The sequence below is a fragment of the Anoplopoma fimbria genome, chromosome 12, assembly GCF_027596085.1.
Source record: "Anoplopoma fimbria isolate UVic2021 breed Golden Eagle Sablefish chromosome 12, Afim_UVic_2022, whole genome shotgun sequence".
NCBI classification, from domain to species: domain Eukaryota; kingdom Metazoa; phylum Chordata; class Actinopteri; order Perciformes; family Anoplopomatidae; genus Anoplopoma; species Anoplopoma fimbria.
Genome location: NC_072460.1, coordinates 21,743,685 through 21,887,863, shown reverse-complemented (window position 1 = coordinate 21,887,863; position 144,179 = coordinate 21,743,685). Strand labels below are relative to the sequence as shown.

The 144,179-nt window shown below is 40.2% G+C and overlaps 7 protein-coding genes and 1 non-coding gene across 15 annotated transcripts; 3 read left to right on the top strand and 5 right to left on the bottom strand.

Annotated features, from left to right (window-relative positions):
• Positions 1-39,757: 39,757 nt before the first annotated feature.
• kcnk15 (potassium channel, subfamily K, member 15) lies at positions 39,758-41,485 on the bottom strand. The gene is made up of 2 exons (XM_054609374.1): positions 41,203-41,485; positions 39,758-40,767 (listed from the first exon to the last, which is right to left on the bottom strand). The coding sequence occupies exons 1-2, from the start codon at positions 41,483-41,485 to the stop codon at positions 39,758-39,760; spliced, it is 1,293 nt and encodes a 430-aa protein (XP_054465349.1).
• Positions 41,486-48,145: 6,660 nt separating this feature from the next.
• ogfr (opioid growth factor receptor) lies at positions 48,146-54,195 on the top strand. Of its 2 annotated transcripts, XM_054609370.1 has the most exons (7): positions 48,146-48,429; positions 48,986-49,051; positions 49,360-49,441; positions 49,532-49,610; positions 50,866-50,932; positions 51,448-51,596; positions 51,684-54,195. In XM_054609370.1, exons 1-7 carry the CDS (start codon positions 48,301-48,303, stop codon positions 52,786-52,788), a joined length of 1,677 nt encoding a protein of 558 aa, XP_054465345.1. In that variant the 5' UTR covers positions 48,146-48,300; the 3' UTR covers positions 52,789-54,195. The 2 variants fall into 2 exon arrangements, with proteins under 2 accessions (XP_054465345.1, XP_054465346.1); XM_054609371.1 differs by lacking the exon at positions 48,986-49,051.
• A 1,900-nt stretch (positions 54,196-56,095) lies between these two features.
• col9a3 (collagen, type IX, alpha 3) lies at positions 56,096-71,810 on the top strand. The gene is made up of 32 exons (XM_054609369.1): positions 56,096-56,161; positions 56,941-57,009; positions 58,381-58,416; positions 58,901-58,972; positions 59,143-59,196; positions 61,911-61,946; positions 62,343-62,366; positions 62,565-62,618; positions 63,436-63,489; positions 63,616-63,657; positions 63,764-63,820; positions 63,950-64,003; positions 64,095-64,148; positions 64,289-64,342; positions 64,458-64,511; positions 64,643-64,696; positions 64,786-64,839; positions 64,927-64,980; positions 65,096-65,149; positions 65,278-65,322; positions 65,411-65,464; positions 65,595-65,648; positions 66,305-66,358; positions 66,447-66,518; positions 67,263-67,298; positions 67,529-67,573; positions 68,054-68,086; positions 68,758-68,904; positions 69,032-69,086; positions 69,174-69,356; positions 70,111-70,188; positions 70,624-71,810. Exons 1-32 carry the CDS (start codon positions 56,096-56,098, stop codon positions 70,806-70,808), a joined length of 2,037 nt encoding a protein of 678 aa, XP_054465344.1. The 3' UTR covers positions 70,809-71,810.
• Positions 71,811-72,440: 630 nt separating this feature from the next.
• On the bottom strand, positions 72,441-76,482 carry LOC129099925 (transcription factor-like 5 protein). Its single transcript, XM_054609373.1, has 7 exons — positions 76,424-76,482; positions 75,163-75,735; positions 74,909-75,065; positions 74,664-74,823; positions 74,390-74,576; positions 72,933-73,074; positions 72,441-72,566 (listed from the first exon to the last, which is right to left on the bottom strand). Exons 2-7 carry the CDS (start codon positions 75,714-75,716, stop codon positions 72,441-72,443), a joined length of 1,326 nt encoding a protein of 441 aa, XP_054465348.1. The 5' UTR covers positions 75,717-75,735; positions 76,424-76,482.
• Positions 76,483-78,131: 1,649 nt separating this feature from the next.
• si:ch73-181d5.4 (uncharacterized) lies at positions 78,132-109,434 on the bottom strand. Its single transcript, XM_054609368.1, has 16 exons — positions 109,348-109,434; positions 108,226-108,294; positions 106,941-108,111; positions 106,568-106,838; positions 106,045-106,359; positions 105,684-105,864; positions 90,144-90,672; positions 89,579-89,738; positions 89,334-89,450; positions 89,113-89,214; positions 88,786-88,954; positions 88,052-88,673; positions 87,785-87,938; positions 87,602-87,691; positions 87,311-87,506; positions 78,132-86,815 (listed from the first exon to the last, which is right to left on the bottom strand). The coding sequence occupies exons 2-16, from the start codon at positions 108,269-108,271 to the stop codon at positions 78,681-78,683; spliced, it is 12,258 nt and encodes a 4,085-aa protein (XP_054465343.1). The 5' UTR covers positions 108,272-108,294; positions 109,348-109,434; the 3' UTR covers positions 78,132-78,680.
• Positions 109,435-109,550: 116 nt separating this feature from the next.
• On the bottom strand, positions 109,551-127,817 carry LOC129099229 (MYND-type zinc finger-containing chromatin reader ZMYND8-like). 7 transcript variants are annotated; one of them, XM_054608374.1, is made up of 21 exons: positions 127,657-127,817; positions 127,326-127,562; positions 122,173-122,243; positions 121,419-121,582; positions 119,397-119,618; positions 118,011-118,124; positions 117,684-117,776; positions 117,120-117,207; positions 116,978-117,033; positions 116,808-116,885; positions 116,592-116,707; positions 115,996-116,471; positions 115,417-115,545; positions 115,137-115,298; positions 114,359-114,883; positions 113,353-113,838; positions 113,113-113,249; positions 112,912-112,992; positions 112,747-112,825; positions 112,374-112,613; positions 109,551-110,742 (listed from the first exon to the last, which is right to left on the bottom strand). In XM_054608374.1, exons 2-21 carry the CDS (start codon positions 127,337-127,339, stop codon positions 110,564-110,566), a joined length of 3,510 nt encoding a protein of 1,169 aa, XP_054464349.1. In that variant the 5' UTR covers positions 127,340-127,562; positions 127,657-127,817; the 3' UTR covers positions 109,551-110,563. The 7 variants fall into 7 exon arrangements, with proteins under 7 accessions (XP_054464349.1, XP_054464350.1, XP_054464351.1 ...); XM_054608375.1 differs by having other exon boundaries at positions 127,661-127,817; XM_054608380.1 differs by lacking the exon at positions 109,551-110,742 and adding an exon at positions 111,817-112,009.
• A 1,241-nt stretch (positions 127,818-129,058) lies between these two features.
• Positions 129,059-129,131, bottom strand: trnak-cuu (transfer RNA lysine (anticodon CUU)). Its single transcript has one exon. It is a non-coding gene; the product is annotated as a tRNA-Lys (tRNA).
• Positions 129,132-132,872: 3,741 nt separating this feature from the next.
• zgc:113278 (Translocating chain-associated membrane protein 1-like 1-like) lies at positions 132,873-142,002 on the top strand. Its single transcript, XM_054609028.1, has 11 exons — positions 132,873-133,157; positions 133,868-133,928; positions 134,060-134,178; positions 135,292-135,408; positions 135,494-135,552; positions 135,968-136,052; positions 136,520-136,590; positions 137,312-137,416; positions 138,140-138,283; positions 138,432-138,592; positions 138,747-142,002. The coding sequence occupies exons 1-11, from the start codon at positions 133,038-133,040 to the stop codon at positions 138,818-138,820; spliced, it is 1,116 nt and encodes a 371-aa protein (XP_054465003.1). The 5' UTR covers positions 132,873-133,037; the 3' UTR covers positions 138,821-142,002.
• Positions 142,003-144,179: the final 2,177 nt, after the last annotated feature.

The window sequence follows — 144,179 nt, the reverse complement described above, 5'->3', positions numbered from 1 at the left end:
AATACAAACAGAAATGGTATTACTTCAGTATGGAAATTAATTAGATTTCAACAGGGGACACAAACAGTGAACTCCTGGGTGAAAGTCTTATGTTTTTTAAAGTTGCACTGCGCACAGTAGGTACCGACGGTACCGACACATCAGTAGGATAAACAGAAGCATATGCCGATTGTGATGGCAGATTAAGAGTTGATATGCTGCTTTTGTAATTTGAAGAGGAGTAAACCCAAAATGCAGCGTCTTTATTTATGATGAAAAATCATACTGTCAGGATTTCTAAATACCCTGGTGTAACGTTACTCATAATTCTGGCCAATCTTATGTTAATAGTAAGAAGCTTATTGAGAAAAATTCGTTTTCAGGGACTTTAATTTGTCCCAAATGCTGGTAGCAAGGTAGCAGGTTGGTTGTGGTTATATTCACTGCAGTCATTTGCAAAACTAATTAAAGTTTACTGACCCAGTCCCACAAAGCTAACTGCCTGTTTCAGAATGGGAGAGAACAGACAATTCAAACTGTGTAAAGGTTGTTTGTTGCATGAACAGTTTTGGTTACATCAGAGATATCTGATCTAAAAGTTGATAAAACAACACTGACATTCATTCCCTGACACTGTTGGGTGTTTGGCATGGTTACATGACTCTGTGAGCAACCTAAATAATTGAGGAGAGAAGAAGAAGGAGAAGTCATGGAGGAGTAAGAGGGAACAAGCTTTAGTCTCAGTGGTGTTTGGCGTTTCCAGCCTCCATCTATCATCCAGATTAATCTGCTGTTTCTGTGGATTTAACCGCAGTCGAGCACATGCACAGGTTTCACTTCTCAACCTCTAATGTAATTTCCTTAATTAGCTAATTCATGGTTTATGCATAACAAGCCAATCTATTCATATATATTAATGAGAGATCCAAGTTTGATTTTGTTATCATCTCTCCCTGTGTCATAATATGATATTAATGAATGAGAGCTATTAGTTCTGCATTTTAAATCATTTCTAGACAGAGTGTTTTCCCAAAGAAAATTCATTTTCATAACATCATGATCTGGAATTTCACATTTATCCTTGCAGCAGCTGTTGAGGAAGAGGAAGAGGAAGAGGAAACTCTCCCCTCCCCCCACCTTTTGTACTTCATTTTAAGATTATGTTTTGGGTGCATAATTATGACACTCATTAAAAGCTCCTATGCTGAAACAGTGTGAAATGGGGGGGGGGGGGGGATCTTGGCTGCTATCCAACTCATTAGAATCCCTGATGACGCTTTATGGGATCAGCTTCTTTTTTTTTATTAGCTGCCACTATTTACTACACAGCAAAATGGAAATATTTCTGTAATAACTTATAATTATGTGTGAGTCCAACTGTTAATTTGAGTCGGTGAAGGAGAGGCAGATTGAGAAGTGTGGTTCGCTGTGCCAACAGTCACAGAGGTGAACGGGAAGTGTGACAGCTCCAGCCTCGTCAACATGGTCATCTGTTATCTTGGCCCAAACATCAGAGTGCTGACTACGAATGTAACAATACACATGGCTCATGGTTTGGCTGGAAACGCAGCAGAGCAGAGTTTTTCAACTTTGGAGTCAGGGCCCCTGGTGGGGTTACAGAAAAGGGTCACGAAAGATTTCTAAGACTCATTTGTTTAATATAAAATAGCTCCTCACATGCTTCTGAAAATTAAAATATAAAGATATGCCATATTTAGTTTGACATTAAAACGTCCAAAGTCTTTAATTTTGTAACCTGAAAAATGGAGACAAGATCAAGGAATCTAAGCTCATTCATTTACCTATAGAAAAGAGAATATGGTAAGTAGTTTGCACATGAAAAGCTGTTTATCTGTAGAATGTATTTTAATATACAATTAATATGCAAAAAACAATTAATTTGTAAGATTTGTGATGCTGTCCATTGACCATTTATATTGAATGTATTTCCATTTGTTGTTCCAACAATATGCCCCCTTGGCAATTAAAGCCCAATTAACATTTTTACACTTAGAAGAGAAAAGTCAATACCACTCTTGTGTCTGTACGCTTAATCTGAAGTTACTGCCAGAAAAAGGGGTATCTTAGATTAGCATGAAGACTGGTAGCAGGAGCCAGATGGCCAGACTTTGTCCAGTGCTTAAAAAAAATCTGACTATCAGCACCTCAAAGGCTTTCTTATTAACACAAATCATATCGTTTTTGTTTAACCGGACAAAAAAAAAGACAAGTAGCTGTTTCTCAGAGGTTATGTGCCAGACTATTACTTGACCAGGTGCAGTGATTTAAGTCAAGTCAAGTCAATTGTCTTTATATAGCACGATAATACAAATTTGCCTCAAGGGGCTTCACTTTCTGTTCAGTATATGACATCCTCTGTCCTCAATTAAGATGAGGAAAATGAACCTTTTTGACAGAAAAAAAAAATGCAAGAAAGCTCAGCAAGAGCAACACAGATGACACAAATGCAATAGATGTCATATAGAGTAAAGCAAAGTAGTAAAATTCAGTATAGACAATCAGAGTGAGGAAATAATAGATGGACTGTAAACATACATGAAGAATGGTTACAGGGGGATGTGAACAAAAATCCAGGTGCTGAAAAACTCTAATCCATTAGTCTTTCCTCATTATTCTAGCTAAACTAACCGCCTCCATGGTCCCTAATCCAGGTAGCAATTATGTTCCAAACAATTGTTACACTTTTCCCATTTTTGCAGAATAAATTGCCCTCCTTTTGCTCAGTGTGTGGTAAATATTCCTATGCAATGAGGGACCATCAATTATGTTTCCTCCACTATTTTGCAGTCAGTTTTGCAGACACAGAGGGCTTCCTCGTTATTATGACAAAGACATACAAATGGCAGATATTCACAATGACAATTTGACATCTGGTTTGGAGTCATCTGGTTTGGAGTCCTGCAAGGAAGATTTTCAAATTTAAATTCTTAAATTTGAAAATCATCTAATACACATAATGAATATTATTATTGCTATATTATTATGATGGATTTACTCATTTTATCATCAAGAATAATCAAAACAAGGACTTTGTTTTGATAATGAGGTGGAGAAATATCAGGCTCTTCAAATAAGAGGTCTCCTCGAAAAACCTATTTTAAGCCAGATCTCTTAAAACAAAAGAAACCGCTCTCCTCCAGAGAGATTAACAACCTCTCCACTCCTGAGTGACACATTACCAATTTTGATCATGTGTCTTTGAGGTAAGATAAATTGAAGGTCACTATCTACATAAGTACTGTTTAATCTTACCAGAAAAAGGAGGAAGACTGTCTAGATCATGTGCAGGTGGCTGCAGGCCTGAAGTGTTGTACATCTTGATTGCACCCAAAGCTTAGATGTTCTCTCCCCTAGCGCTGCCAAATTAAATCCACCGCTAGTGAACTCTATCTCACTCCTTATTAAAGGTGCGTGTCCATGTGGGCTATTGTTTCTCATTTCATAACCCAAATTGGATGTGAACTGAAAGGAGACGAGGATTGGGGGGGTAGATGTTGGCTTTGCTTGTGTGCATGTTTGAATCAATTTTCACAGAAAATTTCACAGAAATAGCCGTTTGTAAATTGAAAGGGGACATAATATGCTAATGTTCAGGTTCCTACTTATAATTTGGGTTTCTGTTTACATGCTTCATTGTTCTCTTTATGTTTCTCATACTGTGTCTGAGTATACCTGTATATTCACCCTCTCTGTTAAACGCTCCATTTTAACGCCTGTCTCTTTAAGAGCCACTCCCGGGAAAAAAGCCCAGTCTGCTATGTTTGGCTTGTGAGAGAAATACCGTGCACCTTTGCAAAGGTATTCTCTTGCCGTCGGCCATATATGCTAATGAGCCTGCAAGTGAAGTCGACCCAAATCTGAATGGTTTGTTGAATCACATGTTTTCTGATCTCTCATACATGTGGGTGATATGCACCCACATGTATGTGCACAGGCACTGAAAAAGTGTGTTTTTCATGATATGTCCCCTTTAAACACTCCTACACTTATCAGAGCTTTCATTTTCGTTGCTGGAACCAAACCAACCGCTATAATTGTCTGTTCTGTTTCACTGTGAATTATTTCTGTTTCTTTTGCTACTTGCAGAGCTGCTTTGGAGGTCAAAGATCCATGACCTGGGATTCTTCTGCAGTGTCAGTCTCATGACCCGCAGGGGCCAAGTGTCCGCAAAACCAACATGCATTCATATTCTGCATCAATGAGTGCAGCAGGGGTGAGTCTCTGACTGTGCTGCTGATGTTAATCTTAGTCTGAATATTGAAATATAGTTTATTAAATTGAGAACAAAAGACATGTGTTGTCACCAATCTGTGTGTTTATCTGTGATTAACAAAAACACATGTACTGTAAGGTAACAGCTAAGCATTGCCAAATTGTAATGCTTTGGCTACAGATACAAATTTGTTTTACCATCTATTGTTTCTGGAATACACACACACACACAAAAAAAAAAAAAAAAAAAAAAAAAAAATCATATCAGCACACTCAGAGAGATGCATAAACAAAATCCATTGTCTCCCCGGTGATGAGATTTTGAGCGTTGGGTGATAGACTGTGCTGGGATGGGGATTGGCAGCATCTCAAGATGGCTCCGAGGCTTCTCTCACTGCCATGCTTTATGGTTAAGAAGCCAACAAATTGGGAAAGTGGCTTTATCTAATTAGAAAATACATTCCTTTAGCGAGCAGTCCCCCAGGCAGAATCATCATTATTTAAGCTGGCTGGCCTTGAGAGAAGCAGAAAGCTGCATTCAGATACATGTTGAATGCTCACCATGGAAATAACGATGTGCAGCAGATATGGTCATTGTACAATTATTGGATATTTTCTGCCTCTACATATAATGCACTCTTTCTCCATCACCCCTCTGAGTCTTCATTGTCTCACACATCTCCATTGTATATTAAAAGACTAAGTTATAATTATCTTAGTGCCTTTTCATTAGACAATTGTCATGCTGTGGTGAAAATGGTCTTGCAGATTGTCTCAGTGTGTTGTTACTGCACATTAATGCATTAGAATTGGTGCAGCGGGTGCAGCAATCACCAAAAGAAAATTGGTCTAAAGCCCTTTGGATACACCAGCATAATAGACATGATATCTTGAACTGTAATTATGTGATATTTCCTGCAATGTATTAAAATATAATTGTGTTTCACAATAACACAATTGCAGCTACACTTTAATGTAGGATCGAAAAGAGAGCTAATGGACAGATGCCAGCTCGAACTGAGGACTAGGCAGCATCTTCTTTACTGAACAGGCCGATGCACACCGTAATGAGCTTTGATTTAAAACCAACACGATCTTTGTACACTGCACATGGCTGGATTCTTGCACTACATTTCTTGATTTTTGGTTTGTAAATGTGTGTGTGTGTTTCTGTGCGTGTGTGTGTGTGTGTGTCCATGTAAGCCCACTTTGAAGCTTTTGTTTGTACAGTGAACAGTCTTTCAGTATCTTAGGCTACAGTGAGCCCTCCTATCGCCCAGCACTGTTAATGAGGCCTCTGGGAATGGACACGGAGGTGTGTGTCAACACATAAATCCTTTTCACAAGTGTGTGTGTGTGTGTGTGTGTGTGTGAGTTGGAGAGAGAGAGAGAAAGAGATAGATAGATAGATTACAATCTCATTTTTACCTACATTTGGATTAGTGTCGCTCAAAACTGGAATAATTATCGTCATCCACATCTGCACTGATTCTTCAAGTTCAAGTTAAGCAAACACGTGTGCCTGCATTTATTCTCGCTTCATTTCCTTCTGTCGGATTCTCTACCTATAGTTTTTTTACAAGGCTGAAAGTCTACAGCCATACTATGATCCCGGGCTGCAGTCGTCATTACACACTACAAGACAAAAGTGTAAAATAGATAAAATGTGTTTGTTGTTAAATCCGCACCACTACTGGGGAAAAGTTTTGCTTGAGCCAGAGTCATTACTTACAAAAATCAAAAATAATTCTACTCTGGATCAATTATCCAATTAACATTTCTAGACAAAAGCACTGTATCTATAACCAGGTTACATAAATCATATTTCATTAATCAGTTTTGTAGTCAGATTACTCTAATCACATCACATCTAATGAGGGACAATTGCATTCCAATTATAGTGCATATGGATATGGATTTGGGCCAAGAAAGTCATGATGCTGTTTGCATTACATCTGTCCAGATCTCTGTATTTGTGAACATGTGTGTGTATATGTATATGTTTGTGTGTCAGTGTATCAAGAGAGCAATTTGAAACAGAGCCATGACAGAGAAAGTCTAAGGATCAACTTGCTGTAAATCATTAAATGTCTCCTGTGGATCAAATTCTCCTCACATTCTTCTATCGACTTCCTTCCATACCTCTGTAAGGCTGGTTGACATTCCTTAGTTTAAACCCTTCAGGAGGCATTTCACAGCAGATTTAGACCTAATCAGTGTCTTTCTCCGACTCTGACAGAGCGCGTCACTGATTTCAGGCACTGCTGAGAAGGAGAGAGGTCGACGGTGTCTGTGTTCATTATCTTTACACAGTGAAGTCCAAATTTGCTCATGAATAGAGGAGGTCAAAAATTGAAGGACAGGGATTAAATAAGCATGTAGGAGAATAACCTTTCTTCTTTAATAAGAAAGAAACACAGTACATCTTTAACTTTTCAACATGCTGTGAATACAATGTACTTCGGATTCCTTCACTTATTTTATGTATGTGTTATTTCTCTAGAATCACCAAAAGCAAAAGGTCCTGAGAAACTCATTATTTTCCAACTGTGTTTGAAATGTCAGAAATGTGAAATCAGAGGTTTTCAGACTGGGACTGAAAGAGAGAAAGACGTGAGGCAAGGCCACTGCACGATGTGAAAGAGACAGCTTCTGCATGAGGGGAGGCCGACAGTTTCAGACTTGACAAAACCCTTGGTGGATACCAGTGGGCGACCTCCCGGTCTGAAAAGTGAAGCCAATGCAGAACTGCCTTCAACTTGCATTCTTTCTAATGACCAGCATGGGGCGACTCCTCTGGTTGCAAAATTGAGTTTGATTCTGTAGCGGTCGATAAGACAATCGTTATAATCGTTGTTTTGAACTCAAGGCTTAAAACATTAGCAACTGTGACTACGTCCACTTCTTATATACAGTCTATGATGTATACGGATGCATGTCAAGTTTCCATTTGTTTTTCAAAAGTGACTGCTCATCTCTGGATACAATGAAAATGCTTACTGCCAAAGCACTCTGAATGTTTTCTGTAGCGAAGAAGAACAAAGTATTGAAAAGGTGAGGCAACGGACCTCTCCATGCTGTGAGTGACAATGTAAAAGGGCTCTTAACCAGGATTACCATGGTGACAGATATTACCAAGACTCTGATAGCTTGTGTACAATGAACTATATAACTTAACGAAAATGAACTGCCCGAGATGGTCCTGAGTCACTCCTCTTAAATCCAGATTTTCTGAAAAGAATTGATTAAAATCATTCTTGTCTGTCCATAATAGAATTAACATGCAAGGAAAATTAATTATGCATTGCCATGATTGAGTTTTTGCTTTTAATCACGACAATTTCAGGCTTGACGAAGCTTAGATTGGCCAATTTAAGAAGAGGTTAATGGGTTCTTATTATGGTTAGATTTCTCATTGCACCATGAGAGTGCCTAAACAACAAGGAGTGACCGTCTCTCTGATAGAAATGACTTAATCATTGTGAAGAACGCTACACACTTATCTTCCTCTAAATGTAATAATAGGAAATTATTTGAGATTGTTGAAGGCTACTGGAAGAAAAAAGTGCTGCCAATCTCAGAGGAATCCCATTATGCTCTGATGCAGAATGTCCCCGTTATTTACAGAAACTGGGGCTGGACGATATAACTTTGCATATTGGCAAACGATGTAAAAATGTCCATCATCCAGATATGGTTATAGGCTTCTGCAATGGTAAATAACATAACGAGCCAGTGAGGATAATGAGCAAAGATGCTCAAGATTTTTATTATGCCATTTTGGAATCTGGACACACAAAAAAAAAAATCCTGACTCCCTGGGCGGTTCATTCATATTGATTTAGGGACCGGTCTGAGGCACCGTGGGAGTTCCAAAGCTGCTAATGGCTACCAGCAGCAGTTTTGCTCCCAACACCCCCACCAGACCAAAGTGGTTTGAACTGAGGGGCCGACATTCTTACATCCCAAACTTGGAACCCTGTCCTCTTGGGGCTAATTATTCAATATGATTTATTGCTTTTTGGGGAATGATAAAATATGTATATTCCCCTGTAAACACTCAGTTAAAAGTTGTTGAAAGTTGCATTTCTTTGTCAGCTAATTCAACATCTTTTACAACCTTAAATTGCACTGGGATCAAACGGTCAGTCTAATGATGAACAATCTTGGTCAACAAACTTTTTTCATTAGAGTTTGTTATTTTTTGTCCATTCCGACTGCCAAAAAGCTGGAGTTTCTGTTTGTGCTGATGTGTCCCTCCACAACCTAACTCTCTTCTTTTTGTTTCTTTTTACTAAACTTTCACTGGCATCCGATGTCTTGTGCTTTATTAATATTCTTATTACAATCAATTGTCATTCCCAGAGCGTCAGATACCAACGCTCTGTCACACCCCTCAACTTCAAAAACCACCACTGTCAAGTTACTGCAATGTAAACTCCATCCGCGTCATTATTAGACACTCTGCATCTTTTCCTAAACCTAACCAAGTGGTTTTGTTGCCTAAACCAATGTGTTTTTGTTTGAATTCACACCATTAACCATGTGTTTACTGCGACCGTAGAGGAGCATTTTAGTTTAACAAAACGGGATGAGAGAGTGTTTCTCAGTAACATGTGTCTGTTGTTTCTAATATGGACATATGGAGAGTACAGAGAGTCACATATCTATTTATCCCAATAAACCATTTACATTCACTTTTTATTGCTAATCTGTCTTGTCATCTTAAGCCTCTGAAATTCAACATGTTTTTAATATTTGGGTCTTACGGTTTGATTGGATCTTTTAAAAGTAGCCTTGGCTTAGTGAATACAAGGCTGGTACAACATGCAGAGGACAAATGGCCCTCCGTCCACAACTGCACATTACAGAAAATATTAACAAAGCTTTCAAAAACTGAGACGCAAAAAAACACCTATGACCCATAATATCACTATCTAAAAATATTTCAACGTTAACTACATGTGGTTTTTTAGTTTGTTTCTCATCACAATTAATGGTAATTGTTTTTAGTTTATTTAGTTCTTCATCTTCAGCCTCTTCACATAAGAAAAACCTCTGATTTAAAAAGATTTTCATTTTGTTTTCTCATCAAAAACATGATTCTGTTTCTTGCTGCAGGAGGACACTGTTTACTACAGTTCACAGACAGCATCCTTTTGATGCAAGGACAGCTCGGAGATGCTTCCTGTAAATAGAACTGAAGAGGAAAGTGGTGTGAAAATGCAAAAGAGCCTCCTTCTATTGAAAATAAAATAAAATTTTCTGTTGGGTATCTAGAACCAATTGACAGAGAGAGAAATAAGGGAATTTGTGGTTTTCACATCACAAAGATTGTCATGCTGACTACAGAGAGCGCTATATTAACTCCATAGAAACTGATACCAAGAGGTAAGATGGCAGCTGTAAGCATCATTTCAAGGTTCATTATTGTTGTTCAGACATAAACACAGTAGCACTTTAAAACGTGTAGGTTCAGTCATGGTCTTATTGCCAGCAAAGTTATTTGTTCTTTATTTATATATTTATTTGCTGACTTTGGGTCATTGGAGCACAAAATTGCTGTGCAAATATATATTATTCACTGCATGGCGGATTTGTCGTCTCCATAGCAACTGGTCTATTTACTGTTGTTAAAGCAAGACAATCAGGTCAAGAGCAAACGTTGGATGAGTGTCAAAGAGTCATGTTTAAAAGAAAAGAATACCAAATTGCAGATGCGGAGGAATGAGGAGACAGAAAATGAGAGAGAACGCAATTAATTTGTCTCACAAACAGCATCACATCCAGCCCATTCCACACGCATAAACAATTACACACTAGACAAATATAATACACAGAGTCAGAGTCAGCTCTGAACAGCATTGTCTGCTTAAAGCGAGATTTATGTTACACCATCAGTGAAAGAGTCACCAGGGCTTTAGACGTAATGGTCAACTGAGCAATAAATAAATGGGCTGCTTGCATAACTTGACTTGACATAGTCCAGTGTGGGACAGATCTACAATGCATACAGTCTTTTCAAAATAAAGTTCCGTCTTCGCAGGAAACTCAGTTAGGGTTTAGGCACTAAAAGCACAGGAATAGATTGTTGTTTGAGTTAAAATAATCATTGTGCCGTTACTGAAGTTAAGAGACAAAAACATCACCAATTACTTTTTGTTTCAGAGGGGGAACAAACTACGGTGTACTGGAAAAAAGATCACCATTTATTGGACCCATCAAGATCGCTTAATCACGCCCAATGCGTGATTAAGCGATCTTTATACGTCCTCATTCAAGATTATGTGGATAATGTACATAGAAGCACCAGGGAAGAGTGTGAATTCACTATTAATTCTTATTTTACGGGAGATCTTATACATTATTGGTCAATGATGGGTGTGTGATAATGTGGAATCTTTTGAATGTACTGCATTTTAAGAAAAAATGATGAGAAATGCTATCAATTCCTACTTTTGATCTCTCAGAAGCAGCTTGCAAGTAGATGGAAAAAAGAAACTGGTAATCCTATGGCTTCAAGAAATGTAGCAGATAAAAATAAACCTCCCGATACACTTTCAGTTCCACTGACACTTTACATTTTAAAATACACATTGCAGAAATTTGGCTTTGAAGTCAGCGGAAAAGTGTGCTCTTATGCATTTTCATTTCATTTTTTTTTCTGATATCAGAGGAGTTTATGAATCATTATTCAATAGTTATTTAAGCCTTATCTGGAGAATATTGTGTTAAATAGTATTAGAGTTTGGTGTTCTGCATTGGTCAAAGTGCAATACCTCTCTCAGACCAAATGTAAGAGTGACTCACTGTGTACATATTTCTAATAAAAGTGTGTTTGTAAAAAATAATTGTCTATAGAGAGGGCACTTACCAATACATGGGAAATTTTTGAAAGCAAACGTACATTTTGTCCCGGAAATGGGTTTCCTGCTTACCAGAACCAGCATGTGATGGGAACTAGAAAGTCATTTATAAAACTAAGAGGAGGAAATGAATTTAATGATAGCCATGCTAGTTTCCACAATTAGAGAAATATAGAAATGGGTTTCCAAGAAAACAAATAATGACTAGGTGGAGTAGGACTGAATTTTTCATCCCTCCAATAACGTAGAGGCCTCAATCATTTACTAATTAAGATTGTAAACATGCAAGTAATGGATTGTCATGCATTTAAATTCAATGATATGTTTAGTAAGACCAGAAAATGTACCTGAATGCCATTATTATTAATTGATGATCACATTTGGAACTAAAACTTATATTAAATGGCAAAAGCTGATAAAAAAAAAAAATGCTCATAGATGAAATACACTGTTGGACTCCAGCTGTAAAAAATAACTAGAGAGAATTGTGCAGACACATCCATAAACAGAATCATCACTGTAGGACTGATTATTTTTTTCCCATCCAGGAGCCTCCCTGCCTGCTGAGACTCTTGAAACACGCTTACTGTGGGATATTCATGTCTACTTCCTATTGTGTAAATCCTCTATTACCCTTTTTTTGTCTCGGAAGAGCACAGGTGGGAAAAAATAAATAAATGCCAGTAAATGAACACAGGAACAGGAGACAGGCTCACATAGAAGAATAAAAAAAAACAGACAGACCAAGAAATAAAAAAGTGAACAAGGTCTGATGATGAAGACCGGGCAGAGAAATGTATCTGCTCACAAGCCATTCATTTCCCAATCCCCCACCCTTCGTATCTGCTCAATCTTCCTCCATTACAGGCCCGATGTATTTCCCAGTGTGTGCAGCTCTGGTGTCATTTCCATCTGACACTTTGCTCTTACCTCTGGTGTCACTGGAAAATGTCAAAACTGGAACCACAGCAGAACTTTCTGTTCCACACACCAAAGGCAGAAAATTGCCCTCTTTTCACTACTCTGGCTCTATTTCATCCAGCCGTAGCAAGGCTGTAGTAAATGCGTGTTCATTCAGTGAGATCCATGCCAGACCTTGACAATCCTTTTCTGCACCGTATATCCATTATTCTGAATGTATAAGAGAAATGGGAATAATGAGATCTAATAGTTTGCATAGGAAAAATGTACATAAATCAACTTGACCTTGTCTGAATGACATGTAACGCGTGTTGTGTTTTTCCTTTTAATCAAAATGATTTGTGGCAGAGAGGGATTAGAAATCATTTCCCGACTTTCCTTAAAGTGCCTCTAATCCCACTTAATTCTGTACTGGCTCCTGAGCTGCGGCTGTGTTGTTTATGTAGGTCTACTTTATTCAGATTTAGCACCTGCCATGCCATCCCATCACACCCACACAAGTACACCCGGAAACCACTTACAGAAATACTTTTTGCTGCTATCTCTTCCATGCAAGTGCTACTATTTATGGACTTTGTCTTTTTGGCGGGATGTGCGTGTGTGTATGGGCCTGTGTGTTTATACTTGTGTGTTGTGCACATCACCTTGTAGTATGTCTATACATAAGCTAGCACATAAAAGAGTGTTACCATACTTGGAAATTTCAAATATATTCCAGCCTTTAAAAAATGAAGTTAAAAGTAAACAACTCAGTCATAAACCCAATTTGAAAAGTGACACTATAAGTATAAATCATAGAAAATAGATTTACCACCGCTATTGTATGACTCCATCAACCGATCATGTTACAGTTTACATCGATGTCCAAAATGTCATCACCTCAGCATTTTATCCTACGAGACATTGTGTAAAAAAGCAAATTAATTCTTGAGTTATTGCCAAAACAAATGCTGTGAGGCCATGTTGACCTTTGACCACCAAATTCTAATCAGCTCAACCTTGAGTGCAAGTGGATGTTTGTACCAATAATGAATAAATTCGCTTAAGGGATTTTCTGAGATTAAGGACAGCCGTGCGGTCGCAGTGACCTTGACCTTTAGCCTCGTACATCTCATCAGTCCATCCTTGGGTCCAGTTGGGATATAAAGCACTTTAAAGTTGAGGAATAATTTGTTGCCTCAACCCAACCGCATGTGGCTCTCAGGGAGCAAACCTTGGGCTTCAATAAAGACAAAAGACTTAACATTCATCTTATCACATCTGCAGCTCTTTCACTTTGCTACTCTTGACATCAAACCTCTCCTTGGGGCCATCCAGCCCTCCAATACATAACCAATGTCATTTTCAAATATCTCCTTTCATTCTACTGATTGTTAAAATCATCAATCCTTTCAAACTCTTTCTGCAGCCCTCATCTGAAGAAGCCAACTTTTGTCCTGTAAGCTTTGTCCGACAGAATCGTACTTTCTACCAAGCTGTGAAACACTTTCAGAAACCTTTTTGAGAGGTTCCAACAGACGTGAGCTGTGTCATGAACAATCTGCTGATGGAAAATGATGGAACCAATCCTTTGTTTCCTTGATTGATCATTCACAAGAATTTACGGTAGCGACATATTGCAATTCTTGTGCATCCTTCAACCATCTGAAGGGCATTTCAGAGCTGTGCCCAGGTCTTTTATCACCTTCATGCGTAAAGGTTGTTAGGTCTTGCATAAGTCTCCAGAAGGTCCAGTACATCCAGATCAGTGCTGACGAGAACATGTAACACATTGCACTGGTTTTCTGTCTCCTCAAGGACAGAATTCAAACAAATTCAAACATGATGTCCTGATTTAACAGTGCATACACAGAAAAACCAACCTTCCCTGAAGAAACTTCGAAACCCCACAAACTCTCCATGCACACCCTGAGGTCAAAATACATCCTGCTGTTCCATGCCCTCAGGACTATAGATCCACATCACTGGGGAATTAACTTCATGTGTAGCTGCACTCCAACAGTGGAACAAACTGATGACCACCTGAGGTTCCACAGACGCTGGGCTGTATTAATCCTTAATAAAACTGTTATTTAACCGGGGGATTCAGCTCCAGTAGAGCTGCTCAGTGGCCGGCAGATCAAACTGTGGTTGTACTGGGCCTTTCCCAGGTGTGAATGTGTAACTCTGTGAAAAGAGAGCATAATTATCAGAAAAGACTCAAATAGTCTGCCCCCTGAATACCTAAAGGTAAAAAAAGAAGACTTCTATTGGTTTTTACATTTGATTTTAATAATTTTTCCTGCATCTTAAAATTAAGTATTAAAAGTCAGCATAATAAGCATTAGTAGGATTCTTCTTTAGGGCAACAATCCAGCCTAAAATCTGCACTTCCAATGCAATATCTGCTCCTAGCAACTGAAGCATGATAAAAACTTTAAGTCATACATGCGGCCTGTCCAACTTTGGATAAGATATCTCAACAATGGTTGGTTTGCTGTGAAATTTTGTACATTCCTAGTGTTCAGAAGCTGAACCCTAATGACTTTGGTGGTGCCCTCCTTTTTATTCTAGCACCACAGAGAGGTTGACTTTTTGGGTTTTAAGTGAAATGTCTCAACAACTGAGTTTTATATTAAGCCAAACACCGGACCAGTGTATAAAATTTTAGCATTAGGTTTCTCACTTGACTCAGCAGCAGCGCCACCAAAACTTAGATGAGCGGCTTATCACTAAAATGAGAATAGCTGGTTTACCTTAAAGGTTACTGGCTAAACCCAAAAGCAGAAATATCCAGGGGAATATTTGTCAAATAAAAAAATATATATATAAAGCGAATCAACTCTTAGAACTATTGGATGGCTTGAAATAAAGACATTCATGATTCCCTTCAAATAAAGTAAATAACTCTGGTGATCCCCTAAAATTAAATCAATTTAAATATGTCTAATACTTTTATGACTAAATACCTGTAAAACTCTGATCTCCATCAGCCTCAGCTGTACCTTGTGTTTATAACTATTCAGCAAATGTTAGCATAGCTGCTGCACTACATTAGCAGGTTAACATTCTCATTTCGAGCATGTTAGCATGCTGACATGAGCTTTTAGCTCAAAGCAACACTGTGTCCAGCCTCACAAAGCCTCGACCATCATTCTTCATTCATGAATATGGTTTATGTTCAGACACGCTCTGTTGAGGTTAAGGAGAGATCATTGTCTGTATTGAAAAAGACAAAAGCGATTTGATGCACAAGATTGACACTGTGGATCAGGGTTCACATCCAAAGTCCCCAGCTTTGCATGCTCATCATTTTCCCCAACCGTCTCTCTACGACTAGTGTTTCATACAGAAATGCACTCCCCACACTAGAAAGCTACTTGACAGTGAACATAATCTAAACAGAAATTACATTTCATCTCAAAGCATAGATGGTTAAACAAATGAATATTATAAAGATGTAATTTCAAGGAGACGGCGTTGTGCAAAGAGACCATAAACCAAATCTGGGGGTATGTCAGTGAAGTATTCACATATTTGTGCAATACGCTTCTGCACACCTATTTTTAACTGAAGTATTGCCAACCTCTGATGATGTACATCTTGCTGTTGGTGAGCTCACCTGGAGCTACAGGGTCATATCTGCCTCCGCTCCAACAAAAGTGAGAGTGCTGCTCAGAAGTGCCTCAGCAAAGCATGCAGTTTTGAGTTACGGCTCGGTCGGTAATGGAAACTCAGCCTTCGGGTCATATTGGACGCATGAGTTTTCTCATCAAACCAGAGAGCATGGTAATATAGTTGGTACAGGCAAACCAGGAGGGGTTGAGGTGATTGTGGGGAATCTGGGGGGGTGGTCGCTGAGGTTACTTTAGGCTTGAGATGGTGATGTAAGAAGCTAGAGAAATCATTATGCTGTTGGATGAAGGCCGGTATTGCTAAGTGCAAAGTGCAAACTAAGCGAGACAGGAATATTTCTCAAAGGGCCGTCTTGAATGTTGTGGTTTTTTTGTGTGAATAAGATGCTGTCCAGACTTGTGAGGATTTTCTAATTTCCTGTCGAAAGAATGAAATGTTCAGCGAGACACGTTCTGTAAATGCATGACATTCTTGCTAAATTAAATTCTCCCAGAGAAAAAGACGTGTCAAACAATGGTGTAGTTCCTATCAAAGCGAGAATAATGCCGCCGGAGATAAGCTGAAGTACAGACAGAAAAATGTGATGGCGCTCACCTTGGTATTTGTCGATGCCTGACTAAAAGATGAGGTGGCCATTTCTCACTTTAGAAAAATTAAACATCTTGAATATTACTTTGAAAGTCTGTATCATTGCAGGCTTTTTTTCTTTCTTTCTTTAACAAACAACATTCAGCCTAATGTGGCGAAGAGACAGTGATCTGAAAAGGGATTTCAGAGAAAGAAAAAAAGAAATACTGCAGCCTCACCAAGTGTATCAGCCAGCCAAGCGTTGATAGCCTTATCAGAACACTCCACAGAGAGCTCACAGCCAAACTTTTCACATCAGTCTGCTGCCTCTGTTGTTTTTATGTTCAGTGGAAAGACAGAAAATGTATGTGTGTGTGCGAGAGAGATGGAGAGGGAGAGAGAGAGAGAGAGAGAGAGAGAGAGAGAGAGACAGGCAGGAATAGATACTCTATAATGAGTTTCCATAAAGCACTCTCAGTGTGCTATCATTGTCGTGATTTTATGAATTCATCATAAAAGAGTGAGTAAATGTCACAGCTGAAGGTAATAGAGCGCGATGCTGCGTTCAAAAGGCAGAAGAGTAAGAGAATGAAGAGGGGGTGGGGGGAGGGAGAGAAGGGGGTGGTGGGTTGGTGGAGGAAATTGTAGGAGCTCCTGTGATGATTCGGCTGATAACAAAAGCCATGGCTGGTGTTGTTCATGTGTGCTGTCTTTACCCGGGGACGAGAAGAGATAGAGGGGGCTCACTGGGAGAGAGCCGGCCATGTCTCTAAATAAAACACGACATTGATTTATGAGTGTGAGCCCGCTACGAGTGCAGCAGGTCTCTACACACACAAATACTCACACACACACACATACACACAAAATCACAGTGCAGTTAAACCACTGAGTACACCCTTGCACTGTACATCTCAGCAATTCCACTTTACTTTTAGACAGCACACCTTTGGGCACTTTCAAAAAAAAAAAGTTATTCATTCCACAGCTACCTTTCCTGTTAAACTCCAAAATACTCGTCCGGCCTGCATCGCCACAACGAAAGGAACTTCAAAGCGGGGAAATTATTTAATTAATGAAAACCAATCACTCCGCATTTGCGTTGGAACATGAAAGCAGCTGGTCTGTTGGTGTAAAATGATTGATATTGGGACGTTTAAACACAGAAGTGGTGAGTTACTTCTTCGCTAGGCCAGCAGCAAATAAACTGAGAGGAAGTATAATAAACTTTCCCTGGAAGTGCCGGTTAATGAAGACACAGTTATGAGTTGTTGATGTTGTATTAATACCACTACTGTTTTCTGGCTCTGCGGCTGAGAATAATGCCTTTGTCTCTTGTATGTACCGTTTTAATTAACACCAAGGATGAAAAGGATTTACTAGTGTAATGTTTATTCACTGTCTGAAACAAATAAGCAGAGAAGATTCACCGCAATAAGGCTCATGACTTTATTGAGGTTTTGCAGGAAGCTGTTGCTGCTGCAAATAGTTTCAAACCCAAAAGGGCAAAAGCTAGGCTGCAGCATATCAGGAAGAATTTATTACTTGAAATAGTAATTAAGAGTTTTCCAGAATTGACCCAGATGCAGAAACAAGATGGAAGGTGATATTTTTTAGGTAGGTATTTTAGTATAAAGGTATTTTAAAGGTCATTCACCTTAAATGAGTTGATGGGCTGTAAACATTAGATCAGTAAGGAAAGAGGAGGAGGAGAGTAAAAAGTTTAAAAGGTGCTGGTTGCTGCAGGGAAAAAACCAGGAGAAAGACTGAGCCGATACAATAGGTGAGTAGAAGCAGGTTAACCGGGTACTAGGGCTAAGGGCTGCCAATGAATATTCTCAATTTGTAAACATAAAGAATTTGAAAAAAATTGATATTCAATTGTGGGGAAAAAACAGCAGCACAGGCAGCAGCCTGGCGCGCATTTAATGCACCACTCACAGCGAGTTAGGACAAGATGTCACAGACATAATGTACAAAACGAGATATTCAAATCATTCAAACTTATGTGTTTTTTTAGAACAAATATTCAAAGTAATTTTAATTTACTGGGGGACACAGCACTACAAGATTTACAGGAATATTAGAAAAGGAAATGTTCAGGGAGTCTGTTGCAACTTAGTACAACAAAACTAGCTATTTTGGGCTGTTTAAATTGATTAGCAATGGGAGTAACCATCTTAGAACACTCTCAGGTTGGAATAAGAGGAGATCTTCCTGTTCTTCCCTCTCTGCTGACCTTAAAGGCCTAAATAAACTGGAGCAATGGACCCATGATAAGTCCTGCCCGCTCCGACAACTATCCGGCTCTACTCTATAGACTTTCATTCAATGGTTCCAGATGTTCTTGATTTTCGGGCTTGTTTTGTGGATTTTGAGCTTGTCATGGTTAAATGTGTAATAGTGATACTTGTTACCCGGAGAGGTTGGAAGGAGATGTACGTTTCTAAAACGTTAAGTTTCTACCTATAAACCTGAAAATTAGCAGTCATTTTGCATATCATTAACTAGCGTTAGCAAATGTATGTTACGTAGCTACTCAAGGTATACTAAGAGTATACACAGGCTGCTTTTGCTTTTTAGTGATTGTGACAGTAAATAAGGACCTCCCAGCTTAAAATATTAAAAAAGACATATTTCTTTTTTACCTGTTTGACCTCCAGTCTGCTTGGACTGTGGGCAGAAGTCACCCTAGAGCCGAACCAAGTTTAAGAAAATCAACTCCTGTTAAGAAGTATTTTTAAATTAATGATGTTTGATTACCATCTGTAATTTTTTATACCCAGCAGTACTTTGAAAAGCTAACTCTGCGATCCATTAAATTAACCAAAGACCTTTTAAATGAGGCAAATCAAAGAGCGAGCTAACAATTAATACAGCTCTGAGAATAGCATCAGCTGAGCTGACACAAATTCCCAAGATCAGTAAAGAGCAGTGGTCCAGATTAACTTGAAAACTTTGGGGAAGAAAAAGAACAGATTGGGAACTTTAGCATACTGGGAATGTTACATCTTCTCTGATAATACATCTGTGTAATGTATGGACGTTATCCAATAATGGTCAGTAGCCGTCCAATAGGTCAATGCAGCTACAATATAGCATGTTTATTTATCAGAAAGCAGTTTTTGTCATTATACTATTCTCTAAATGTGCTTTGTTTCCAGCACTAGTTCTGTAAATCATTGTTAAGGAATTGTTTGCTCACTAACACACACACACACACACACACACATACACAAACACACACATTCATACATACACACAAACACTAACATCTGAAACAACAGCTTGTTTCACTGCCACTGCATGTGCTGTCTGTGATTTGTGCTTGTTTCATCCTTTTGATCAGGCACAAATAATTCCAAAATGAAAGAGAGGTGTTTGAATCTCCTGCTTAATGTTTAAAACAAACTGCTGGAACAAAAGAAGCCTGTGTGTCGAGTGATAGATGGAGGGTAGAAAAAAACAAAAAACAAAAGCTGCAAGAGTTGTCAGCAATTCTACAATCAGTGCAGACATGGAAAATTAGCCAGAGCAGAAAAGAGGGACAAAGAAAAAGCGGATCTATTCTTATTATGTTCTGAAAGCTGAAACAATAATTGTGCTTTTATATTTTGGATTTTCTGCACTTGTTTTTTTATTCTTTCAATTTTCTTTTTTCCTTTTGGTGGAACATTGAATACAGGTATAACCTCTTCAGTGTAGAGCGGTAGTGTTTTAATGAGTATTATCTCTGCATGCAAGGTTTTATCACATTTTATTCAAACTTAACAGCAACTGCACTTCTTAAATGGCATCCATTAATATGTGATATTTCAAAGACACATTCAACAAAGGCTGCTATTATCCAGTCTTTTTATTTTTTTTATTTTTATTTTTTTAGATGGAAGAACTTTGTGGGATTCACAGCAGAAAAACAATGTACCAGTCGACTGAAAGGTCTGCACAGCTGCAGACTGACAGAGCGGATAGATTGGATAAAGTCCCCGTCGTCACCTCTGTACCTGAGCCCAAGCTGGGAGACGCTGTGGAAATCTGACTCAGCCCCCCCAGTTTGAGACCTGGTTAAGGGAATTGGTGAGCATTTGAAATGTTAAAAGACTTTTCATATGAACGGTCTGGCAATATTCAGAAGTTTATCAGAATATGGAATCTGGTCTTAAAGCACAACAAGGATCGATACAGCAGCTCTTTGTGTAACTCCCCGTTGTAGTCCATTCTAGTTGAGCAGTGAAAAAAAATAATCAATTAGTTTTGTTGTTTGTTTTGTCTGAGGTTTTATTTAAAGTTTTGTTTCATTATTATTACTAATATTGTTGTTACTATCAATAAATGTAAAAATACCCTGCCTCCATGTTACGCGGGAGTGGCTAATAAGGGACGGATTTTCATGAAATAACTATTTATTGACTAATTTGTATAGTGATTTGTCTTAAGATAATATTCATACTTGTTTTTAATTACTTGTTTTTTTAATATGAGTGTTTAATTATGTTTTGACTGCCTTTTTTATGTATGCAAAACCACTATTAATAAAATGTTCCAAAAAACTGGGAGATGAAGTCTCTTTTTGTTTCATTAAATAAACATAGTGAGGATCAAATAGGTGCTCAAGTATGACATTTTGAGCATATTTATGCCTCCACGCAGCGGCTAAGCTCTAACAGTGTGAATAACAACAACAGTGCTGACAAAGCTAACAGTGTTTATCTGAGGAGGAACTGGAGGGAGGACGTTACTCAGCTGTCAATATCCACGGAAATGTAACTATAATACATCATTATAATCATCAAAGCTTTCATTTAGTTGTCCCTGTCCCAGCAATAATAAACAAATGTTTCATCTGACTTCATCAGTGAGAGTAAGATATTCAACTTTTTAAGCAATAAAACCTATTTGTTTGCACCATTAAGACATTTTGGTGAAATAAATAAAGAAGAGAAATTCAATTGATTGAGTGCAGTAATAATAATAATAATAATTGATTGTACTTGTATAGCGCTTTTCTAGTCTTCCGACCACTCAAAGCGCTTTGACATTACCAATCAATCACCCATTCACACCCATTCATACACTGATGACAGGAGCCACCATGCAAGGTGCCACCTGCACATCAGAACCCTAACTAACATTCATACACATACATACACCACAGGAACAGCCTGCGGGAGCAATTTGGGGTTAAGTGTCTTGCCCAAGGACACACCGGCATGGACTGCCGGAGCCAGGGATCGAACCGCCGATCCTCTGATTGGAGGACGACCCTGCTCTCCACTGAGCCACAGTAGAGGAAAGAAGTATAAGGGGTTTACACAAACCTAAAAATAAATCAAATTCAATCATCTGTAATCATAAAAAAATAAATAGAGGTTATTCTCCATGTACTCTCCTGTTCTTCTTCCCTACATGAGAGTTGAAATAATTCCACTTAACAAAATCACAAAGTTAGTCTCACATCACTTTCTCACAAACATCTGCTCAGGTTCATGTTTGTCTATTTATTGCCTTGCATGCATACATATCACCTCTATGTGTCACTTTTGGTGGTGCAATTTACAAGTAAGCTTTCGCCTTCTTGTTAAAAACAACAGGAAGCTAACAAGCATTTTTTTTAAAAACAATAAAGTATTTTGCAAAGACATTCATTCCCTTCAGTTTTGGGCCGATCATTACTTCACAAACTGAGCTGTATTTAGTCAGAACACTTTGCACATTTCGTGTGACTTGAGTGTTGAGTGCGAGGACGTCATCGACATTGTGTTCTTCCTTTCATGTCATGTAGTGTTGACGTGCATATTTATATTGTGGAAGCTGGTGAGCGATGTGCTCACATGAATACATAAGAGAGAAACAGAAGGGTCTTGTATGTTGTCGAAATGGGTGCTACAGCAAGCGTGATGTTTAAAGTTTCATGAGAAGGGCTCGGCTCTAAATCACATTACTTGAATATTGGATCAGACAAGCAAAAGTAACAATCGCAATGGGAAAATCTGAACAATCGTAATGTGTCAAAATCAACAAGCTCATCCCATAAACGTAATCACTCGGTTAGGGCTCGTTTGGGCACCGGTTAACACAGTATACCGCTTAGAGACTATTCAGCAGGCTCAGTGCGTCCTCGGAGTCAGACTACAGCAGAATCAGTCATTTGAACATGATGCACATCCACAGCTCTCTGCTGCCAACATTGCTCTGTCATGCGAAGTGGTGCCAACTTTTACAAAGTATTCAAAAATCTGTTTGTGGACTGACATATCCAGGAGCATCAACCTGTGAGGTTCAGTGAGGTAAAGACTTTTTAAAATGGAAATGAACAGAGGGCTTTAAAAAAAAAAAAAAAAAAAAGCTACAAAATAATATAAACTGCAATAAAACAAGCATAAATCACCTGTGCCCTTTAGCTTTCAAAATCTAATTTGTGAAAATGCATTTTCATGTGTATTTTGGAGGCACTGCTGCGGTTAGATGAGGAGGCAAATTATCTTTTTTAATAAACAAACAAGGTCCATAATGTGTTTGAGCTGAGTGGGCACATTTAAAGTGCTGCTTATGCTGCTTATAGCTCAATGGGACCTTCCTGGCTAAATAAAGGAATAAATGAAATAGAATGAAAAAAATAAAAATAAACCCAGGATATAGCAGTTTTATTATGAAGCAATATGCCACCAGCACCACCTCTCACACCACCTCCTCTTTGCTCATCTCCTTGTCTCCTGTGCACCTACTCGTACATATGAACAGAGCTCAGAGGGTTCAATGAAGATCACATCTGAAAGAGAAGCCACCGGTGCATACGCTATCGGGCTGCTCCATGTGTGTGGAGATGTGGCATTTGAAAAAAGAAAAAAAAAGGCGAGCTTGCGTGTTAAAAAAAGACAAGGGTGGGGGTGGAGGTGGCAGTTGAGCGACAAAAGTACGCCGCCGTACCGTGCGCCAACAAAGTGCCTTGCGCCTCTGCCTGGTGTGGGGGTGGGGGTGGGCTGGGGATCCGACCTGTCAGAGAGTGAGGGGGCTGGCTGAATGACTTCACATCACCCTTTCAGCTTCAGCAACTTCCCATTTATATTGTAATGCAAATCCACGGCCTGTCCCAGATGGTGCTTTTCCAGCATCGTGGGTGCATAGAAATATGATTATTTATCCCAAGCACTTCTAAAGTCTTTAATGCACCCTCCTCCGTCTGCTTCTATCCCCTCCTTCCACTGGCAACGGTTTAAAGTCTGTGCAGTCTGATGTGTCTCTCCCTAATGGCAAAGAAGGAAAAAAAGAATAGACGGTAAATTTGGAGAGAATTTAACAAGGGAGTACCTTGGAGATTGCCAAAAAGCAGGAGAGAAACAAACCTAAGTGCTTGAGTCAAGGAAAGAGGGATAGAAACAAAATAAACCTCAGGTAGATCATTTTCTTGGCTGAGCATTAGGCTGAGAGGCAGTAATTCTCATGAAAAGGGCTTTTAATCACCTCTGCTGAGCAAAATATAGTCCACAAGCCCATATCAGCACTGAACATCATGTTCCAGAAAAGCACTGAATAAATTCGCCCATCTCTGCCTGTGTGGGGCATGGACACGGTCTCTTTTTGTTTGCTGCACACATCAAACAGCTCAGAATGGGTTTTGAGATTTCATACGATAGGACAGCAGTTTGGAGCCGTTTTAAACACTAGCTGGAGTATAACAATAGATAATGGAACTTCAAGGAAAAATCACATTACACCTAGCTGAGAGTTGTGAATAGGCTGCCCTTGCAAATACATTTTTGATCCTCCCTAAAATCATATACAAGTCCATTTTCAGATTTTTTAACGTGACAGCACTTTGTCGTCACTCCTGATGGGATCATGTAAGCAGGGTTATGCACAGTCGCATAAACAGCAAAGCTGGAGGTTTTTCTGTTTGTGAGACAGTCAGATCCCGAGGGCCGGCTGTCTGCTGTAAGTCGCTCCATCATATTGTCAGCATTTCTTTACTTCCATCATAACACCTTCACCAATCTGCCGCCTGCCTCAGAAGCATTCAGGTAGCACTTCACACTTCCTACACAGAGTAATTAAATCAGATAAACTCACCTCATTATACTTTATGTTCTGACAAGTATTTGCATTTTAAACTTCTGTTGCCATGGCAAAGTTTGAGTAAACCAGAGAAATAAAAGAATTACTGAATTGTGAGGTTTACTTGAAGACGATGACCAGCAGTAAAAGTGTGCGGGTGGTGCAGCAGCGTCTTTTTCAAAATGAAATGTTTCAATTTAAAGTAAAGCAAACAAATCTATATTTTTGTTGTTACAAAATCTTAGAGGGTCAGTTCAGCTTGGAGGATGTAACACAAAGCTTCTATCAGTGTCTTTATTGGTTTATGCCAAAAACATATCTGTAATCACATCTACATTATATTTGGTTGAATAGAACTGTTTATTGATAGAAATTGTCTTCTATTGCCATTTATACTCCGTATACAAATATCATTGAGGTCACATGCCAACAAAATAAATTCAAACACGGCCTTCAATTAAACAAATTATAAATTTGTGGTTTGTGTTTGAACACGACATCCAAAAAAGAAACCAAAGTTTAAGCTACAGATGCACCGATTGCAATTTTCTTGTCCGATTCCAATTTTTTAAAGTCTGTTTTGCAGATTCAGATGTTTGCAGATTCAGGTTTTCTTTCTTTCGAATAAAATTGACAGCATGGCTCAAGACCTTTTTCACCACCATGCCGGAAAACAATTAAAAAAATGGGTTAGGGTTAGGGTTAGGGTTATGACAAGTGTTAGCTTTTTAACTTTGTTATGGTCATCAATAGTGAAGTTTTGCATGAAAACAGACAATTCAAATGAAAACATTCTTGCAGTTTAATTATATTTTATAAGCTACTTAGAGAAAGTGTCAGGAAGTTAATCGAATTAAAGTAATATCCATTTTAAACTGCTGTGAAAGCATCTCCTTCAAACAACTACATTTTACAAGAAAACATTTAAACACATCATGATATAATTATAATTTACCTTAGATTAGTTTTTTTAAAGGTTTCCTCAGCGGTTTACATTGAAAGTGTAGCGTGCACTAATTGCAAGCTTCTTAACTCACGCTGATGATCTTTAACACAGACGACTTGTTGTTTGTCTTTGTCGCTTTGTGCCAATGTAAAACTTTGATGATGCACACCTGTGTAAATTTTAATCGGCAAAAAGAAATCGGCAAAAAGAAATCGGCATAATGTATCCATATTTGTTTCAACCCCTACTTCCCCCAAATCCCCCCAAAAAACACATTTTCTCCCTGTCAATCCATGCAGATAGTTTTCCTTTAATGCACTGAGGTATCCAGATGTTTGCTGCTGAAACTTCTGCTATGACCTCAATATGATGGAGGTGAACAGAATTTCATTTTTGCTACTCAAAGCATAAAATAAGAAAAATACTTCAATTTGAAAAACTCAACTTTTAAATAGCAACATCCTGATTACAGAGGATCATCCAAAAACCTCCCCATCAACAGTTTTCATTGCGGCTATTTCTTGAGCAAGAAAGTATCCCCAAAGAAAACAGCTAGATCTATAAGAGCGCTTTACTGGTTCCCTGCATTATAAATAAAGCATTATATTTAGGGGATTAAAGCTTTTAATGGGGTTCAACTGGTGCAATGTGAACTATTCGCGTCAGTCAACCATTGACAGGCTGATATCACCAAGTGACATACGTTACAGATTTTCTCAGTTTCTGTACATCTGCAAGCAGCTGGCTTATTCCAATAACAAACATGCCTTTATTTTTCTCAAGCTTTTCCAAATAGAGGAAATTAAAGGCAATCTAACTTTGAGCAAATGTAAATGGCTTAATGGAGCCATCCCCTGTAATTGCTCCACTCAGTCAAGCATTCATTAAGTGCTGGGGAGTTTGGCTGCTCTGCACTGTTTATACATAAAAGCTCAAGAGATTTTCTAGGCAAACAACTTTCAGTTCACTTTAGATTCTCCTAGTTTTATATCACAATATAGGTTTATAAAACCTCTTTGGAGGGAACCTGCCATTCGTTTTCCCCACTGATCTGTCACTGACTATTTCAACTTCCACAGCTCAGCTCGGACAGTGAAGAGGAGCTTTTCAGGGATTCAGTGACACTTGATGGATCTGCAATCATGGAGCAATCCAAAGAGGGTTCAGACGCACTACAATATGTCCCAGTGTTCCCAAAGAGAGAGTAAAATGAAAGGAAACTGATGGTCACGATAACTTCAACTCGGCAGAATGTGTGGTGAATTTCATGACTTCTAAAAGCACAGGCAATCAAATCCATTTCAGCCCTATTTCACATATACCTGACCACAATACAGATTGCAGCATAAAACACAGGACAGCTACAGCTGGAACCACAAGCTCTCTTGCCAATTTAGGCCTTCTGTTTTTGGTTGTTATTTTTACTTTCTGAAACAATTTTCCGCAAGAGGCGATTCGAAAACAAACACCGGTATTCAATGATCCGACCATCAAGAGATCTTTGTGTTCGTGTGGCCTGTTGTCATTCCACATCACTCTCCAAACAGTTTACCTGCCCACACAAAGAGCAGTGGTTGGCTATGAGCCTGGATGGTCCCCATAGTTTCATGTTGCTCACCATCTGTGCTCAAGGCAAAACCTTGCTACGGCCATTACAGTGAAGGGCCAATGAAAGAGATGAGCCTGGGGTGAATGGGAGGTTAATGCAGCGGCTACTCCGCACTGCACATTTAGAGAGGAAGACGGACAGGAAAATTAAGTTTGTGAAAAGGACAACGGCCGCGGAGTGTTCGGAAGGTAGCAATTGACCGTTCGCTGAGCCCCAACCCCCTTAGTTACTGTTGCTATGCCCGTCAAGCTTTCTGTTCTGGCCAAGCTCGCATGCAGGTCACAACCAAAAAAATTGAAAACCAAAAAGTAGACACAAAGATGAAGAGGCAATTCTACTGATGGCTGGAAGATGCAAACAGCAGCATCCTCACCAACTGATGATCCATAAAAGACATGGAAATAAAGAAGCATTGGGGTAGATCCCATGTATTCTATCTAATATTATCAATGAAAAATAATTGAAATGTCATTCATTAGAATCCTTGAGAGGTTGGAAAGCTTAGTGTGGAATATTTTCTTGGACAAGTAACACAGTTGTAAGATTACATTTTTTAAAACCATGGTGCCCAACCCAAGTTTGGCTGAAGGTGCTGGAGTCTAAACTTCCTCAAAGCAAATAAAAGGCAGGACAGATTTACTCTACTGTTACTTAACTCTGACATACCATCACCTTGGTCCCAAGCAGTGGAGGTTTTTTTAATGTAACCTGTAACTTCATAATGCAGTTAGCTACTGGTTTAGCTTTAGAAATGGTATTGTACACTAGGTAGTAAGCTAGTTACCTTGGAATGCTAATGCTAGCAGCTTACATTAGAGCAGACAAACACAAGGTTTTATCCATTCTATTCATTTTTGTTGTTGTGTTTGTGGTCGTGGAAGCTTGATCATAAAGATACCACCCTCCAAACTCTTTCAATGCTGAATATAGAGCCACATGACCTTCAACATGGTGAAAAGTCCAAAAGCCTGTCGTGCCTAGTTACAATTTCTAAGATATTATTGTACAATTGCAGTTCAGGTTGACTAATCAATGGGTAAAAATATTAAGAAATAGTTCAATTCTGCTATAACACCAGGAGATAGTGAGAAACATTGTATGAGATCAGTGGCAACAGATTGAGACTCAGCCGGAAGATGATGTTCAACAATTTAATAAAGATACCAAGCTAACATAATAATCCCAAAACACAACAAAACAAATCTTAATCCATAGTATCTTTAGACCACAGTTGTTTCTTTATTTTTTAGGAGGTTTGATCACCCAGAGCCCGAGCAGAGAGAGCTCATGGTGCGTCTGCTCAACAACAGGAAGTGCAGCGTCACCATCTATAGGCCAGAGCTGCAACGACAGCTCTCCGGAGCCGTGACAACAGCTGCCTTTTACACAGTGCCTGCTCCGCCTGTAGACACACATCGCGCCTGCAAACACCACTTTCAGAATCAATTACTCACACACCACAGGTCACAGAACAGTTCATTACCGTTCAATTACCAGTGAATGTTCAATAGTGAGCCCATTACAGTGGAAAAGTTTCAACCTCAGTGCCAAGACAACAAGGGAACAAGTATGACATTTTAATGATACTATTAAAAGATAAACAAGAGATGAGTACAAACAAATAAATTAAAGCAGATCATGATGAGCTGCATGAAGGGAAATAGAGAGGGGGGGAAAAAAGCAGTGTAACTAACGATGAAGCTGGTTTCCCATTGTATTGATCAACTGTACCCCATTACCCTGGCTCGCCATTTATCTCACTGAGATCTATACCATCATAATGATCTCCGCTAATGCCATTTTTACAACAAAACAAAAAGATGCTCAAGCTGCATGTTTTTTCTCCACTGATTCATACAGGTAGTTCAGTTCTGCATTCCCGTCGATTGCGATTCACTTGAGAGACGGTCTGCAGCGGTTAAAGTCTCTGCTGCAGCTAATTAGGTCACACTTGACACACCTTTTTATTTCTCGGCTTCCCGGCAATTATTCTAGCAGAACACACTCCAGGTAAATAGAAAGTGTACTCCTTCACTACCTCAAGATTTGGATTTAACGTTTATTTCCTCCACTTTCCGTATAGATTTCTTTTTTTCCATTTCCTTCCCCCAAATCACCAGATTTCACAGCCTCTCAGGTGGAAGACCACAGCACTTTCAGTTTCATCAGAACAAAACAAAACACTTCGGAACTGAACAATCAATCCTCGTTCCCTCGTAGTTAATTAGGTAACATTCATGCACATGTTCTACAACGTTTAGCCCTAGTGTGGTGTTTTTTACACAAAATCAGGGCCATTGATCACAAAATCAATTATCATTCAGTTTTAACAAAACATCTTTGTTTCTGAGATTTGTGTTCGATGTTTTTGCAACATTTTGTATTTTCTCGTTTTGCCATTTTACACACTCTAGCTGGCAGTGGATTGGTTTTTCCTTTGAAGAAATCACAAATTTCCATCAAAAGGTTTTTTGGTTTTTTTTAAAGAAAAACATCAGGGGAGCTCAAACTTCTTCCCTTGGGGAGACATCTCTATACATGTTTAACTTGAAAACAGTCCCATTACAAAGCTGTTGACAGTAAGGCGTGGCTGCTCGGGGGAACTGGCTGAATATGTTTAATGATTTAGGTGTACTAATCCTTTAACACAAAGGGTGAGAGGAGGAAAAGCAACACACATAAAAACTAGAAGATGAATTACGACGTGCCATTGTGTACGTAACAAGGAAAACTTGCTCTGTGAAAGGAATTGAGAATCGCATGAGTCAAACTGTTGTACAAGATGACAAGTACCTTTATTAAGATGTTGAATCAATAGATTTATTTTTATTTTGAACCATAAAACATCATCATTTTATCATCCTTTTATACTCAAGACAAAATACCTTCTCATCTTTTTAGACAGACATAAATCAGCCCCTGAATAAACACTGACTAATTGTGAGTGGCTAAATCTTTCTATCTCTTATCTCTGTTGCTGTGCAGCGGAAAGCTCTCAGAAAATGGAAGTTTTGATGGAGCTAATTTATCACTTCTACATTAATATGAGCGTTGTGTTCTTCTGACGGTCGCTATTAGCTGCTATTGTTGCGGAGAAGAGAAGGATGACAGATCAGGCTCATGATAACCGTGTTATCAGCGCGATTAATGCAGTCATTATGTAAAAACGATAATGACTTTTATTTGTCAAAGCAGAAATAACTCAAACAGGTTTAATTGTTAGAAGCTTACTCATTAAGACACCTTGCATCAAAGGGTTAAAGAATGTGTATTAAAAACACCAACATGAATATATTATGAGGCTGAAAGCCATAAATCAAGCAGGAGACAATGAAAGTGTCAAAATGTTGAATTATTTCAGGGAACATTGCATGTTTGATCACGGCTTTGAATCTTCCATGAAAGCACATTTCCTTCTTCAAACACTCCCTGCAGAGTGCGGCCTCGCACTGAAAAATAAAGAGAGAAAGAGCGACAAGAGAAAGTTGGCTGGAAAGTACCGGCTCCCCTAGCGACTTCTCCAGCACACAGCCAAGATGGCCATATTGTGTCTCTAAACAAATCGAATGGTTGGCACTGTGACAATCCAGCCTCTGTGGTGTTCAGATTCACCGAGTCAGCACGACCAAGCTCCTTCATTCCCAGGTCACCGCATGCAGCAGCCAGCGGGGAGACTCAGTCGTGTTTACTCGACTGCAGAACGGCGACTGTGTCATTAGTCTTTTGGCTGCGAGTTCACAAAAAAAAAAAAAAAATGGAAGCATTGATCTCTTTGTGCTAAGTTTTTTAACTCAATGCAGTCCATCTCCAGTTCTTTCCAATTAATTAAGTTATATTGCGACTAAAGATTCCAGCTGAGCCTTATTTAAATAATTTAAAGGAGTTGGATGTTTATCCACAGGCTCGAGGGTTTCACTGAGCAGATATCCCTGTAGGTATACAGAACAATAGCACAAACACAGAAGTACCTTGTTTTGCGGTATGGTACATTTTATTATTCTGGCAGTTATTCTTTCAGTAAATAGATTGATCTTTACAAGAAAAATGTTACAATGTCCAAGATGGAAAAGTAATTTAATCTTTGAAGGTCAAAACCCAAAGATATTCAATTTACAATGGTTAAAAAAAAAAAAAAGAGGAAAGCAGCAAATCCTCACATTTTAAAAGGTGCTACATTGGGATTTGGCCGCATCTAGAGGTGTGGTTGCCGATTGCAACCAACTGACTTTCCGTGTGCCAGGAGACCCACGCTTGCGATGCAAAAACATATTTGCCCCTATCCAGACTGTAGAAACATGGTGTTGCAACATAGAAGATTCAATAAATAGGATCCACTGCATATGTAGAAATAAACAGCTCATTCTACAGTAAGACTTCTATACAATCAGACTTCTTTTTGCGACCAGAGGAGTCGCCCCCTGCTGGCTATTAGAAAGAATGCAGGTGTAAGGCACTTTAGTATTCGCTTCACTTTTCTGAAGCAGAGGTTTCCACCTGAGTACAACACCAGTAACTTTAAGCTCAAGTTGATTCAGCAGCTCTCTGACACCTTGTGTACATAAAGTGAACATTATAATCTTTTACATTTGGTTTCTATATGACTGCTGTGTTGGATAGTATTATTTTGTTGGATACTCTCTATAGAAGCTCACACTGTCACAGATAGTCATATATATATATATATATATATATATATATATGGCTCCTCTCTCTGGGGCAATGAATGTCTTTTCTTACAGTGCTGTAAAAGAAACATCTCTGTGACACACACCTACACAAAGCTTGTACACACCACATACACACCAACACACTTGCACACACAGACTTGAGAGCCTCAGTTGCACACATCCATGAACGACTTCCCAACGACAGCCCTTAACAGTCAAATAAAGGGCATTAGTGTAAGAGCTGTAAAAACCTGTCACACCTCCAGTTATGTGTGTCAGACAGTCAAACTCTGAAGAAAAAGAAACATGTCGAATGGAAGATAAAAAAAGAATCAATAAAAAAGGAAAGATAGAGGGTGAAAAGGGAGGGAGATTAGCCACAAACTGCTGTGTTACTGGGATTCAGGCAGGCTAATTGCTCTGAGACCAACAAGAGGCACTGAAAAGGGGAGCGTCAGCAGCTCTGATCGATTGTTAGAAGTCTTGTTGATGTGTGTGTGTGTGTGTGTGTGTGTGTGTGTGTGTGTGTGTGTGTGTGTGTGTGTGTGTGTGTGTGTGTGTGTGTGTGTGTGTGTGTGTGTGTGTGTGTGTTTTTGTGTTTGTGTGTTGGAGGGGGATACACATGTGGCCTACAAGGATGAGTCAACGTTCATTCCGATGAGCAGCAGATATTCACAGTGGAAGAAGTATTATGATCCTCTAAATAAAGCTAAAAGTAGCAATGACCAGGGATGGATAAAGAGCTAAATTATTTTACAAGAGCACAAGTAATGTTATTTTAAAGGCTTGTTACTCAAATAGGCCTATATGTAAAACTAAAGGTCATTGACAATATCACTGCCTTACATTTTAAAAAGGTAAAAGAGGTGTGGAGGGAAGATAAAGGAAAAAACGATGATGATGATGATGATAATATCTATTCAATTAAATAACACATTTAGGCAAACAAAGTGCATTAACACGTCATCGATACTCATCACACCACAGAGCTCTGATGTCCAAACAAACTATATATTCCTTTTTTATAGACTGCACTTTGCAGCCTGTTCACACAACTGATTATCAATTATAGTAACAACTGCCTTCCTCGGTGTAGCATCACAAGAAGAAAACAGAAATGAGATACAACTCACAATTTAGCAAAAATGGCCGATAGTAAATACAAAATATGGACCCCATGGCGGGTGCATCAACAAACATTAATAGGCCACATACTTTAAATTACCTGACAATTCTTATAGAATAAACAGCATAATAAAAACATCACCAAAGCAGACAAACTATGTATAAACAATATAAACTTCACAACAGCTGCAATTACAGCACCAAAAGAAATAAAACTGCACAGCTTTAGCACAAAGTGTAGTGCACACACAAGCACACACACCGATTTGCAACGTTACTCAGCTGTCTTTACGTCATTCTGGTTTAGTGCACGTCCAACTTCTCTGCTCGTTCATCCTCAAAGCACAGAACACTGGTCCTCAAGTCCACTCCGGCCTCTCTGGTGTCACTGCTCTCCATAAAGTTTCCAAAAACATGTCTGAATGATGCTCTGCAGTCACATCAGGGGTTATTGTCATAAACAGCAGAAAGGCCTCACTGAAGGTAAAAAATCAACACAGAAGTCACCACAGCTCCACCTTGAACAGGTTATCGTTTATATTATGTTATCGCATGTCAGCCAGCGTGCACATGTTGATGACGCGTAAAAGTTAGCGTTGCGCTTGGTCCCGCCCTACTGTGCTGCCTTAGGGACTTTCTCTAAAAAAGAGTATTTATTTTAACCAAAAACATGATCTTCTCCTGAACCTAAAGAAGTAGGGCTGTTGCCTAAGCCTGAGGAGATATGTATGAACAGACTTACCTAATGATTTAAATAAGGGATATTCAAGGGTTTGTGCTAGGAGGTTGATTCACCTCAAAAAAATATATTTTGGTGCCCAACCGGACAGGTCTCTACTACCATAGAGTTGTCGGGTCTTGGTATAACCTGTGTTTTCGTCTTACAACTTACAACTTTCACAGTGTGTTTTCAGGTCATTGAGGGTAATTGTAACCCTATTTGATCTCCTGAAAACGTCGTATTCAGAGTTCAGTTGCACTTAGCTCCACCCTCACTTCTGGTTGCAAAAACAAGATGGTGACAGCTAAAATGCAGAACTCAAGGCTTCAAAACTGCAGTAAACTAACCAGTGGGTGACATCAGGATGACTACATCCACTTCTTAAAGTCTATGAAAAAAATAACGGCTTTACGACTTACAAATACATTTCGTGGAAGAAAAAGAATATACACCTCTGAAATGTTGGTAATGAAGTAGAAGAATAGGCTAAATGCTTAAAATGGAAATACTCAAGTAAGGTATTGCAGTACTTGCGTAATTGTACTATGTTACTTTCCTCACCTGTGGGTGCTCACTCCACTGTTAGATACCAATTTGTGACGAGAAGATTATGTGCCTGTGATTATATAGATGATTATATCAGTTAAATTGATTATATGTCAATGGGAAGCAGAAAATGTGCGCTGTCAGTGTCGTTTGTTAACCAACGTGCAGAAGACAAAAAAGCATCATTTACACTGCCACAATGAGCAATGAGTATTGGCTATAAAAGATTCCACTTGTCATCCTCAGCCACCTAATTCCATTTCACACACAGATCAGTTGTATCAGTGGCAGCTCGTACTCATTTAAAACCATTAATGACTTTCCTGGAGAGAATTCAGCAGAATGGATGTGATTATTTTGTCCTCTAGCATGTGTGCGCGTGCGTGTGTATGGGTGTCAGTCTGAAGTAAGTGTTTAATTATTGTGCTGTTCGAGTCGCGCTGCAGCATGCTCAGTCAACATTTGTAGCGAAATGAACAATGAAAGATTTTGCATCTAAAAATCTCACATTGATATTGGCTTCATCTTTGGAATCTGTTCAGAGAGATCCTAATTGTTATTCATCATCGTTTACCTCTATCTCATACTCTGATCAGAAGAGGATGGGAGTTTGGGGGGGGGGGGGGGTGATGGCAAAAGAGCTACAGCTGGGCAAACATAGGAGGCACATTGTGCAGCCGTTTAGTGCAACATTGCCTCCCAGTGGTGACTAAAAATGCTGCTAACTAACTTATGCATCCTCATTCAACCATCAACTCCCTTTTTTGCTTTTAGCTACTCTGACTCATGTGTACTTCTGTGACATTTGCTTTCCTGGCTTTAAAAGCAGAGCATTTTTTTTTTCCTGTACTCAAAATTCTAGGAATTACACATAAAGAGTATTTAGGAGTTAAAAGGTTCTTAGCTGAGTTACATCACATCCCTCTCTCTCTCTCGCTCTCGCTCTCTCTCTCTCTCTCTCTCTCTCTCTCTCTCTCTCTCTCTCTATCTCTTGTCAAGGCTACAGAGCAAAGTCAGGGAAGTGCAGAATGAGACACATTTATCTAGCTACTTGCAGTTTAGAAGGCAATTTTCAAGTAATCACATGATTAATCCCATGTAGAAATGGCCCCCATGTTCAACATAATGCTGCAAAATCGGCCTCTTGGATGATATGATAAAGTGCCCTCTAGGGTGTTTTATATTGGATAATCTGCATAGTTAATGTTTTTTTATAAGGGGTAACAAGTTAAGTTAAGTGTTTCATCCCAACGATGTGTTTCTGGATAAATAGATAATATTCTCCTTTTTTTTTCAAAATATCTTTCCGTAGATAAAGCTCTCAGTACCATAAAGAAATCAGATGGGAACATGTCGATTGGGTAAAGCTTTTGATGCATGCTTTCTTACAGCCATTAGTTGCTAAATGGAACAGATGCTTTGAAATTGATCTATTATCTTTGCCACACAAGATGTCTTTTTTCATCTCGAAACATATTCTATATATGTGGGAAAAAATAAGCACAACCACAGAAAAGTGACATCCACTGCATGTGAAATACTATTTATTCACTTTTACAGGAAGAAAAATGCAATACTAAGGGATGAATAACAAGAGGCTGGACTACATTTTTTCCATTTCAAAATTAATTTTCAGTAGCCCTCAGAACAGTATAATTATCTCTCCACAGAGTACTAGCACCAGCTCCCATTTTGATGAGTCTCTATTTGATGATCCCTTTCAAGATCATTCATTTTAGCAGGAGATGTAGCACTTTACTTTGATCCATGTCCCTGGGCATAAAAAAAAAAAAAAGAATCCCTCACAAAACCTAAAATTGTTTGGGTAGATAATGAAATGGCTGCATAAGATGAAGGGGCTCTTCTGTCCCGAGGGGGAATTTTTTGTGAGTCCATGTTACGCTAATGTATCGGGAAAGAAAGATCACCGCTCTGTTTCATCCGTCCACCAGCATAGATTGGACTCTACCTCTCTGGATACAATGGAAAAATGCTGCAGTGATAGTATCATCCTTTTTAACCCGAACTCCATCCATCCAAATGAGACTAACAAGTGAAACGGCCATCCATAGTACACCATGCCGTGTGATTTGTAGCTGTTTAAGCCTACATCTTATATCTTAAGCCTTATCTATCTTATAAAAGTTTGGCCATCTCTGCTGTGATCCATCAATGTAAACTAATTGTGTGCTGGTTTTGTGCCAATAATTTCTTCGTACCACTCAGGCAGTTCGCTTGATAACTGGTTCCCGGAAAATGAATATTTGAATCGATGTATTTAGTAAGAACAATGTAGCATAATTTGTATTAGAAATGATAGCTACAAATGTTGATATGACAGATATTGATTATCTAATGAGATTACGGCAACAAGGCCAATGGGGGGAAAAAGATCTGGGGATAATGTAAGCACACAGTACAGCAGAGTTATCATCCAAAACATCTGTATTTACATTAACTCTCTATATGACACAGTGATACATGATAGTAAAGAGGATGTGATCCCTTTACCGCCAATAAGATGACGTTTCATACTTCGATACGAGTTAAATGTAGTTTTCTTTCTACCAGGGCTGGTCAGATCAATACCTTAAGAATCGATACTAAGCCTTGTTTCTGGTATCGATAGTAGTGTCGCTCGGATCAATACCAAAGACATTGATCAGGCTCATGTTAGATCACATTCTGGGCATGTGGACACTCAGTGCATGATCTCTCTGCTTCTCTGCTGCTGCTGAACATGGGCATGCATGCAGCGACCCCCTCCTTAGTTCTGAAAGTTCCTAAAGTAAACATATCTCATTTACCATTTAAAATATTGCATGTTTTAACGAGCATATACACGCAAATTAAGTTATCAACGGACAGTAGTAAAAATCATTTCTCGATTTGTTCAGAAATAGGCTATAATGATGCACTCACAGTATTAAATATGACGGTATAATATTACTTTTGTCTCTTTTAATATATAAGAAAGAACTATCAGTAATGATATTGAACCAGATTTTATGGTATCATCAATCACAACTTTCTGCTTTGGTCTTCATACAACCAAAACAGCAACAGGGGGTGTTGTGTGCTTTACAGATTACAAAGCCCCTTGACACAGATGTGTGCATTGTTTGTTGCATGTGTGAACTAGTTTGGTATTGACCTGGACTAGAGGTCAACAGGCCCCTGACACTATGAGGTCCCAGGTTAACACTTTAATGGACCTTTAATTCCTGCAACTCAAAGTGCCCAGAAGGGGTTGCAGGCAACAACGCAATTTCCATAAACATAATCAAATAGCATGGTTGCTATAATACTGTTCACCTTGTCAAAATTAAATCAAATCAGTCTTTTCCAGATGAACACACAGGGATGGACATCAGTCAGCTCCGTGCTGCTGTGTGGACATATACTGCCCTCTAGTGGCTAAATGTTTAACATGAATCTTTGTTACTTTCCTTTCCTCAAACTTCTCCAAAGAGAGTTATCACCTGTAGAGGGCCCCCTTGTCAAAGTTATTGTATCTTAATTATATTCCTTTGTATCGGTCATAAAAATACCATACAGAATGATGAAAATGCTGTTTATTTGAAAGTGGACAAACACTGTGGCTACTTGTTATACACGATGGTTCAAAATTAGAGCGACTGTGATGTGACAATGTAAGGAAGAGAGGAAACATTTCTATCCATGCAGCCGGAGCAGATGGCGTTTCATAACCAATCACCATTTCAGATTCTATTGCCCAATCAGTTTCACATTTATATGTAAAGTAGCTTACTATTCCAGCAGATCAACAGATGGCTTGAAATATGTGCTTGGGGACACTTATGCAAAGTCTTCATGATTTTTGTTCCTCATTTCGAACCAAAAACAGATTTTAAAAATAGCAATTGGAGGCAATGTGTAGACGTTATGACACATGATGTGAATTCATCTTGCGAAAGTAGTGAAGGTATGATTGAAATATTGGTTGCAAGACTTGAGAATGTAGACGTTTTCCTCTTTTTTTGTTTTGTTTATGGCCATTCTGTTATGAACTTCATAGCTCAAACACACAGGACTACATGGGAGAATTAGAAGAGGACAAACAACAAAGGTTCCTGGAACCCAAGACTGGATGAGCGAAGGAATTTTCAAATGGTGCTGGACATATTCAGATCCTTAACTCAAGTGCTAATAATAAAATACAAAAAACCTCCTTTATCAGTAAACATCCTGCATTGTATGTTAATTAAGTATAAGTACATAATTGTTATAAACAACACAATGCACACAAAGATAGGGTTTATAATCTTGAAAAAACAGCAAGATTAAGAAAGACTTAAAATGATCAAACCGAAAACGCAGCCCAGTGTTGCCAATTCTTTTCCAATGAAAGTAGCTAGCAGCACTAGCTCCAAATGTCGCTAAATCTAGCGAGAAACTCTGCAAAGCTGATGACCCGTCCCTTCGAGCCTGTTCTCTCCTTCCCAGGGTGTCAACATATGCTTTGTCACATGGCGCCCTTTTGCGTGTCTGAATAAGATACACCGGGCTACAACGTAGAGCAATGTAGTCTGTCAGATACTGAATTGTAAGGAAGTAGAAGTTTAAAGAGCACATGAAAAACATACTTTAGTTACTTAACAATTATCTCAAATTTCTACTCAAGTACAATACTTCAGTTAATGTCTTACATTAAATACTTATATACTGCCATGTTAAAATGAGCTTAAAGCTTTGGTTGAAATGTGGATGTCAATGATCATAATTTAGTGTAAAGCAGATCTTTACTATGTATTAAAGTATACTATAGAAACAACAGTTATCTGTAACCTAAACCAGAGTTTGACTAATTTAACCTCCACATCTCCAAGTGTCTTGACGTGCAAATCAACAAATCAATGCCTACTGGGTTTACCATCTAATGTAAATCAGTTAATCAATATAATACCATCAACAAAAGTAGTATTACTCTGCCCATTTTTCCTCTGCTCGATAAAAACAAAAAATAGAACTGAGACGAAGACGAATGAAAACAAAACCTTAACCTCATTCAAGTGGGTTGTTCAATCATTCAGCAAACTTTGATTAAATAAAACCCGTCAGACATTTAATGGTCCTTTCCTTTGGTTTAATGAAACAATACTGGAAGAGACTCACATCGAATCTGACGATCGAATCATGTCTACATGGAAAAAACACCTTCCTGGCTGGAAAGTGACAATTTTTTCCAGGATTTTGGGAAGTTTATTTGTAACCTGCTACATATCTGTTGTGTGCTACATCCATTATGTTAGAATCAGTCATGGAACAATCATAACCTCTTTATATTAGAGTGCATTAATGCTCAACAATGCACAGAAAAGTTATTCTGACTCCCCCCATTATAAGTAATAAAAGAAGCCACATATCTCATGTGCTTGGTGAAAGTTATTTAAGGCTTTTTTTGATATAAAAGTAAGCTGACATCTTCTAGCTATGGCATGAAAAGTGTTGGATTTTGTCGGAAGCAGGAGCAGAGTCCACTGAGAATCATTCACGTACCTTCACTGAACAGTTATACAGTCATTAATAAGCACTATATCCAAAATACTTTTGTTGAAACTGAAAGATTAGAAGCCCAACTGTTAACATCTGTACATAGCACTCATGCATCCACATTGTGTGCTATACATTCTCTTTAGCATGCACTTTGGCTTACATGCGAGGGAACACAGCAGAATCACTAACATAAACAATGTCATGGTAAAAGAGGATTAAAGACCTCATCCTTGCTTAACAAATAAAATTATCTTTAACAGCCACAACTGACAACTTATTCATTTATCAGAATCAGTGTCTTCTGACATGCACAAGGTGTAACACAAAATACAGTGTCATTGATAAAATGCTGTTTACAGTCTGTGCAAACCCTCTCCCTAACCACAGTGCTCTTTACACCGACTTTCTCCGTGAGCGAGGGAACTCCCGGAAGCTATGCCCCGGTGAAAGCGTGCTTCCTGGGGAGGAGAGTCCAGTGTTGTCCCTGGAGCCCGGCGGGCAGGCCTGGATCTTATAGGAGACGGAGTTGTAGTAAACTGAATTGATATGGCAGCCGCGGTGCTCGCCGTGGGACATCAGAGGACTATCACAAATCCCCAAACGGTAGCACACGCAGGAGCAGAGGGAGCTGAAGCTGGACTCCGGCCGCCGTCGGCTTGCCTTGATGTGAAATTGCAGCCTGTGTCTGCAGGGGCTTCTTCGCCTCTCCTGATCCTTCGCTGGGGTAGCGATGAGGTTGGTGCAGCTGGTCCCTTCCTCCATCGGGAGGAAGAGCGTGCTGTGGCTGCGGCTTTGCACCGCGTTGCTCCTGTTCTTCTCTCGGTGGCTTCCTCTGCTCTGCTCCCCTGACGCATGGTGACCCAGAGCCCCGTCCAAAAGGCCCCTGTCCCTCTTCAGTGACGCCCTCTCCTGAGCGTCCCTCCGCTCATCCTCAGTGTTCATGGTGAGGAAGCGAAGCACCACCAGGTTCAGGAAGGCCCCGATGACAGTTAGCCCCACCAGGATGTACATGAAGCTGAACGCCACGTAGGGCGTTTTCTCCTGGAGGTCCTCCTGTTTCTGCAGGGCCACGAAGTCCCCGAAGCCAATAGTGGTAAGTGTGATGAAGCAGTAGTAGTACGCATGGAAGAAGCTCCATCCCTCAAAGTGGGAGAAGGCTGCGGCCCCAACACACAGTGTCCCAATGCAGGACAGGAAGCCCACCAGGACCATGTTCTCCATGGACACCTCGGTGCGGCGACAGCCCAGGCACTGCTTCACCTTATGTAGGAGATAGCGGACAAATGTGTTCATCCTTTCTCCCAGGCTCTGGAACATGACCAAAGTCAGAGGGATCCCCAGTACGGCGTAGAACATGCAGAAGACCTTTCCTGCATCTGTGCCTGGCGCCGCATGACCGTAACCTTAATGCAGAGACACGGAAACGAGAAGACGGATTAACCTTCAACGCTCGGAGGGTGAAACATGGATCTGTATCTTTAAATCAAATGTAGTCTCCGAAACAAGCTTTAAATGTTGCATTCATTTAGAAAAAAATATATATAAATAATAATAATTAAGCCTTTATTAGTCCCACAATGGGGAAATTCGGTTCTCTGCATTTGACCCATCCCGGAGGAGCAGTGGGCTGCAATGAAGCGCCCGGGGAGCAATTTTGGGGTTAGGTATCTCGCTCAAGGACACCTCGGCATGTTGCCTGTAGAGGGGTTCGAACCACCGACCTTGTGGTTGCAGGTCAAGCGCTCTACCTCATGTGGCCCAGCCGCCCCAATACTATAGCAACAGAGTGAAACACCCCCCTCCTCCTGTCTAAAGATAGAAGCATTACATCAACTTACCAATGGTGGTGATGACTGTTATGGCAAAGTAGAAAGAGCCAGCGAATTTCCATTGTCTCCCCGCACGATGGGGCTCAGCTTGCAGCACCACACGCTCGATCTCCCGGTAGTCGTGCTCGGAGAAGCGGTACTTCTTCTTCATCTCGTTGCGCTTCTGCTCCAGGATGCGCCTGCGGGAGCTCTCCGTCTCCGACTCCAGCGCGTCAAACACCGCGGCGCCGACCAGCAAGTAGGAGAACATGCAGAGGATGAGCGACAGGGTCCGGACGTTTTGCTTCTTCATCCTCGGAGGTCGGCAGCAGAAAGTGGGCAGCAGCAGCAGCAGAAACCTGTGATAGAAAGGTTGAGATGTCTGTGTTTATGGAGAGACGCGCATGTCCTGCTCCTCGGATGCACAACGCAGTCCAAAATAATGCTTTTAGAAAATGCATAAAAGGAATAAGACATTGCATAGGGTTTTGCAGCAATGATCTGTGGTGTCTCAGCCGTGTGCAACAAGTGGAGTCCTGACTGGAGCCAGGAGATGCCAATCTGACAGGAGGAGGAGGAGGAGGAGGAGGAGGAGGAGGAGGAGGAGGTTCAGCACCATGGACAGCAACCAGCGGGGTCTCACGTTTGAACTGGCCTTGAAACTGCGCATCTAAAGGTTGAGACGACCAGAGGCAGTAACACAAAGCTATCCTGAAATGTGTACATTCTCAAGTAACTAATGTCCAGGTGATGTGATGATAAACTACATAACATTGCTTTGTTAAGTCAGTGAGACATAAATGATGAAAGAGGGAATTGTGTTTGTGTCTGTTGAAAACATCCTAAAAAAAAAAGGAATAAAACAATGAAGACTAAAATGAGTTTAACCAATCCAACACTTAATGATAAAATACAATGAAATGGTTTATGATGTCCAGTTCTGGGGTTAATACATAGAACAGTCAGTTTTAGCTGAGACAATAAGTTGTGTGGAAAGTAATGTAATGATGTCATCTGGTGTGAATTATCATCCCTTTACAGCCTCAAAATAAGAACATAGTAATTCAAATAACAATAAAGTCATTATCAAGTGGAAAATCAAGGAGTAGTCTAAATATTCTTTAAAATAGAGAGCATTAAGAAAAAACACTAATAAAAGGAGATGAATACATACATTTAGATAAACATTAATGTTTACTATCTGACTTTAAAAGAACAATCAATAAAAGTGTTTTTTTTCTGAAGCAATTTGAAAAACAAATATGCTGATTTTTTGCTTTGGCAACAGTTTTTGATGCCCTAACAGCAAAGCAGATACAATATTACATAAATTATCAGCTTTCACATTTACTGTTCTATCTCCTTAAATCATGACTTCAATGTTGGTCATTTTTCAAAACATGTTGATGACTTCATGTTCATGGATACCTCTGAGTGTGTGTGTGTGTGTGTGTGTGTGTGTGTGTGTGTGTGTGTGTGTGTGTGTGTGTGTGTGTGTGTGTGTGTGTGTGTGTGTGTGTGTGTGTGTGTGTGTGTGTGTGATTGTGTGTGTATGTGTCCCTGCACATTAGAGAACCGATGCATGCTGGTACAGTTGGTAAATAAACGACACCGCTACACTAGATGCTTCTGGAAACCTACTGTAGGTGATGGCGGTTGCCATGGTTACTCAAACCAGAAGCACAGACTTGAACTGTCAGCGTCGGCCTGAGCTGATATGTTAAACGTAATGATCCGGGCCCTCGTTCGGTGTATTACGTTGCAACGTCAAGTATCATCATTCAAGCTGGATTTATCTAGTCAAACATGGAAGGAAAGAAAAGAAATGTATCTGATAAAAAACGGAAGAGGAGCATCACTCTTATGCCTCAGTTAGGCATTAGAAGCACCAGCGGCGTACTGCAGGTGGATTACTTGGTGTTCTTTTGTTCCTCTAAAACAGAGCAACCTGCTCTCAGAGGCCCTGTTTTTGTGTTAAGTGGCTAAATCAGCACGCTCGCATCCCCGTTGTGATTCAAACCAGCTCTCCGTAAAGCAATTACATCACCGCTGATAAGAGAGGAACCTGAAGCCCCAGCAGCCACCCATCAATCCCCACAGCGTGTATTCACATGCTTTTCAAAGCCCAAGGACCTGGAACAAAGTGAGCAGGCCCATCAATACCCATCAGGCCCGGGCTTAAGGATAAGTATTTAGACTCAAAGAGATGCTGCATTGATTTTGTTTTTTGCTCTCTCCGTTCCCTGCTCTCTCAATTACATTTCATTATCACACACACATATTACCATGTCATTAACAAGGAACAATGGAAACAAATGAAGTGGATTATGGAAATGCAATCCAGTGTCCACTTTCTCGCTTATAATGCCTTGTTTTTTGTTTTTTTTCATATGCATATTATTAAATTCTGGCACGTTAATATTATTGCTTTTACTCTGTTAGAGGCTACATTTGTTATATTATTATTATTGGCTTTCTCGGGGTTGCTGATTGACAGCTGGTGAGTCAGTACAGTGAAGTGTAGGGAAACTACAGTTATAAATATACTTTTTGTTTTAGCTCCAAGAAAACATTTTTAGCCGTTTCTTGGTGCTCATCATAACTCATCTAGAAAAGAATCTAAAGTAATAATTACCACAATGCCTGTCATTATTTTTTCCACCTGCTTTGTTTAATGATCAGCCTGATGAAACAGTAGGAGTGTGAATATTTAGGAACTTTTATTATTGCACTTTAAGTTTTACAGCCATTACAGAATACATTTTTTAAAAAGCAATGCAGCGCTTTTATCTAATCAGGAAATCGGAATCATCAGATATGAGCAAGACGATTTTAGAGAATATTTAGAGAAGTCTTGTTGAAAGTGTTCTAACTTTTAATGGTATGGGCACCTGGGGGCTAAAATCAAAAACAGACCTTCCAGAATAACAAACATTGGCCAGTACAATTATTGGAAAAGAGCAAAAAGAACTTGGATGTATGACGCAGGGGAAACAAAAACCTTGAAAAATTGTTTCTGATCCGGTTAATCCTCTTTTTAAAGAATTCATAAAACTGCCCTTGGAAAACGCTACAGATCTGCCGCAGTAACCAAAAACATCCCCATAACTTTGCTAAATTCATAAACAACACTCTCACTGGGACCGTGTTTGTTATTGTTGTCTGTACTGTGCATGTTGTGCCATTTATTGTATGTATTGTGATTTACTTTAAAACAACAAGCCGAAGGCAAATTCACAAATTTGTGGAAAATAAACAATGAATCCTATGAATCAGGTTTTTTTCTCTCATGCAACATTAAAAACTGTCAACAAAAAAAACATTTACTCACTTTATATGTCATGAAATCAAGAAAGATCTCCTCAGTGTCTCTGGTGATGCTGAGAATATGCAGATAGTAAAAATGAACATTTTTAAGATGCATACGGTGTCTTGCTGAAAAAGGAGGACCTTTTGCCTGAAGGCACATTTCTCTACTAAATAAAACCCATCTGCCAATTCTGCAGGGGTAAGAGAATGCAAATCTGTAAAAATCCTGGAGGAGGGTTTATAGAAATTAAGCTCCTTTCTAAAATTCAAACTTTAAGAAATGAAAGGTGGTCTTTAGCAGGAAACAGCAGCTGTGCTTTGACAAGGACATTTACAGGGACAATACCTGAGTGCAAGATGAGGAAGCAGCTGAAACACAGAGGTGATGTGTGTGTGGACAAACCTGTCAGAGCAGTCAGTGACGAGAGGACGAGGACCTGAAGACAGAGAGACAGACAGTGGAGAGTTTTACTGCATTTTTTGGACACAAATTGCACTGAGGGAGAGAATGGGATTATGTGCTGAATCCTAATCAGATAAAGGAATAAAAATCACTGAATATCTGATTATATGCGTCATTAAAAAATAGTTTCTAATTACCATGGTATCCCTTTATGTTCAAAAAATGAGCATCTATGCAGAGATAACTAAATGGCAATACAACAATTTAAAAGTTTTTGAACACTTGGATACATTGATACTCAACATAAACTTAAAAGGATACACATATATATGTATACATAGATATATACATGTATCATTTTAAGTTACACACACACACACACACACACACACACACACACACACACACACACACACACACACACACACACACATATATAGATATATATATACACACATTTATACATATTTATGTATATAGACATACATGTTTATACACATATGTATATACACATATATATATACATATATAAACATAAAAAACAAATATATACACATATACACATATATATGTGTGTGTATATATATTTATCTGAGTATATGTATGATTTGCCTTTATTTGAGATACAGAGGGTTATTATGACTAAATTTATCAGTGTTATAATTGCAAACCAAACCACGTTTAAAGATTGCCCCACTCTGACTTCTTGCATTCAATTTAATGCGTTTAATTAAATGTATGCATATTTAAATAAAACAAAATCAATCTGAAATTAAATGGCAGGCAAATTAAATTAATTGTTGGCCACTTGAAAGTGATATTTTGGGGAGTTACAGTATTTTACAGCTTGTGATGCTACAGTGACTTTCTGTTTACATCTTTGATTGCTTTAGAAAACTAATTAACTTGCTTTGCTCCAGTTTGAAACTAGCTAGTACTTTACACACAAATATAGCCATAATTTACAAAGAGATGGTGCCACCCAATCCTGGTGAGCAGAATTCCCCCAGACGACCCCCAACTCCACCTACCGGCTCCTGCAGCAAGCAGGAAGCTCAACGTTACAAGAGGGGAAAGGTAGAGTAGTAAGCAGGTCCTAATGTCTCTAAATTTCCTGTAGAATCTCCAGCCAGACTGGGTTTACATAATTATTATAATCCATTTTTATATTAACAAATCTTTCAATCTGTATTGAACTTGCTGAGAACAAGGTAACAGACAATCCATTTCATAAAGCAGAGAAATGAAATAGCAACAGCTTATACTGGATGCCTGCAGAGCCGGCCGGTTTCCACAGTAACGAAAAGACCAAAAATAGAAACCCACACCAGCGACCATTCAAAATTGAATCCCCCTGTGATAATACACGGTTCTATTTATATATTTTTAATGGTGAAATACTCCCTTGTATAAAGGCGTTTGTCCAATTACTGTCAGAAGATGGACACCACAGTCAAATTACATGTTAACACCCCAGAATCCTTTCTGCTGCTGGTCCTTAAAGTATGAAAACTGATCCAACTTGTGATAACGAAACACTGGACATTACATTACATTACATTACATTACATTACAGTCATTTAGCAGACGCTTTTATCCAAAGCGACTTACAGGAAGTGTATTCAACATAAAAAATACTTTACACAGAACTCAGACTGGATTAACAGATAAATTGGACTGTGATTGGACTGTAAGTGCCCATCAGAGAGAGAGGGGTGGAGTGTTTCCAGATGTTTGACATATAAATGCTGTTTTATATGTTATGACACAAGGTCACATGGTCCTTCTGCAGTTGTGGAATGTAACTCAGTACATTTACTCCAGTGCTTAGTTTATACTTCTACTCCATTACATCTCAGAAGCATTTATTGTATTTTTTATAATTCAACATTTGTCTGACAGCAAAGTTATTGATTTTGAATGTGAATGTTTGTGTTAAACTGATATTAACCAGATACTAAGAATTTTAGATGACAAAAAAAGAGATGGCCAGTTTCCCCTATGAGATAAGAGCAGATGTAAAAATCCCAGTTTAGTTTATTTTTTTATTTTTATTTTGCTGTTTTCTAAATTTGTACTAGTAATGCACAGGTTTTGTGCAGTGTTTTCACTGGGATTTGATTTGACATCATCTACATCATTATTTTCATTAACTTAAAATCGTTGAATGTGTTTAAACTTACTTGTCACTCGAAGATTGATTCTGAATATCGAGAATGGGCACGTGCACTTATAAATTACCCCACAATTATAATTATTCAACATCAGAGTTGCTGGATTTCTGACATTCTTTGGTTGATTATCATCATTTATAAACTTATAAATTTATTTTATTGACATTTTATAGATTTATTTCCAGTTGGGTATGAATTACTCCATATGTAGTGACTTTGCTGTTGCTGCTCTAGAAACAATATTAAGTTATATCTAAAATATAAACAACTCCTAATCCTTTTAAATACTACATATGTTTTAAAAGCAATAATGTTGGCATGAAAAGAACCAAGCATTGATAAGAGAAGCTCCTTGTAGAAATAAAATCCTAAAGGTATCAATCCTCACCTAAGGGCCACCGTAGTTCTGCAACATGCTTGGAAAGATAGGGGAGTGAACAGAGTGGTATGTTGTTGTTTTCTACCTGCAACCTCACCAAAAATGGCAGTTCTGTCTCTCTGTGTGTATTATGGACTGTATATTAGAAAGGTTTGCACGTTTTTTCTACCCCAAAAAAATCACATTCAAATTACCCCGCCAAGTACTTCCTGGATCTACCTGTGTGGAGTCGACGCGACTCTCTTTATATACGGCTCTGGTTTGGAGTTGTTGTTTTTTTTTATCGCCATCGACCAACCAATAGAGCAAGTGTGATGCCTTCAAGTGCTGTCGGAAAATCAAAATATATTTGTATTAAAACGCAAACTAACAATCTATCTAAGCAATAAATGACACCGACTGCAATGACAGGGCGTGTACGCTAAAACAAAGAATAAATAGTGTCCTTAAGTGTTAATAAACGCCATTCGCATTAATATAATATGTATTGTATCCTAATCTGTAGCTACACGCTGATCCAATGTTGCAGCGACTCAAAACAACTGTCCTAGGATGCATTGTTCTCTTAAACAGACAAAAGCAATGTTTAACAGCGTGATTCATTTCCATTTAAGGTAGCCGCAAACGCAATTTTGTGCCAAAGTATGTGGAAAAAGCGGAAATTTCGACTCCCAGCTCCGGTACCTGAAGGCAGCATCTGCACTGCAGCCGCTGTCTGACGATGGTAGGCTGTGCAGACGGATGGTCAGGGCCGTCCTCCTCTAAAACATGAACATGCGTAACCTGTGACTTCATTTTTGTTTTTCTTTCTCGTGCAAACTCAAGTTAGGTGTATTGAGCAATAGAATAGCGTGTTTAAAATCATGGACGACGACTGTGTTTGTGATTACGACTCGACCTGGGACACGGAGAGTGATGGAGACGACCCGGCCGGAGAGAGCCAACCCCGGCGGGCATGTCAAGACAAAAACAAATCCGGCTGGACTTTAACCGTGCGTGCATTTGCATCAACACAATGCACCTAAATCACGTGATTGTGTGGGAGATATATGGGCTTCACACTGGTTGCTTTTTGCAGCAGACGTTTCTGCATGCTGCCATGTCTGCAAAAAAAAAAAAAAAAAGCCCTCTGTGCTGCAGGGGAGCTAACTAGCCTAGCATGCCTCTGACGTCAGCTCACTTTGAGGGGGTGATAAGTCGCATGCAGTATGTTTATGTATGCATGTTGGGCTGTTTGCATTGATTGCTGTGCATGCTTTGTGATTTATAACTAAAATAATGCATTTATTGAAGTGTTCAGCCTGTTTTGTGGGAGTGAGGAGTGGGTTGGCCTTTATGTGTCAACCTGTAATACTGTATAGTGTCATGCCAGCTTTCTAATGCAGAACATGTGGGATTTATTTTTTTTGTAATGATAACAATACTTTTCATGTTGTTTTTTTTTAAATTGGGATGCATGCATTCTGAATGATCTTTATATGTACATTTCAGATTATGCAACGTTGAGATATTTCAGTAGGTTGATTTCACTTTCAATTTTATTTATAGTGGCATCATACTCCCAGAAACATGAGGGCAGCAAAGGACATGCAGAACTACAGGAGAGGATATCCAGTAAGTAACAGCAGAGCGGTCTGACCATATACAGAACGAGGCAAAAGCTTGGACACACCTTCTCATTCAACTACTTTGGAGAATCTAAAATATAAAACATATTCTGGTTTGTTGAGCATTTGTTTGTTTACCACATAATTTCATATGTGTTCCTTCATAGTTTGGATGTCTTCAATATTAATCTACAATGTAGAAAAGAATAAAGAAAAACCATTGAGTCCAAACTTTTGACTGGTACTGTACATCCTGCACAGCATAACTGAAAGAGGTCAAATAATATATATTTATTTATGTTTTTGTTTTGACAGAATCTTACAGATGACGAGTGCTCAGAAGACAAAATGAACAACTTGCAGTTTTATCTCAATAAATTTCCCTCCGCTCCTGATGGTAACACGTTTAAATATTCTTATAAGACATTTTCAATGTTCGGGAAAGTTCGCACAGTGACATGATGTTTTCTTTATTGTTTGGATGCAGATGTCTACATTGAATCTTTTCTTAAGGAGTGGAAAAATGACTACAAACGGCTGGAGAGAGTTCACTCGTACATTCAGTGGTATGTATTGTTTACGCCTTGGTGTGAGTGTTTTGTCTGTGTTCAGTCTGAGGTTGTAAAGCCAATGTCATCTTAATCTGGTGACCTTGCGTTCGGAAGCATGCAACACACTCTCAAAGTTACTGTGAGGAGCTTTTAACTGGTTATGAAACGGTCTCAATCTGAAACCAATGCCTCTATATGACCTACATAAACAAACGAAACCATCAGCTGGAGGCTTGGAAATGTATTTCTTTTTGACGCGTCTCCGGCAACAACCAGCCAGCCATCGATGACCCAGATCTGGTTTTCCCTGCCTGCCTTCAACCTGCAGTCAGAGGCTCCAGTGGGAGGAGGAGATCTCAGCATCCGCCTGCAGCGTCTCCTCCTCTGCCCAGGAGCAGAGCATTGCCTCGCTGTTTCGCTTGTTCGTGCTTTGAGCCAACACTGACCCCATGGTGTTTGTGGCCCAGGCTGTATTGCTTGGCCAGCTGGAGGGAAGTGAGGCACGGGAGAACCAGGACCAGGACTGCGCCTAGCAGACTGTCAGACCCTGCTATAGTGAAATGAGAGGTTTACTAAACACTACCACTTTCATCCACAGGAGCCGCCATAATCACAGCAAAATGAAAGTTCCTTCTAGTAACTTTAAGCAAGGAGTGTGCCATTTTATTTTATTTTTAAAACTGTAAATAGCTAAATGTCTCTTCCAAAATCTGATATTAATCTATTGTCGGCTGCACCATTGCCTGTTACAGGTAGAGACTGGTGTTACATTAAAAGCTTTGTGGAGCACACTACCTGCTTTCAAATAATGTTTTGTGACAGAATAGCACGCTTGCTTTGGTAAAGTTCCCGCTCAAGCCCTCATCCAAATGAAAAGATCATAGTAAAAACATTCCTTTTCATGCATTTGCATCTGGTTTGATCAATTAATGAATGATCTCTCTTCCCGTCTCAACCATTGCTTTTTAAAACCGTTTTAAGAAAAGAGGAACTTTGATTTAGTTCACTCAATTCCAGTTGCACCCAGATGGATGTTATGGTTTCAGATAGCTTTGCTTTCTGATCCTTTACTGTTTATTAGGAGGATATATTTTGAAAAATCATAAGGCTTCAGAGTCGTGCGTGGTGTTTGATGCAGCACTAAGAGAATATTTTATGTTTGGGTTATGAACAGTTGTCAGGACGGCTGACGTCATCTTCACTGAATGAGAGGATCGTTTCATTAGATGTTAATTGATTTTCTGATTTTTCTCTCATCTGCTATTGTAAGGTTGTTTCCACTGCGGGAGCCGGGGGTTAATTACATGGCTTCAGAACTCACCAAGAAAGAAATTGACGTAAGTGCACAACATAAACCAACAAATTAACTCGACCATTTACGTTAATGCCACAAAGTCGTATCTGGTGAATCAAATGTCATCCAGTGAGTTGAATGTGTATTTTAAATGCTGTGGCTAGAGATGCATTATGTTAGAAAGGCTTCAGAGGATTCTCAAAACTAAGGCAAAATGCTCCAAAAAAATAGAGGTTGAAAGCTGCATATCTGGTGAAATTATTTACTAGAAATATTGCATTATATTATGTAAATTATTTCTACTAACATCATTAGTCTTAGGAAACTGCCAGATTGGTTATCAAGCAAACACCACTATTTATCAACCTTATTTTAATATTTCGGAAACCTGTTCCAAAACATTCAGCTCTTTTCATAAGACAAAACCCATATTTTCCACTTTTTTTTACCCTTAACTTTACCAAAATTCAAATTATTGACCCATGTTACTTGTGATCACATAAGTTGTCCTACAATTAATTTGTTCATATTTTAACCTCCGCTGTTAATGCTCACCAGGCCTTCAAGAAGAACGAGGACGCTAAGAAGAGACTAGTCGAGTCCTATGAACTCATGTTGGGCTTCTATGGGATGCGTTTGGTCAACAAAGAGACGGGCGAAGTGAAGCGAGCAGATAACTGGAAGGAGCGATTTGGAAACCTGGAGCGGTAAATAAAAAAAATATCTCATATAAGCAACGTCTGTATGTAAATGTCTGTTTGCTATCTCAGCTTTAACTGCTCCATCTCTCGCAGGAATATGCACAACAACCTGCGCATCACTCGCATCCTGAAGAGCCTCGGGGAGCTGGGCTTTGAGCACTACCAGGCCCCTCTGGTGCGCTTCTTTCTGGAAGAGACTCTGGTCAAGAAGACCCTCAGCAGTGTCAAACGCAGCGTGCTCGACTACTTCCTGTTTGCCGTCCTGGACAAGCAGAAGCGCCAGGAGCTCGTGCGCTTTGCCTACCTTCATTTCGAGCCAAAGGACAAGTTTGTGTGGTGTCCCAGAAAGATTCAGAAACAAATCAGGAAGGCGGAGAAAAGATCTGATGCTGTTGGGAATGGAGATGGAAAGGAGGACGCGTATTCCCGGAGTAAAAGCAAAGATGGAGAGGCAGTTGTGCAACAGAAAGAAGACGGACTGGATAATGTAACAAAGGCTCAGAAAGGAACTGATAAAACGGCAAGTAAAGACAAAAACAAACTGTCTGAGGAATCCCCCGAGACAAAACCAGAAGCAGAGACTGTCGGAAATGGAAACGCAGAGGCTGAATCTAATGAAATTTTGGGGAATGGAAATGACTCCACAGACGATGTTGATGAAATGGATCAGTCCGCCAGTCCCGACTCTGTGACGGCAAAAAACGAGCCGTGTGCGGACAGCGAGGACACATCCACCGACGTCTCCAAGGAAACAGCCCAGGAACCAGACAACGTTATGCAAACAGATATTACAGACATAGACACTGAAAAACCCCCGAAGAAAAAGAGAGAAGACACCAAGGAGCAGCAAAGCAACGGCTCTGCTGGAGACTCCGCCAGCGGGCAGACGGAGGAGAAGGCTGGGGCTAATAAAGCCGCTGGTCAGACGAGCCCCTCGGTGCAGACCCCCCCTAAGACATCAAAACATTCGCCCTCTCTTTCTTCTGGAAGAGAGGAAAAAATCCCAAGGACTGATTTTAATCAAGTGCCAGAAAAAAAGGAAGAGGAGGAAACGTCACAGGCCAATGTGTCCGCAACGAATGGGTCAGCGACGAGCACCGACAAAGATGCCGAACAGACAAATGGGAAGGAGTCGGAGGCGGTTGCTATGGAGTCAAAGCCCTCAAGCTCAGAACGAAATGTGAAGAGTTTAGATTAAACTGGATGACAGAATGAAAATAAATTAATTTGAGCTTAAATTAAATGTATTATAGGGACAGAGTATAACTTAAAAAGACTTCCTGGGCCTTATTTCTACTATATTTGTTGTTTAGATATCAATTATTTTCACTTTAAACGAGTATGAATTCATTGATTCGCTAAATGTGGGACAGGATGTAAGTCAGTTTCCACATGGCCATCGGACAAGATTAAAGGAGAAGTCTGGTGATATTCTATTTTTTTTTTTTATTGTCAACAAGTCCCATGAAAAGGTCAAAACCAACAGGAGGCTCGACAAACATATTAGCATTATTAGCTTGCTTGTGCTAGCCGTCTAGTCTCCTTAAAACCAACAGTTCTCTCAATGCTTTCTGGCTTCTTATTCTGTCTGTTACTCTCAGCTTAAAGCCCACTGATTCTTATTGAAGACATGAATCCTCAAATATTGATCACATAGTTGTTGTTTTTGAAGGCTTAATCATTTCACAGCAGGTAACTAGTTTTTGTCAAATGTTGACAAAAAGGAAGTGTTTTTGTTGGGGACTCTTTTTTTTCAGCCGGGGTTTTGTGAGTATTTAGCATGTGGGATTGACTGAAAATGAACTACAGTGTCTGTGTTATCATTTATTTATCATTATATTATTGTGATGAAGGGGCATGCTAGCCAGTGATTGATATACGAGACACAGACACATACTCGTCAGTGTCATAAATTAATTGATTTAGTTGACTAAAAGAAAAACAGAATATTACCAGACTTTTATTTTGAAGTAGTAATGATATTTAATATCTCTACAAGCGCTATTATTAATGTATATCAATTAAATGCTGGTTCAGCAGTTTTTAACACCTTAATACTTTCACAATTGAATAATTGTTTTGCACTGATAAATAATTAATTGGAAGAGCTTTTTTTTCTTTCCTCTTTGGGCTGATTTTGTGTGAGTAAAACTAATCTGTACTGGTTTGTGTTTCTGCTGGACCCCGCCGTTCAAATAGATTTAAGACTGAATGTCACTTAAGTTATATTTCAATAATGTTGCACAATCTGTATGTTCTCATGAAGATTTGGGAAGTAGACTTTTTAACAACGGAAAGCCTTGCCAAAAAAAAAATGTGATAAAGACTGGTTGATTGTACAAAATGTATGTCTTCTCGGCAGAACTGATAAAGCTTTGGCTATGATTTAAAGTCCACTGTATGTTAATTTGACATAAGTGAAGTCCATGAAAAAAAATGTACAAGCCAGGGTGAGTATGTTAATGCATCTTTTTATATTTGCACTTAAATTTCACTATTAATTATTAAATTTATGATATTTATATAATGAAATGGTAATTACTTTACAAAAGAGCAGAATTGTTCATATATGATTTTTTTTTTTTTTCCCAAAACTGGCTGTTGACAAAGCAGAATAAAGTTAAACTATTTTTTGAAGTTTTTATGAAATTAATCTGTGTAAAGTCTGAGTCAAGTTATAGTTTAGTAAATAGAAATTCTCAGTACAACGCTGGAGTAGATGTCAGTTTATGCTCCTATTGCTGAGACTATTAATAAAAATCCCTCTGCAGCAGCGTATAGTCAGAAATATATATTTTTACCCCAGCAAACAGACCTAGCTTCAGAGAAGATACATGACTCACAACAGAGGGAAGAAGAAAGATGTTGCATTTAGACATATTGACGTAAGCCGATTTATTCAGGCCTTGGGATCAGTGAGGAGTCCAGGGTGAGTAAGGACAGTAAAAAATACTTTCTGCAGTTCGAGCTCCTTCTCTGTTGCGTTGTTTGTTCCAGCCTCTGTGTATAGATCGACCCATTGTTTGGAATGGACTTATTTTAGAGTTAGGTTGAGAGGAGAGCTCAGATTATGTTTGTCCTTTATAAGAGGGGAAATGGATTTACACTTTTTTAAATCTCCATATGGACTTATGATTTAATAATGTAAACTATGCCTCCTTTATGTTGATATTTATGCTCCAGATATTTGCGTTTGTGCCCAATAGTATGATGATTGTCTGGAGTAGTGTTCCTAAAAATAATCAACTATTTTGACAATGCAGTAATTGTTTTTCAAGCACATGAATACAAAACATTCACTTGATCAACTTGCTGCTCTTTAATCGTTACGTGATAGTAAACTGACTATCTTTGGGATTTGGACTGTTTATCATCATAGGATATAAATGATGTCAGTGAAAAGCCCACTCATCACTTTTGAAGCTTTAAGAAAAGGTGGTTTCTAATAAGTGGCTAAAGAAGACTACAAAAAAAAGTTGGTTTTCCAGACTTCCAATCCAAATGCATCCAAGTGCATCTGCTCGGAAAACATGGAAGCATTTAACAAATATTTCTATGTGTCTAAGTGTCTGAGCTTCATAAGCATCTACAGAGGTCCTACATCAATTACCACAGCATCATTACCAAAGAGAAACTGTATAAAGTACCAGCACTCTCATATAAACTAGGGTGAAAACAAAAACTTGAGTAAAAACATTTCTGAATTGGAATTCCGACTTGAAAGACCGATCCATTGCAGCATTAATGGTGACGGTGATGAAGTCATGCAACGTGTGGTTTGTTTACAACCTAAAGTTAGCTTCTTCACAATCTTCGATTTCATTAAGGTTTCAAAAATCATAAAAAGTGGTGGAACGATGCTAACTTCCTGGTTGGCCTACAGAAATGAAGACTTGTTGCTGAGTTGCATTTTGGGAAATGTGGAGTCCAGTATTTTCAGAGCTTGACAAATTCAGCATAGGATGTCTTGTCTTGGCCTGAGCTGCTTCAGTTCTGTCCATCCTTTTGTTAATGTGCCAAACCTTATAAAAATGTGTGGCCGAATACATTTATTAGACTAGAGCACCCTTTAATTCATATTAATTCTGCACAATGACAAAACCATAAACTAACTTTTCAGAACTCTGCAGAAATGACTGTATTAAAAACTGTATTTTAGGTCTCTTTCTAATTGGTAAAAAGCAGGAACCCCCTGGTATTTCTAAACGTCTTTAAGCTCATCCCCCTTTCTTGGTGTCCGAAATGACATGGCCTCCCTCCCTCCCTCCCTCCCTCCCTCCTCCTCCTCACCCCCCCCTCACCCCCCTGTGTACAGTGCGCCACATTGAGTTCAGCCCCTTCGGCTGGAGGCTCGGGTTTATCTGGATCCAAAAGAGAAAGCCATTCAGGAGCTTTGCACCGCGCAGTAAAGGTAAAGGCTGCGTTACGGACGCTCGGGGGGGAGTGAGAGAGGACCGGGATCCGGGGATTTGACCTTGTTCCGAATAGACTCGGGTTTGTGAGCCATGGCCGTGTTCTCTGCGCTTTGGGTGCTCTTACTGTGCCAGCTTTTGACATCATCCTCTGCCCAGGTAAGTGTCACCAACCTCCGCCTGCGTCTGATCTGAATGCTGGTGCGCTTCTGTTATGCTGGGACCGTTCAATGTTAATTAACTTAGATATTGCTAAAAGTATATTGATACTAAAGTCTATAAATTGTGTTGTGACAGTCGCTCTCTGACCTGCATGCTCTCCACCTTTAAAACATGAAGCTTTCTCTGATGTTTTACACTTAAGTACTCTTAATTCTTCCCTTATTGGCTGAACGTGGACCAGTATTGAGTCTCTCTGCTCCTGTAGGAATATATTGACTCCCATACCAGTCTAAGTGTGTGCAGGTGGCTGTGCCTTTCGCACCATTTGGTGAAGTCGGGGTTGTTTTCCCCTGAACCTGTGGAATGCACGGATTGGAGATCAGCTCCACGGCGCACAATGCCACCTCTGTTCACTCAGGCTCCAATGAGCAGGAGCATATTTTGGAAAGTCCTCAGCTAAATGTGTTTATTTTGTTTAGATGGACTGAGAATTAACTAGTGAATTTTGCGTTCTTATTATCTAATCCTGCTTCCCTGTGTGCGTAAAGGGGGATTTAAAGCGTCTTTACGCACGCCTGATTTTCATGGAGTTGAATTTAAAACTTGAACAAAGGTTTTCATATAAAAAATATATAACATTTGTCATCATTCTTTACTTTATTAAATTCGTGTCAAACCACAACCCTCATGTAGGAGAGTAGAGTAGTGGTGGTGAAGGAACAGAGGATGCGTAATGCAGGGACAGATGCCTGATTATGTTAAATGTTGTGTTGCAGAGGCCGGGCCCCAGAGGATCTCCTGGGCCCCCAGGACCTGGAGGGCCACTGGGAAGGGATGGCACTGATGTGAGTTGACCAGACTCCAACAGCTTCTTTTCTACTGTCATAACCATCACACTACTTTAAAATGAATGTTTTTTTCCTCCCTTTTTGCATATTTAATCAACTAAAGTTGAAGAAAAAAATGTTAGCATCTCATTTGAATTGGGATTCTTTCTGTGAGTAATTAACCAATTACTTTCTACATCTTTTAAGAAAAATGGGATGTTACATTACAGATCCAGATTACCAAAAATTACAATATTTTATATTATATTAAAATTATTATTTTTTAAGTGATTTGGTTCAGTGACAGCTCGCAGGTTCTCATCTTTTTTGTTGTACTTCAAAATGATATTCACACCCAATTGTCTGTGGTAGAAAGTACTTTCTTTGTGCCTAAATGTATCTTATATGTTTGTAGATGTTGGTTTTTATCACATTGACTCCTCCCAAAGCCCCTCCTCCAAGTATGGAATCATAATGGTGGATGACAGGGAGGCAGGGTTTAAGTGTCTGTCTAATAAATGGAGCTCTGTAGGTGAAACAAATATACTGAAAACTGTCCAGCTACTTTACATTTCCAATTAAACCTTCAATCAGGCTTAGATTATATTCATACTGTGACAAGCTAGACTTCTTTACTTGGTCATATTAAATCTTGAAATTTCAGCCTGATATGTTTGGATTTCCATCATTGTAAATATTGACAATGCAAGAACAGGCCACTGAAATTGATGCAGCCAGACTTACTTGCTAAACTAACTGTTTCAGGGGTTTTGCTGGTATGGAGGAAATTATGTTATGTTAAGTTATAAGAGGAAATTGGATTACAGGGAAGCCAGGTGAAAAGAAAAACTTTGGTAACAAAGTAATTAACTTTTATATCCTTTATATTTATGTCAGATTTTTTTCAAATGTTTCTGTTATTTGAAAAAAATACTTTGTAAATGTTGTATATCCATGTCAAGAATTCTTTGGTTGTAATAATTCTAGTGACTCCAGTAAAGTTAAAGCTCACAGAGGGCCCATTGATACATTCCCCAACCCTGTGAGAGACCATCTAGAGTTTCACCTCGCACCTCCAGCCCCCCTGTACAAACCAAACCGGAGCTTTTATCATGTGACCAGTCAGCATCGAGGACTCGGTCGGTTTTAGTGCTGTTTGTTCTTCCCCCAGTCACTGCAAAGGCCAAACAGTATATCCTATATACTGAAGCAGATCAGACACTCAATGCTTCAGTTATTTCATTTTCTTTTTGTTGGTATTACACGTTATTGAAGTTGAATACTAAGTACTCTGGAAGTATTTGGGCCTGTGTGGCAGTGTAGACCAAATACATAAAATGCATGTTTTATCAGGTTTATTAATTTTATTTTATTCTTTCTCATTAACAGGGCAAACCTGGACCTGCTGGACTTCCGGGGAAAATAGTAAGTTTTCCAACAAGTCAAGTCAGTTTTATTTAGACTGTATGAAAATTATAGGACCACTGATTAACTTTTTACATTGTAAAAAAAAAAAAAGAAACTCCCTCCCCAATATTATCCATGTTTTCTTTGAACCCTCATTTAGATTTTTTCCCCACTCTTTTACCATGATCAACTTTATTCAGTGATGTATTTTATTTTAATATTACATTTTTGTCTTAACTTCATTTGGTCTGCATTAGTCTTTAATCTCCTCTCCATTTTCGTCTCGTCAATCATCAAAGCATTTTAAATTATGTTTGATTTTTTTGTAAGGTGCAATATAAATAAAACTTGATTTGACTAAAGAGCAGCAATAACCCTTCCCAAAAATGTTTACTTCAGCCAAAAGTGAAATCTGAATACCCTCCCTGTTTGTGTTAGAATCATTCTGTTGCATAGATAACTGATTTATTGTGCACTACTTCATGAATCTTTATCCGTGTAGGGTACCAAGGGGAAAGCAGGAATATCAGGCATCGGGGGAAAACCAGGCCTGCCAGGACTTCCAGGGGTGGACGTAAGTGTCCAACGAACACAGTGACAAATCTTACACACACTTGTCTTTGTCAAGGAATGTCAAAGATCAATGCTTAAACAGAGTGTAGCTTGTGTTATGAAAGTGAAATTTACTGACGTTTAAAATACCAGCAGAGCATGAGCCAACGATGTCATGTGCTTTCTCTTCAGGGTTTGACGGGTCCTGATGGTCCTGCTGGGAAGGATGGACCCCCAGGGGACGCAGTAAGTGTGTCTTAGTCTTTTGATCTTTGCTGGATACTGAGGATACGCATAAAGAAGCACCCAATTGAATTCTTTGACCTTATCTACTTCAAACTTGCTCCCCTGTTAATCACCCAGTTGAAGTCAGCCACTAGTCAGACACAAGTGTATGCAGAAACACTTCATGTTTGTTTGGGTGCTGAAGCTCTTTAGAGGGGGGTCTGACAGGGACGAGGCCATTGTTTCATCTGTCAGCTAGGATTTGTCTAGCGGGCTCACCCTCTTGGTGGGAGCACTTTTAATGAGGGATCAGAATCGGATTTAATTTTTTTTTTTTTTTGCTGCTTCCCTAATCCGGCCTGGAATGCGCACTGTTTCCCACCAACCTGAGAGACTGTAGGGGCTGATGATCTGTTGCCGCGATGCAGAGGGAAACGGTGTATATATCCTCTGAGAGACACAGGAAGAGACAGAATTACAACACGTACAGCTGCACTGCTGCATGAAGACACATTAAATATAAACATATGAAAGAAGATTGAAGGACGTTTGCTGTAAAGCTGCAAATTCACAGTGAAGACAGATAAACCCCTCCAGCAATTCAGCTAATTAGCCAACACTAATGAGGACGGCTGCATCAACCAGTGTCCCTAATTACTGAGATTACTGCACTACATGGCTGGTTCATAGTGCTGAAGAGTCGTGCAAAGACAAACAGGGTCAAACTGGTGGAGTTTGAGACGGAGCATAAGCTGGTGTGCAGCAGGAGTCAGCTGACAGTGATGACGAGCGGTTGTTTTGACTTTACAATACAGATTAATCTATATTTACAGGCACATCTGCTTAGTAGTTTATTTAGAGGAGCTTTCCAGCTACCTCACATTGGTGGGTTTGTGTGCCAGGATACTTTGTTGTCTTGTTTGCACGCTGAGGAATGCAGTGAATAAGTAGCATCACTGTGTTACGCTTGTTTTTCTGCCCTTTCACCTCTCAGACAACACAAATACAGCTGTGAGGGAGGTGAACAAAGAGTTAAAGGAGGAGGAGAAATGATCCTGGGGTGGGGGGGTCTACAGGGAAACAGAATTTGATCATTGACATCATGACATGCACGCGACTTCCACAGCTACTAAACTACATATGCAAGCAGAGTCATATTAATCATTTCAATTGATCACAATAATGAACCAAGATCATTTTCTCATCTTAATAACTTTAATAATAACTTGCAACATATTTGTGGTCTTCCACTTTCTCATAACCGACAGCAGAAATGTCCTTTCCAAATAAAGACAAATCATATTCCGTTTTTAATTTCATCAATTGATTATTATTTTTATTAATTGATTTCCTAAGGAACATATTTAGTAGCAGTGTCTCCAACACTGATTGCCTTACAATAAGAAAAATTAACCCATTTTAAAGTCTTAAAAGAACATAAGATAAACAAACATTATATCCTCATTGTGTCGAGCTTGACTGTGACTAGCAATTGTGCAGGTACCACACAGATATCCATACACAAAGCCTCATAGTCACCACCACTACAATAACTACCATATCTCCCCATTAGTAGGCTCAGACCATGCAGAACAAAACAAAGGCTTTTACCTTTTTTTTTTAATTAACCCAAATCCCGGTTATAATAAATAAATACAAATCTAAATGTAATAAAAAATTCTATTACTTCAACACATGTTTGAGCAGTATTAAGGAATATATAGTCTGAAGGAAAACTGAAATCAGCTCAGGACAGTCTGGTTCCAGGATTGTTACAAACACAGTGGCTAATCTGTTAGGACAGATGAGTGAAGGCATACAATCCATTCCAATCTATTATTGTGGGATAGTTCAACTGGTTTATTATTAAGGGAATTAATGTACACATAATAATAATTCTAAACTCCAACAAATTTAACTTCAGAAAACAATTACTATACAAACCTATGAATGAAGAATGAACTTTCCCACAACTGAAATATAATCAGTACAGCAAAGAAATAAATTCTAAACAACTAAAGCTGCTATAAATGCCTTTAAGCCAAAGCAAACTTAAATATCATAAACACACTTAAACTATTGGAGGGATGAGGCATCCACATGAGGTCAGCAGGACTCGAGTCAAATTGAGTGTTTGAGGGTTCTCTCAGAGAAGTTTGGACTTTCCAGAAGTCTTCATTTCTGCAGACTTTGCCTGAGGAAATCATCCATAATTCATAGCGTTGAGGACAGGGGGAAACCCAGAGGTGTAAATTTAAGAAAAGGTAAACAAAGCAGATGGCACATGGGTGTTCATTCCATTTACAAAGAAACATTAACTTTAAGGATTTAAGATTGTACATAAAATCCCATGAAATCCGAGGAATGCAGGCATAGGCTCTATTAACTTACACACCTGGTTTATTCATCAACCACTTCTTTGAATTTCGACAAATGCGAGTAAATCATTTTACCATTACTTCTCATCTCGTAAGGCAAGAGCATTGAAGACGTTAAAATCAGCCGTAAAAAAAAATCCTTTAATAAAAACCATTGAGTGAAGTCCCGTTCCCATTTATGCCATTTCAAGCCTTTGCAGCCTCTCACACTCAACCATTTATACAGGTGACGTCAGTGAAGTCTTGAAGGTTCAGAGTTTAAGTCTTTAAGGGGGACATTGGGTGTGGGCCACGGTTTCTTTTCGGCTTCATCATGTCTGTATGGTTGATTGTGGCATTCTGTCTTGCTCTCTACAGGGTGACCCTGGACCTGCTGGGCCACCTGGATCTCCTGTAAGTACCCCCACATACCATGAAACACCTCAGAAATATCACAAAGGCACACAGCAGTCCTTCCTCCAGTCCTCGGATTTGCAACCATTTTTACACCGACTTTATTTATATACAGAAGGCAGTTACTCTGCATTAACTCATTTCATGCTAAGAGAATCAAGTTCTTACATTCTGCTTCAGTGTCACACATCGTCTCAGGAAAACTCAGATTGTAGTTTGCTCTGATATAACTGGACTGTAGAAGTATATATCCTCCTCACAGCAACAACCTGGCAGAAACCTTCAAAGCGGATTTAGCGCAGTAATACGTCACATGGTGGTTATTGATGTTGTGAGAAAATCGAATCATCCCCTTGGTGTTTTGTGACTTAATTTGCCTTCCTGTGTCTTCCGTAGGGCAGAGGGAGACCAGGAGCAGCAGTGAGTACACAGCACCCTCTTCTTATTTCTCTCTAATGTTCAGTAAGATGGAGACTGTCATGTATTTGTATCATTTCACACATATCCCTGTAGCTTTGTTTACCATCCTGAGAGAGTATGCATGTACATATTACATAATGTTATAGCACACATGTACTCTGCTGTCTTGCACACACTCTGAGTGTCTTTTGTTTCCAGGGACTACCCGGAACCAACGGGTTGCCAGGCGGAGTCGGACCACAAGGTCCAGCGGTGAGTATCTGTCTGATCTCTGCAATTAGACTTCCCGTCCTCTGATTCAACGAGATGGTCAAATCATTCTTGTTATCTATTTTATGTCACGTTTGATTCGATACCCAGATTGCCACACCGAACTTAATTTGATATGTTGATAAAGGAAATGGGAGCGAAATTCATACACAAGCCTCTGCAGTAGAAGCTGTTCATCTGATACTGATGGAAATCAAGCTGTTATTGCATTTCTAAATAACATAGCAGGAGCAGGAGGATAAGGGAAACCACTGGAGAGGAAGTACACATCAGTATGTGGACTGGCCTGTTGGGTCACACTTTATTTGGATTATCCAAAGCTCATACTGAAATGCAATATGCACATATTTTTAGATTCAAAAGTCTTTTACATTACACAGTCTCAACAAGCGTCTCCTAATTCACTGAAAAGTCTGTCCTGGAGGTTTCAAGTTCACACCTGCAACGTTTAAGTTGTATGTTGGACCGTGACCGGCTTACAAACTGGCTGCGATGTCACTGAATCCTGCTCGTAGGATTGTCTTAAACTCTGATTTAAGGTGAGCACAAAGAAACTTTCCCCCTTCAAAACAGACGTCGAGTGTCCAACTCTTCCCGTACATGTTTCTGCACAGTAAAGGTCAACCAAAACACGGATCCTTCAAGTGTTACTCTACAATCACAGCTGATTGTAATAACTGTGACCAGATGACTTCACTTAGCTGAATTGTTACAATCAGGGAAAAAAACCCTCATCACCTATTTTATATTAAACTGCTGAACATGCTACTAATGTTGCTGCTATTTACCTGTTTCTCAGGGTCCTGAGGGTCAAGCAGGACTTCCCGGACCTTCTGGCCCAGACGGACCACCAGTAAGTGCAGATCTCATGATGTGCCTCGATAACCGGTGCTGCTGGTCCATCCAGTGGATCTCTTGTTGAATGTCTGTGGATTCACAAGGATCAATTAATGTGTGTTATCGTTTCCTCCTCTGTCAGGGTCTTCCTGGTACTCTTCAGGATCTTAACGGTGACCTTCTGGTAAGTTTTCAATCACCTGTGAGAGCAGCATAATTACGGTAAACTGATACGTCCCCTGGATACACAGATCATAGAGTCCTCATTGTGTGGTCTCTGTCCTCTGCAGTGTCCTGCTATCTGCCCATCTGGTCCCTCCGGTCCTTCTGGGATGCCGGGATTCAAGGTAAATATAGTGTCCGTCATGGTCCTTGTTTGTTATGAATTATATGCTTCTTGATATATATCCGTGAGAATGTGCCGAATGATGTCACCCACAATACATCTCCTCATGTCTGTATTTCTGCTCCTGTAGGGTCACACGGGACATAAAGGAGACAAGGGAGAGGTTGGAAAAAATGGAGAGAAGGTGAGTGTAATGGAACAGAATAAACCTGGTATCTGCTAAATATATATGGTTTTATTACTTTCTGTAATTTGGTGTCCTGTTCTGTCTCTAGGGTGACCCTGGTCCACCCGGCCCACCAGGTATTCCCGGGACTGTGGGTCTGCAGGTGAGTTACACAAAGATGACTCACGACTTCTGTTATTTTCAGTTGTTATCTACCTGGAGTTTTGTCCGTTGGCATATTTATCACAGCTTATCCAGGACATTTTTTAGAAACATCGAGTGATTGTTGATGCTGTGTTTCAGGGCCCACGTGGTCTCAGAGGATTACAAGGCATAATGGGATCTGTAGGAGACAGAGTAAGCAACGTTCAGACCATGACCACTTCATGTTCAGCTTTTTTATTACTCACAGTGCAGACATTTGCATTTGTGTACTCACAGTTGGTTTCCTTTGACCTTCCTTTGTCTGTAGGGCCTGCCTGGTTACAGAGGCAAACCTGGCATTGCTGGCATCATTGGAAAGACAGTGAGTCTTTCCTTTTTTTGTAACGCACCTGAAATAAAAACAAATAACAGTGTCTGGTAGTAGTTTACATCCTGAATAGACGGCTGGTCCCATCAATGAATAGCTGTGTGTGTTTCATCTGATGTCTCCAGGGTGACGCGGGAGAAAAAGGACCTCAGGGATTCAGAGGACCCAAAGGAGAGATTGTGAGTAAAATACTTCGTAAAATAGTCGTCATTAGTTTCACAAGTCTATATAAGAAGAATAAATGACCCCCTAATGTGTTTTTCAATAGGGTAAAATTGGCCCCAAAGGAGGTCCTGGAGGATCTGGACCCAAAGGGGACCCAGTAAGTGCATATCTGATTATAAATGATACATTTTTAATATACATCACCTCTCAGAACCACAAGGATCATGTGTGATGTCTTCCACAGGGTATTCCTGGCAGAGATGGCAAAGACGGTACACCAGGATTAGATGGCGAGAAGGTAAGTTTTATCTTTTCTTTCTGCATGTTTTGGGCTTAAATGTGTTGTGATTGCACATAATGTGATTGTGTGAGTAAAGCTGATGTCAAGGTGACAGTGTTGTCTGTGTTGACAGGGTGATGCTGGACGCCACGGGGTAGTCGGAGAGAAAGGACCAAACGGACTTCCTGTGAGTAGTTTGAAATAGACTTGGGTGTCTAATTGATAATAAAGGATGTTATTTAAATCCTTCGTTACCTTGATTCTCCGGTCTAAGTGGCAGTTTGATTGTAACACCATTCATCTTTTGTGTTCCAGGGTCTGCAAGGAAAGGCTGGTCTGAAGGGGTCTAAAGGAGGAGTTGTGAGTATTACAACAAATTATAAAAATAGAGATTAACCTTAAAGATATTAGGACTGTGGAGGACAACTTTTATCTTCTTTTAAATCAGGGTGATCCAGGGAAGGATGGGGAGACAGGACCCTCTGGAGAGCCAGGTATTCCTGTATGTATCTGATGGGCTTTTTTGGGTTGGGTGTGGGGGTCACAGCTTTTCTGTCATATTACTTAACCTCACGATGGTGAGTCTGGACTCTAAACTTTACTGACTTTCCATCTTTCGTCTCCTCCCTCAGGGTGATATCGGTATCCCAGGAGAGAGGGGGATAGCCGGACCCAGAGGAGTGGCTGTAAGTGAATGCTTCCACTATAAACTAAGGCACTGCTTACGTAGATAGGAAAGCTTCAAAAGCATCTATTACAGGTCATTTAAAAATAATCTTTGCCCCATTTAGAAGCCTAATCATTAGACTTTCTTCTGCACAAATGATCTGTTAAATTCAACCAATTTACTCAGTTTCCCAGCACTTTAAAGTGCACAGTTCTAACAACTGATGTTGGTATTCGAATGCATTAAGACTGAAATGTAAAGCACATACATATCAGCATACAGCATGAGATGAAACTAGAATAGCTGAATAATAAGATACTGCCCCTCCAAGTTAATGATATTCCTACTGCAGCTGATTCGGTTGCTTGCTAAGGTGGAGGTAGCAGTGAAGGGCCAGTGATGAGAGCAGGTATTCATAAAGGAGGAATTCATAAACAGAGGGGTCTTTGTTTTTCACATCAGACCCTGAGAGGGGGAAAATAAACAGATAAAACAGCATAGAAAGGAACACACTTCTCTCACACACTGCACTGCATAATGACTCATACTTTATACAAACCATCGTGCCCATTTTCTTTTAGTTCTGCATCTCTGAATTTCAATTAACTTCCAGTTTGTTTTACTATTGTACGAACTTCCTAGAAGGATTAAATGATAATGTCTGTTTTCCAACAGGGAGGCATTGGGCCGACGGGCATCCCTGGACCTCAGGGAGTGAAAGGCTTCCAGGTCAGTTGCATGACATCACAAAACCACTATCATTTTTTTTTTTACTTTTCTGTTTACTCACTGGTTGTGTGTGTATAATTGACTGCAGGGAGTGAACGGAGCCTTGGGGGATCCAGGTCTTCCAGGTCCAACCGGAATCCGTGGAGAGTTTGGCGAAAGGGTGAGTTTGACGTGGGTGACGATATAAAAATTAGCCCCAGGGCTTCACGTCATCGAATATAATCCATGATACTGTATAGGGGTGATGTTGATTAATCTGCTAGTTATTTACTCAATGAATCGATTAGTCATGTGGCCTATATTATGTTAGAAAATAGTAAAGCCTTTACTCTCTAGAGTAAGACTAAGAATACCAGAAAGATATTCAGATTTGAGAAGAATTGTGGCATTTTCCCATTTAAAAAGTTACTGAAAACATCTGTCTATTTAATCAATTAATTGATTAATCGTTCCATCTCTACTTCAGTATGTAAAAAAACAACAACAAAACCAGGTAAAAGCCGCCAAAGCTAAAAATAAAAAATAAATCATCACTCCTATAAATGCATAAACATGAAACTTTAACAAATGTCTCTGCACACCAGCATGTCTGCACACAGACGGACACATGCAACTATCCAGTACTGAATGTCAATACGCAGGTCGTGTCGTCCCACCTCAGCCTTGGTGGCATAAACTCAAACTGCAGCCAGCAGAGAGCTCAGACACAAAAAGGCCTCCTGTTCAGAATCTGGGGACAGAACAAAGCCGCTCTTTATACCGCTCCTGGTTCTCCTCAATCAGCCCACCTCACTTCCCTTCATCCCCCATCGTTCTGCCACAGCCGGCCTTCCACAAATATCTCTACATGGTCTCATTTATCTCTCTCTCTCTCTCTCTCTCTCTCTCCCTTTCAAACCTATAGGGCCCAGTTGGAGCTCTTGGAGCCAAAGGAGACATGGTAAATATTTGAGTTAAAGTTCAAGCTTGTCAAGTTTAAATACAGTGTGACCTCCACTGAATGCCCTCATCCAGCTTTTTTTCTCAATCATGATGCTAAAAAATCTTTTATCATCCCAAGAGATTATAGGCTTTTCTTAGAACTTGTTCAAACAAAGAGAAAATAAAGATAAATTCAACTAAAGTTATGAGATTGAATCAAATAATTCAGATCATCTGTTGTCTCTTTAGGGTGTGGCAGGAAGTGATGGCCTACCAGGAGAGAACGGAGAACCTGTAAGTATAAATTTCACATTAATCAGAATCCAAACATGAAGTATTAGTGACCTTGGGACTCATTACTTTGTCAGCAGTTATTGGTTTAACAATTGATTCAGAACTCTGCTGCTCGACTGCTGCATAGAACCAGAAGAAGAGAATACATTCCACATCTTTACATTGGTCTCACTCTTTCAATAAAAAAATTTAATAATTGTACGTGTTGAGATATTGTCGATATCTTTAAATTTAAAGTGTAAGATAAAGCTGTTTGGTCTGGCTTGTGTTACTAACATTTTCTAAATGTATTTGTGTTTAAAATGTTTTTGCCTCTTGTCTATTTTTTTTTAATTGTCTTTTATGTATCTTATTATATCACTTGTATCGCTTCTTCTGATTTTTGGATTGCAGTAACCTATAGGAAAGGTGCTTTACCAATAAAGTTTAAGTTTAAGCTGTGGAACATTCTGTTAAACTAAACATGTCTTTGTTTTACAGGGTCCGTTTGGCCCAGTTGGCCAAAAAGGAGAGGTGAGCTAAGTCAATGTTTTCATTTACGTTTTGTTACTTGTGTGTCCTCTGACACTTCTGCAGTGTTTCGTAACTCTAAATAGATCCGCTCCCTTCAAATCAGTTTTCTAGACACAGTAGATGTTCTTACATAAACACAAAATATAGATCAGATGTTGTGTGTGGGTGTAATTAGCAGCACAAGTTTGTTCCAAACTCCCTCTGTGTCAACTCCCTCACTAAACTTTAAAAATGGAGCCTAGCTGCAAGCTGTTACCCACTTGTCATTGCACATGATTCTGCTCCACATTCCAGGTTTAATAGGATTAATTAGAGTTAGGTATTGCTGCTTTGGTTTTATTGGCCTGGTCGCCAATGCTGCCACAAGGGAGAGAGTGGAAACATTAAGCTGCAGCAAAATTTATGTAATTAGAGACACAGCACTCATGAGCCTCACTCTCTCAGTCTCATTTACTGTTTGCTCGTCGGAGTAATTGTCAAGCATCACAACGCCGTATGAAGACGCCCCCGCGTTGTCTCAACAGACCCAGTCTGCTCCTTGGCTCGTGTTTATTAAACGATCAAATCAGAGGCTTATGGGTTTTTTTTAGCTCCAGTTTGGAAGAAAATTGATTTCTACATTTTTGCAAACTGTAATGAGTTGTTTAACAGATAGTTCTTGTTGATTATAGGAAGGAAAGCGGGGTGAACTTGGACCTAAGGGCGTGACGGGTCCACAAGGAGAGCTTGGGGCGAGAGGGCCTCCAGGAAAACAAGGAATTATGGGCTTCCAAGGGGAGCAGGGTCTGCCTGGAATTTCAGGAAAGACAGGCGTACCCGTGAGTGTTTTGTTTTGTAATTGATCTGTAAAAAAGCTTGTGATTGATCAACGCATATTAATGTTTTCTAATGAACTGCCTGAATGAGCCTACGCTTTAAAAAAAAATTTAATCACTTGTGTTTCAGGGTAAACTAACGAGCGAGCAGCACATCAGAGAGCTGTGTGGCTCAATGATTGATGGTGAGACATCTTAATCAATCTATTTCTGTAGTGATGAATAAAAGGTGAGCTGGATGATTGACCTTCTGGGTGTTTTCTACCACGCAGACCAGATTGCACAGCTGGCGGCTAACCTTCGAAGGCCCCTGTCCCCTGGAATGGTGGGCCGCCCCGGCCCTTCAGGGACACCAGGAAAGACGGGAGTTGCTGGCGCTATTGGGCATCCAGGTGTCCGTGGACCACCAGGGTACAGAGGCCTCCCAGGAGAACTTGGAGACCCAGGTCCCAGAGGTATGAGAAGTGGAATCAGTACTGGCTTTTGATCTATTGAAAGGAGCACAAAAATGATTTGATTATTAGTTGTACAATGATGTGATCTAATCATCAAAATCAATAGTGAAAGAAGATCCTCATCCCAAGTAAAAGTACTATCTTGTCAGTAAAAGCCCAGCATTCAAAACCTTACTCAAATGTGCAGAGGTATAATCAGCAAGAACTCGTGCTCCAGAGAAATGTTCCCTGAGACAGACATATCATGGCATTATTATATTAATACTGATACAGCAGTGTTAGTTTAAAAGGTTTACATACAGTCAGGTAGTTTAGTCCAGTGGTTCTTAACAAAGGTGCATGGCACTCAAGATAAATCAGAGGGGTTCTGAGATGATTACTGGAGTTGGAAAATAAAAGTTGTACTATATAAATTTATCTTATTTTCTGTCGACGTTTGGATGATTCCAACTGTTTGGGCCTGGATCATTTATTTTGACAAAAACATTGAGAGAGTGACTCACCCTTTGGTGGAACTGTTTGGGAATTTTGGACACCACTGGTTTAACAGTGCACTGTATTCTGTACATTTATCATATTTATTTTAATGTAAAATCTTAATCTGACATTTTATGTCAAATAAATGCACTGAAATGTAGCATGGAGGAAGCATGAAGTAGCATAAGATGAAAGTAGTAGTAGTAGAAAGTGAAGGTACAGTACTTTAGTAAAGTTACTTTTCACCGCTGATGAAATATTTCTGTCTTCACAACAGGTGATATTGGTGAACATGGTGATAAGGGATCAATTGGCAAAGCTCTCGATGGGCCAACCGGAGACCAAGGATACCAAGGTACGTGGCCTTAAAGAGTACTCTTCATTTTTTGCTAGAACGTTGAACACTACCAGATTTAAAGTACCTATAATCTACACATAGACCTTACTCATGGCAGACATTTTGACTTGTCAAACCTTTCCAATAATGGCTGCACTCCATTTAGGTCTGCCAGTTCCATGCCTCACACACACTTGAAAGGGTTTACTGGCACAAATGGAACATATTATTAGTTACACCTTTGCTGTGACTACGTGAGAAAAGTCTGTTGTGATACAATTTGCATTATTGTCATTTACATCAAACAAAATTGTACCAGAACATAGTATAATATAATGCAAGACTGTAGGAGATATTTTATACTGTTCAAATGGTAGCATGTTACAAACCTGTTGAAAGACCCGCTTCACTTTGCCTTCTGCTCATTCGCTCTACACGGTACGTTGTCCACAGGTCTTCCAGGAGTACCTGGAGTCGTCAAAGATGGGCGTGATGGATCTCCAGGAGACCCAGGTGAGCCTGGAGAGTCAGGCAGAGCGGGTCGGACTGGGCACCAGGGACCTCCTGGAATCTGTGACACAACAGCCTGCCAGGGAGCATCGGTCGCTGAAAAATCCTCCAACCCCAAAAACCATTAAACATGACTTCCTGCAACCTGATGCCATCCAAGGAGGAAGGGTGATAAGTGAGGGAAGGAAGGAAAGGAGAGTGATCACAAAACATGTCCTCTTTATTTAAATACATGTATCACAAGATGGGAAGAGTAACATCAAACAGGTGATATACTGAGAGGAATCGAAGAACATCCCAGGAGTGACATGAATACCAGAGCAACTGAGAGACAAGAACATCAAGATGACATCCAGAAATGAATTGGACAGAGGCACAGAAGAGTCCAAGAGATCAACTGCATTGCTCCATTTACTACAGTATCATATAACAAGACTTGACCTACAAACAACTGGAAAATGAATGATGAGTCCTTTTGTGTATAAAAACTTTGTACATGTTGTTTCCATGCCCCCAATTACCTTGGTGTAACTCTAAAAACAACAACAGCGACTGTCTCTGAAGTGAATGTGCATGTATCATGGCCCAATAATGTAAATCACAGGTATTACCTCAACAAACAAGCTTACAGTGTAAAATATGGAAATAGGCGACAGAGGCAAAAAAGCCTAATTTAAGGAGCCATGTATGTATTGTAAAAGGAATAAAAAACAAATACCAAGGTGCCCAGAAATTGTGTAGATTAATGCAAAAAATTTAAACATTTCATTGTCTTTTTTTTCTTCTATTTTTCTTTTTTTTTTTTACAGCTTCTTTGTTTTTTCAATTACATGTGAAGTTGATTCTCTGCATTTGAGAATCAAAAACAAAATAAAAATTGTGGATGCATAAATCAGACATTGTAAAATAAATTTAAGAAATTTAGAAGCAAAGTATTTTTTTTCTTTTTTTGTTTTTACAATGACCACATCCATTTGTACTACCGGTACTGTAACTATTAAATATACATGACCTTAAATACTATTTATTATTTGTGGGTGACTGTTGTATGTACAGTAAGATGCTACAGCGACATGTTGTAAGAAAGAACTAATAAAGCCACTTTTCAGTAAAACATTACTCTTCTCTACATATCAACATATCAAGTGAACAGTCTGTATGTCAGAGCAAAATGCTAACGCCATGAAATTCAAGTAATCTCATTAATTCACAAAGTAGCATCACTTATTTCAATGCAAAATGTAAGTATTGCAGTGCATTTACAAATATTAAATAATAAAAAAACTAAATTTGATTGAAGCATATAAAAGGTGCACGTATGATTTAAATTTATAATAGCTGAAGAGATGAAATTTAATCATTAGAGCATTAGAGAACTATCTCAGCTGTTTTCAAAGGGAAACAGTGCCACCTGGGTATTATTTTATTTTTTTTTTACAAATGGGGGGATAATATCTCAACAGTAGAATAAATGGCATGACACTTCAAACACTAGCCTGATGCAGTGTGGTTTTGAGATTAAGCTGGAGAAAATCCGCCATGTTTGAGCATCTAGTGGTTTGAGAGTGTAAACCTTCCACTTTCTAAATAAGTGTTATGTAGTCAGAAGCAGAGCTCCTATTAAAAGGATCCTTTTTGTCAGTTAAAATGTTAGATGACATTGACCTAACCCATAGCCTCGGGGTACAACCCAGGCTTAAATGTTAGGTTCAAATGTACTGAAATATCTAGCTGATTTATGAGATGAAGTAGTGAGAGGGTCATTGCTCTACCGCCAGAGGGATGCACAGTGTCTCATCCATCTCCCGGTGGATTGGGTCCGAGCCTGAAGAAGGGCCAGATTTAAGAAAGTGTCCTTTCCCATCAGCGAATGCCTTCTGGAACTCCTGTGAAGAGGGAGGATAACAAAGTATTGTAGCTAATGAAAGATAGTACCAATACCTTATTATTCTAAGTCAGTTTCTATCTAGACTGCCCCTCTTTTACTCCAGGTGGTGGTGGTGGTGGTGTTGCACACAGTCAGCATAATGTGGTGGATTGCAACGCTAGACGATCCATCACAGTAAAAATATGACGTTTATATGATTTCATACCGTAAAAGCCAGAAGAATTTGATTTTAACTCTCTAAATAATAAAAGTCACATTAAGAAATCTGAAATACTTATTACTCAGGCAGCAAGAGCAGCTCCAGCTTTTAAATCTCATATACTTCAGTTTCTATCATCAATGTTGAAACTCAACAGAAACTCACTTCTGTGAAGGTGTCACCATATGTTTTCTTGATGTATCTGAGGAAGGCGGTGGTCCACTGCAGGGTGGTGACTTTGTCTGTGTCCGAGTCACAGAACGGCACCAGCATGTTCAGCTCATCGCAGTACAAACGAATCCTCTTCCTGTGCAGAAGCAAAGACGATACATATGTTATTATCAGTGTCTCTCAAACTTTACTGACATGGTCTTTAAATTTAAAAGACTCCATGTCCCAGTGGCTTACAGAAGATCTAGGGCTCTAATAAGTTATCATTTTTTTAATCAATGAATCTCTAGCTTTGTTTCTTGATTAATTAATTAATCATTTGCTCTTTGAAACATCAGAAAACTGCACATCACAGTATCCTGAAGTACAAGGTGACATCATCAAATGTCTCCAAATCCCCAGTTGATTATTATATTGATTATTATATGTAAGACTAAGAAAAGTTGGGAGTTGTCCCAGTCTCCGCACATCTGAGAAACCTACTCTGATTGTACTCTGCAAACATATCTGTAATATATTTTTGTCCCAGACCATTGATTTACTTCTAAACAATGAGTAGAAACCTGATATCAATTCTATATTTAACTGGAAGCCAGCGCCACTATGATGTTTGATGATATTCATTACTAGACGAGACATACTAGACTATGACTTTTTAATAACATTTTAATGACATGCAATACTGTGACTTTTTCATTATATTTGTATGATGTTTTAATGACAGTATATTTTGAGACATACTATATTGTGTGTTTTTTTCATTGCCTACTGTACTCTGACATTTTCATGAAATACTATATGTATATGTCATGTTATGCATAGTATACTATGACATTTGTAAACAAAATTGTGAATATACTATATAAGGATTTTTTAGGGCACTTATCCGTGCATTTTAATGTTTTTATGGCATACTACACTATGACTTTTAAATGACATTTAATTACATAAATAATGACTTTTTATGACAAACTATGCTATTACTGTTCATGACATTATACGAGATATACTATGATTCTTTCCTTGTGTTCCCGTGTTTTTTGTCACTCTTGGCCTCTCTGTTTCATGCGTATCAGTTATTTCTTTATGCTGTTTTATTTACTTGAACATCAAGAAACTTAACCTGTTTCCTTGTGCCTCCAGAATCATTATCCTCCGTCTCCCCTGGCTGCCTCAACAGCTTGTCACCATAACCCCAAGCTATCGTACCAGCCACGTCTTACTCTCATTACCCTTCCCCGCTGAGCAGAGCTCAAACTGTCAGCATCCTCTGAAGCCTCAGTTTCTACAATAAATCCTACATTATTCCACACTCTGAGTCTGTGTTTGGGGCCATGGCTTCTTTCTTTCTGTTTAAAAAGTATGTTAATATTTATGTATTATTTAATAGGAACCATGTTCATTTGTGGATGGTGCAGAGACGCCTTCAGCTGTTGCCGATAGCTGCTCACCTGCGTTCCCTCTCCTTACTGTTGTGTCTCTCCCTGCGCTGGATAAGTGACATATTTGATCGAACTCTTCTCGAGATGCTGCTCCCCGATTCTCCAGCTGAGTCTGGGGCAGCCGAGGCAGCCTTGCTGGGTTGCGAGCTGTGTGTGATGCCATGCTTCCTGAAGGCAGCTGCTGTGGCCAAATCATCTTTGAAAAAAACATGAGTGTATAAGACTAAATTAAGACACAAAAAAACGACAACAAAAACAACAATTTATGAGTATTGATTATTACTTCCTATGTTCAACTGCTGCTCCTCTGCTGAGTTTCTGCCACTTGTATAGTGAGCTTTCGTAACAACCCTTTCCGGGTGGAAATTAAATGAGAAACTCTTGGGGATGATTAAACTATGATGCTTGTTATGTTCCACCATGTGAGGGATATGGCCGATCACCTGAGGATAAAACAGGAAAAAAGAGAGGATTGAACAATGAATTCTAGCTGTGCTGTCAGAATAGTGCATATGTTTTTCGTCCTACTTGTTCACACATGTTGGTGACTGGGTTAAATACCCCCCCTGCATATGGGCTGGAAACCTCAAAAGGATTCGCTCTGTCAGTTTTCATCCACTTATGCATCTGAGGGTGTATGACTGCCTCTTGAGCCTCTGCAGACTGCTGAAGTATTGTCAAAAAACTGAAACACAACAACATATTTTTGCATATACCATAATAAATGTGCATTATGGGGGTATATTTACAAACATATATACACTTATATGAGTGACGCCTACTTGCTGAGAACTGCAGACTGAATATCTTGCTGTCTTGGGGTGTCAGCGCACAGGGTATTGAACCTTTTCTCCAAGCAAACTCTGGCAGCCGATCTGGATCTCATCTGTGAAGATGCGCTGCCGTTGGGTCGTAGTTCAGTCGGGCTGTCCTCACCTCGGACTCTGGCCAGCACAAAACCAGGGACCTCGCCGTGAGAAGCTGGCGTCCGTTCTCCTGGCATCACCAGGCAGTGGTCATCGGTTGAAGTGGATAGGTCAATAGCTTGGGTGCCCATGGCGGGGGAGATCACTGCGGATCCAGTGGCGTCTTTTACCATCACTGTAGCAGGGTGAGATCTGGAAGCATGCAGGTCTGGAGGGGCAACGTGGGCCTCCATGTGGGCCTGGATGAGGTGCTGAAGGTGCGTGTATTCAACCTCGGACATCTCCATCAGACCGAGCTCAGGTAACAACACCTGCCCGTGGTCGATGGTCAAGCATCCACCTTGGCTCAGAATCACCCCACCGGGGTCGCAGGTGTGTTCTCTGGATGAAGCCGAGGGATATGATGACATCCTTCACTCTACAGACGGGCTGAGGACCGAGGAAGAGACACATTACTCTACATACACTGACACCAGAATAGACTCTGTAGCTTCAGTCCATGTTAATCAGCTAACTGTGTTGCCATGGAAGCCAACCAGGATAGAATATCTAGAATATGAAGGTTATTAATAATGTGCTAAATTGTTGCTTTTGCCAAAACAAACTAACACTGAAACAAACTGACATCTTCCCCATCTCCAACATGTCGGCCGTTGACAAACTGTCCGTGGTTAATTTCAAAAAGCTCACGTTAGAATTTTGAAAAGACGTTGGCCTACTCTGCGCTAACGGTAGCTCGTCACTAACCGTTGGAGGAATTTGAAACTAACGGTAGCTCGTGACTAACCGTTGGAGGAATTTGAAACTAACGGTAGCTCGTGACTAACCGTTGGAGGAATTTGAAACTACCGGTAGCTCGGGACGAACCGTTGGCACAAGAGGAACTTTAAACTACCGGTAGCTCGTGACTAACCGTTGGAGGAATTTGAAACTACCGGTAGCTCGGGACGAACCGTTGGCACAAGAGGAACTTTAAACTACCGTCGGTACATTTTGAAAAGACGTTGGCCTACTCTACGCTAACGTCAAATAATAACCATTAAGTCGTTCTATTTAAATGAGATGCAGATATTATTCAGCTTTCTTTATGGGCCTTATTCTTTGGACTTAAACTTACTTTCACGCCAACTCGACGAGCGAACGATGGCCGCGGGTGACAACATTGACTGAGTATGATAAGGTGATAACTGACGTTGTGTCCAGACCACCGGACGTCGTTTCAGTGTTTGACTGTAATTTACTGTTTTAGTAAATAATATATTTTTTGTATTTTTAGTCCCATTATATGATAATGTCTCCTCTACACTCCATTTTTAAATAAAATATGCTCTTTTATGGCTTTTAAAATAATATGCGGAGTTGTAAATTCAGCTATAACATGCTGCTTTAGCCTTAGTAATATTAATATATCCTTAAGTATAATTAAGTATAATACTTATCTCCAGGACTGTAAAAAAAAAAAAAAAAAAAAAAAAAAAAAAGTACAATGCAATGATTACTATGCATCAAACTATCTTTGCAAATATCCCAACAATTGGCAAAAGCTTCTTAATCTGAATAGAAGGCCTTCAGGACTATAAAACTACATAAAAGGTAAAAAAACCCCAAAAAAAAACAGTTAATTTTGTAAAAATAATCTGCTAAAAGTGCTCTTCTACAAAATACTTTGTTGTAACATAGGCCACACTTGATCCCACTTATTGTCATTACAATATAAGAGTCATATGGAGCACAAAGAGACTAAATGAACCACTAACATGTGTTGAATCACACGTTATAGGAAACTGGATATTCTTATTAATCATCTACATGGTTAGAGTTTAAAGTAGGCTAAGATAATATATAATAAAGTCCCTCAAAGTTGTACTCAAGTACAGCTACATCAATATGAACTCCTTGGTGGATGCTGTGATGCCTGATGACGGACTGAAGATTTTACTGAATGAATGTCACCTCCTGCTGGTAAAACATGATCTTTGCAGGTGGCTGGAGAAGATTATATACAATAAAGATTCAGTCCTCTATGAGCATGATTGTTAAAATGCTATATTCAATGTTAGAATATTTACTAAAATATTGTTCTTGTACTAGAGTACACGTTTATGCTACTTTGTATTTTTACGCCACTACATTCCAGGGTAATATGATTTACTCATGCATTGCTACAGCTGCTGTAGTTAATTTGCAGATTCACACTTTACATACAGAATATATGATTAGATAATAAAATATTTAGCATTTTGATTTATAACTGACAAAATATAGTAGCTAAAAATCATACATAGTTAAAATAAATAAAATTCTACTTACACAAGAATGTATCAGTGTTAAAACTCCAGTAATAACACTGACATGGATATTTTTCTGCATGTTTACTTATACTTTAAGTACATAATGCTTGAAACTTTTTTCATTACTGTACCTTTAATTGAAGAAACAGTTCACCCCAAATCAAAAATACATAGTTTTGGAGATATGGGTCGTAGAAATATCTCTCTTTTCTTGAATATATTGGGTGTTTATGGCTTGCAGTGCTCAAACCCCCCCAAAAATACATTTGAAAAACTAAACAGTAATGTCTCTTTTTTGTAAATCAAGACCGGTTTACTCAAGATAATGCACGGACCTTGTTGTGAGCAGTAAAGGAGACTTTCTATTGTACCTCTAAAAAATATAAACCACAGTGTGATTTATTACCACAAACAGAAAAGTGCTGGCACTTTAATATAGTTTTTGTTCCTTCTAAATAACAGATTAAGGCACTATTGTGTAGCAATTGATAAATTCAAAATATTTATGACAAAATCAGACTTAATACAAATTTTAAAAAATCATTTTATTGACCTCTTACACTCTAAAAGACCAATGAAACAAGCCATTTTTTAAATCAGCAGAAGAACATAAAAGCCAGATCAAGGCTACTGTACTGACACCATGGCTATGTTAAAAATCAAACAAACAAACAAAAAAACTGTACATTATCTGTACAAAACATTTCTTACCATTTCCGACTAGAAATGCACATCAAGTTAAAGTGATTGATTAAGTTTAAGAGGCATTTAGTCATAATCCAATAGAAAAACAAATGCATCTAGTTTGAATGCAAGACAAACCAATACATAATAAACTCAAATACCTAAGAGCATTTTCATAACAAGCTACAATGTCTGATCTTCCACATGGCTTTGCCTGTAAGTCTTTTTGAAATTTCAATAGGACATGGACAAACGCTTTCCTTGGGGAAAAAATACATTCAGTTTGTGTTATGCTGTAGTATCTCTATTCAATGTTATGATACTTCAGACTTCTTGCAGGTCTACTTTGACAGCCTTGCTGTCACGAGGGGGCCATGCTTTATGATTTTGTTGTTGTTTCTAACTTGACTGGACATTGCTTTTACTTCCATCACTGTCCATACTTTCATTGGTTTTAGTTTCTACACTCGTATCCTGTTTACCAGTTTCATTGCCCGCTTCCTTTTTTTGTTCTCCATCCCCTTTGTTTTCATTTTCAGGTGTGCTTATTTTACCGGCAGGACTTTTCTCGTGCTCCTGTCTTTGACCTTTGATCAATTCTCGTTCTCGACTCACTGGTCTATCTCTACTCCACTTCCTGTCTGCTGGGGGACCTATTTTTTGCCTTTTTGGGCTAAAGACATCAGGATTGTTGATCATATGATTTGGAAAGCGTATGAGACCTTCTGTTGGAGTGGGAAGCAAGGCACCTCTGAGTTTCTGGGGCTTTACTGCGTGCTGATTTTGTAGATTGTGAAAACCAGGGTCTGAGTTTCCTCCACTGTTTTGAGTTGGACCTAGTGGTCCATCGTATGTTGCAGAATGTGGATCCCTAGGGCCTTGATGAGGACTAGTGAAATGAGGTAATGCTGTACTCTCTGGCCATCCGCTATCACACCCTGGACCCCTTATATTTGACCCTTGCAGGTCATCCTTCATGGCTGGCTCAAATTCTCTTGAGTCTAACCCTGGGCCCATATCTGGACCTCTTCTATCTGACCAAGGACCCTCTGTGTTTGTATCCCACCTCTCAGGCCCATGTCTTCTATCTGAACTTTCAGGTGTTCCCCTGCTATCTGATTTACCAGGCCTTCTCATAACTCGACCTCTACTTCCCCTCCTAAAAGCAGGGTCAAATCCTTGTCTACCTGTTCTAGGGCTTTCCATGTCTACACCTTGCCTTTCAGATCCTAATCCCCCATAATCTGAAAACTGCTCATCAGTCCCTGGACCTTCAATGTTTGAATTTCTGTTTTCAGGCCCTGAGGGTCTTGAATCTCGACCTCTGGGGCCCCTTCTATCAAAGCCTTCCATTTCAAAGCCTGGAGCTCCCCTGTAAACACCATGTCCTTCCATGTCTGGCCTTCGCATATTACCCCTGAAATCTGTCTGCATCCGGTCATTCCCCATATTCCCCCCTCTAACATCTGATCCTCGTTCTCCCACATTTGGACCTCTTCTATCACAGCCTTGACCTCGATTGTCAGGATCTCTTTCCCCACTGAAAAATGGTCCACGCCCCCTTCTATTTGGTCCAGCACCCCCTCTTTCAGTCCCTCTCCATCCATCTCCAGGTCCTCCCCTACCAGGCCCTGGGCAAACCATATCTTGGTCACCCTGGACAGGCCCTGGGCCTCTGCAAACAGGACCACTCCAATCATCTCTTGGCCCTCTCAAAGGCCCTGGAAATGGCATATTTGGTCTTTCCTGTGTGGACCTTGGCCCCCTACGTTCAGGGCCTCTCCATTCCCCACAAGGACCTTGCCTGCTATGCTCTTGAACCTGCTCACCTAGACCGTCTTGGATGGGGCCTGGACCTCTGTTGCCATGTCTTTTCCAATCATCTCCTGACCATTCTCTTTCATTTCCTACAGACTCCATATTGGGCCCTCTTTCATCGGACCATTGTTCCTCTGTGTCTGTGCCTATCCTATCAAGAGCAGAGCCCCGGAAGTCTGGCCCTTTCCATCTGTCTTCTGGTCCTCTGATGCCTCCCCTCATAGGCCTTGAACCCCTCAAGTTGCGTCTTGTTCTATCAGCTCCTTGGCCTGCAATATCTTGGCTCTCTTGGATAGGTTCTGCCCCGCCAAATTCAGCCCCTCCCCATTCATCTCTTCGGTGTCTTAGACCTTCTGAATTTGGACCTCTCGGTCTGATCCCTCGGCCTCTAAAGTGTGGACCACCAGTTCTTCTCAATTCTGGTCCTAGGCCCTCCAAATCAGGACCTCTTCTTTCATGTCCAGGCTCTCTAAAGCCTGAGCCTCGAGGTTCTTGTCTGCCAGGCCCAGGGCCCTCAATTTCTGGACCTATACTTTCACAACCAAGTCTTCTGAAATCTGGACCTCTTGGACGTTTCCTATCAGGCCCTGGACACTCCACAACAGTTCTTTCAGGCCTCCCCCCCCTGATCTGTGGACCTCGCCAATCAGACTCTGGTCCCTCCATATTTGGAGGTCTTCTTTCTGGCTCAGGCCCTCTGAAATGTGGACCTTCTGGACCTCTCCTTTCAGCCCCTGGGTCCTCTCTGTTTGGATCTGAATAGTGAAGCCCTGGTCTCCTCATGTCTGGACCACCTGGCACACTCCTGTTGGGCCCTGGGCCCTCCATACTGGAACCTGGTCCTTCCGGCCTTGGTCCCCTGATAACTGGACCTCTCCTGTCAGGCCCTGAGCCCACAATATGTTGTTGTCCACTTTCGGGCCCTGGACCCCCGATGTGTGTTCCCCTCTGTCCTCTAAAATCAGGCCCTGGACCTTCTATGCCTGGACCAGTTCTTTCAGGGCCCATTTCAGTAAAGTCACTCCCTGGACCTCTAACATATGGTCCCCTCCTGTCAGCACCATGTATATCAGGGTTTTCATCTCCTAGACCTCTCCTTTCAAGTCCTTGACTCTTCATAGAGGGACTTCTACTTTCACACACAGGCCCTCTAAATTCTGGACCTCCTGGTCCTCTCCTGTCAGGCCCTAGTCCATCCATAGCTATATCTTTCCTGTCCGGCCTGGGTCCCTGGAAACCTGGACCTCCTGGTCCTCTCCTGTCTGGTTCTTGACTGTCCATAGTGTGACCTTTCCTTTCATATCCTGGCCCGCTAAAATCTGGAACTTCTGATACCCTCTTGGAAGGCCAGACGCAAGCCATAACAGGGCCTTCTCTATCAGGTTCCGGGCCACTAAAGTCTGGACCGCCTGATCCTCTTCTGTTAGGTCCTGGGGCCTCCATAGCTGGACCTCTTATTTCAAGTCCTGGTCCTCTGAAATCTGGACACCCAGTTCCTCTACTGTTAGGACCAGGACGCTCCATAGCTAGATTTCTCCTTTCAAGTCCTGGTCCTCTGAAATCTGGACCTATAGGTCCTCTCAAGTCAGGCCCAGGACCCTCCATTGATGGACCTCTCCTCTCTGGCCCTGGTCCCCTGAAATCTGGACCTCCAGGACCTCTTCTGTCAGGCCCAGGACCCTCCAAAGATGGACCTCTTCCCTCAGGATCTGGTTCCCTAAAATCTGGACCTACAGGGCCTCTCCTGTCAGGCCGAGGACCCTCCATGGCTAGTATTCTCCTTTCAGGTCCTGGTCCTCTGAAATCTGGACCTCCAGGTCCTCTCCTGTCAGCCCCAGCACCCTCCATTGTTAAGCCTCTGCTTTCAGGCCCTGGGCCCCTGAAATCTGGACCTTCAGATCCTATCCTGTCAGGCCCAGGACCCTCCATAGATAAGACTCTACTTTCAGGCCCTGGACCCCTGAAATCTGGACCTCCAGGTCCTCTCCTGTCAGGCCCTGGTCCCATTAAATCCTGACCTCCAGGTCGTCTCCTGACAGGCCCAGGACCCTCAATAGATAAGACTCTGCTTTCAGGCCCTGGACCCCTGAAATCTGGACCTATAGGTCCTCTCAAGTCAGGCCCAGGACCCTCCATTGATGGACCTCTCCTCTCTGGCCCTGGTCCCCTGAAATCTGGACCTCCAGGACCTCTTCTGTCAGGCCCAGGCCTCTCCATTGATGGACCTCTCCTCTCAGCCCCTGGTCCCCTGAAATCTGGAGCTCCAGGTCCTCTCCTGTCAGGCCCAGGAATCTCCATTGGTGGACCTCTCCTCTCAGCCCCTGGTCCCCTGAAATCTGGACCTCCAGGTCCTCTCCTGTCAGGCCTAGGACCCTCCATGGATAAACCTCTGCCTTCAGGCCCTGGTCCCCTGAAATCTGGACCTCCAGGTCCTCTCCTGTCAGGCCTAGGACCCTCCATGGATAAACCTCTGCCTTCAGGCCCTGGTCCCCTGAAATCTGGACCTCCAGGACCTCTCCTGTCAGGCCCAGGACCCTCTAAAGCTGGACCTCTCCTCTCAGGCCCTGGACCAACCATATCAGGTCCTCTCCTTTCAGGCCATGTACCACTGAATTCTGGACCTGCCGGTCCTCTCACGCCAGGTACTTGACCCTCCATATCTGGAGCTTTTCTCTCAGGTCCTGGTCCTCTGAAATCTGGACCACCAGGTCCTCTGTGGTTAGGCCCTGGACCCTCCAAAGCTGGCCCTCTCCTTTCAAGTCCTGGTCCAACAATGTCTGGACCCCCTGGTCCATGAATACCAGGCCCTACTTTGCCCCTAGTTGGACCTCTCCTTTCAGGCTCTTGTCCCATGAAATCTGCACTTCCTGGTCTCCTCCTGTCATGCCTGAGTCCCTCCATGATTGGACCACTGATATCAGAACCTGATTCTCTAAAGTCTAGGTCTCCAGCACTTCTTCTGTCAGGTCCCTGGCCCTCCATGTTTGTACCTCTTCTATCAGGCTGATGAATCATTTCATCTTCAAATGGCCCTCCTCTGACTGGACCTGATCCTCTCCTATCTGGCCCTCTCCAATCATCTCTTATGTCTGATCCTGGGCCACTCCAATCTAGACCCCTCATATGTGGACCCGGGCCTTTATATTGACTCCTCTGGCCCCCAATATCAGGACCAACAGCACCTGGTCCTGGACCTCTCCGATCTGGATCGGCAATGTATGGAAAGCCATCGCCCCTTGTATCCGAGCTGCCCACACTACCCATATCTTGACCAGCCTGCATGTAACTGCTTTCTGGCCTTCTTAATTCATGCATAGTTTCTGATTCTCCCCGGTCAGCGCCGTGCCCAGTCCTTTCAGCCCTAATATCAGGCCGTGGCTCTTTGAATAGTTCTCTAGGCCCGCTCCTGTCTTGTACACCACTTTCATATTTTATGTTTGGCCCTGGTTCTCTCATGGGTACATCTTGCCCGCTTTGCAGGCCCCACCTTTCATCTGTCATTGCTCTTAGAACTCTACCATCTGGACCTGTAGTTGCATTTGAATCTAAACTCCTCTCTCGAACACCACCCCTCCCGCTCAAGTCTGCATCTCTTCCATGAGCCTGGAAAGACCTTTTCGAAGGGCCCCTTTCCTCTAAAACTGAACTGCCATCATGCCTAGATTGCCTTTGAACTCTTCCTGAACCCCTAAAAGATGGACCTGGTCTCATATCTGGACTTGGATCTCTTACACCACCAGCCCTCATAGCAGATCTCATACCTGGAGAACTTCTATCTTTTTGGCCGCCACCTCTTCCTATAATATCTGGAGCCCTACCTTCTATCTGCGGGACAGCTGTTACAAGATGTTGTCCCCTCATTTCTGTATCACTGGGTCTAATATCAGGGCTTTGACCTTTTACTTCTGGGTTCACACCTTGCATACTAGACAGGTCTCGTGTGTGTGATCCAGGACCCCAAATGTTGAGAGTCATGCCTTGCATGCCAGGATCTCTCATCTCAGGCCCTGGGAATCCAAATCCTGTTTCTCTACGATCGATCTGTGGACCCCTATGTCCTAGTTCTTTCACATCTAATCCTGCATTCCTAATACCTGGACCACTCATACCATGTCCTTGATGCATTAGTACAGGGTCTATTTCAGGTCCAGAGCCCTGAACATCTGTGCCTGTAGCTTGATTTGAATGTTCTCCCCCTTGGCCCAGTACATCTTGATGCTTTAAGCCTGGAATTCCCCCTTCTATCTGTTGGTCTTGCTCGATCATATCCTTATCTCTGACACCTGGAACCTTAAGATTTAGGGCTCTGAAACCAATATCTCTACCATCTGATATTGCACCTCCAACAGAAGGCCACTGCATATTGGACATTGTTGTTTGACCTCCAACAGGCAGAGGATTATTTTCAACTTTAACATTTGCCTTTAAGTCGCTGATATCCATCAAAAGATCTCTCATTTCCTCAATTTTTACAGAGTCACTATTTTCTTTGCAGCTACGTTTCACAAATTGTGGCTCTGGATCAGGGCTGTGAGGAGAATCTCGAATGGGTGGATCAATTTCTCTCAGAGGAACTGTACTATCGAGTTTGTCCATGAAAGTCTCTTGTTGAGAGGGTTTATTCACGTGTGTAGAAGAACCACTACCTGTGTCGTCATGGCCACTGACTACAGTTTTTTGAGGCTCCTGGGATTTTGGTGGTTCTGTAGTTTCAAGCTTCACATTGTGAAGAAGTTCATGTGAACAGGAAGAAAAGCCTTTAACAGCGTTCTCGACAAGATCAGGGTCATTTTTAATAGTAACCGAGGTAAATGATGATTTGTTATTCTCTACAAATTGTCCAACAACAGAGTCTGAAGAGTTTGGAGCATTACATAGAACATTTAAAGCCGTTGAATTCTCAAGGGATTGTGGGGAAGTTCCTCTGCTCTGCTTTGGTGAAAGGGACCCTGTATCTTTTTTGCTAGGAGATGATGGGGATCTTCTACGCCCGTGAGAATGCCGGTGTGTACCATGCTCTTTACGGTGGCGACCCTGGCGTTCAGACTGCTCTCTAGCGCTATGCCTTGACCTGTCCCTTTCACTTCTTCTGTGTCGATCCCTTTCCCTTCGTCGCCGGGAATGTGAAGGAGAACGCTGCTGTGAACTTCTTGAAGGACTTCTATTGCGGACTCTTTCACGATGACTTCGCTTCTTTGGTGATAGCCTTCTCTTTCTGCTGTGGTATGCATTATGAGAAGTGCCCTTGCGGCCGGAACTATGTCCTGTTCTAGACAAAGATGAATCACAAGTCTTTAAACTGCCTCCTTGAAATACATCATCTTGCATTTCATTAAAAAGTGTTTCGTCCTCAGGATCATAAGCTACATCAGAATCTTCAATTTCTCCAGCAGAGGAATACTTGTCGTCATCCTTAACATCGTCCTTTGTTTCATCTTGCTCTGTGATAGTATTTGTATCATTTTCTAAATGAGGGATGGCAGTTGAGTCTTCTAGCTTAACAGTTTGTGAATCCGCATTTAAACTTTCCACAGTCTCTGTAAGGTTGCTGGTCTTGTCTGTTGATCCTGACAGTTGACTCGGAGGCAAAGGTTTTTGTGGTGGAGACATCAGGGAATCAGAAACAGAAAAGTGAGCCATGAACATACCCACAGCCTCTCTCTGTTGACGTAGTGCCTCTTCCTGCTCCTTCAACTGCCGTTTCTGCTCTTCAATCTGCTTATTGAGCTCCTCAAGCATCCGCTGTTGTTCAGTTAGTGTTGCAGCTGAGACAACTACAGTGCCTGTAGGAATGTTCTGAATTACTCCAGCTGGGGTGGAGGTTTGTGCTGGAGCTGGCGTTACAATCTGGGTAGAAATTGTCGTTGGGCATGGTGGAGAATCTGACGTTTGAGTTGGAACAGGTTGCTTTGTTAAAACTTCACTTTGAATATCTGCAAAGATGGTCTCGTCCTCTGGATCATAGGCCACACCATCGTCTACAAAGCCGGGTATTGCAGGGCCATCGGCCTTAATTGTTTCAATGCTCTTAGGAGCAACCTGTCTATATCCCATTGCTGGATCATACTCCTCTTCTGGGTCATATGGTCGGTCAAATTCATTTTCTTCTTCTTCTTCCATTTTCTTTACTTTGGATTTCTGTCCATACTGTTGGACAATTGGATCCACCATTGATCTAGACCTCTGAGAAAACATTTGGACCTTCTTAGCACCAACTGTTGTTGTTGTTGTTGTTGTTGTTGTAGAACTTCCGTCAGAAGAGACAACAGAGTCAGTTTGCTTGTTGCCGAACAAACTCTTTAAGATAGTCTGCAGCGGTGACTTATTACTGGATGTTTTTGTGGGATTCTTGTCAGAGCTGGTGGACTTAGTGGCAGCAACAGCAGCTGAGGTAGAAACAGGAGGGTGTGTTCTAACGGAAGTCGAACAAGGTGGCATGGTCACTGAGCCAGAAGAGGAAGAGTCTGATGGAGACCCAGGGCAAGGTGGTGTGCCAGGAGGTGTGGTGCTAGCAGGAGTCTCTGGATCGTATGGTTGGAACATTTCCAATTTGTCAGAACCATAGAGGACTGGGGGTTTTGGAATCCACATAGGGTCTTTGGACATAAGGACTTTGGGTCTCTTCTCTTCAATTTCCTGAGGCAAGCTTCCTGGACGTTTTGCCTTCTGGATGACTACCAGACCCAGGAGAAGATTAGGCCTGTTTTTTTCAAGCCCTGTGAAATAAAGACAGGTGAAATAAATAAATTAATAATCTAAACTAAACACATTTTACAAAATAAAACTGTTTCCTGGTTAAACACATTTGCCAGCTGGTGCCTGTACCGTCATCTGTTTGCTAGATTAAAAACTGGATGCATTTAGGCAATATGCTTATATGTTAGTTTGTAAATAAAACATATACCATAATAATCTCAACTTGCTTGAAAGCATTGACTTCACATTAAATATCTAGATTTAATTTAAATATGTATTCAGGGTTTGAATTATATATGATTAAATTATAGTAGATGGAACAGCTCCCCTGTCTTCCTCTCTCACCCTCTTAAATCAATCCAAATTATTAAAATGGAGAAAATCATTTTGGTGAGATATTGCAGCCTGTGGTTATTCGTGGGCCTTGGAGGCGTTGACATAGATGGTTGCAGAAGCCCAAAAATGCATACATTTATTATAAAAGATTATAGGCAGTAGTCAAATCACTAGCACACCTGGTCCGTCAAAAGGTTGTAGCATGGATGGAATTGATTCCTTTGCACTGAGTGGGACAAGGTATATATCCTTGATGGAACGGTTGCCATTGGCGACCACACCAAAACGTCCTCTGCTGCTAAAATAGGAAAACAGGGAGACATAGGCCACCTCTTCCTCCTCTGTTGCAGGGTGAAAACGGATCACACATAACTCCTAGTAGGAAAAAAAAAAAAGACAATGTAAAATGTTGATAGATATCAAATATTATTGTACAAGACACATTAAGCAATACTAAATCTACTGTTTACCTTTGTAACAGAGCTCTTTAGTTTTGCAACATAGTCCCACACTGTGTGAGGCAGGATTCGTCCTCCAATTTGTATGGTATCAGGTAGATCCTACACATAAGACAAAAAGAATGTTCATATCTTAGTCAAATCAATAACAGATCTTTTTGAAACAATAAAAGTTATTATTGTAGAGTGCTATACCATTTTGAGATTTTCAGCAGGTCCTGAAATCAGATATCCCTTGGTGACAAACTTGGCCACAGTGAGCATGTTTAGGAAGCCTTTCCACACTATGTCTTGCTTGGCCAAGAACTGAGAAGTCTCCCCATCAGCTGGGGATTCAGAGATCACCGTCCTGAGACACAAAACGAAACAGCACAATGACAATCATATCCTGACATAATGCTCAAATGCATACCACCTAAAACATAGTAAAATTGTTATTCTAAACTACACTTCTGCAAATACCTTTGGGATGTGCCATAGAGTCTGGGATCCACAGAGGAAGAGGGCTTCATTAAGATAGATTTAGGTAATGGTTTCGTTGGTGGTGGAGAGGGGACTGGAGCTGATGGAGATGCAGAGATGGTCTCTTTAAGAGGAGCATAAGGGACTGATTGGTTACGGGTTGGGTTACTGGGACCAGAGGTGCCACTAGACAAAGCAGAGAACCTGTTTGCTGCAGTGCGGGGGTCACGCCTTGTGATGGTTACTGTGGAGACAGCAGGGATCACAACTGGTGTGTATGCTCTCTTACGTATTGTAGTTTTAGGAATGTCTTGAGTTGGGGATGCGGGGGACTCCATGACAGGGGAGGCAGGAGAGTCTAAAGTAGGGGAGGCTGGAGAGTCCATTATTGGGGACGCAGGGGATTCTACAATAGTTAATGCTGGAACGTCAATGATAAGGCGGGATGAAGGATCAATTAGGGATGATGTCGGCGAATCCATGTCCGGTGAGTCAGGTGGCGCCCGCAGAGGCGAGTCATCTCCTGCAGTCTTCCTCCAAAGGGGTTCATGTTTATCTCTTGTTTCAGAAAGCTTGGGTTTTTTCTTTGCTGGTTCCTCCTCTTCCCCGACTAGCATTTGGCCTTTGGGAAGAAATAAGAATAGATTTAAAAAAAAATACTAGGCGCAACAATAGGTGGCAACTGGATATTAATGTCTATTGTCCAGATATCGTAAAACACATTTTTAAATCACCTGTGCATATCTTGCATTTCAGGTCAAAGAGGTGAGCTTTGTGCTCCGACGTTGTGTCCTTCAGCATACAGGAGAGGATATCTGGTACAGCACGGCCCTGGCTTGGTTGGCTCGTTCTGGTCTTGAGTGCAGGAGCGGGAAGACTTTTCTTTTGTTCCTGGAAAGCAACCTATACAGACACAAACACACAAACTCAGAATCAACCAACCAAGACATCATAACATCCATGGCCCTTCAGGGGAAATCTTTTATGTGAAGCAGGAGAGAGAAAATAATGATCATACAAAAATGTTGTATTCCACATATTGAATGCAAATGAGTACCCACCGTGCTTCTGTTGGGTCTAACGGGATTCAAACTGGGCAAATCAACCTTCACTGCTTCAGGCTTCTGCTGCAGACTTCTTGCTTTAGCAGCAGAATCCTTAACCTGGATACACAATGGAAAAAAAGAATCGCCTCTGACACAAACCCTGCTTCAACCTTCAAGTTCAAGCATTATATCTCATTTTGTCTTGGTTGTTTTGTTTTAAATCTAATATACTTTACCTCAGTTGTTTCTTTTGCACTTGGCTCTGATGCTTTGGTAGCCTGCATATCCTTCTGGCTCATCCTAGCCAGTCTGAAGGGACTGATCTCTCCATGTACAACCCGACACAACAAACCCTACGGAGGACCAATAACTGTAACTGTCAGTTTGCTTAAAACATAATTAACTATGAGACACCTAAAAAACATCCCTATACAAATTGAAATGTAAAGTAAGACAGAGCACCGAACAACTTCAAACAAACCTTGTTCCTTGGGTCTTTCAGGTTGAACATTATAGTTCTGTACTTGTTCATGTATTTGCTGTCTGTGTTGCGAAATATGTCGAACATCTCCATCTCAATGCTCGCGACAAGCTTTGCAACTTCACTCTCAGACATCTCCAAATCGTCACAATCACACAACCTTGACAAACAAAAAGGCAGTTAGACGCTGAATTTGTTGTGCACTACTGCTCTAACAGATTGAGATGCAATTTCTGCAGTTTAATTGTTGAATAAATGCAAAAGCAAATATTTGGATGGAGTCTATCCTGTCATGAAAATAGTCTGTTTTGTGAAGGATACCTTTGAGTATACTCATTTTACCCAGTTTCAACTACGAAATGCAGATTTAAATTAAACTTGGTAGGAAATGTCGATAATAACACTAGAATTGATTTGTTTCATCACAGTACATTCATATATTTTATTTCATATCTTCACTATTTTGGCTCCTGCTTGAACTATTCCTAGTGATTAGATCCATCAAGAGAGTGTAGTATGTGTAAATGAAAAGACTTTCATAACAAGCTTGTAAAACAGTTCTCACCTTTTAAACAGGATGCCAGAGAGGGAGCGCTGGATGCTCTGTCTGATCTGGTTATTGGGCTGAGATGGTCTGGAGGAGGGAGCACTGGGTGCAGGTGGCACCAGCAGGTTTCTGGTTTCGTTCAGCAGCGTCGGGGCTGACGGAGGCTTCGGACCTGCTGCTGAAGACGACACGTGGCTGGACGGAGGCTGGGGTCCGGGCTGCTTCTTTGGTATGACGTATGCCGTCTTAGTGACCATAAGAGCGCCTGTTTCATGATGTCTAGTAGCTGAGGTGGATGTGGACGGAGCAGCTGGAGATGGACTAGGTTTAGCTGGGTTGGGTTGTATAGAGGGATCTGATTCTGCAGATTTCTGCTCAGGCACACCACTGTTGATTGGCTCTTTTACTTGAGAGACGCTCTGTGGTGGGGCTGGCTCAGATGCATGCTGGGAGGATGGAGCTGCATTTATTGAGGTGTCCTCTGGAGGTTGTTTTGATGGAGTAACAGCTTCACTGTCAGCCTCTTCCTGTTTACTGTCCTTTAAAGCTGTGAGAAAAAAAGAAGAGCAGGGCCTTTTGTAAATATGTGAATCTACTTACTGTGACATAAACCAACATTTCACAACATATGCAAATCAGTTGAAAGTTAAAACATTTATTAAACAAATCTGCTATCTAAAAGGAGTTTAAAAAGTTGTTGTTTTTACATTCTAAATCTTACGTTTCTAAAGCCCTGTATTTGGAATTATGATCAGCTTAGATATACACAAAATTTCATATACTGTTTACAAAAATCACTAATGAATGAACTAATGCCTATTCATTTCTTATAACACTCTTCCACTACAATGACCAATGAAAACATAGCTGTGCTTTTTCCGTAAATTTTCACATTATTTTCTGGTTTATAAAGCAGTAAAACTGGCATTAAGCACACATTGAAACTCGGTTTATAATGTACTTGCACTTTTATAAGTCAACATAACTTCTTAACATGAATATTAATATTAGTGTGCCTTCCTGTTGAATAATTCAATTAATACCTCTCGGTAATATATAATTTTGAGTAAAGATGGCCTTTAACACATTTAAAATATTTTCAGAATTTGTGTCCTTGTAACCAGATGGATTAAAAACGGCAAACAGTAAGTATTTTACTTTGAGGAAACAATGTTTCATTTAAGGTAAGAGCAAATTTATGAAAACTAAGATACATACTTATATTTTGTTTTTACATTAAAAAATATTAACCTCATCATTGACACTTCTTTGTTACTTTCTCTACTGAATGAATGCCTAGATTAAATGCATCCAAGATTCAACACACCGTCAAGTCAAATCTTTTAAAACTATTGATCTGCTTTACATCTTATTCTATCAAATACATATTTGTGCAGTTCTGTTTCTTTATTGGAAAAAAAAAATCAAAAGCTCAATGTTCTGCTTTGTTTCTGTACTGATATAAAATGGATTCTGGGATATTCATTCACGTTTTTGTGACTTGTTTGGTCATGTAAGGGACATTTATGAGAAGCTGAGATACATTTATTTAAAATAAATCAGGACTTCATTGATATAACTGGTTAGGCGTCTTTGACATCCCTTTTATTGATAAATCATTTAATAGGCTTTTATAATCCTGCCTATTATAAAGAATAGAAGTCCCCCAAATGTTGTTATAGGTAAGTGCAAGGGGTAATTTGAGAGACCATATCTCAGTGAAGAGTTTTAGAAGAAGCGTATAAAATCATCTTCCAATATGGAACCATCTCATACAGCAACACATTTATAATGAAGGCACAGACATGTGGTCTGGAGTTATTCCTGGTCTCCTCCAGTGACCTTCAGTTTTGCACAGTTCTCTGGTCGGACGTGCAAACATTCACCGGCTCTTTAATGTCTTTATAAACATTGATGGTGTGTGACTTTTGTCAGTGACATTTTGGAAGACTTGAATGATGGACCTGTAATATGGGATCACTGAGGCAGAACCAGTATGTTACGTAATGATGATTTAAAACCTGTGAATCCACCTCCCATTGACTACATATTTAAATTGTATCCACACAGGCAAATAGTCTCTGTTGCTTTCAAACTTTGGATTAATACGGCAGTAGTTATTTTTGTATCGGTATGCAGAAGAACACATAAACATTATATATAAATATTTTTTAAATATTAATAGATGTGATCTTCTGTTTCAGGGAAGTGTGAGTCAACAAATCGAAAATATAAATCATGTTTCCTGCTAATATCTCAATAAATCGGCCTGTAAATAGCAGAGAAACAGAGACAATCTTGTTATTTCTAGTGCCATACATATTACATTTACTGTGAGGGACTTTTAACTGGTTATGCAAAAGTTGCAACATGATACGGTTGCCTATATATGACCATCATAATTAAACGAGGAGATTGGCTATTTCTATATAGTTATTCTTAATGCTTGTCATCGGCGCTACCAGGTCGGATTCTATGGTTGTGCAGCTTCACCAAGAACTCCTTCAGCTCGGACTCCAGTGGGGTCTCCAGCAGCGACCAGCTTATAGCAGACAGACCTAGATCCGGCTCTGCTGCAGCCTTTGACCTCCGGTCATGAGCTCCGGAAGGGGGAGGAGAGCTTCGTGCCCGGCAGCAGTGTCTCCTCCTCCGGCAATGAGCTGAGCTTAGCCTCGCTGCTCTGCCAGTCCGAACTGGGAGCTATCACCAGACACCACGCTGCTGGAGACCCAGGCCGTATTGCTGGGTCCGCTTCAGGGAAGGGATGCACTGGAGAACCAGAACCAGGACTAACTGCAGCACACTGTCAGACCCCTGCTGCAGTAAAATGAGAGGTTGTCTAAAGGTATTCTGGTGCTCAGAAACACTACCGCTTTCATCCACAGGGACCGCCAAGATCAGCACTCAAAGAAAGTGCCTCTTAGTGACTTTAGGAAGGACAATTCGTTTTTCGCTGTTAGGATGTGTTTGTTTCTCAACCCAAATCTGAGAAATGCATTTGTCTGACTCTGTTTAGGGTTCATATTCTAAAATATGAACCCTAAACAAGTTATTTTCTTTTAATTTTCTTCGACATATGAATGTAAAAATAGTATAATATTGGTTGTATGACCCAAAATTCCCACTAAAGATTAAAACAAAGATTATGTAAAACCTCCAATGTACAAATGTGTAAATAATGCAACATGTTTGCATTATATGGATGTGTTTCAAGTATTTCCTGACCAATCCACACGTATCGCAACCCATCAAGTTGAAAGGGGAATACCACTGTATTTAACCATATATATATATATATATATATTCCTAAATCTTCGATGTCGAGTTGCTTGTGTGAGTAAACAAAGACCGACTGGAGATCATCAGAATTAGATCTGGGTTTACTGGACAACATTGGACAGCACAGTAAGTAAGTAAGAAGCTTAGATACACTGAATTTAAAGCTGACCTCAAGCAGTGCAGCCACAGTAAGCCCTGCAGAAGTTGAGTGTAATGGATTGGTAGCCTCATCCATTACAAGATCAAGTGTTTGAGGATGAATGGTGAGGAGATGGAAGGCTGCTCTAGGAAAAGCCAGCATGGAGAAGATGAACATGGCAGGCGAGATATCTTGAGCTAAGATTAAGCATTAGGCAAAGTCATACTTTATTTCTCCTATTAAATTCATCCTTTGTATTCGATCCATCAGAACCGGAGAGTAAGAATTGTGGAGTAGTGTTACTAATAAGGTGTGAGTGTGAGTGAGGTGTGAGTTTATGAGATGCAATAATTCAAGGTTGAGCCTCGTGGAGATGCAGTGGGCAAAGTTCAAAATCAATTATTTGGTGTGTGGTTCCCACTCCGAACCGTCTTTTAATTTAGGTGCTCAGATAAGCATCATAGAGGGAATATTTGCAGATCTGAAAACAGGAAGAAGGTGAATAATCCTGGTTTAGAGGATCATCTTTAGACACTTCCCTCGGCAGATGGACAAACTATGAGTGAATGGAAAACTGAATAAATGAACTAATGAAAGGGAGCGACAAGCATGAAAGTGAGTCACTCTCTGTATCTATGAGGAAAAGGAAGAATAAAGAATCTTTATTTGTGCATAATTAAGCTATTGTTTCTGTCTCTGTGTGTGTGTGTGTGTGTGTGTGTGTGTGTGTGTGTGTGTGTGTGTGTGTGTGTGTGTGAGCGAGACAGAGAAGAAGCAAAAACAGCATTTGTCTCAGTGAGTATGTCTGGTTTCAACGTATGATGTTCTCTTTTAGACACTATCATTTGTCAATGAAGGAAAATCTGAGCACACCTGTTTCAATCTTTCAGAATACACAAGCCTATGAAACTATGATGCATAAACGTGCAATCAGAAAAACCCTTCCTTAAATAACATTTAAATCAACCCACCAACTCAAACAAAACCATTTATATTCATGCAGTCCTCACAGAGAGACTCTTTATTACGGGTATTCTTAATGGAGCTTCATTAAAAGTTAAAAGAAGATATTTTCTTCCCCATTTTGCTTTGATTCCTCTGTGGGTGTATTTCTGCTGTTTCCTCTCACTCTAACCTTCTCTGTCACTTCCTTCACAACATGTCCAGCCAATGATCTTTTCTCGGAGCCAATGGGTCCTTGGAGGCTTTTCTTTAAATATCACATCAATTCTGTCGTTCTATCAGACCTACTACTGTGCAGAGCACCATCTCCTCACCACCACCATTAACTCCAGGAGATTCAAATGAGAGTTTCCATCAACCACCTGCTGGTTTTAGTCCACCAGCAGCAGCATCTCGACTCCGGGGGATCCTGTACTATCTCCTATGTTCATATTATGACATATGGCTTATAATTAATGAAGAAGCTTCACATTTATAGGGCTTTTACCGCCAAATCCCTTCTGTTAATAATCTCAATGAATATTGTTATACACTTGTAATTGACCGCTGCCTATTAAACAACATTCAAATATTACAGCGGTTTCCTTGTTTTGCAAAATGTTCTCATCCAATCAATTACATTATGGCCTAAAAACAGAGCTGAGTAAATAGAAGCATTACACCTATTATTGTTGTTTCTGTAATAAGATCCTGATCAACCAAAAACATCCCCAGACCGTCTCATTGGTACTGTAGTGCTTTTCTCTTTTCCTGTTTTTCATAAAACATTTCCCCCGCCGCCCATTTCAACTGGCCATTTTTAGCATCTCCATGAAAGCCCTCGTCTCTACTCTGAACAACTGTTCACAATAAAAGTAATTTGAAGGTGTTAGATGTTTCATAAATCCAGTAGCTTTTCTTCCTTCCTGGAATTCACACTTATTTTTAGAAGGAGACTCACAAAAATAACTCTAATAATGTCACCACTATGACTGTGAAGCTCTTAGATTACAGACTTGTGTAATAACATCTCACTTCTTTATATTGTTCTCTGACATTTAAAATAGGAAGTTCCTGATGACTGTATGTACGTCACCTGGTTTCAGACCTCTGAATCACTGCTCACATCTCAGATTTGTTCAGCAAAACTAAATAGATAATCAGTTTGCTTGTCATTAGATTCTAACAACAACAAATCAAAAGACTGATCTGTAATATCAACTTTTACATGCCTCCCTTTGCACAAAGTCACACTTTACACTTCAATTATATAATTTAATTGACTCAAACTCACAAGTGGTTTAGGTCATGGGTTTATACCTCTCAACATAATGTATATACACACTTATTAATTACTAAATGCACCATCAGTAAACAACGACCAATATTGTCATCACCAAGGTTGTCAGGCAAACTTCTTTTTTTCACAGCTCATCAAAAGGTGCAATCTGGCCAGAATTTTTGAGTAAAACATTACAAAAATGTACTAATATTGTCAACCCAATGTGAAGAGTTTATAGTATTGAAGTTATGTCAAGGGCATCTGTGTTGTGCTGCAAAGACATCTACTGAAAAGAGCATGCTAACCAGCTAGCCCCTTCTTTTAGACTGGTAACATCTAATGTTAGCTAAGCAAATCTTTAGGGCAACTAATGACAACAAAAAATGTACCAAAAAATGTTCCAAATGGTGTTAAAATATGGTTTTGATGTGGCTGTTTTCTTGCTAAAACTGTAAACACACTATAGACCGACGCCACACAGGAAGATTGCTATATTAACCGTCTCTCAAAACTTCAGCAGATTGGTCAAATGTTGCATATCTTTGCCATGCTGTCAGTTAGTAGTTTGCTTTCTTTTTTAATTTTTATAACTAATGACTATAAATTTATATTCAATGGATCCAGTAGTAGACGGACTGAGGAGGTTAAATACTTTCCCCTATTTGTTTGACTGGATTTCTCATTTCAAAAACATAAAAAAAACTATTTACAAATAGTATAATGCACTGTTGTTTGTAATATAATTAATATTCAACTTCTGTCCCCATTTTTGAAGTCCGTCTTTGGCTGTAAGAAAATGTGCAAATATTGTGGAGAGAATAGTTTAGTTCATGAGTATAACCACTCTAGTTACAATAACTAGATTTTTTTCATATACCTAAAGACTTGTTAAGTAATGATGCAAGGACAGTTGTTTCAACAGAATGTATATAGACTTCTCTCAATGATTAGTTAAGGAATCACCAACGTTATACAATTCGTCCTGAAGGGAACATGAATGTGTGTCAAATTTCATGGCTGTCAAGTCCTTTCACTTAAAACCAGAAATGTCAGAGATTGAGAGAGTCACCAGAGTCGGTGGAATTCATCATCTGAGAACAATGAATGTCTTTATAAAACTGTGTGTTCATTAATCCAATAGTTGTTGGGATATTTCAGTCAGGAACAGTGTTGAACAAAGTGGGGGAGTGATTGGCAAGTTGCCACCATAGTCGCTCCAACTGCACGGCTAAAAATAAAACCCTACACAAATATTAAATAGTTCACTATTCATGAAACGCTAAAGCTCCACAGAAAACCAATAGTCCGGCGCTTAACGGTGGCGATGTGTGTCTGTGGTATGTCAGATAGGTTTGCTTGTTCTTGTTTTGTGTGTTCTGTTGTTTGATGTCTTTCTTCAAATAAGTAATGTTAGAAGTTAACATCGCACTGGTTGCCGTTTATGATATTTATAAAATTTTGTTCAGCAAGTGAACACCACTTTTATGAATTTTGAAGCATTTAAACTTTCGCCAGAAGTCAAAAGCTTACGTTGGGCTATAAACAAACTACACTTTAGTCAAAGGACTTCATGTCACCACCACAAAGATAAAGGTGGACTAATGTTTGGGTGATGACGTTTTGTAGTCTCGTTTAGCTACTTGTTAGCAACATTTTAAAGACGCATAAAAGCTTCAAAACTCATGAGTGGGATATTTACCAATTTATGTTGTAGAACAAACCGGCATTTATGGGAAAAAAAAACCATTAAAAAATCTTTTGTATTTGAGACGTAAGAACCGCAGTGCAAAAATGCTAACTCCTTATCGGCTTTTAGGACTCTTTCCTGCAGCCCTCTAGAGGCCTTGTGTTTAACATTGGAGAGCGGCGTCCATCTTCTTATTTAACTCTTACCGAGAAAGGTTAGGCTGTTTTTCCAAAAGTGTCTAACCTTTCCTTAAAAACTTTTGTTTTACATTACAATGTACACTAGTGTTTCACACAACATAAAATATGTGTCCGTGAGCAAATATGTGGAAATCCCCCTCATTGTTAAACAGCACAGACTCTTCAGTTTTGATTGATTTGTGTCGATTCCTCCATCTTTCTTCCTGTTTTCATGAGGGTTAACAATATGGCACATGAGACAGGTCATCAGTAGAGGGCTCACTGAAGGACAGACATCGAGGAAAGACAACGGGGTCTCGCCTTAAGTCTTAAAGAGAAAGCTATGATTAGTTTCTAACATGACATCATGAGTGCCAAAATAAAAACATGCTCGGTGGTTTAGAGGGATTTTTTTTTACCTCAAGTGCAACTGACTGTTAGAATAAATTATATACAGCAGGTTAGATCTCAATCTTATGGGGCGTTGGAGAGTTTGTGAACATGGATGTCGAGCTGCTGCACTAAAATAGAAATAAATTCTTTGCTAAATCAGAATAATTTGTCAGGCTGAGAGGTTGGTACATACTTGGTTGGTGCTTTGAGTAACATGAGATTTTGAGGGAGAATATGAACTGTGTGTATTAACGCCATGTATATTACTGGAAGGTGATATATTGAGTGGGTTTTTCTACTATAAGAGCACACATAACTCCAGAAATCGTACTTAGAATATGGCGCCACAGTGAGATTGTGGCTATTTCATCATACATCTGTGTTAAATTCTCTTTAATTCCACAACACTAATACTTGGCTGGAGAAAACTCAAACATTTGATGAAATATATTTGAGCTAACATGATCTGTACTATTTAAGATCTGGGTTATGAAGTTGGACGAAGACAAAGATTTTTAAATACAGTGAATGCAAATTCTCTCCGAAACTGACATTTTGTGAATGTCAGCTGTGTTTTCTCTTCGGATGCACATTACTCATTTGGCCAGTAGAGGGTGCTATTCTCTCACAAATAAACGTTAAGGAGTTGAAGTTATTATACCGTTGTAAATATGCAAAGGACATGAAAGGTTCGAGAGCTGTGATCGAGAAACAGTAGTAGAAGGGTTTAAAAGAGGAATCGAAAATCTGCAAGAGAAAATGGAGGTCCAAGAGAAAATGAAAATAGATTTTGGCTAAAACCTGAGATTCATTGGCTGCATCTCTCAAGAAAGGAAGAAAAACTTTGAATTTGAACTCAGCTCCTTTCTCAACACTAAATATTACACATATTCGTATGTGTGCACTGGCTGAACTCAACAGAGACTAAACTCTGCACTCTTTGAAAGAAGGCAACATACATAAGTAAATTATTTGGGTCAGTACCAAGCAAAACTAAAAGTGTCACATTCAAGTGTTTGGTAATACTGATACAACCTTAAGTGTATCACAATGACAAATGTTTGTGTATGAGCGGATGTTCTCCCAGTGGACTTCGCATTAAACCATTAAAGCATCATAAGATTGGATTCATTTGAAAAGGTTCAATAAATAAATAAATAAATATATAGGCCTCTGTGGGAGCTTTGCTCAGACTGTCTAATGGTTTTGTCTGATAAAACCATACCATCATACTCATGTAAAAATCTACGTTATGTGAATGCACCGATGCATTTTTGGGTTGTTTGAGAATCTCAGCTGCTACTTGTGGGTTTCTATAATCAGGGAATTTATTTGGAAAATATGAACATAATGGGGCTGTTTGTTGGTCTAAATTGTTCCATGATGGGAATACTGAAGACTTTGTCCCCCCATGAAGTTTTTTTCTTGAACGACACAGAACAAGACTCATGTTTTCTGCCAACAACCAATGCTATTTCAGCTTGAGGCAGAATGGGAAGACAATGCAGTAGAAAGATGTGGCTCTTTGCCAACTTCCATTGACAGTTTAGAGAAGTAGAGAGGGACGTAACTAATTTAATCGAGTTTAAACTGATAAATTGGTGATTATGGTGCAACCTTCCATAAACGCGTTGAATGTCAGTTATCTTGTAAGCCGATGTACAACAGATTTAGAGGAATACATGTGGAAAAAAACTAAAACATGAAATTACCAAAAGATTTCTAAAGCAGTTATTATAAATGTAAAATACTTTGTGTTGACCGTTTGTGTTGATGGAGCAGAATAAATGACGATGAACTGTGGAAGCAAAGATTTCTTCGCTGGAGCCCTGTTGAAAACTGTACTGTGCCCCCCCCCAGTCAACATCTCCCATTTGTTTCCTGTGACTATCAAGTACACAATTCACTTGACCACAAAGGATAGGCAACTTTGTGTTAGAAGTTAAGGTGCTGACCATGACGCCCACAATCCCCGGTTCAGGTCTGTACAGGGACCTTTGATGAATCTCAGAAATACCCCAATATAAATACAAGAAGGAGAAGTTGCTCCACAATGACACAGCAGGTTGTGTCACAGGATCTTCTGTTTGGTGTCTGGATACATCTTTTTTTCTTTTTCCAAAACATATTTTTAAATCAAATTCTTGTTATTATAAAATATGCAAAGCTTCTAAAAAAAAATGTAACTTCTCATTTCTTAAGCATGTTAAATTTACCTTAAACTGTGTGTTTCTGATATTTCAGACAAAGCACTAAAGTATGTGATTCAAGATTAAGAAGGATTTTTTTTTTTTTTTATAAAAGATACTATGACAATTCCCTCAAACAAGTTGTGTTTTCTTGATACATATTCACATAAAGGAACAAATAAGGCAAGCTGCTCTTTTGATAAAATATAAGAGAATGAAGAAGTCACATCTGGCTGTTTTGTAATCCATCAATCCACTCTCAATTCAACACATTCTATCCCGGTACATCTAGCCGTTACAAACCTGCTAAAATACTAAATGAAAACTAAATGAAAACTATAATGTGTTGCCTATCCACAGCATTTGTTGAATGGTGAAGTTGCACCTTGATCTGATCTGTAGTCAATTATTCACCTCTCCCACTAAGAGTGAGAAACAGGTGGGGAAACTGAGACCTGGTCATCCCTGACGGAGGCTCCATCCCCACAGACTGTGAGTGTTAGCAAGCAAACACTTTGCTGACTGGTCCATGGAGTGTGTGAGCAGACATCGAAACTAGTAAATTCAAAATGAGAACCCATCCACCCATCTGCTTCTTTTTTAACCAAACTGTAACCGTTTGTATTCAGAGGTAATATTTTGCATTCCTTTGCTGGAGGTCCCTTTAAACATCTAAAAAATGATTAAGGATATTTGTTATTGGTTGTTATGAATAAAAAAAAATTGTATACAGTGTATAGTGATGGAAAAGAAACATTTTATTTAAAGGGGACATAAGCTAATTTTTAAGATCATACTTATATTATGGGTTTTTACTAGAATATGTTTACATGAATACACATTATTTTTCTCATACTGTCTGACTGAATAAACCTGGATCGTGCTCCTGTATTCACGCTGAAACGCTGCATTTTATCACCTGTCTCTTTAAGCCCCCCTAACCAAATGTAATTCTGCTTAAATTGGATTGCGAGAAAAATATGGCACACATTTGCAAAGGTATAGTTCTTTGGGTGGGTGGAGAAACTCAGATGTGGGGGCGCTATATTCTAATGTGGCTGCTAGTGAGATAGGAAGAGGAGCATCACATCACGTGTTTTCTGATCTAGGCAGTCCACAAAAAAAACAGACTTGGTTGTCTTATTAAAGTGTGTTGGTTGGTAGGCACTCCGGATACCCAGAGGTAGGTGCATTTTCATGACATGCTCCCTTTAAGCTCCGACCAGCTTTACAGTGAGGCAAGACTTCACACTGTGGATCACTTTGAGGTCCAGCAGGAGCAATATCCACTCCTGTCATCTTCAAAAGTTTCAAAGTTCAGGTCACTCCGATAAAAGGCCACACTTAGTTTTTCCGAGATCCATGATGTCATTTGATGCAGCCATGAAACACGTGTTGCGACACCGCCCTTCATCAGGACAGCACCTCTGATCACCAGGCTACACCTGCCAGGAGGACTCCTGTTTGGTGGATGCGGTCTCAGCCTGCATCTCCTGACCTCAACCCCACTGTGAACCAGAGAGACGCCCTGCAACACAACAGCTGGAGACTTGACCTCTGCCTGCAAAGGTCGAGCATCTCGGTCAGGTCCTTCTCCAGAAATGTGGCAGCAGCCCCACAGCTGCAAATTCAGAGCCTCATTGGCTCCACGAGGCGTCAAGCAGAGGTGAATGCAACAGGTGATCAGCAAAATGGACCGCTGGACTACTGTTGTAAATGGATTTATCGTAGATTAATTTATGTCAGAAAACTTAGAAGTTTTCCACTTATTGTTTTTATTTATTTTAAGATAGTGTTTGTGATTTATTTTTGCCATTAGTATAAATCCATCATTATCAAAGTTCCTTGCATATTAAACCTACTTTGGTATAGCAGCAAAATGATTCCACGTTGGTCCTGCAAGTTTTTTTACTGATGTTTGCAAAAGACAGAATTAAATTAAGTACTGATAACTGTGACTTTCTTTTTTTACGTACATGCTAACGAGGGTCAACCTTATTACAATAATGGTGATGGGGCAGAATTATAATTGATCTAACACTAAAGCTTGATTTGTACTACTTTTAACAGCCTCACAATTTGCAACGGGGTTGTTATATTCATTTATAAATTATTAAGCGTCTAGATTACCTATAATTAACAAGACCATCAGTGAGAAGATTGACCGTTTCTCTAAAGTTATTCTTAATGCTTGACATCGGTGACACCGGATCGGATTCTGCACAAAATCGGATGAAATCATGCAGGACCACCAGAAAGTCCTTCAGTTCAGACTCCAGAGGGACCTCTAGCAGCAACCAGCCTGCCATGTGCAGACTCAGATCCAGCTTCGCCACAGCCTGCAGTCGCAAGCCAGGCCAGTAGCAAAGCTTCGCCTCGCTGCTCCACCCCTGCTGGGAGCCATATAGACATCACACTACTGGAGGCCCAGGCAGTATTGCTGGGCCCACTGGTTGGAAGGGAGGCACGGGAGAACCAGAACCAAGACTTACTGGAGCAGACTGTCAGATCCCTGCTGCAGTAAAACTTGAGGTCTTCTATACAGACTCTGGTGCTCAGAAACAATACCACTGTCATCCACAGAATGCAGAAATCTGTGTGTTGCATAATGCTGACATAATCAGATTTTGGTCCATTGGCTGACAATTGACAAACTTTATATATATAATATATATATATTGATATATATTTCCACCTATTAGTATGTACTAGTTGTAATAATAGATAATTATTTTTTCTTTATGTAAACGGATTTTGGAACGGATTGTGTAAGCATTTTGAGAGTAAATTAATACTGGAGTCGATTTATTTGTTTGTGTACACATACTTTGCCATACACATACTTTGTTTCTAACACAAACAGTAGATGCTGTTTGCCGCCGTTTGTATGAATATATTAATATGGATATATATATATGTGAAGGTGTACGCAGAAACGGGGTAGAGGTTCAGAATCAGGATCACGGTTGTATTTGTGCTCTTATTTTCCATCAACAGAGCTTAATGCAACTAATTATGACCCAAGTAGGCTTCTTTAACCACTATACCCAAACTATAAATAGATGACTATCCTTCATCTATAGAGTTTGTATGCATGTGGGGTGAACTGTAAGCCTTCTTCGTTTGCAGGAGGATGAAGTTTTTTCTCAGAGGCTCGGAGGAATGCAGCATTTTTCAGAAGTTGACCAGCTGACCCTTTAAATTCATCTTCATGGAAATGTGACAACAAATCTCCCGTTCACTGATCGGTACACTCCTGGTGGAACCTCATGCTAGCGTCTCTGCACTGATGAATCCTCCACTCCCCTCTGCAGCAAAGAGAAGTCAACACCTCCTCCCTACCAGCTACTCCGTCACTATTCATTCAGAATCCTATACTGGTGTGTTTGTGCAACGCAACAACTGGTCTGGGATTGCGTGTGTCTGTGCTGATGGATAAGGCACTGTAAGTTGCAACATGATAAAAAAAAGGTGTTCCTTCGATACATGGAAAGTTGTTGGATCATGAACGAGGTAGTAAAAATGATAAAAAATTATATGTTGAGTGTAAGTGTTATGAAGTGCATTTTATGGATTAATTGCAGCAATTAGTTCATTTTACTTTTATGCAATTGCAAAGGAAAAAAAAGAGAAGGAGATGTTGCCCAATAGAGTCATAAGACAACTAATAAATGTTCTGTCTGTGCGAACAAACCGCTGGTGCATGAATGGGCTCCTTGTTTGAAAAGACAAACCACTTTGAGAAAAGCACAAGGCGTGAAAAGTTAGTGAGCAAAGTTTTTCTATGTCTGGCCATCTTGTCAGCACTAGGCAAAGCCCTTTAGCCAGATACATAGTAGACACTTCCACTACTCCATAAATCAAATAATAATCCAAAATAAGTTTTTCAATTATCAACAGGGAGTTTTATAAAAAAAAAAAATCACAAGGTCGCTTATCACTTCAGAGATCTACATACCTGTAATAATCTACATACCTGTAATGGGATTTAATGATGTCAAACTCTTGAGAATCTGATTTTAGAAAGTTAAGATATTTTTGAGAGAATAAAATAAAATAAAAAGATAGAATGTGGAAGATGTGGTTCAATATTTCAAATGATGAGCAATGTTGTCTACATCTGAACATGTTCCTATTGGCTCTAATGCATAGTACTAGTGCAACAAAAATCTTGGTCCTGCTTTTCCACTTGCCGAGAGTTTTGGAGCTCCCAGATGCGAGCCAAATTGTCATTGGCTCGTTGATCGCAGAGAAGCAAACCGAGAGGCTCGGCGTAGACGCATCCCAGATATCTAGCTACAGCCAACAAGTGAAGATAAGAGTTGAGAGGTCGCGTGTTGCTGTGTGCGTTATCTGTTGCATTTGCAACGCGCACCTAGGTTGTCGTTGCACATAGAGGAAGTTTAGTGAATATGTGAGCGTAAAAACAACATAAACGAGCATGACTACGGGTTTGGTCTTACGCAATTTACTGGGTGACTTCCCGCACGTGTTTTCATGATAAATAGTAGTTTTGAGACCAAACACGTCAGAGATTCCTCACTTTCTCCTGGTGAAAGAATTTGTAGTGTGTGACTCCATGATGCAAGCTAGTCATGTAGTGTGAAAACCACAATGACTTAAACACTCACAGATACAAGATTGATTAGTTGAGTAGAGTGACTGTACAGCTATCCAATGACTTTGAAAGTCATGTATTGTGAAATTGGCTTAATCTGAACATGTGAAAACATACTGTATGCTTAAAGTGCACTGCAGGTTATGATGAGAAACACACCCTAAACTTTGACTGTAAAGTATTCTTCATACGGTCAAAGGCCAGCAGCTTAGTTTGCCGTAAGAGGCGTGTTTCTAAAGTAACTGTGGCCAAAGGTGTTGACATGTCAGGCCTTCCTTTTTTAAAAACTAAAGCTTCTTCCAGCTCGTGTTCATCATTCAGTGATTGTCATTTTCTGCAGCACATATTCTTCGTTGAAAACCTTTTGATTCAGCAAAGGATCTTTGCAAAGTCAGACAAATTATACATCGGAGCAGTGTTTCATTACACTGATACCAAAGACGCGGTAAAGCACCCTGCCTACCCACCACTACCCAACACACTGTTGCTCTGATTTCCAGTTAAACCAGTTATGAGACTGGTTAAAATGAGTTTGTGTTTTGTTGAACGCTTAAATCCCGACTGGTCAAGACTGTTTCGGCACATTTTGGGCATTTAGAATAAACAAAAGGAACTATAAAAGTGAAATACTTACCCACTGCTGACCCCTGCTACTTATCAGTCATCCCAGAGAGAGTAGGTATCCAAGTTTTTGTGTGTGTGAGTGTGTGTGCGTTTGGGTGTGATTGTGTTACGTAGTGCCACGATTCATAGAGGAAGGAAAATCTGTAATGCCCAAAACGGCAATTTTGTGCATTGTGTGTAAACTGCTGTGTGATTTGAATGTGTAGGAGTAGCGAATGGTACATACACGCTGTGTTTAACTTAGATGACGGTATGGAAGTGGCCTGAACTTCTGTGAGACTGGGGTCGCAGGCTAATGGAGAGGTGGCCTCCTCCTGCCCATCATCCTGCTCTTCCTTCACCTCCTCTTCACCTTCCTCCTCAGCCTTTTCTGCTAATCTCTTAGACATCCTACCCGCCATCTGACCCTGTGACCAAAATATTTAAAAACAGGTCAAAAACCAACTTCACATTATAGTATAAATTAGATTTCAACACTGTGGTTTCCCATTAAAATCAGAAACTAAATGTAGAAAAGACGATTCTATTTTGCCTATACACTTAAAATATTGCTTTCATTTTCTCAGTCTCCACGACTAATTGCTTACCTTTGCGGTGGGTCTGGCAGTGGCTGCTTTTTTCGGTGGCCGACCTCTGGTCTTGGGCACCTTTGGACTAGACAGAGTCTTCATAGTGACGGCAGCATGCTGCAGGATGCAGTCAGTACCACAGTAGACTGAGTCCTGTAGGGCTTGTCTTGAGCAGCTGGGTCCAATGCAGTGAGGAAGCAAGTTGTCTGTCTCCATCTCAGCTTCAGGCTCAGGCTCTGGCTTAGGCTCTGGTTCAGGCTTTGTTATAGGAGCCACCTCCTCATCCTCCTCCTCCTCCTCCTCCTCCTCCTCCTCCAACACCAATACAGTCCCCTGAAACCAGAGTCTCGTCTTAGACCCCAACAGCAAACTTCTTTAGTGAAAAACAACTGATGACTAATGATAGAAATATAATACTGGGATCTCTTATTTGCTGTCACACAGGAAATATTCAACCTAAAAACTACCTCAACAAGTTGAAAAGCTATTCCATTTTGTATTAATATCTGTCGATCATTGGCAACCAAAATGAAATTCTAACCTTTAGTTTTTGCTGCTCTACTTGCCCCTCCTGTTCTCCACCAGGAGGACTAAGCGTCAGGTATTCAGGATAGCTTAGCTCAGGCTCCGGTTGAATGTGAACCTCCGGTTGAATGTGAACCTCCGGTTGAAGCTGGATTTGCTTCTTTGTGGTGCAAGGAGGGCAGATGTACTCCTCCCCTTTCCTCTCCATCTTACGGCCCTGTGTCGCAGTGATACCAACACAGTCCCCATGGAACCAGTCCTGGCATCTGTCACAGCAGATCATGAACCTGTGAAAAAACAGTAGCGATCAGGAAGTGAAACAGGCAGATGGTTGAGGTATGTAAACCTCTGAAGCTCAAGAGATGTTGTTACCAGAAACCAGTATTTACCTTTTATCTTGTTTTTGTCGACAGATGCAGTACAGAGCATTGGAGTCAGAGCCCTCGTTGTCTGATATGCCTGACCACTTTTTATCGTTTTTCTTCTCCTCCTCCTCCTCCTCCACCTCCTCTGGTGCATCATCATACTGGCCAGGCGTGACATCAGTAATCTGGTCTAAATCAGTGTCTATGACTATGCAGTCTGAGCTTGACTGCTGAGTGGGACTCAGAGTGGTGTCAGAGTTAGTAGACGAGATCTCTATTTCAGCAGAGCCGTGTGGATCATTTTCTTTTTCCTCCTGCTGCAGCTGCTGTTCAGCTGGATTAACAAGAACCACCTCGTCATCGTTGTCCTCATCATCTACTATGTTTGATTGAAGTGCAGCTGCCCTCCCCCTCCCTCTGCCCCTTCCTCTACCTCTTCCCCTGCCTCTTCCTCTGCCTCTCCCCCTTCCTCTGGCCTTTCCTCTTCCACCTCGCCCCCCTCTAGCTCTTGTGTCTCCCTGCCTGCTTTTGGATGCCAGTTGCTCTTTAATCTGTATCAGAGTCATATCATCACTGTCCTCTTCTTGACTAGAAATCAACACCACGTCATCGTTGTCCCCTCCTGCCACGTTTTCAGGAGTAACGGGTTGCGAGATCTCCATTTCATCAGCAGATTCAATATTATCAGGCATCTCTGTGTCCTCTATAACCTCTGGCTGAGGGGCCTCAATGGCACCAGTGGCTTCCAAACTGTCAGGAACTGCCAGCGCATCTGACATTTCCATTGACATGCCCTCGTTCCCACCGAGCAGTGAGAAGGCAGTGGAGAAGGCAGACCCAAAATCTTGCCATAAGCAGGGATCAAGGCTCCCTCCTGCAGAAGCTTCGGAGGCCGGCTTGCTCTCCTCTGATACAGGTGACGATGGGGCAGACCACTCAAGCTCATCTAGAACACTCTTAGTTGCGCTATTAGCTCTCTGGGTGGTGCAGGTTTCTGGAGTGGGCGGGGGTGTCTGGTTGGAGCGACGACTTCGGCCCCTGCGAACAATTGGAGGACTGTGGGTTAGGTCTCCGACTTCATCCAAGAACTCCCTTTTAGCGATGGTTGTCCTCCTGAAGCCCCAGGACTTCTTAACCTGAGACATGGTCGGCCTGACACTCGACTCGGCCCCTTCTGACTGGCTCTGCTGTTCCTCTATAGAAAGACAGAAAAAAAACATAGTAAACACAAAAATAAATCTCTTTCATGTTCGTCTGTAACAACAGGTTGTGCATCACAGCAACATGTCGACCAAAGAATCTGTGTTACCTTCATTATATTCATCAGAGGTGCTGTTATTTTCCATCGGGTCCATTTTGACATCCACAGGTAACAACTCTGTCAACACATAGAGACATAAGTTGTTAGTACACAAGTTTAAAGGAATTTTAACTATTCAGCATGTTGGACGAGGACTAAATGCGGAAAAAAGGCACCTTTAGGAAAAATTAGCAGATGGCTGCTACATTTCAAAAGCTCATTCCTCTAATACACCAAAAAATGCGCTCAATTGCCAGTTAATTTCGGTCACTGAACTAAAACTAATACGGCCTAATACTAATTATAATGTTCACTATTTGTTTAATACTCACAGATGTTTCTAAACAGTGACATTTAACCTGTGTGTTCACATCTGTAGACTTTGACCCAGACTCAAATAAGTCAACTTGGAGATTTAATCTGCCCCATTTTAAAAACAAAAACAATTAAAGCGATGTAATCAAGTTAATATCAACATAGGGCCTAACATATTTGACATGCAAAAACAAGGGATTATATAGTTCCACTTGTTTAGTACTGCATATAGTTTAATAACTATAATAGAATAAAGGAGTGGAAGGCTAGATATCCACATGTTTACATGGGTGTAGCTACACGTTGCTTAGCAAATGAGTGCATTTAAACAACACTTAATGAAATATACTGTGTGCTGCAATGTCTCTGTTTGACATTTACTTGTCTAATTTCATATTTTTTCTTTCATTTCCTAAATCTAAATCTACCAAAAGATGTGACTCTCTGCAGATTGTGCATTTAAGCAAAGAGGTGACGACTATGTGTGCAATCAACCAAGTATTTACACAATGAAAACACACAAACGAGTTAACAGCCTTTACCTATGTCACAAAACCAAACTTCCTTGTTCTGCAACGATGCAAATACCCAAAGAACTGCCCCGTGAAGAGAGAAGAGGAGTCTCCTTTCTGGCCTCGACCAACACTGCTCCCTGCAGCTCAAACATGCTAACGTTAGCCGCTAGCTAGCTAGCTGCTACACTACCTGCTAATAAATGCTACACGCTGCTAAGCTACTTGTCTCCAACGCTGACAAACATGTATTAAATGTTGCAGGCTTGTACGTGAACACCGTGATGAAAAACTGGACTCGTACCTTGAATATTTATTGGATTCGCTCAGCTAGAAAGCTAGTTAGCTAGCACAGCCTTCCATTTCCTCTGCATTGCCTTGCTGTTTCGAAATCTCGCGAGAGTTTGCTGATCACGGGCGGAAAGTCTCGTTGCTCCCTGTCCATCGGGAATGGTTTATCTCCGTTCATTTCAATAGAAAGAGGTCTAAATGAGATTAGAAGGTGATCAGAGCATTTTTATTTTTTCTTCACGAGTCCATTTATTGTATGTACAATATGTAAACACGAACACAAGCTCATAACAGACATGCTCACAGGGAATAATGCAGTTTCTATTTATTCCTACCCTCAGGATTTACACCAGCTTTGGATAACAAGTTAAACAGAGGCTTTGCTCAGAGCTGACATTCATATGAAGTAATTTATTTTCAAATATCTTCTTTTTTTTTTTTTTAGACACATAGAAATGTGATTTCATTAAACATACTATAAAAACATATAACACTATAAATATTGTTCAGGTATTTTCTTACAAAAACTTTGTACAGTTTAAATTTTCAGTTCTTTTTTTGTTTGTTTTTTTAATAAATCACAGATATTTTATTTTTTTAATGTAGGTCTATACAATGTGGAACTACAATACAAAGTTGGTATGAGCCAAAAAATGCCCCCGCTGACGTAGATGAAAACATTATGTTTAAACTTGCATTACTCAAAATAACTCAGTTGACATGGTTTAAAACAAAAATTAAACTTGCATAACTCAACATACCTCTGATGGCACCATTACAAATGATTATCAACAGTTGATGTCTGTTTTTGTCTCATAATATTGAGATAAATCCACTAAATGAAACAGCGATGAAGTACTTAAGAGCAGCATTGAAAAGTGTAAATATTCTGTGGGTCGATACAATCTTGTTCAGACTTGAAACAAAGTGGTAACAGAGCTATAACAAACCTACAATATGAAAACATACAACCTCACATTTTATTTCTCAAGACAGACTACTTTCACATTGTGAATCCACCTGAACACAGACTCGTGGAAACTGCGAATGAGAGATGAACAAAGAAAAAAAAAGTCCACCAAGCAGATGTACACATGGGAATGGAGAAATCAAAGTGATTTGTCACAGAGGTGGAGGCCTTCGAGCACCAAGTTTGACGCGTATGTTTTGACGCGACAAGCCCCACAGCGGCCTGGCAAAAATGTACGAGAGTATCTGTAGTGTAGCAGTTAGGTCACAGTAACGGCAGCACTGTCCTTGCTCTTGTCAATGTATGTGGGAGAGTTGCTTTTGTCTGATAAGGGTCCTGCTGCAGGGGGAAGGGTCTGTGTGGCAGGAGAGTGGCTCGATGGTTTGCCTGAAGGGTCTGAGTTGGACTCTGCGTCTGGCTCCTGCTGCGAACCTGAGGCTGTAAGGGAAAACGAAATATAAAATGAGCATAACGACATTGTGTATCTGTAGATTTTGCCTCTTACCACCCCCAAATTGGATTAGAGGCAAGGCTGTGTCTATCAAACAATGATGAGGTAAGGGATCTGTATTTATTATTGCAAAGTTATACTTTTTCAGTTGGTTGGATACATTATATGAGCTTTTGAAGGAATGATTGCTCGGGTTGAGAGGAGCTGGGGGTTAGGTGACATTGGGGCTGAGTTTAAAGGAGGAAAGACATCCTGTGTTTTGGATGGTGTCATGTGCATTAAATATTGATTATATTATTGATAATAATCGCAAGATGCTGTAGTAGAAATGTAGTAAACATGGAGAAAGAGCTGCCTTAGAATTTACATTTCCCATATTTGTTTTATAAAATGCAGTAGAGTGAGAAGATTTGTCAGTTTAAAAACAATAACAAAAAACATCATCCTTAAAATATCATACTTAAGAGAAAGGAAATCGGGATCTGTGGAAAAAAAAAAATCTGCTTAAAAAGATGCAGTTGGTAACATAAAAAGAACAACCATATACCATATTTTCTCAAACTGTCACCAGGTGTATATGAACGTTTGTGATCTTGGTCGCCGTTTTGAAAAACAGTCGAGTCGAAACAAAGCACCGCTCACCGGCTAAAACAAACTTTCTCATCAAACAGCTAAACAGTTTACTATAATATATTTCTGAAAAATATTTGAGGCAAGAAATGGGCAATACCGTTACAGAATCTTGATTCATATTTGATCAGTGCTGCCTAGGTTGACAATTTGACCAGAAATCATTAGCTTCACGAGCAGTGATTGACAGCTGCGTTAGAGACTCCTCTGCTCTTATTGGTTGTTTTTCTTTAGGTGCAGTGGAAACTTGCAAAGAACCTGATTTTTTCACAGATTGTCAGTCTCTTCTACTTCTATTATGATATAGTAACAGTACAAGCTATTATAAGCCAAAGACAGCTTTAATCCATTATTTCACAAAGTAAAGAATACATTAAAATGATTTGTTTGTTTTATAATACACAAGAAAAAAGCCAGGCATTAAAGTACAAAAACGTTTAATTTTTGACAAAAATTCGGTTAACATCAGGAGAATTATCCATCCTGATGGCAAAGACAACAAAATGTTTATTCCTTTTCAGTACAGTGTAGTACAAAGTTACTTTATTGCCATCTGTATTTCATGTCAAATAACATTTTAGTTTTGGATCACAGTGCTTGAGGAGCAAATACTGGGTGCTTCATCTGCAACAGGAAACACTGAGTTGACATTAAGAAAACAAAAGAAAAGAAGAACACCTTCTATCCCGTCTCTAAATCAATTTAAAATAATAAATAATGAATAATGAAATACTTGAGTGTATACATTTGATTTTTCTAAGTATCTTTGTAAAACTGTTTCATTAGATTTTCATATAATGTTCATTTAATGTAATAAAACAAGAGATTTTGGTATTCGTACTTGCCAATTCTTTTTTTTAAATCTTTAATAAACATTTTGTGACAACTTTGTGCATCACAGCACTCATCCTAAATCCACAACAGATGGTGTTCCGGATTTATTGTTTATATTGAACACACTAATGTGCCGTGAGTGTGTTTTTGTTACCTGACTGTGTGCAGGACTTCATGTGTTCTGGCCAGTGGGCTTGTTGGCAGGGGTAATCACAGTAACTGGTGTTCCAGCAGCAATAGAAGATGGCCTCCTTCCTGCAGTTGGCGCACCACTGTTTCTTTTTAGTCTCATCCACTAGCTGCTGCTTTTCCACCTCCGTCTGCTTTTTCACCTCAGCCACCAAGCGTTCTCTTTCCTGCTCCAGACTCTGCCTCATCTCTGCCATCGTCAGTTCTGCAATTAAGAGAGACACAATAAAAACCAACTTGAAATTCATGCCATGTGAAGGATTCATATAACATGCATGATTTATATTATATGTTCAGTAGTACATCCACTCTCAGAGGTGTGGTGACAGAAAACTTACCAAGATTGTGCTTCATCTCTGACAACTCTTGTTGATGCAGCCACTGGAGCTTCTCAATCTCTATCCTTAACCGTCGAATCTGTGGCAAAAATACAAAGGGATTAAATCATGCCAAGTATTATTATGACATGTTAAATAAGCATCGGTCTATATGCCAGAATTTACCTCCGCAATTGTGTTTCCTGATGTGCTTTTGGAAAGATCGTTGTAGATTTCAGTCATTGTCCCTTTTATTGTGTCCATAATCTGCAGATTTTTAAGCAAAAACATGCGATATTAGTCAACAGTTTTAACCACTTTTAATCCTGAAGTGAAGTGACGAGAGCAGTTATTCAATTTAAAAGGAAATAAAATCGGCTAATTTACTTTGTTTGTGTACTTGGCTATATCCGCAGCCACCTCTGCTGAGCCTGTAGGGATCTGTAAGTCTCCTGACGAGGAGCTGCCAGATGTGACCTGGGCTGCTGTTGATGAGGAAGAACTCTGAGGCACGTCCTTTTGCACTGCAGGGGATAAAAGATGAATAATTAGGAATCTTTAAATACACTTTTTATCTTTTTAATTTAAGTTAATTGTTCAGAAGATTGATTTTGCTGGCGTATATACCCTTGGCAGCTTGTCTGGTCTGGTAGCGGGTACTTGAGGAGTTCTGCTGTTGGGACTGCAGCTGCTGTGGGCTGCGTGTCTGCCCCGGACTCGGACTCTGACTCTGGGCCGGCACCTGCACTGGTGACTGATCTCCATGCTGCTGCTGCCTCTGCACCTTCTGCATGTGCCACTTCTGAGAGGACGTCTGGAATTTGGTCGGATTCCACACCACTGCTCGCTGCACGGCCTGAGCCGTCTCTTTGGGCAGTAGAGGGCGCTGTTTCTTCAAAGCTGCAGGTACTGGGGACGTTGCGGAGACCGAGGTGGAGGCAGGAGAGGCAGCACTGGTGGATCCACCGGTAGCTGTGGTGGCACTGGGCGTACCAGAAGCTGCAGTGGAAACAAGGTTGAGGGCTGCTGTGATGGCAGGTTGCAAAGTGTCCTTCAGGTTAGAGGCGGATTCCCGTGCTGGAGCAGCTGCTGCAGCAGATGAAGGCAGTTTACCTGAGCAGAAAATAAATAATAGTTCTCCATAAGTGTGAATCATTCTGGATTTCTAAATTGGGCATGTTAAGCCCAAGAAGGTTAATGTGGAAGTGAACTTGAAGCCATTGTTTTGTTGTCTACTTGAGGCCATTTGTCCTCAACTCAAAGAACAAGATTGATGTGTAAAACTGGAAGAATTCCCCTTTGTTCCTTATACTGTCTATAATATATGGTGATTTTTCACACACTCACTGATTCATGGAATGTATGAATAAGGAAACTTTTAAAGTGAAAAACAGGCTCAGACAACACACTAAGGATAAGATAGCTTAGAGAGTTTAAAGAATGAATCATGGTTTACTGGAGGAGAGTTCATTTTGATGGACTTGCACTGAAGCCGACACTGGCCCTCACTTCACTATTTTGTGTTCCAACATTTCAAAAGGTATTATTTCCTCCCAGTTCTCCTTTTAAACTGAGACACAAGTCAAAATGAGAACCACAGGAGAAAATGGACACAGTATGTTGAAGGCCTCACCTTCCAACTTGGCAACTTTCGGCTCTTTGAGAGTCTTAGCCGCAGAAGCTCCCGGCTCTCTTCTCGCCCTCTTTGATTCCCGACCTCCGTGTTCATCTCCCAGGTCGATCACCAGCTCTCTTTCAGAATCAGAGTCTTGATCAGTCGCTGATGTGGCAGCAGCTGCTCTGCCCTGCTCTTGGGCTTTGGGTTTGGGTTTGGGTTTGTCAGCGAGGGGCTGCGACTGGGGTGTTCTGGGTTTGTCCTGGAGGCCCCTATCGGGGACAGTGGCACCCTGCTTGTCTTTGAGCGGAGGTTCAGGGGTGGCTTTATCCGCTTTCTCTGTAACTCCCTCCTTATTCTCTCCATCTGTGTTTGCTTTGGGCCTTTTTCTGTCTGCTTTGTCATGGTCGTCCTGGACCGAGCTCTTTGGCTTGTGTTCCTCGTCGCTGAGATACTCGCTGTCACTTGAGTCGGATTTCTCCGAGTCGTCAGAGTCGCTGTGATCCACACCTTTGTACACATCTTCAGAGATCTCATCTATCCCTGAATGGAGAAACATACATTATTGATTACATGTTTAGAAAGAGTTAAAACCCCATGTTATCCCTAACTCAGCCACACTGTGTCTGATATCACGTGTGTCAGCTTTTTAGGTAAAATTCATCCTAATTTATCACAACATAAAACATTGTTGAACAAGAATATACAATTAGTCACTCAAAATTCACTGTATAAAACAAACAAAAAAAAAGATTTACGAGAAAATAGCAAAAAGGTAATTAGATTAGATAAGTACCGAGCTGTGCCTTGCAGCTCTCAATTGTCTTGTCGAGGCTCCTGATGGGTCTCTTTGGGGTCGGAAGGGAAGCCGACGCTCCTTGTTGTTGCTGCTGTTGCTGCTGTTGCTGCTGCACCGTCTCACTCAGCTCCTTCAGATCCATCTCAGCCTTCACCCGATCTGAAAGAAACAGGATAATGTTCAATATCAGTACAAATTCAGGTAAAATCTAACACGGCAATGATGTGTTGATTGTTAACCTTCATCATTACACTATATTTGTGCTGTTGGAACTGACCCAGGTTGAGATTGAGGATGCCGCCTGTGCCTGCGGTCCTCTCCTGCTTGGGGACCAGTCCAGGGTTAAAGGGCTTCGGGCTGCCTGCCGCGTTGCCTGCAGGACCCATCTTCCCCGAGACTGGAGATGCTGTAATTACAAATGTAAATTCATTTTTAAAAAGTGCATCACCCCTCTCATGGCTAATTTAAACCCTGCAATAAATTATTTGATTGGCCATTTTAGGGCAGCAAAGAAAAGTTGTGAACACAACATTTACATATCTTCACCTTTTAAGTTGAAGTTAATATGTGGAACTTGTTAGCAAACAGTATTTACACACCAACAATATCATTCATTTGGAGTTTTACGTCCACCTCATTAGAATTATGTCCAAATGTACTTTTCTTTAAGCTCTGGTTTTGTCTCCACCAACATCTGAACAAGCCTTCCAGCTAAGCAAAGAGCCAACACTTGCTATAAAGGGTTGTAAAAGCCTGCGTAAATTCTCCGTAGGTTCAACTCTACCAGCGACCCCTTTCACATCATCATTGAATAAATGACTATTGCTATAAAATAAATATCAGTTGTTTTTTTTACCAGTATAGTCCATTGATTCCTCTCCAGTGCTGTAGTGGAAAGCAGCATTCCTGCCGGGCTTTTCCAGATCCTGCTCCCCATCGGACCCTGTGTGAACTGAGGAGTTGGTGCTCATGGGGGACCGCGGCATGTCCGTCATGGAGACCCTCCGACTCATGCCACTGGGCGTTGAACTCTTGCCGAGGACCATCTTAGGAGACGCGGTTATATCGAAGTTGAAGCGAAGTTTATCCTGTTTCTCCGTTTTCACGGTCCCGGCACTGGGGTTGGAGGGGTCCAGTAGCATCTGTAGCTGGTTGTTGGGTGTGAAGGGAGTGCGGAAGGGTGCATAGTTGAATACCCCAAATTTCTTGCGAATATTTTCCACATAAACCTCCATCTCTTGCATAGCACTGTTGAAAATGCTCTTTGTCTTCTTCACGGAGAAAGGGATCTCTTTGGACATGAGGTAGCAGTTATTGATAGGGACCCAGGCCCTAATTATAAGCACAACAAAATATTAACCAAGTTAGAATGACCAGGATAATTATTTTTTGACTTTTGGTCCAACAACACAAACACACAGAGCTATAGATCTCCTACAAAGTTTCTCTCACCTGTCATGTTGCCCAAAGAAGCGCGCGTCTACCTGCCCGTCCTTTTCCCGAAGTGCTTTTGCTGGCCAGAAGGGAAAGCCCTTTAGCTTAGCCCAGACCAGAGGGTGGGGTGGACTCTATGAAAGGGACAAAGCAAAAAATAATCAAATAACTAACGGATCTAAAATCAAAACCAAATTGTATAATTACAGTATGTAAGATGGTGTAAGGACCTACACATGGCTCACAAAACCAGTTGTCCCTTTTTTGGCATGAAGACAGGTAGCACTCTGGACACACCTCAATCTCATTCATCTAGAAATACATATTAAATAACAAAGATGTAATTCATCTATAAAAGAGACACTTATACAGAATATTTTTCATTATTAGGTGAAGCTTTTTACCTCATGTTCACAAATCTTGACGATGACTTTTGCAGTTGCTGTTAATTTGTGATTACCTGGAATAAAGTCACAATAAAGGCACAATTATTATTATTTTAAATTAGCATAGTAGAGGGATTACTGATATGTCAAAATAGCCTACCTCCATTGTAGATGATGCAGTTGTGTAAGATCCATTTCATGTCAGCAAGAAAGGCTTCAGTGCAGCCATACATTTTCTTTTTTATATTCTATTAGAAAAGTGAAAATAATAAAATCAAGGACAAGATACGTCACTGAAAATATTTAAATATTGTAAAATAAGGGCCACAAATCTTGATCCAAAGTTTGTTTTATGTATTGTATCTCTACTTTTTCATGTGAACTGTGGTGTACTCTACAATTTTGGGCTCTGAGGTATCTTTGGAGAACAGTACACACACACACTGTGTGTTATGCACTGTGTGTGTGTACACACACACACTGTGTGTTATGCACTTTGTGTGTGTGTACACACACAGTGTGTGTGTGTGTGTGTGTGTGTGTGTGTGTGTGTGTGTGTGTGTGTGTGTGTGTGTGTGTGTGTGTGTGTGTGTGTGTGTGTGTGTGTGTGTGTGCTGTCCCTTCCTGCTAAATCAACCATGTTTTTCCTACATTTTTAAATACTTTTTTGTACATTTATTTTACCATTTTTATGGTCAAATCAAATAAAAATAAACATTATTACCTTCTCTAAAGTAGACAGGTCCATGGGGTGGAAAATGTACTCTGCATAATCCGGATGCTGTTCCAGAGACACGGGTTTCTGAAAAGGCTCAGTCTGCTCGGTTTAGGCAAATATGGAAAAAAAACAAATAGATACATTAGCCAAACAAGTCTCATGTCCTGGATAGAGTTCCTGGACTTTTGTGTTTGGATATAAAAGTAAAGTCATATCAATCTTATTTATAAAGCTCAATATCACTAATTTGCTTAAAAAGGGGCTTTATAAACACAGACATGGAAAATAAGGCACCTATTAAACCAGCATTCAATGGATCTTTAAAGGACTTACCCCAGGCTGTTTAATCTTTTGGAGTGCAAATTTGAGCAAGTAGGAGAGTTGGTCTATTGTCAGCATTGTCATTGCCTTGCTCTGGGTTTCGATGCATTCAGCAACTGTTATTTTCTGCAAAAATAAAAGGTTACTAATTAATGACATTAATGAACCCATAAGGAAATTAAATTACATCAAAAGGACATTGGACCTCATTCACCAACCACTCTTAAGGAGAACTGTCTTACGCAGTTTTCATGAAGATTCTGACATTCATCAGTGTTTGTTTATTTGGGATTATTCCTTAGGCAATAAGAGACTCTACAAGCACATTTACGCACGTTTGAGTGCTGACAGGTTTCTGCATAAATAGTTATTTTCTTCAATTCTACAATTTTCAGTCGCCAATATGCATCAACAGCTTGAGAAAGAATCAATATACAAATGCTTTCTAAATAATTTGCTTATAGTAATAAAGAAAAAGAAAAAAAAGTTTTACAATCATCTACTTATGGTAATTCATTTGTTCCAGACAAATGTGATCACTTAAGGAGGTTTCTCCTGTTTTTTTTACAAAGCCTTATGAACTTGTAAAACAAATAAACAACTTTTTGCATTGGTTTATTATATCCACTAAAGCCACTACTTAATATGAAAGCCTGTTTGGCAATAACTTCCTGCAGAAGCACCTCCACCCCAGAACTATTCAAGTGTTTTTTTAATCTTTTGAGTCCTGTGCTCCAGCCTTTTTGATTTTGTTTGGGCGTTTTCATTTCTGTGTATGCAAAACGCCAATTCATGTAGATTAGCAGGGCGTATGCGTATGCTGATTAGGACGAGGCACACACACCTTGAATCGAAGAGGACAATGGGATTCATCATTATAAAGGAAACAGGTACGAACAATTCTGCGGTTTAAGAAAATGTCCTGAATCTGCTGTAGACTTTTCTAAGGAACCTTCTCAAGCACAAATTTAAGAAAAATAAAATATTGGTGAATGAGGCCCATTGAAACTAATATATAAACGAACATCTAAACTTTTGTTTAGTTGATATTACCTGCTTTCTTTTAAATTGGCTTATTTATTTAAAATTCGGCCAATGAAAAGAAATGCATAGTAGCATATCAAAATTTCAATTCTCTAACATCTCTCAAACTTGCAGTGTGAGCAGTTAGCTTGCTGGGGTGTCACGCCATGTGTCATGGAAGGCTAAGAGGTCGGTAGGTTTTTGAAACAACCGTAGACAAAAAGCCGGAGATTTCACCCATTTGTTCCTTCTCTCTGGCTCAAGCTGCACATGACACATAGTCTGACACCCCTTTGGTCAACTAAGCAAGCTAGATTGTGCCTTGCCACAATCGTTTGCGTATAGCCACACACATACACGTCTTCTGCGAGATACCTCACACTCTGGACAGAACCAGTCGCCCTCGGGCTCAGCTGGTAGTTTGAGGCACTTGGCGTGGTACACCCTGGGGCAGAGCTCACAGCAGAGCACCTGGCCCTCGCGGTGGCACAGCCAGCAGTAGAAGTCATTCCTTCCGTCCTGCGGTACAACATCAACAGGGTCTGTGGTGAGTGCTGGCTGCTTCATATAGTAAAAGGGACCATGTCTTAGCTCTGACTGAAATGCAGGCAAGAAAAAACAGGGGGGAAGGTTTCAAAAAACACGCAGGAACACAAAAAAGGTGCAGTGCAACAGAAACAAAACAGCAATAAGGTTGGGTAAGCAGGGTAAGCAGCATAGAGGGAAGTGACTAGGTCATGAACCTAACATGTTTTAAAGAAAATAAGTAAACGATCTGGTCAATCGCCTGTTCCAACTAACTTAACAGGTTTCAGGGTGGGAACTAGAGGATAACTTGTTTTATGTTACAATTAGCTCACATTTCAGAGTAAAAACAAAGCATTATATAGTTCCCTGTTAAGAACCAATCTGGTATTCTGCTGATGATACACTGGATGGATGAGTAGAAGCTGATGCATCTGTTTTCACAGTCCAAAAATATCGTAAGCTTGAGTCTTAAGCTTTCACCAAATCAGTGTTAGGCATTAATTCTACACGAGTAGTGGTAAAATTCAATTGCAGCCTTTTTGCCTATTAAAAGCATGTACAACACCGGTCAAAATACCACACAAAAATGCTCAAATCATGCAAGTTTAACAGAGGACTAATGGGTAAAAGGGAATCACTCAGCACCACGTTAATTTGGCAAGCAAATACTGAAAACATATGCATCAGAGTCTACCATCAAAGTGCATAACAATTCAATTTTGCCACACAACAGGACATAAATGACCAGAGATGATTAATAAAAATAGGCAAAATGACTAAAATAATAAAGTAAGTGTGAGCTGAGAATGCATTCATGGCACTGCTAAAACCCATCACAGCAGGTAACATCCATACACGTTTGTCCATCTTTTAGCTGACAGTATACGAGATCTGACTGGATACTCAAAATCTAAATTGGTGTGCTCTCGCAGGCAAAGTGGTGTGTTGTTTTTTTTTATCAATAAAGTCCTGCATTGAACTTTGACCTCTGCAGTGTTTGCAGTCCTCCAGTCTTTGTTTGCTAAACATAATCATTTCTGTCTTTCCACCTTTTAGGTAGTCCACGTTTGAGAAAAAGGTGCCATACCAACATCAGAACTGTTTATCACAAGGCTGTGTCAACTATTACTGCTACTTTCTGAATTTGACATTCACACCCACGTCAACCAGTTATGTGGAGATGAGAAAAGGAGCCATGGTTTGAAGTTGTTTTTCCAAGCACTGCTTTCTAATTATTCACACAACTTTTGTTGTGACACTCCTTTGGGGTAAAACAATATCTTCTAGGAGATACCGTCTGAGGATGAGTATAAAACATCCATGTGACCCTCGTCTCTATGAGCAGTTTACATTTGTTAAGTACGCCTGTTTAGATCAGCTGTAAACAAATTTGATTTCCCACGAGGACGGACAACAAGTCGTAGGAGCTTCTTCCTTTTGAGCACAACCTTAACTAAAGCCGTCTTAGACCAAAGAAAGTCTTAGTCAACTAACACTCGTTCAATTTTGTAGAGTAATCGATTAGTTGAATTAATTGACAGATCTGTAAAACTGAGTTTGTCCAGAAGAGTATAAAACAAAAGCACCACTTTAAATCTGGTGTTTAATGGAAATGTGCTCATAAGTGTCTTGGAAAACGTCATTGAGCATGAGAAAATGATGTAAAAATGGACAGAATGGTGGAACATTTAATCCGATTTTAGATGACCCTATTGTCAATTCAAGTTGTCTTTGTTTTGGATTTTTCTTGGTGCATCCTCTTCGGCTTACTCAACTATCGGATGTAGACAGACCTCAAAGCGTGAACACTGTACACCACAGCCTTTGAGAGCACGTCAGATCTTGAAGCGAGTACACCCGAGCACTTACCTGGTCTTTGTTATGATGGTTTATGGCCCCGGGCTTCTTCTTTTTCTTGAGAGGGCTGGGGGAGGTGTCCGAGGGAGAGTGTCCATTTGAGGAATGGGTGGGACTGGACACCCTTCTCTTCTGCGACGCCACGGTCCGTTCCGCTGACCCCGGTGGATCAGGGACTGGAGGCAGAAAAGACAATCGGGTCATCACACGATGGGAGACGGGGCTTGTATTGTTCACTGCACTCAACACAATGCACGTGCTTTGGAGGATTAAAAACACAGGTGCCATGGTAGTAATTTAGCTATTGCTAGAAGAAATCAAGAGGAAGGGAACAAACACAAACCTTAATACATCATCGAACATTAGAGCTTAGAGAGAAACCAGGGAAGTGCAAATTCAAGTCATTTCCAGCTGAGAAATGTGATAGTCGGATGCAGTGCTCAGCTCTTACAATTTTGTCATCAAGTACAGCAATCACACTGATTTAAACGCAATTATTGAAGATGCCACTTATACATATTAGCCTACCACTTTATAGTGACAAATAGCTGAAGGGCTCCCTCTGAACTAACAAGACTGTGTTGATACTTGACAAAATTGTGAACAGGCAGGCAGCCAGGCATAATGGAGTATCTTTGCAGTCCTATGAGATCAACAAAACGCATCAAACTGCTCTCCTAACAGTCAGTAAATAACCTTCACATCCTCTTAAGACCGCTGAGAAGTGGAACTCTTAATGCGAGGAGCTCGGCCTTTATAGACTTACCTTTGGATCGTGCAGATGCATCCATCCCCTCTACCACATCGGACTCTGTCTTTATCTCCTCCTCAGCCAGACTGCAGAGCGCCGAAACAAGAGCCACCCAGAAAGAGAGGCAAACACAAAATCAGAAAGGGTGTTCTGAAACCACATCAGCATAACAGTAAACAAGTGGAACACCACCTAAGGCACCCGGGGTCCCAGAGGATCTGTCAATAGGGACTCTGCAGCGTTTCCATTGTTATTGTTTTCATTTGATTTCTGCACATCCCTGACATCTTGCTACGAAAGTTCAAATATTTTCCATAATATCAGTGACAAGCAAGCGTGAGTATGTTCTTTATGTTCCAAGAGGGAGTATGGCAACAATCGCCATGGCAACGCTCCTCTCCGCTAAGCACAAGTTGATATTCACAACAACGCATAGGGCCATTTTATTACCCCGCTGCTCCGTCCTTCAGGAGAAGATTGCAGCTATAGATTGTAGTGAGATAAGGTCCTGATCTTTGCTGTGCTTTGTTTATAACAAATGGTGAATAGACCCGTAGTAAAAAGGAGGGAGTCGGAGGGAGGGGGGTCCATACTGCTGGAGGAACATCGTCTCAAGACGAACAACAGAATGCGTTTCTGCTACCTCTCCAGCCCCTTCAGTAACAACAGGATGACACGAAGGATTTGGAGCCCATCCATGGAGACCGATAGCAAGAGACCCATCTAACAAGCTTAAATGTAAATAATTCTGTCATGCATCTTCACCGCATGTATATTCAAAGCAGCTTTTGTGGCCATGTCATGTTTATATCACTATCCATCAGCAATTCTGTTTATATGGCACCACATGTTTACCATTTAGGAAATATTCACATGCATAGTACTTGAGTTACATAAGAATGTCGCCTTTTTCCCCACTGCTGCGTTCACAAAGCCAATAAAAACAAGTCCACATATAGGGAATCAATCCAGAAGAGAATAATACAATATCTCCAACATGCACATCCAGCAAGGCAAAGACTGGTTTCCCCAAGTCACCAGTCCTGCTCTCATCTCGTTTCCTCTGAGGAAAAGAAAATTAAAAGAATAAAGGGGATCTGGCGATAAATGAAAGTCTTTGAGTATTTGGCTCCTCCTTTGTCAGATCAACAGAAGGCCCTGTTCCAAGGATGTAGCCTTTATTCACGAGCCCCGGGGAAGAAAACCCTCCCAAGGACCCCTGACAGGTCACACACTTGACCAGTCCATAGCTTTGGCTGCAGCTCTGGTTTCCAGCTAGGATGATGGGTTTACAGGCTACGACTCAAAGGTCAACCACATTTGTGGGATAAGCCTTTTTTTTTTTTTTTTTTTTTTTTTTCCTTCTCTGAAAGTAAAGGAATGCTCTTCACATTCCCTCCTCCACCCCTTAAAGAGACATTCCACACAAAGTTGATCAAATGTCAGTTCTCTGATGAGCATAGGGAGGTGAACCCAACTCAAAAGAGATTAGATGTGTACAAAAAAAAAAAAAAAAAAAAAAAAAAAAAAAAGAATACCGATACAAGATACTGTGACCAAGCCAACACTTCAAGGCTATTCTAAAAACATTCCTTGCTCTCTCAGACAGAAAGCTTATCAAACTGAAACTCAAAAGAACAAATGCATCATAACCTGTACTGCCTGAAAAATGTCAAACATGGCTGCAGAGTTTCTTTAAAAGATATGGCATGTGAGTATCTTGTTTCAGGCTACCAACAGTCACACACACACACACACACACACACACACACACACACACAAGCACACACGTACACACCAACCCCTCCCGGGGCCTTCCTGTTCCGGACTGAGTGAACAAACGAGGCCCACATGAAATAAGACTACGATAGCCAAGCTGCTCTGCTACGTGTACCACAGCCCTGAAAAAGAGAGAACACACACACCAGCACCAGAACAAAGTGCCACAACCTTGAATAATAAACACGCACTTAATGGCAAGACATTGCTGCGACTACCAGGATGACTAATAGTGAGAGAGAGAGAGAAAAAAAAAAAAAAAAAAAAGTATGCTGATCCAGAGGACAATCTCAGATCAGGAGCTATGATCCATCACACAGGGAGAGTTAGGCAAATAAATCCTCAGCAGATTCTGGGAAATATTCCAGAGAGACGCGGGTCACAAGAAAACACTGACAGTATTCCCCCTCTGCAAGTAGTACCTGATGGGCAAAAAGGAAACAACACTGACTCAATGCCTTTAGATTCCACTCCTGTGAGAGACGAGCAGGGTTCTCTCGTCACAGAAAATGGAGGCCACAGCTTGCTCCCCTCCCCCTCTCCCCCATCCCCCACTCCGAGGCTCAGACTCAAGCACTGGCACATCCATGCAGGAGGACCAGAGAGATCTGTGGAGATTACAGTCCAACATTTAAAAAAAAAAAACCAAACAAACAAAAAAAAACACACGGCTATGTCAAGACAAACCTTCACAGAGATAGAGGAGGAACACAGTGAGGGACACACAAGAGAAAATCCAGCAAAGTGAGAAACACTCATCTCTTTTTTTTTTTTTTTTTTTTTTTATGTCTTCGATCTTGGCTTGCCTCCTTCCCTTGAATACTGCTGTCATAGAATAATTAGATTTCTTTTTGAAGAAAGAGAGACCGTCACTGTGAAGCCACAGTGAGATCCCGGCAAGGCTATTCTCTATACTTTTAAAGAATGTGCAGTTCATTCACATCAAACAGACAAATGGCCTCTATATGGCAGTGGAGGGAAAGCCATTCAATGCAAACATCGTTATTGTACTCCCTGCTCTAGGAACTGGAAACACTTGGGGTTAATACCATGGACGACAAAACATCCGACTCACTGTGCAACACAAAAACCCCAGAGAGATTATTAGGTTTTGTAAAATGACAAGAGACATTCAGCTTCAACAAGACCGACGATCGCATGCAGACAAATGAAGAAATGGATGCTATTAACTTCCGTTTTTTTTCCTGAAATCAACAAAAACATCACAATTAAAAGCAGAAGGTATAAGATCCTAGTTTACATTTAATAAAAATCATGACTTTAACTAGATACAATGCCTGTTTTACAAGGTAAAAGCAACACCAAACTATACTACAAGTATGCACAGAATATCCAGTATTAAAGAAAAGCTTTGACCTGGATTTTATATAAGGCTGTAAAGGGAGAATCAAAGATGGCTGTGGAATTTTCCAGAAGGCCCTTGCTCTCCCTGCTGCTCTCCCTCTGATTGTCAATCTTTAACCTCGGCTGTAGCTGCAATTGGCTGCAGGGCCCACAGGGTGGAACGTTATTGGTCAGCCGTGCTATGCTACACGGATCACAGTGTGCAGGCTCCCCTCTTCCTCTTAAAAAGCATTTTTTTTTTTTTTTGCTGCATTGCAGAGATTTCCCCCTGCATTCGAGGCTTTATATTCCTTTACTTTTGCTTGCCCTTCTTGATTATGACAGTCCAAACCAGAGGGGATTGAATGAAAAAAAAAAAAAAAAAAAAAGGCCCTTTGGGAGATTATATATGTGTGGGTGTGATGCATAACTCAGTGACTCTGCCGTATTGACGAGGCACACGCTACTTGTCCCGACGCCACGACATTGCACACGTATCTTACTATAAGTGTAGCGTTTATATTACTGCCTCAATCAAGCACTGTGGAGTTGACTCATTACAGTAGCGGCCAACGTCTGGCTTTGGTTTGACAGAGTGAGGGAGTTAGTCTAAAGAAACACCGATTGTAACGTTAGTATTTTCTGGCTGTGTCGTGTAGATGAAACACGCCTTGTGTCAGGCCACAAGAGAAATAAAACACTCTTTGTTTCCCCCACGCAGTTGAGACTGCTATGGTGATACATTATGTAACACTATGTACAGTGCTCTAAAAATATACACAAAGGCAACAAACAGTAAAGAGTTTCCAAATATACCTCGTCTGTGTGTACATATTTATAAAATATCTTGAAAGAAAAACTGCTTCTTTTTTAAATCTGTATCTGACAATGTCTATTTTGTGTGTATAACTGAACAACCACAGTACCATAAGAGAAAATATTGCAATATACACAAACAACACATACACACACACACACACACACACGCACACATGCACGCACATCATGTAAAAACCTGTTAGGTCTCATGTTGTTCCTCTGTCCCTGCAGTCTGATCTGTAAGAGGAGCTCTCTGAACACAAAATGGCCACTGTCTGTCTGACGACTGGAGAGTGGAGGAAGCAGTTTCACAATAGGTCTGCAGAGAAGGGCAAAGCCCCGGGGCTGCAAACTCACGGCCTACGGCTGTAAATAGAAGAAACCTGCGTCCCAAGGTCTAGTTTCTAAAGATTCAACTGGAATAGGTTCACACGTCGACAGAACGGGAGGTTTCTTTTCATGTTTGCTCTTCCTCTCATACATGTGGACTGTAGAAACTCCATTCGTTCTCCTAATGTGTACTAAGTTGCACAGTGTTCTAAACAATTTATTTTACATACACACATTCAGACTTAAAAACCAGTATTCAGTCATGCCCTGCACTCCTTGTCGCCTCCTAACAAGCACGTCTGTTGCCCCCCACGTCTATTCCCCGGCCCTGGCATGACACACAAGAAAACAGCACAGAGCCAATCCACTTACAAAGGGTACATAGCACCCGCCCTCCTCCTCCTCCTCCTCCTCCACTGCCCATCCCCCATTCTTTCTCTGCCAGGCTACAACACACGACTGCCACAACAGGAAAAAAAAAGGAGGTGTGGGTTGCCATTTTTTTTTTTTTTTTTTAAATCTAACTCTCCTTTGCATTATAAAAAAAAAAAAAGGAAAAGGATTTGCCATGGTCCACTCTGCCTCCTGTATGGCAGCCTGGTTGTCTGGGGGCACCCATGTGACCCTGAGACACAGAGAGAGAGCAAGGGTGAGAGTCGTTACCCAACCCCCCACCCTCCTCCACACTGTGGAGCAGTGAGGCCTGGCGAGGCCTCCAGTCCACCCCAGCTCCTCCTCCTCCTCCTCCTGCTGCTGCTGCTGCACACTAAACAGATTTTTTTTTTAAAGGTGTGCACATTCATCATGAGAAAACCAACAGTCACGACAACGACAAGAAGGAAGCCATGTTGTTATCAGAGAGTTGAGATTTAACACAAAATAAAGACAGAGCTTACCTCTGTGGATGCATGGCTGCCTGACACACTGTTATGTCAACACTTATAAAACATGGAGGACACTCTCAGCCCTCAGCCGGGGAAGGCTCCGCTCTTTCAGGCAAGGCGATCAGGCCCCAGTGTTGCTAGCCGGATCCTGACTGGTCGCTCTCCTCGCAGGCAGGATACAAGGCCGCGTCTGATTGGCCAAAATGTTTCCTGAGTAATTATCTTTGTTCAGTGCAGGCAGGGGCAGCTCTGTGAGTGTCAGAGACAGGGGAAGAAAAATAAGCAGAGAGCTAGGCCTGCAAACCACAAAATAACACGATTAATATGAGTATTTTTGACATACCAACCCTGTGCAACACTGTTTGAAGCTTCCACGTGTAGAACCTGGCTGTAGTTTTCTTATCTGAAGGCTTTAGAAGTAGAAATGGCAGCATGTAGACTGTGGGGAGCAGGACACCATGGCTTCTCTGCACAAGCCTCCATTTTTTTTTATGTGGAGAGGGCCTTTGTTTAAACTCCTCCCTCCCTCTTGGCCGCTTCTACAGAAAGGCTGAAGCTCCTCACCTATTTCGGCAGTTTGGTTTTGCAAAAAAAGAGAAAAGGAAAGGGAAAAGACCTTGAGTTTAAAGGAAGCTTTGCTTTTTTATGTCACACATTACTGTTGTTAGTAACCTTAATATATAATGGACCAGTGAGTGTTAACCGTAGACACATATAAATGAAGCCCATGTTTAGAAAAATGTAGTATATACAATAAAAACAATTAGAATAAATGTGAATCTCCCCGTCTTATCCTCCTCCATGAGAAGGAATACATACATTTGAATTTGAACACAGGAAGAGGTTTTTATAAAGTTTTAGGAGGGATTTCCTCTTAAACGTCTGAAATCGAAAACATAATGTATATTATATATTGTAAAATCCTGTATAATAACCCTTCCATTAAAACAATCTTCGGTGTTTTTCTTATAATGCTCCTATTTGGACTGAATTAGTTGTTGACTCTACTCTTTGGTCATTTGTATGGCTGTAAATGATACTGTTGTATTGAAAAGTGTTTACTTTTCTTTAAATGTAGATGGGGTTCGGGCTTGGGAATATATCAATATTATATATATATATATTATATTATATACTAGTGTCTTTTCCTAGTTTTAAAGACTGCATTTCAGTAAAAGTGATGTACTTTTATGGACATAGAAGACTGTTCTAGTTTTACTATTATTTGCCTTTACACACTTTGTCTTTACAGATTAGTATTATCAAAAATCTTATTGTGTAAATATTTTATGAAAGCACCAATAGTCTACCCTGAAATATAGCCGTATTACTGTTACCAAGGTATTTAGTAAAAATATTGTGATTTTCGATTCTCTCCATATCGCCCAGCCTTAAATGGGGCGTCCAAATATTAGAAAGAAAATGTTATTTTAATGCAATCCATTGCAAAAACCAACACAAACTGTTGCCTCTTAAATTGCCATAGAGGTTAATAGACATTATAACACTTTATACCAGCTATTACAGTGTTAGATCATCTTCAACTTCACATAATCTGCAGTTGTTTGTGGTAACTAGATGAAACACTGACAGGCGTTCACTGTCTCCAGAGATGTAAGACGAGGCTTCAAGATATTGGAAAGCATCTTAAATATAATGGGTTCAAATAAAACATAAACTATGGTTTTAGGAGAAGTATTATTGAGCAAAGCAATAGAGGGAATATCAACAGGGAAAAATGTTAGCGCCCAACGTGGGGCTCGAACCCACGACCCTGAGATTAAGAGTCTCATGCTCTACCGACTGAGCTAGCCGGGCGATGGTAATCCCTCGTCATGTTAACCATCTTTATTCACAATCATGGTTTTATGATGTAAAATGATTGTTGAATTTGACGGTAAATTGCACTAGTGTGACATAAGGAGGGTTAGGTCTTGCTGTCCTGATTCTGTGTCATACTGACCTCTAGCGGCAAAGAACAGAAAGTGTTTTATGTATTTATTATTATTTTATGAATGTGTCTCAAAGTAACATTAGATACATTAGATACATTAGATAATATGATGTTAACTACAACATTGGGTTACATTTAAAGAAATAACAGGGTCGTGTAGATTGAACACCATGTAAAACTTAATTACCTGAACGCTGTTTTTTTCCTCTAAATGTCCCATAAATCACTTTAAAGTAAGAGGAGCCTTATTAAAGTCAGCACCATTGAACTTATTACCTGGTTATTTGCTTGGTTTTCTTCATTAACTGGAGCCCTGTCGAGCACACAAAAATCGCAGCTTCTGGTCTTCTTGTTTTATTCCAAATAAAAAGTTAAGCGACGGACAGGTGGAGAACAAATTACCCAAAATCCCCCGGGTGGTGAAAGACTATTTGCTTAAATGTGAGTTGGTGGTTCGATCCCCAGCTCTTCCTTTCCTGCATGCTAAAGCAAAAGTATTATCAGCAAAAGTGTATTTAACTTAACAGAAGTAAAATGACTTGTTATGCACACTGCACCCTTTCACTCTTATAATATATTACATTATTGGATCATTAATCCTATTGATGCATTATTGGGTTAGCAGCTAAATGTTACTAATGTGTTTATTTTTGGGTGGTTCAATATATAGCACTCATTATTGTTGATTATAAATCTTTTATTTTAAAAGTAACTTGTTACTTATATGTGAGATGAATGTAGCGGAGTAAAAAGTACAATAGAAGAGTGTTAAGGTGCAAAAAAAATGGAAATACACAACCTAAAAATACTTTAAATTGTAATCACACCACATTAGCACAGCAGTAGATATTGTATACCATACCAATGCCATTTAAAATTCCACATACAACACTATACAAATACCACCACAAAGACTGGAATCAATATTTACAAAGGACTGCACAGGACACAGTTTTGTGATAGTCATAACAGTCACAGCAGCTTTATTAATAGCTGGGCTTTTGTATTTTGCAAACAGTTTGCATTAAATGTAATGTTAGATCTCAGTGAGTCCTTTGAGAAAATCACTGGGACACATACAAAAGAAGAGGCTCAAGAGGTGAATCTGTTTGAGTTATTGTTACATGTAAGAACTATCATACATGTAACAAATAAATAAATGAACAGGTTGATTTAAAACTCTCGGTTTGACAATGGAAGTTAGCAATTATAAAAAGTGAAATATATTATTCCGTTGCACAAACTATCGCTTAATTAAGTTAAATATCCTAACTGACTTTCAAGATCAATTTGTCATTTGACTTTGGGAGCGTATTTAGTGATAAACAAAAACCTTTACATCCAATAAAAAAGAATACACAATTTTATTTTATTTTGATACAGACAAGAGATCTGTGGAGCAAAAGTAGTTTATGTTCTTAATTGTTAACAACTTAAAGCAAAGTAGAGGTGATTAGAGACACTTCATTTAATTCCTGCTATGTTGCATAGGCCGTAAACCTGTTAGTTAGACCTGATTGTTCTTCCTAAAGGCTTTCATTTTATGAAGCACTGTTTTATTCATCCATTGAGTGGTGTATTTTTCTAAATACATTTTCAAGTAATCAAATTACCATAATCCTGGGGGTCCCAGTTATATTCTGTAGATCATGTACAATACAATAAAATAAAATAAGAGAATCCTTTATTAGTCCCACAGCGGGGACATTTGCAGGATTACAGCAGCAGAGTGGATAGTGCAAACAAGAGACATAAGTAAAAAAAAAACATGATCAAAACAGGTATACTTAATAAATAATCACACAGTAAAGAATAATAAATAAGTAAAAAACGTTCCAAAACAACAAAAACTATATAAACTGACTAAATTGTTGCTCCTATTATTATATAAGCTCAACTACACAGACACAGACAATAAATACACATACTATACAACTACACAGACACAGACAATAAATACACATACTATACAACTACACAGACAATAAATACAGACAATAAATACACATACTATACAACTACACAGACAATAAATACACATACTATACAACTACACAGACAATAAATACACATACTATACAACAGACACAGACAATAAATACACATACTATACAACTACACAGACAATAAATACACATACTATACAACTACACAGACAATAAATACACATACTATACAACTACACAGACAATAAATACACATACTATACAACTACACTAAATACAACTACAACTACACAGACAATAAATACACATACTATACAACTACACAGACAATAAATACACATACTATACAACTACACAGACACAGACAATAAATATACAACTACACAGACAGACAATAAATACACATACTATACAACTACACAGACAATAAATACACATACTATACAACTACACAGACAATAAATACACATACTATACAACTACACAGACAATAAATACACATACTATACAACTACACAGACAATAAATACACATACTATACAACTACAACAATAAATACACATACAACTACTAAATACAACTACACAACTACACAGACAATAAATACACATACTATACAACTAAACAGACAATAAATACACATACTATACTATACAACTACACAGACAATAAATACACATACTATACAACTACACAGACACAAATACACATAAATACAACATACAGACAATAAATACACATACTATACAACTACACAGACAATAAATACACATACTATACAACTACACAGACAATAAATACACATACTATACAACTACACAGACAATAAATACACATACTATACAACTACACAGACAAAATATACACACTACACAACTACACAGACAATAAATACACATACTATACAACTACACAGACAATAAATACACATACTATACAACTACACAGACAATAAATACACATACTACACAGACACAGACAATAAATACACATACTATACAACTACACAGACAATAAATACACATACTATACAACTACACAGACAATAAATACACATACTATACAACTACACAGACAGAAATACACATACTATACAACTACACAGACAATAAATACACATACTAAATACACATACTACTATAAACTACACAGACAATAAATACACATACTATACAACTACACAGACACAGACAATAAATACACATACTATACAACTACACAGACAATAAATACACATACTATACAACTACACAGACAATAAATACACATACTATACAACTACACAGACAATAAATACACATACTATACAACAAAACAACAAAAAAATGTGCGCACTGGATTGCAAAACTAATGGGATTTCCAAACAGACCTGTGAATTCAGATGAAATCGTGCTGAAATATTACAGATCTGCACACAACTATGCATCACTAAAGCTGCTCTAGTTACATCCAAGTCTTCTGTAAGCATTTTAGGAAACGCGGACGCTTACGTGCAGCCACTGAACGCACCACGGGCCGGGTTCTCCTCCTACGTCAATGGCACTGGGCGGTTCATGAATGGAGCCGTGGAGATGGGAGGGCCCGTCCTCTGACATCACCAGGCAGAGAGGAGGAGAGAGAGAGGAAAGTGGGTGTTGTGCTGTAGTGTTTGGGTTGTTTTCTGGGTGCGATGCATCTTCATGCCTGTTGTTGAAAACACACAGGAGCACCGGAGACTCCGTGCGTAAAGGTCCGGTGATCTGGTGATTACGCGCAGTGCCGACGGGGTCCAAACCCAGCAGCAGGTCTCCAGTGACGGGCAGCCCAGTGCCTCGTAGGTGAGCCATGGGGTTCCGCAAGAAGAACAAGAGCCCCCCGGTGCTGAGCCACGAATTCGTGATCCAGAACCACGCAGACATGGTGTCGTGTTTGGCCATGATCATCCTCCTCGGCCTGATGTTCGAGGTACTGTGTGTGTGTGTGTGTGTGTGTGTGTGTGTGTGTGTGTGTGTGTGTGTGTGTGTGTGTGTGTGTGTGTGTGTGTCCCCCCCCCCCCTCCTTCTCATGTGTCTCACTGATCGCCAAAGAAGATGGCGAGGAGGCCCACTGGCACGGGTCATTTTACCAGTCGGCTGCTTCCATTGCCTCCATAAGGAAATCAATACATGTATGTGGATATTTGGGCATAAGATAGTCATGCTGCACATTTGATCAGCAGACCTTTGGATGGTCCAGATCAGCTGACTTTGAATCCAAAACACAGCAACAAGACTCAATATATAGTGAACATGTATCAGGTTTTGCTCAATAAAAAAAGATGAGCTATAAGTGAGGATCATTGCACACACTCACTGGGTCACAATGAGAGGAATTGTAGTACTGAAAATGTATACATGTTTTTTTGCTAAAGAAACCCCTGGGAGCCCCTGCAGGCGGCCCCCTGGAGGTCCCCAGACCCCAGTTGTGGGACTCAGGATCTTGCAGTAACACAGAAGCCCTCACTAATTAAATACCTATGTGCATGAAATGATGATTATGTGCTCCTGTCAAGAAAGGTATCAGGACCTGAGAGAAGGTTCCACTATCATTGGACAATCCAAGAGCATTATACATGTTTATTACAGTGCTTTATTATACGTCCAGGATAAGGATATGTTTCTGTCTTTGTGTTCCAGGTCACAGCCAAGTTTGCCATCATGTTCATCACAGTCCAGTACAACGTAACACAAGTTCTCGGTGAGTGGAAGTTTAAAGGTTCAGTTATTATTTAATAAGATAACTCGCATTAACTGCATTTATCTGCATCTGGTTTTCCTAAATAAATGCTCAGCACTTTGTTTAAACTTTGTGTTTCTCTTTCGTTGCAGATGAGAAAAGTGATCCGGTGAACCTTTACCAGTACGGCCCTAAAGATGTGGCCACTGTGTTTTTCTACCTTCTTATTGCGGTCATCCTTCATGCCTTGATACAAGAATATATTCTCGACGTGAGTAATAAAGTATCCAATCTCATCATATCGGCTCACACTGTTTGTTGTTTGAGCACAGCGGCACGTTATTTTGATCTTTTTTTACTTTTGTGTTTAAACACAGCATGAGGCTCTCTCCGCCTCCATTTTGTCAGCTTGCACATTGTCAGATGTAAACGTCTAGTATTTCATTTCAAAAGCATCAAATAACGCCTGGTTCGTTTTCTCTGTTCTGGTCCGTCACTGTGTTTGTGGATAATCAGGTCCAACCCATCCAACTGCATGTGCTCTAACGCATCATAACTGAAAAGGTGTGAATGTTTTCTCCTGACATCTTTTGTGTTTGAAGTCGGCTATCGGTGGGATATCATTAATGGAAAAAGTATTTTTATATATTTGTATTTCCAAAAATAAAAACCCTTTCATGGGCCACATTCAACAAGGATTGTTAATCTTTTTTTGAAGGATTTTTCTCTCTTACAGGAAACGATCCCACTTTTTCATGTCAGTCTTAAAACAATAGTGTGAGCAATGAAACAGGTTTTACCTGCTCTACTATTCCTCTTGTTTATACTGTCCGTTAAAGGACTAGTGTGTAGAATTTAGGAGGATATATTGGCAGATTTGGGTTTTTTCATGAATGTATAATCATCTGAAACTAAGAATCATTGTGTTTTTGTTAGAATGAGCTCTTCCTATCTATATAGATAGCGGGTCCTCTTCCCGGAATCAGCCATGTTAAACCACCGTGTTTCGTAAAAAATCAAGAGCGACCTGAGGGCCACCGTAGTTCTCCGCCACACTTGGAAAGGGAGGGGTCAGAGAAGGCGATATTAAGTTGGTTGCTATCTGCAAACTCACTGCTATTTGCTAGTTAATCATACGCACTGGTCCTTTAAGAGATCCCTTCCTAAATGTGCATACATTTCAAGAGACGGGGCACAAAATGTGAAAAATATATTTAATTTTAGGCCTTAGTGTTTTGCCACGTTTTAGACACATTTGAGAAGATGTGAACATATCCTTTAACGTCAAGGGACAGAAATAACATTTGTGCAAGAAGGAAAATGTGTAAAAAAGAAAAAGGATCTTAATATCCCCACTCTTGTGTTATATTTTCTTTAATTTCAGAAAATGAACAGGAGGTTGCACCTGTCGAAAACCAAACACAGCAAGTTCAACGAGTCTGGACAGCTGGCGGCGTTCTACCTGTTCTCCTTCATCTGGGGCTGCAGCATCCTGACGGCGGTACGGGGGTCAGGGGTCACAGAGACACTCTGTCCCAGCCTGCATTAGGCTTCATCTTATGCTGTGTCTCTTTTTTCTCTGACAGGAGGACTTTGCAACAAATCCTACTTTCCTCTGGGAGGGTTACCCACACACTCACATGGTGTAAGTAGAGACTAATGCACTCCAGAACACTCGTATTTTACAAATCATAAACATTTAATTACAATTTTAATGTAGGGATGTATGTTGAGTTTCAGCCCTTTTAATTTTTTTTTTTATATAAAGCTATTTTTTTCACTTGTTTGGATTTGTTGGGATTTATCCTATTATCTTCTGTCAAATTTTAAAATCACAGTCAAAGCTAAAAGTCATATTTCATTAATAGATCATGTTTTAGGTTTCCTTCCCATTTTCTCACTGCTTTGACTTGTTGTGCATGTTAATGTATTTTAAATAGAGGTAACAGAACCGTGCACAACATTATATATTGTATATTAATGTGTTACAACTTCTGTTCAAGCTGAAATAACAGCCAGACTCTCTCTCACCTCTGCTGCACAATCTGTCCTCTGTCTAGTTTTCAGGTCAAGTTCTTCTACATTTGCCAAATTGCCTATTGGCTCCATGCTCTACCTGAGCTGTACTTTCAAAAAGTACGGAAGGTAAGGGTCACGTAGAATGTAATATGTATATTTGCTCTTCTCTTGATTTATAGATGATATTGGGTTTTTTTTGTGAATTGAGTCGTGATCATTTGTTACTTTTAAAAAGTGCGTCCTCATTCTTTTTCTATTGAAAAAGCACTTTGATTTGATTTGTGTGTGTGTATATATATATTTACACACACACACACACACACACACACACACACACACAAAAATGTGTTTTGAGGGTTACATTATTTTATTAAATTCATTGCTCCTCAAGAACGATTCACTATACTGTCAATAAAATGACAGAAATCTAAAGAATAAGTCAATACTTCATGTGCAAACCTTTAAAAATACTAAGAGACGACATGAAGCAATCATTTGTCATCCAGAGATTTCTCCAGCAAACTTCTTTTTGTGGTAACTGATGCTGCTGCTGTTACTAACACAAACTCTCTTCCTTTGTTTCATTTCCACAGGAGGACATCCCCCGTCAGCTCTATTACATTTGCCTTTACGTTGTCCACATCACTGGTGCCTATGTCTTAAAGTGAGCGAAATCATTCTTTTTTTCTGAGCAAATCCTCTGTGGATGCAATAAAGAAGCATATTCTAGGTATATATTTCATAAACATCTTATTCAACCCTGAGAATGACGGAGAATGTTTGAAACCAAAGTGCCAGATCAAATGGACGAGACAGTGTTTCTTTTACATATCTCAGGAAAGTTGATTTTAAAAAAGGAGTACATTGTTATGTGACTAATAACCCAGACATCATACATGACACTAAGATACTACACTGTATATATACGTTTATGGAGTGATTTTTCTTTAAGTGATGGAGTACAGACTCAGCATTTGACTTTCCATTATTGTCCTCACACAATCCGATAAAGATTAATTTAAAATCTCAGAACCAGGCCAGCTGACTTTTCCTCTACTTGGAGCATTAAAACCAAGAGGTGTGATACTGTATTTGAACCTGTGAGCCAGACCAGTTTTTTTTTTATTTTAAGATAGAATTCATCTCGTCTCATCTGAAATTGAGTCTCTTCCGTTTGCTAATCTCCTTTCCTTTAGGACTATTGATCTAAAGGAAATGTAATGAAATGTTGGGAGCTGATATGAAAGTGTTTTTATCTCCTGTGTTTTTATCAGCCGTGTTCTATGAGAAGAGCATGTGTAGCTGATAGAGTTCACTCTTGTCTCCTCTATACCGAGTTGTCCCCAGTTAACTCTTAGTTGTCTCTCTGCGTCCCGTCTGCTCAGCCTCCACCGACTGGGCCTGGTGCTGCTGGTGCCTCACTACCTGGTGGAGCTGCTGTTCCACGCTTCACGCCTCTTCTACTTCAGTGATGAGAACAAGCAGAAAGGGTATTGCTTTCAGTCATCTAACAAACAAGTTGTCATTTTTTTCTGACCTATCCCGGACTTTACATAGAATTTACATAGTTGAATCTGATTGGTCAAGTATTGCCTGTAGTCGACTGATTGTAGAATCGTGTCTTTTTTTCTTACAAATTCATTCACCTCTGTTTAAGCTTTATGTATCTATAGAAAAATACTAAAAACAACATTATTTGCATTACAACCATCGCTTAGCTGTTTCAGATTAATGTAGTGTGTGTGTGTGTGTGTGTGTGTGTGTGTGCTGACGGAGCGTAGACTGTTCGACAGAGACACAGTTTCAGTCCTGCTTGCTTTTCGTGGTTGTAAATTCAACTTAGAGTCCTTATTCCGTTTTCCCGCAAGGAAGCGAAGGGAAAGTCAACTGGACAGACACACGCAAACCACAATCAACTGTTATAGTGCCACAAACAGCTGATTTCAGAGTATCTATCATAAATTAAAAATATATCCAGTGCTCTGATAGTGCTACGTTCTTATGTGAATGCTCTGATTAATACATGTAAGCCTATTCTTAGAAGTTGAAATACCCATGTTCTATTTTATGAATAACAAATGATCCTAAATTTCATTACGTCGTTTTCCCGTCACTGCGACGATTTAAATGTGAGACTGGCAGTTGTATCCGGCTCCATCCATATTCGGTTTCACTCCTACTGAGCCGATGTCTCTTTTTTTTCCCCCTTACAGTTTTACTCTGTGGGCGCTTCTGTTTGTCATCGCACGCCTCCTCACCCTCACACTCTCAGTTCTGACGTTTGGCTTCGGACTGCCCCGTACAGAAAACCAGGGCTTTTCTCTCGCAGAAGGCAACTTCAACGTGCTCACCATAAGGCAAGTCCACATGTCAATAACCAGGAAGAGCCCTAAAGTCTCAACAACAAACATTTAACTTAAAAACAGCTAAGTTTTGTTTTCCTCTTCTGAAGTTAAATCACTTTAACTTTCGTGGTTCTTTAAATGTGTCTTCCCCACCCCTCAGGATGACTTGTCTGGCAGCTATCTGCCTGACACAGGCTTGGATGATGTGGAAATTCATTAACTTCCAGTTGAAAAAGTGGAGGGAGCACAGCCAGAACCAGGCCTCCAAGAAGAAGGCGGTCAGCCCGAAGAGCAAGCCTCACAAAAGGGAGCTTACGAGGGGTGAGTGTTCAAGAACTTCGGCATCTGGTCAATCAAACAGACATAATGCGATCCTGTGCTTCAGTACATGTCGCGTCTACGATTTTCTAAATAATAACTTTTACACCTTAAATTGCTCTCATCAGGGATGTTTTTAATAATCTGTCTTTGTCAGGAGGTGCTGCCAATGGGGTTGTGAAGTCGGAGGATAAAACATCACCACGGGCAAGAAAAGCCAAAGCTTCATAGAGACGGAAGAGTTTGGGGGAGAAAAAAAAACTGAGTGAGGGAGTTCCGACAATTATGTCTTTACACGACTTCAAATTTTGTCTACTGATCTGCAAAACAAATGTTTAAGCGCACTAAGAAACCTTACAGCTGTCCCTTTTTGAGGTTGAAACTTTATTTTATTATTCATTTGGGTTCTCTGTAGACGGGATGTTGGCGGGACAGTGCTGGGTTTGATGCTTTAACAAGAGAGACTTCAAAGTGTCCTTTCGTGTAAAAACTACGATCACTCGCAGGGTACTTTCAAACTTCACTAATTTGACATCGAATCAGTTAACGTCACGGTAACTTATAAAGCGAATTTTGACTTCAGGGTAATGTTATATAAAGTGTTAATGTACAGACTAACTGTACAGGGTGTCATTTTAAGTTTGGACCTTATTCAGTCAAACTCAGTAAAACAGGCCACTGACTTAAGTCCCATAATAAAGCCTTTCTTGCTCTGCAAGACGGCACTTTGACATTCTACTGTTGTCAGGAAAAGATCCAAAAGGAATATTTCTGCTATTTATGTATTTGGCATAGCTGCAGCCAGAAAACTGAAGCACGTACTACACTCCTTGATGATTTACTGCCATTATTTGACAGCCTCTGCCTTTTGAAATCCAAAATGTTGGATTGAGGCGCGTTTTGTATTTTCGTTTGCTTTTTATCACAAGCCTGGTGGTCAGCTTTAGCCTGTTAGCGGGGGCTCGACTTACCAAGAGGAAGCTGCACTGTAACCTGTGATGCTGTACTGTATGCATACAGTGAAATCTTTCTAAAGGCATGATTGAGGCTGTGTATCAGTCTTGTATGTGGTCAATGCATGATGGTTCAAGGCTAAGGACTTTATGGCTAGTTCCTAGCTGTGCTGTTGAGTTTGCATATTTCTCTTACGCACACACACACACAAAGCATTCAGTGGCCTTTTTATAACTGCTGCAAGCAGTTTGAATAATTTATTTTTTGCCATATACAACAGAAAGTTATTATTTTCTATGCTTTGACAAGCTATAACCAGCAAACACGGCGGTACATAGCAACTGCATTTAGTTAATCCAAACAAAACAATCTTTCTTCAAGTGTCCTTATAATGTCAGTGGTTTGTATCACTCGTTCTGCTTGTGTTGCGTTCTGTTTGCCTTCTCTGTTTTTTGCTTTTTTTACTCTCGGGTATCAGGGGACAAGTTATCCACCACGTATACTATAAGTTACATCCCATGGTGCAGTGGGAGGTGCGTTTGTAAGGGATGTGTTTGTATGCTGGTGCACTTACTCATGTTTGTTTGTGTGTGTGTGTGTGTGTGTGTGTGTGTGTGTGTGTGTGTGTGTGTGTGTGTGTGTGTGTGTGTGTGTGTGTGTGTGTGTGTGTGTGTGTGTGTGTGTGTGTTCAGTATTGTCTGCCTACTGTGTATGCGAATTAACTGGGCGTGAATGATGATGATGATGATGATGGTGATGACAACGATGTTTATTGCTTGTCTCGTAAAATAATTATTGCAGAGCATGAAATGTTACAATCTGTTCACTGACTCCTGCCCTGTTTGTCGTATTTCACAATCGCATCCTTTAGTTCACTTCGGTTCGGCCCGACACGCTTCTGTGTGCGACACACTCGAGTTGTGGATTGTTGTATGTTTTATAGATCTTCGGTTACTAAATGCTTATGTGTTCAGTGTCTCTGCCCCTCACATGCCCCCCTTTTTCCCCCCGTGTGAGAGAGATTCTGTGATATCTGTTTGCCACATGTGGCATGTTCTGTCCTTCCTGCTTCCACCTTTTCAATGATCCTGACACTGCTATGGAGCACACGTGTTGTACTGTCGGCCACACTCACTCATCTCCTGGACCTGGAGACGTGCTCTACTACTAGTCCACTGTGCATGAGAAGCTCCGTGCAGAAAAGACTGTACTAACAGTTGGAGTCTGGAGTAAGGGATGAGACGAAGATGCCATTCATTTTTGCTCCCTTTAGCGCTCCATATTGGGACTTTTATGGTCTGTAAAGCCCAATGTCTGTGTGTGGCGGTGTCATAGGAGAGAAGGAGGAGCAGAGGACGTCTGTACCAGCCTGTTATTAAACCGTCTCAGATGTAAAAGAGGAAAAAAAAAGAAACTGATTCAACCCTACACTGTACTAAAATATGTGTCAGATTTTTAAGCTATTTTTATAGAGCGGAACCTGTTGAAATTCATTGTTGTTCAGTACACACGTGTGAATATTTGTTTTGCATCCATATTGATATGAATTGGGGGTTTTTTTATATAAGAATGAAGCTTGCTGAACTGTTAGCGTGGATATACATTGTGGTATGAGTGTAAAGATGTATTAAGCCTAATGGTTTATTTAACTTCATGGCCTTATTAGAGCAAAATGAACCCAATTATATAACACTATGCTGCAGGTGTACTCTGCAGCTTTCACAACTACATGTTTTATGTTTTATGATCGTGAAGAACACATCAGTTTGAATATATAATGAGAGGAGCAAACGGTCAGTATAGTGTTTTATTTGTTCCAATCCTGCAGGTGATATTGTGGATATAGAACGAAACATTTTGCAAGTGAAACCCTCTTTTTCCTGCTCCTCAGATGCCACGCTGTACAGTAATCAGCGTACGTTTCGGCTCTGAAACATGAGCCACCCTGCAGTTCACGCCCCCTCGCTTCGAGACACAATAGCCTGTATAATCCCACAGGAATGCACTTTTTTTTGCATAATATGCATTATGTAAGAGCACCGTAACACTTCTCACTTTGGCTGTTCCTGCGTTGGTTCTCAATGAATTACAAATTAAGAGTTGCTAAATTTTCAAATGTGTGCATTTTGTAATTGTTGAAAACTAAAAAAAAAAAAAAAAGGCTGCAATGATTTAACTGTATGAGCAACCTCTAGGTGGCAACAATACTTTATGCTTTTGACCATGAGATCACTTTAAAGAAAGAAAAAAAGAGACATGTTTATTGTATTCTATTAATTCATTCTGCACTGTCCTTGATTCGCTTTTATTTCACTGCTTGTTTATAGATGTTGCGATATATTTCCTTTTTAAATATGTTGTCTCTGAACTGCTCTGATGGTATATATTTATGCAAATTCTCGTGAGTTCTGATCATTTTTCTTCGTCACTATTTTTTTATTTCATGTTGGAATAAAGCTTTTATTCATTACACAAACATGTTTTTTTTTTTCGTTTTTTTTTTTACATACTGCCCACAGGTTAAGAGAACTGTCTCCATGGAAACGCCATGTAAAAAAAAAAAAAGCATGCAAAAACATTGCAGTGTCAAAGTGCACCATAAATTATGAGAGCTGTAGATAATTATCCACTCCTGAGGTGAACCAGCCGTTAAAATGTCATTGACAAAGCAGGGATGTGCACCAGTTATTGTTTTTTGAGGCTTCCTTCTCTCACCTCCTGCTCATTACACCTTTCCACACCTTGCTGGATTTTAAACATTTATCATTTATTCTATCCATTGGGGCTGGCGTCTGGAGACATGAGGGAATATTGGCCAAATCTTACTTCTTGGCTAATTACCACCAGGGGGCAACGCTGAGCTTTTTTGCCTGAGGGACAGAAGCAGTCTGCAGGGGCATAGCTGCATACAGACCTGCATTAATAAATCACCAGTCAGAGTGAGAAAGACTGAACATTGTCTTATCACACAGTATGCAGCTCAACATTCTTTAACAGACTTATGCATGAAGTCAACCAACCAAATGAAGCAACTGATGGCTTGCTCAATGTGTTTATCCAAATACGGGAGTGTATTTTCAGACCTCAGCCTCGACTCCACCGTTGTGCAATTTGACTGGTGGCCGTAAACATGACATCTGCATCCGTTGCTGGTGAGGTATGAGCACAGCACAGAGGAGAGACACCTGCAGCTCACTGCTAATGTGTTGTGTTGTTTCAGAGTAATGGGTTTTCTCTGGGCAATCAGACAGCATGATGGATCAGTGGGAACCAGAGAGGCGGGCTGAGAGCGCTGCAGGGTCAGCACAAGGACAGGGGTTCACACACACGCTCTCCATCACACACACACACACACACACACACACACACACACACACACACACACGCACAATAGATGGATGTACCCCCAACCCCAGACATACATGACCTGAACCCTCTGAGGGTGTGCTTTAAAAGCAAACTTGGAGAAAGAATCCGACCAGCTTAGACGAACGGGGGGGGGGGGGGAAAAAAAAAAAATCACTATTCCACTTCTATTTTTTTTGTTAATTCCTCCCCTTCATCCAACGAGGATAAATCTCTCGCTGAATCGTCCGTATTATGTGTAATTTCCATATAAATTAGCTTCATTAAAAGGGGAGTACTTTCTTATTTAACGAAGCTCATTTGAAATTCTGTATTTAATAAGACATGCAATCCCAGACTTGCAGACTAATAGCCAACAATTAGCAGGACTGTGTGTGTGTGTGCGTGTGTGTGTGTGTGTGTGTGTGTGTGTGTGTGTGTGTGTGTGTGTGTGTGGGTGCCATTGTGTTTGGAAATGCGTGTGACGGTGTAATCTCTTGGATGTATTGCCGTCCTTCCGTTTTATTTTCATTGATTGTCTCAAATGAGCAAATTGGGCAGCAGCTGCTCTCCCAGCCATGTTTTACTTGCAGTGACCCATGAAGCACCAGATCTAAGATGTTCGTGACCTCACAGCTATTTGTGAGCGAGCAGACGATAGGGGAGTGTGCGAGGTGAGCAACAGAGCAGGTGCAGACCAATGAAGGACAGAGCGTAGCAGGAGTGGAAACATCTGGAGGGATCTGAGGCATGGGAATGAGAAGCAGACAGGGGGGGTGAAGACAAAATGGTTAAAAAGGAAGTGAGAGGAAGAGAGACAGACAGATGGACAGAGAGCAATGTCGAGCAGAGTGCTGTGATTTACAGTATAGCGAAGATGAATCATGGAGGGAAGAGTGTGTGTGATGTGAAGAGGAGAGCAGCGCCCTATCAGTGTCCATCAGAGACAGCAAATGCAAATTAGAACAGATTGGTGAGAGAGGATATAGAAAACAGTCAGATAAATGAGAGAGACTAAATGACTGCATGGGGGAGAAAATACAAATAATAATAGGAAAAGGAAGATAAAGGAGATGTTTGTGGGTATATTTTCATCCAGCATGACCCCTCATTAAATGTCTTCCACCAAATGTATCAAATATACAGCTTTCTATCATTAGAGTGTGCATGTTTATGTGAATGTTTTAATCACGCAAGGCAATTTGGAACAATTCTTATTTAGTAATAGCTTGGCAAAAATACTTCTTGATGCAAAACTGAGGTCGAGGCGAAAAAAAGGCAAACAATAGGA

Excerpts from the sequence above, each read along its gene's own strand:
- kcnk15 (XM_054609374.1), bottom strand. The coding sequence starts at position 41,485 with ATGAAGAAGCAAAACGTCCGGACCCTGTCGCTCATCCTCTGCATGTTC. Across the intron at positions 40,768-41,202 it reads AACAGTCATCACCACCATTG|GTTACGGTCATGCGGCGCCA; the intron begins GTAAGTTGATGT and ends CTCTGCATTAAG.
- ogfr (XM_054609370.1), top strand. The coding sequence starts at position 48,301 with ATGGACGACGACTGTGTTTGTGATTACGACTCGACCTGGGACACGGAG. Across the intron at positions 49,611-50,865 it reads GTTCACTCGTACATTCAGTG|GTTGTTTCCACTGCGGGAGC; the intron begins GTATGTATTGTT and ends TGCTATTGTAAG. Across the intron at positions 51,597-51,683 it reads CGATTTGGAAACCTGGAGCG|GAATATGCACAACAACCTGC; the intron begins GTAAATAAAAAA and ends CATCTCTCGCAG.
- col9a3 (XM_054609369.1), top strand. The coding sequence starts at position 56,096 with ATGGCCGTGTTCTCTGCGCTTTGGGTGCTCTTACTGTGCCAGCTTTTG. Across the intron at positions 61,947-62,342 it reads CTGGGCCACCTGGATCTCCT|GGCAGAGGGAGACCAGGAGC; the intron begins GTAAGTACCCCC and ends TGTCTTCCGTAG. Across the intron at positions 68,087-68,757 it reads CAGTTGGCCAAAAAGGAGAG|GAAGGAAAGCGGGGTGAACT; the intron begins GTGAGCTAAGTC and ends TGTTGATTATAG.
- LOC129099925 (XM_054609373.1), bottom strand. The coding sequence starts at position 75,716 with ATGTCATCATATCCCTCGGCTTCATCCAGAGAACACACCTGCGACCCC. Across the intron at positions 75,066-75,162 it reads CAGTCTGCAGTTCTCAGCAA|TTTTTTGACAATACTTCAGC; the intron begins GTAGGCGTCACT and ends GTTGTGTTTCAG. Across the intron at positions 74,577-74,663 it reads GCAGCAGTTGAACATAGGAA|ATGATTTGGCCACAGCAGCT; the intron begins GTAATAATCAAT and ends TTTTTTTCAAAG.
- si:ch73-181d5.4 (XM_054609368.1), bottom strand. The coding sequence starts at position 108,271 with ATGGACCCGATGGAAAATAACAGCACCTCTGATGAATATAATGAAG. Across the intron at positions 105,865-106,044 it reads CTGCCAGACCCACCGCAAAG|GGTCAGATGGCGGGTAGGAT; the intron begins GTAAGCAATTAG and ends TTTTGGTCACAG. Across the intron at positions 87,507-87,601 it reads TAAAGAGCTCTGTTACAAAG|GAGTTATGTGTGATCCGTTT; the intron begins GTAAACAGTAGA and ends TTTTCCTACTAG.
- LOC129099229 (XM_054608374.1), bottom strand. Across the intron at positions 119,619-121,418 it reads ACCATCATAACAAAGACCAG|TCAGAGCTAAGACATGGTCC; the intron begins GTAAGTGCTCGG and ends CCTGCATTTCAG. Across the intron at positions 114,884-115,136 it reads GAGCTGCAAGGCACAGCTCG|GGATAGATGAGATCTCTGAA; the intron begins GTACTTATCTAA and ends TTCTCCATTCAG.
- zgc:113278 (XM_054609028.1), top strand. The coding sequence starts at position 133,038 with ATGGGGTTCCGCAAGAAGAACAAGAGCCCCCCGGTGCTGAGCCACGAA. Across the intron at positions 135,409-135,493 it reads GCTGCAGCATCCTGACGGCG|GAGGACTTTGCAACAAATCC; the intron begins GTACGGGGGTCA and ends TTTCTCTGACAG. Across the intron at positions 136,591-137,311 it reads ACTGGTGCCTATGTCTTAAA|CCTCCACCGACTGGGCCTGG; the intron begins GTGAGCGAAATC and ends CCGTCTGCTCAG.